The sequence below is a fragment of the Biomphalaria glabrata genome, chromosome 11, assembly GCF_947242115.1.
Source record: "Biomphalaria glabrata chromosome 11, xgBioGlab47.1, whole genome shotgun sequence".
NCBI classification, from domain to species: domain Eukaryota; kingdom Metazoa; phylum Mollusca; class Gastropoda; family Planorbidae; genus Biomphalaria; species Biomphalaria glabrata.
Genome location: NC_074721.1, coordinates 18,767,498 through 18,883,489, shown reverse-complemented (window position 1 = coordinate 18,883,489; position 115,992 = coordinate 18,767,498). Strand labels below are relative to the sequence as shown.

At 38.7% G+C, this 115,992-nt stretch overlaps 7 protein-coding genes across 11 annotated transcripts in view; all 7 read left to right on the top strand.

Moving 5' to 3' along the window:
• Positions 1-19,339: 19,339 nt before the first annotated feature.
• LOC106054798 (endoglucanase A-like) lies at positions 19,340-26,072 on the top strand. The gene is made up of 8 exons (XM_013210827.2): positions 19,340-19,476; positions 20,728-20,861; positions 21,640-21,795; positions 22,379-22,589; positions 23,400-23,536; positions 23,658-23,830; positions 24,625-24,772; positions 25,524-26,072. Exons 2-8 carry the CDS (start codon positions 20,740-20,742, stop codon positions 25,972-25,974), a joined length of 1,398 nt encoding a protein of 465 aa, XP_013066281.2. The 5' UTR covers positions 19,340-19,476; positions 20,728-20,739; the 3' UTR covers positions 25,975-26,072.
• A 4,458-nt stretch (positions 26,073-30,530) lies between these two features.
• Positions 30,531-48,792, top strand: LOC106054797 (uncharacterized). The gene is made up of 16 exons (XM_056045534.1): positions 30,531-30,691; positions 31,353-31,508; positions 31,917-32,127; positions 33,808-33,944; positions 34,639-34,811; positions 35,249-35,396; positions 36,197-36,643; positions 37,670-37,675; positions 41,618-41,804; positions 42,561-42,700; positions 42,964-43,119; positions 43,868-44,075; positions 44,538-44,674; positions 45,005-45,177; positions 46,966-47,113; positions 48,210-48,792. The coding sequence occupies exons 1-16, from the start codon at positions 30,573-30,575 to the stop codon at positions 48,655-48,657; spliced, it is 2,994 nt and encodes a 997-aa protein (XP_055901509.1). The 5' UTR covers positions 30,531-30,572; the 3' UTR covers positions 48,658-48,792.
• A 1,056-nt stretch (positions 48,793-49,848) lies between these two features.
• Positions 49,849-59,234, top strand: LOC106054794 (endoglucanase E-4-like). Of its 2 annotated transcripts, XM_056003644.1 has the most exons (8): positions 49,849-49,863; positions 50,310-50,453; positions 51,516-51,671; positions 52,090-52,297; positions 55,790-55,926; positions 56,584-56,756; positions 58,151-58,298; positions 58,714-59,234. In XM_056003644.1, the coding sequence occupies exons 2-8, from the start codon at positions 50,335-50,337 to the stop codon at positions 59,159-59,161; spliced, it is 1,389 nt and encodes a 462-aa protein (XP_055859619.1). In that variant the 5' UTR covers positions 49,849-49,863; positions 50,310-50,334; the 3' UTR covers positions 59,162-59,234. The 2 variants fall into 2 exon arrangements, with proteins under 2 accessions (XP_055859619.1, XP_013066278.2); XM_013210824.2 differs by lacking the exon at positions 49,849-49,863 and having other exon boundaries at positions 50,281-50,453.
• A 5,337-nt stretch (positions 59,235-64,571) lies between these two features.
• On the top strand, positions 64,572-75,329 carry LOC106054793 (endoglucanase A-like). The gene is made up of 8 exons (XM_013210823.2): positions 64,572-64,727; positions 66,926-67,041; positions 68,525-68,680; positions 69,630-69,840; positions 69,936-70,072; positions 72,620-72,786; positions 73,611-73,758; positions 74,850-75,329. The coding sequence occupies exons 2-8, from the start codon at positions 66,932-66,934 to the stop codon at positions 75,298-75,300; spliced, it is 1,380 nt and encodes a 459-aa protein (XP_013066277.2). The 5' UTR covers positions 64,572-64,727; positions 66,926-66,931; the 3' UTR covers positions 75,301-75,329.
• A 2,323-nt stretch (positions 75,330-77,652) lies between these two features.
• On the top strand, positions 77,653-91,698 carry LOC106054781 (endoglucanase A-like). Of its 2 annotated transcripts, none has more exons than XM_056003897.1 (8): positions 77,653-77,768; positions 80,048-80,177; positions 83,080-83,235; positions 87,567-87,777; positions 89,374-89,510; positions 89,667-89,833; positions 90,040-90,187; positions 90,880-91,698. In XM_056003897.1, exons 2-8 carry the CDS (start codon positions 80,062-80,064, stop codon positions 91,325-91,327), a joined length of 1,383 nt encoding a protein of 460 aa, XP_055859872.1. In that variant the 5' UTR covers positions 77,653-77,768; positions 80,048-80,061; the 3' UTR covers positions 91,328-91,698. The 2 variants fall into 2 exon arrangements, with proteins under 2 accessions (XP_055859872.1, XP_055859871.1); XM_056003896.1 differs by lacking the exon at positions 77,653-77,768 and adding an exon at positions 78,572-78,710.
• Positions 91,699-93,626: 1,928 nt separating this feature from the next.
• On the top strand, positions 93,627-105,729 carry LOC106072736 (endoglucanase A-like). Of its 3 annotated transcripts, XM_056003894.1 has the most exons (9): positions 93,627-93,748; positions 93,820-93,830; positions 95,683-95,814; positions 97,905-98,060; positions 99,418-99,628; positions 101,102-101,238; positions 102,539-102,705; positions 104,395-104,542; positions 105,267-105,729. In XM_056003894.1, the coding sequence occupies exons 3-9, from the start codon at positions 95,696-95,698 to the stop codon at positions 105,712-105,714; spliced, it is 1,386 nt and encodes a 461-aa protein (XP_055859869.1). In that variant the 5' UTR covers positions 93,627-93,748; positions 93,820-93,830; positions 95,683-95,695; the 3' UTR covers positions 105,715-105,729. The 3 variants fall into 3 exon arrangements, with proteins under 3 accessions (XP_055859869.1, XP_055859868.1, XP_055859870.1); XM_056003893.1 differs by lacking the exon at positions 93,820-93,830 and having other exon boundaries at positions 93,629-93,766; XM_056003895.1 differs by lacking the exon at positions 93,820-93,830 and having other exon boundaries at positions 93,630-93,739.
• A 5,617-nt stretch (positions 105,730-111,346) lies between these two features.
• LOC106072735 (endoglucanase A-like) overlaps positions 111,347-115,992 on the top strand; it is a 14,498-nt gene continuing 9,852 nt past the window's right edge. The window contains exons 1-2 of the mRNA XM_056003898.1: positions 111,347-111,499; positions 113,699-113,822. Coding sequence (XP_055859873.1) covers positions 113,713-113,822 — 110 coding nt within the window. The 5' untranslated portion in view covers positions 111,347-111,499; positions 113,699-113,712. The remainder of the gene's footprint in view (positions 111,500-113,698; positions 113,823-115,992) is intronic.

The following is a 115,992-nucleotide window of genomic DNA, read 5'->3' as shown; positions in this document are numbered from 1 at the left end:
GATACGTTTATTGGTAATTTTTTTTAGCTGCAAAATATTGAGGTTTCAATTTTATTTTTGGTAAAATATCTGGTTCTTAACGTAAGAATAATATTAATTAATTACAATAATCTGCTCTTTAATATTTCATTTTTCAGAACCAGTTTTTATTCATCGGAACTTTCCTTATTGAATTATTTACAGTAAAAAAAAAATTAAAAAGATAACACAAACTCTGAGGCAGCACCGGTTGGATCACTGTCGGATCCGCAAATTCGCAAGGAATATTCAAGACGTGATTTTATTTTATTGTCATAAGTACTAATGTTTCAAAGATTCATTTGCATTGTTAAAAAATGTTTTTTTTTCTTGTTTTACATGTTTCGGATGTTCCTTCAAAGCTAAAGATAATTAACTTCATTGTCCATACCTCCGGCTGGACGACCTGGGATGGCAGGGAGCAGGGTATGAGCCCGGGACAGTCGAGATAATCAGTCCAGCACGCTAGCCGCACGACCAGGCATTGCTCTTAACTTAATAACAAGCTGAATACAAACTAATAGCCTATTATTGATAAATAGATATATTACACATTACGAAATGAGATCTACCAGATATGTACAATATGTCAGACGAGCGATTTTAGATAATCTTTCAGCATTGGTTTCTAATTGAAAAAAAATAAGAATAACATGTATCATGCTTGTACTTCAATGTCTCAGCACAGTTAACAACAGAGCTATTGGCATTTTCATTTAAATGGAACAAGAATGAGGATGTAGATCTACCTAAACTTAATTTCTGATTTAGCACTCTTAAGATCTAGATCTAAAATATAAATTTGAGATTATTTAGATGTAATTTAGATTAGATTTATGTAAAAAAAAAAAGCCTAGATAATCTATCAATAGACTGAGTGCATCACTAAATTTTAAAATATTAGAGTTTGCGTTAGTATATTAAAACATTGCAATATTGATCTAGACGTTTAGAAATCAAAATCTACACTTTAAGTCTAGAAATTGGAATTCTTTATCTTAATCTAGTCTATATCATTCTAAACTAGATCTAGATATTCTAGATCTAGAATCTACAATGATTTTAATTAGAATATAAATTTAATAACGAGATTTAATAAACATTACTATACCGAGTTGTTTTAGCATTTCATTTGAAGAATTTATTCCATATGACGTCAAAGGCAAAAAAATCCACTACGTCGCACGGCCTTGTTAGACTAAAAAAAAATGTCTTCATTAATAGAGCAAGTTGTCGAGGGCTTATAGGCATTGGTGCACCAAGTTTTTTTTAGCATTACATTAAATCAATTCATTCATATGACGTCAAAGGACAAAAATTCCATCACGTCACAATGGGCTAGTACCAAAAAATGTCTTTAAGAAGGGTTAAAAGACATAAGTGCACTAAGTTTAAAAATAGAATTCATATATATATATATATATATATATATATATATATATATATATATATATATATATATATATATATATATATATATATATATATATATATATATATAGTGTTACAAATGAACAGTGACAAGTAGAGGTCAACGTGTGACCCCAGCGAGATGCACAGTAGCCAGTGTTCTCTGGAATCTACGCGTATAAACAAAGACCGGATGTGACGTGTCCTCATGTGTTATTCCAGAGGACGAGCAGATCTAAGAAGGGGGCAGTGTTACGAATGAACAGTGATACATAAAGGTCACTAAGTCTGACCCCAGCGAGATTACACTGCAGCGGGTGTTCTCTGGAATCTACATGTATAAACAACGACAGGATGTGACGTTTCCTCACTTGTTGTTCCAGGAGATACTAGTACTGTTTGTGCAACTTTGGAGGAGCGATTTGGGACTCTATATAAGCCAGAGAGTTAATGTGAAAGTCAGTCGTGAGTGAGTCGTCGGTACTGTGGTCTACTGTGCGAGACAGTGGAAGAGAGATGAGTACGACTCGATGCAAGTTAACTAGAGTAGAGTTAACTGGAGTGGACTACTGTCGTTATAGTCTATACAGCGAACTACAGTGGACTTGAGCCATTACAGTCGATACAATCGATGTAAAACGTGTATGGCTCTGATTCGGTAGATTTGAGTTCGACTTGGTTCAGCTTTGGGAGACATGGAGCGACACTGGGAAGTGTGTCGGTGGTCTGTTCTGTGGAATCGGCTCGGTGCAAGTTGAGAAGAGATGAATTGCAACGAAGTATAGCTAACTGTAAACTGACAGATATTGTACAGTCTTTCTACGCTACATGTTACAGTGACGAATTGTTAGAGTTAATAGTCAATAAATTATATGAAGCTGAAAGTTGAGTCGTCAAGTTCTTTGCAGTGTTTTTATTAGTATGTCTACTAGCACATTTAGCCAGAAGATTTAGAAATACGTAACTATTTATATATATATTGAATGAATGGGGGGAGAGGAAGAGGAAGTGCAAGAAGATTGAGATGGTCCTTGTTTTAGTGATCTAGTTTGATTAAAATTTGTATTGACTTTGTTCCCATACCTAGTTGAGTTGCCTCCTATAAATGTTGTAGCATTGGTGTAGAAGTGGGATTATTGGCGACTCAACAAAAGTTAGTAATGGCTTCCCCTATTATGAAACAACTAGACCAACTCTTGATTAAAGAACTAAAACAAGAGCTTCGGTATCGATGTCTAAAGCTTGGTGGTAGCAAGTTCGTCTCCGACAAGCCCTGATTGAGGAAGAAGAAGACCCGGACAATTATCAATTCGAAGTAGGGCCTGATATGATTGAACTCCTAGGTAAGATGCAGGAAAAAATGGATACACTTGATATAGGGATTAGAACCATGCAGGACAAAATAGACACACTGGATTCAGTGATCAGGACTAAATTGGTATCGGTTAACCAGAAGATAACCACGATGGAGGTCACGATGAACCAGAGAGTCGATGTAGTAGAAAAAGACATAGAAGAACTGAAAGTTCAAGTTAGAGAAGGGCTCAGCAAGGCGCCGGTCAGTAATACAGGATCAATGTTACCCGAAGGGCTTGTAAAGATGAAACCCCTGTGTTTGGTGGGTCCTTCTCCTGGTCAGTCTACAGAAGCCAGTTTGAGGCAGCTGCAAAGGTCAACAAATGGGGCAGCGAGGAGGAAAAAGCGACCGCTCTAGTACTGGCCCTTAGAGGAAAGGCTTCCGAAGTACTAAAATCCATTCCAAACCAGCAGGATTATGCTGCTCTCGTCCAGGCTATGGAGCTTCGATACGGGGACGAGCACTTACAGGAAGTTTATAGGGTCCAGCTGAAGACCAGACAACAGCGGGTCAGTGAAACCCTACAAGAGCTAAAGACGGACATTGAACGACTTGCCCATCTGGCATACCCCACAGCAGCACAGGAGTTCCTCGAAGTAATCGTCACTGATGCTTTCATCGATGCCGTTCGAGATCCAGAGCTAAAAAAAAGTTATTAGAGTTAGTGGCAAGCGTAAGGCCAGCGAAGCCCTTGTGTACGCTCTGTCCTATGAAGCCGCTAAGAACGCATCCATCAAGTTCAGAAAGAAGATCTAACACAAGTGCTCAGACGGATGACGGAAGTTCTCGAAGAGTATACGCCAAGCCGGTCACAGGGAGCTCATTGTGCGACCAGGGTCCGTTGCTGGAACTGTGGTGAATCTGGGCATATACAAAGGATGTGTAGAAGAACACTTAATCAGCAAGAAGCGATTCAGCACAGATCAGAATCGGGTGCATGGCCTGGAGCCAATGGCTATCAGGAAAACTAACATTCGGCGGCTTCAAGGGGCAGAAACCTGCGATCCAGGAATAGGGAGCCTTTATCAATGTCACTCCAATATCTGTGCTGGGACAGAGTAGGAGTCTTATGGTAGAAGGAAAAATTGGTATTCGAAAGTATCGGTTTCTCATAGACACTGGTGCTTCACGTTCAGTCATTCGGCCAAATGTCGCAAACAGCAATAATACTACAAATGTGAGCCTTTTCTCCCTGAAAACAGCCAGTGGAGAACTGATGCCCATAAAAGGACTGGCGGACTTAGGATTTGAGCTCGGATGTCATCATAACTGATGATTGCATTTTAGGTCTAGATATTCTACAGAAATTTGGATTTTCCATTAACATTAGCGGAGGAACTTTGTTGTATGGAAATGTGGAGATTCCTTTGTTAGGTGATAGCGAAGAAGGGAACAATCGAATGATAAAAATACTATTGACGGAGGATACGAGTCTGCCTGCACAGTCCGAATCAATTATTTGTGGAAAGTTAGAGAACGGACATGAAAAGTCGGGAAGGCGCTAATAGAAGGAACGGAAGACAATTACGACGGAGTGGTTGTAGGGAAAACGCTGGTCATGATCGGTAAAGATCATCAGAGAGTACCTGTCAGAATCATGAACCTTTGGTTTGAGGTAGAAGCATCTACGAAGGGATAGTTACATTGCTAAATGCCATACAATCGACCTAATTAAGAAGTACAACATTAACAACATTTCTTTTACGCCAACTGAATCGGTCAACCCTCAAATTACCAGGCTTTTTGACAGAAACCAAGGCGAACCTATGTGAAGAGCAGTATAGCAAAGCCAAAGAGTTGATAATGAAATTTGCAGACATCTTCCCATCTGATGAGTCAGAATGCGGAAGAACAGACATGGTACAACATAGGATCGATACTGGAGTAACTAGTCCGATTCGGCAGCCACCACGCCGCCTTCCTCTCGCAAAACAACAGGAGGCTACAGACCTGATAGAACAAATGAGACAGCAAAGGGTCATAGAGCCCTCTAATAGTCCTTGGTGTTCACCAATCGTCCTTGTGAAAAAAAAAGGATGGATCCATGCGATTTTGTGTAGACTACAGAGCACTTAATGAAGTCACGCATAAAGATAGCTATCCACTCCCAAGAATAGACGATACCTTGGATACGCTTGCTGGATCACAGATTTTTTCTACTCTTGATCTTGGCAGGTGGGAATGCATCCTGAGTATAAAGAGAAAACGGCTTTCTCTGCTGGCAACGGTCTTTGGCAGTTCACTGTGATGCCTTTTGGTCTCTGTAATGCTCCCGCCACTTTTGAAAGATTGATGGAGCGCGTTTTACAGGGACTTCATTGGAACACGTGTCTTGTATACCTGGATGACATTATAGTCACTGGTAGGATGTTTCAAGAGCATCTGGCAAATCTACATGAATTTTTTGGACGTATCAGAAATACGGGTATGAAAATCAATCAGAAGTGCTCGTTTTTCAGGAATAGTGTCAAATATCTTGGCCACATAGAATCAGGGGACGGCATCAGCACTGATCCCGACAAGACTGAGGCAGTAAAACGTTGGCAACACAATCCAATATTCGAGAACTAAGAAGTTTTTTAGGACTCTGTACGTACTATAGACGGTTTGTGTCAAATTTCTCCAATATATGTGCACCCCTTCATCGATTGACAGAACAAAAGAGGTCATTGAACTGGACACAGGAGTGTCAAGAGTCCTTTGAAATGTTAAAAGACACACTTGTCCTCATCCTCCATACTTGCCTAGTCGATTCTAGGCATGACGTTCATTTTGGATACGGATGCAAGCAATATCGGAATAGGCGCCGTCCTTTGCCAAAAGATTGATGGAACGGAACGAGTCATCGCTTAATTCAGTCGAAATTGTCAAAGGCTGAAAGGAACTACTGTGTCACAAGACGTGAACCCCTGGCCGCCGTCGATGCAATAAAACATTTTCATAAGTACCTTTATGGGCAGAAATTTATTTTAAGGACAGATCACGCAGCAATACAATGGCTTCTTTCTTTTAAGTGCCCTGAAGGTCAGGTCGCTAGGTGGATCGAACGTCTGCAAACCTATGAATTTAAAATTCACCATCGAAAAGGACTAATTCACCAGAATGCTGATGACCTTGCAAAACAGAATGCAAACATTGTAAGAAAGCTGAGGAAAAGGAAGAGATAATCGATTGTCAACGTTTGGACCTGAATGTTTTAGGACTTTGGTCTGATGAGAATATCCGAGAGGATCAGCTGAAAGATGAGGATCTGGCAATCGTTCTTGTTTGGAAGGAGTAGGGACAACGGCCAGATTGGCAACACATTGCTGAAAAAGGGGCTGCCATGAAGGCGTACTGGGCACAATGGGACTCAATGGTAGTGGAAAACGGTGTTCTTAAGCGAATGTGGAAATCTACTGATGGAACATCAACACGATTACAAATAGTTTTCCCAAAAGTTAGAATCCAAGAAGTACTCCAAGAGTTGCACAATGGTTCCACTGGTGGTCACTTGGGTATTAACAAGACGTTGGAGAAAGTGAGACAAAGGTTTTATTGGTGTCGGTACAAGGAAGACGTAGAGGACTGGTGCAGAAGATGTGACCGATGTGCAGCAACCAAAGGCCCGCAACGTCGAACAAGGGGACTCCTACAACAGTACAACGTAAGTGTTCCATTAGAAAGAATCGCACAGGATATAGCTGGCCCGTTTCCTGAGACACTAAAGGCAACAGATATATTCTAGTAATATTGAGGCTTTCGCGATACCAAACCAAGAAACCACAACAATAGTCGATATTTGAGTGGAACACTGGATTAGCCGCTTTGGTGTACCTATGGAACTACATTCAGATCAAGGACGCAACTTTGAATCCAAGCTATTCCAGGAGATTTACAAAATCTTAAAAATTGAAAAGACTCAAACAACGCCACTTCGCCCTCAGTCAGACGGGATGGTGGAACGCTTTAATCGCACATTGATACAACAATTGGCTAAGATGACAGTAGAACAGCAAAGATTGGGATGACTACATTCCTCTATTCCTCATGTCTTATAGAGGAGCCGTTCATGCAACCACTGGTTATACGCCAGCCAAATTATTATTTGGTCGGGAACTTCGGCTGCCAGCCGACCTCTTATTTGGGTTGCCAGGAGAAAAACAAACGACAGCTAGCGAATACGTAACAGAACTTAGGGGGAGACTTGAGAGGGTTAATGCACTTGCACGGAGTAGGATAAAAGACAGTAGCGACCTCATGAAGACCAGATATGATAGAAGAGCCAATTCTACTGGCTTTGTAGAGCATGATCTCGTTTGGCTGTACAACCCAAAGAGAAGGAAGGGAAGATCGCCTAAATTACAAAAAGATTGGGAAGGTCTATATCGGATTCTGAACAGAATCAACGACGTGGTATACCGTATCCAGAGGGGTCCTCGAACTAAATGCAAGGTGGTACACGTCGATCGGTTGTACGGTATTGTGGAGAGGAGAGAGGAACAGAGTCAGTTCGGGATGACAGACATAAGAAGAGGGCAGTGTAATGACCATGTTCTGTAGTGACTCTATGGTTGCGCACCAGCGCATGAGGATGGACGAAATGAATGGGGGGAGAGGAAGAGGAATTGCGAGAAGATTGGGATGGCCTTGTTTTTGGTGATCTAGGTTGATTCAACTTTGTATTGACTTTGTTCCCATACCTAGTTGAGTTGTCTCTTATAAATGTTGTAACAATATATATATATATATATACCGAATCGGTGCGGTGAGGGGGGGGGGGGGCGATTGCATATACTGCTATCTTCAATGTAGCCCTCTGGGTGATGGCAGTCCTATTTTTATGGAGAAATTATAGTTTGTGAACAAAATTAGTTAAATTTCTATGTAATATAAGCTACGCATTGATATTTGAACCCTTTTGTATATTATGTCGCATCACACTCTAATCTCACATTTTATTATTAGTAAATAAAATTCCCAGATGAAAACATAACGTTTTAAAACAGAAGTCAAATATGGAGACACAGTTTATGTACATGAATTGATCATAGTTGTTTTAAAAAACATTTTGTTTTGGAAAATTTAGAATTCATAAGAAATTTTTCATTATAAGAGTAGGCCTGGGTAAGTTCTGAGCCCAAATATTCTTTTCTTAGTCGCCTTTACTCGATATGATATTTTTCTTGTTAAATAAATTTGGAACTATTACTTACAATTTATACAAAAAATCCCCCCAAAAATATTAGAGTAGAATCTAAATGGTCCACTTGATTCCTTCCACTTCCGATATTTTTTGTTTAGAGCTTTAAGTAATAGTTCTGTAACAAAACAAAGTTACAAACATGTCTATTGAACAAAATGTATAGCTTAGAAATTAGCGTTTCTTTCTAAATATTATTTTTGAAATAATTTTTTTTTCGGCGGCGATCAACAAGACCTTAATCTAAATCTGTGGGATGCCTTATCTTTTCAATGAACAAATCGATATATTTAAGAATGTTTTTCAAATAAAACCTCATTCAAAAGGTCATTTTTTAATAAGATGAATAATGAGCTTTAGATGTGTGACAAACCGTTTTAGTTCACTCAATGTATCACTCAGGACCAAGCATTTAATTATTTTATTTCACATTTTAATTACCAATTTTCCAAACTTATCCCATTCAGCGCTAAAATATCACCATCGCCCCTCCAATCCAATCCTCCCCGTTGGCACCGACATCACATTTTACCTTCCCTATCTTGTCAGATGCCACACTATACTCTTGACAAGAGTGCACTCCCTTTACCTATCTTAGCGGACATCCGTTGCCCCCTTCCCATTCTCTGTACCGACGTGGACAAAGGTGGACTGGACCTCCCCTACTCCACGCCAGGTAACGCTTTCCCCTGCTGATCCCCCCTCGGGAGCGGCTGTTTGATTAAAAGGGTCCACTCAAAGCATCAGGAAACAGTTTCCCTGATCGACTAGCGCTGACCAGTGTCGAGACGTAATCTCCCTTGCTCTGGCCAAGCCCAAATCATCTCCCCCTTACCTTTTCTGACCACCTGGGAGAGACAAAGATACGCAAGCAGTTTCCTGGTCTCCCAATTCGCGCCTTCACGCAATGTCTACCCCAGGGAAACTTTCGTCTCGATCAAAAGGGGATTTCTTTTTTGTTGACGCCAGATAATCTACATCACATTTGCGGCTTATCGCCCTATCGCTCTTGCTCAACCCCCTTTCCATCTTTATATGGACAAAACTTCGCGATCCGAGTCACTCTCACTCGAGACCTGATTGGGAGCGCATCGTTCTCTTGCTTGAGATCTACACTTTTTCATTCCCTTTTTCTTTCCCTTTGGATTGGTGGTAAGTAACTTAGTGAAGTGCTTGAGAACCATTTTACTTAGTGTGTGTATATATAATTGTGAATTTAATTACTGCATTATTTTGTGTTCATTTATTTGTGTATTCCTTATGGATAACGTAAGTAAATTACTTTTATGTTTATATTTTATATCATGACTTTTACGACTAAATGCTCAACTCATCCCCTGTATCTGGACTAGAATTTATACATAAATCTTACCACATGTGCTTTGCTCTTTAGCTATTATTAATTTATCGCTGATAAATTATCGCTCACCACTAGCCTTTAGTGTATTATTATTCATTAATTCCTTGGCAGTGAATTATCAAAATATTTTTGTAACATGTCATGTTGATATGTATGGATTTTCTCTCATTCATTTGTAAGGAGTCACTTAATTATTTATGTATTCATTTTATCGGCCATGATGCCCAAAATATATTACTCAGGTAAAACCATGTTTATTTACATATTCTCTAGTTTGGAGACTTTTTCCCAGCTATGTTTATTTATGTGATCTCCCCTTCCCTTTCATCTCCTTTATCTAAGCAATGTATGTAATTGCTACTCACTGTATTACTCACTGGTATTACCTTATCACTTATTATTACTTGTTACTTCCCTTTATGGGATCTCCCATTATTATTGTTATTATATTATGATGGGATACGATACGATGGGATACGATATTTATTTGTTTGCGCCCTTTTGCTATCTATGGAACTAGTTTATAGTTTCTCTACATCATTTTGAAGATGTCCTTCTCAGAAAGGCATCTACATCCCAGTGGTATCATTATGGCTAACCGACTTCTACATTTTATCATTGCAGCTTTTATCTATAGGCAACCTCCATTTGGTGACCTACCAACCTACCGCTGATACCAGATTTGTTAGCACCAGATCTGCAGATACCAGCTATATTCATACTTCAGTCGTGTTTAAACAACAACGCTAGCCAAAGACTTGTCCCTGGCCTCGCTTACAGTAGCCGCAGCTGATACCTGATCCAACGAAGAGTTGGACTTCCCGCGGCCTGGACACACTCATCCACCAGCAGACAGCGTCAGCATCAGCAACACTAGTCTCCTTTCGGCAGCTCTGGACTTAAAGATAAGGAAGAAAGCTTGACACTCAAACAACTTGGCTCTCAAATCTAATGATGATATACCTATTTATCTAAATACACTAGATCTCATCCCAGTTTATTCATTATCATTATACCTTATATTCTCCTTGTATAATAAATCTTGTATATATTGTTACGTCTCTCCTACTGTCCAGGCTCTCTTTTAACTGCACCACACGACACAACGAACTTAAAGAACCTCACAACTCAGGGCTCCAAAGTATCAGTCAGTTTAATTTCAAATACATCGCAATTGGCAACAACATTAACACTGTCTTTACAAAAACATAGTCTTGCTCCGTCTGACTTCACACACCGTGCTAGTTCTCGCCTCGTACTGGTCACATAGCGAAGTAACCTGAAGTGAAGTGATTCTGACAAAGTCGCTCTTATATAGTGTCTCAACTGGCCTCGAACCTTCTTGACCACTCCAGTTGATCACTTTCGCCGTGACTTGCGTGCGTAATATTTACAACACTGGTCCTTGCCGAACTGGCGTGTACTGTCACTGGTCACGGTTGACCGCTCGGCCTGCGCTGGACTGTGGCGATTTGGGTAGGCTAAAAACACACAGCACTACCCCCATCTGTGTCACCACCAGGTTTACAACACTGTCCCCTCCTTAGATCTGTCCGTCCCGGACAGCATCCATCTCATGACATGGGATGTGTAGTTTCATCACTGCAGGTGGGGGTCGATCGGTGGGGGTGACAGTGGGCTTGCCTCTAGAGCTAGACGAAGCCTTGCACGTTGAATTCAGCAAACTGTCGCTTTTGTTTTCACTGCCAGTTGACCTTCAGCTGGTTTCACTGACATCGTGGTCGTATCGCCATCCTCGAACGCAGCCAACGACGCTTTCTTCTCCTCCAGTCTATCTTCGTCTTGTTGCAATGGCGTCGTGGTTGTATCACCTTGCACCTTGGTCTCATCAAACGTCGCCTTCTGTCATTCGGTACTGAGGGCAGCCATTTTACACATGGGGAGGGATTGGATGCCAGGGCCGGTGTCACCAAAATCATTGACCTAACAGGAGGTTTCAAATGGCTTTCTCGAAGAGGACTTTTGGGATGGCTTTCAGGTTCACTGGAGGGGAAATTATGGGACAGGTCATCATCTTAAGACTTGTATGGAGGACATGCTTGTGGGGCAGGTTGGTAACTCTCCACACGCAATGGTCCCTCTTCTTCGGCATCAGGCTGCGCATCAGGCTTCGGTCGACTAGTTTCAGCAGCGGACCAATCGTCTGTTGCGTTGAGACCTTTTCGATTACTTTCTACTTGCAAGGGGGTCTCTGCTGCGTCATCAGATTTCGGTGGGTGTTCGTAATCATCACCAGGGCTTATTTCATTGGTCTTGACCTCTAGACAGACATCTGCAGGTTTCAAACCTCGCCGCTAGCTTTCATCATGCAAATGTTCTTTAACAACTTCATCAGGTTTGTGCTCGCTGAGGATATCGCAGCTATCCCCACATTTCTTCTCATGGGAGCTACTTTCGTACGGCTTGCTATTAGAGTCACAGGAAGCACCATCTTTACTAGCATGACCATCGTAGATGCGTATTTCGTAGAACGGGATTTCTACCACCTCGTTCAAAGTGTTCAGCTCGGGGCTCGTCACTTCTTTCACTGAAGTGTACATCTGTTCTACTCTGGTACAGGTATCTTTCTGTAAATCACCCTTCCACACATTCTGAAAGCCAGCCAACATCTGTTGTTGAAAGGTGATCAACAGCTGCAATACATCGGGTTCTAACTCGAACAGGTAGGTGTCCGGATCTTCACCTTCTTCAGTTAGTTCATCTCGGAGACGTGCTTGCAAGGTTTCTTTCTTTCCGATTGCCTTCAGCCCTCGATCACGAAGTTCTCGCCTCAGTTCTTTCACTTCCAGTTCGTACAGCAGTTTCAGACGAGCCATAGTAGATCCGATCCCACTTCGACACCAGTGTTACGATCTCCTACTATCCAGGCTCTCTTTTAACTGCACCACACGACACAACGAACTTAAAGAACCTCACAACTCAGGGCTCCAAAGTATCAGTCAGTTTAATTTCAAATACATCGCAATTGGCAACAACATTAACACTGTCTTTACAAAAACCTAGTCTTGCTCCGACTGACTTCACACACCGTGCTAGTTCTCGTCTCGTACTGGTCACATAGCGAGGTAACGTGAAGTGAAGTGATTCTGATACACTCGTTCTTATATAGTGTCTCAACTGGCCTCGAACCTTCTTGACCACTCCAGTTGATCACTTTCGCCGTGACTTGCGTGCGTAATATTTACAACACTGGTCCTTGCCGAACTGGCGTGTACTGTCACTGGTCACGGTTGACCGCTCGGCCTGCGCTGGACCAGGGGTCTCAAACACGTGGCCCCTTGCGGCCCGCGAAACTATTTTGTGTGGCCCGCGACCACGTCCGCAAATTTTAAAAAAATTAGATAAAATTTACAATGACCACATACAAGCCGTGAAATGATTTACAACTGCTCAAATCAGTAAATAAGGTGTTACTGTCGCCCACCGACCGCTTAGGCTTTCAGCTGGGTGAACGGTGGCCTGATTCTTACCGCTGGCCGATAGCGGCTAGAATCTGGCCACCATTATATCACTGCTCCGACCGTTTGGCCGCGTGGCTAATCAGGCCACTCGGCTAGCGAAACAGGAGAAAGAAAGGGAGATGGGGAGGGATGGGGTACATGTGTCAAGATTCTGTGAAAGCAAGATTGGTTGTTAGCGAGATGATAGCAAAGGCATCACGACCATTCACTGAAGGCCAGTTTGTAAAAGAGTGTATGCTATAGGCGTGTGAAATTATCTGCCCCGAGAAAAAGAAGCCCTTCGAAGGCATAAGTTTGTCTGCGAACACAGTTGCAAGCAGGATCACCGAGTCAGCGACAAATGTTCAACAGCAACTGATTGCCGCTGCAAAAAACGTTGTAGTATATTCCATTGCACTGGACGAGTCTACTGGTGTAACAGACACCGCATACTGTGCCGCATTCAATCGTGGGGTCGAAGAAAACTTGAACATTGTTGAAGAGCTATTGGACTTACTAGCAATGAAAGGATCGACGACTGTACGCGACGTGTTTCAAGAACTGGAAGCTTGTATTGACAGGTGTGTGGGCTACCGTGGGAAAAAACTTGTTTCAGTGGCTACGGACGGTGCACCAGCAATGTGTTCAGAGAAGGTTGATGTTGTTGGATTAATGGTAGAGAAACGGAATCAGCTCAGCTTGGCGGGACATTTTGCAGCCATACACTGCAGTCTGCACCAAGAAGCACACTGTGGCAAAAGTCTACACACGAAGAACGTGATGGATGTTGTCGTGAACACGGTGAACTTCATACGTGCACGGGGTCTCAACCACAGACAGTTTGTGTAATTTCTAGCTGATTTAGAAACGGAATACGAAGAGTTGCTTTATCATACGGAAGTCAGATGGTTGAGTCGTGGAAAAGTGCTGCAGAGATTCTTTTGAACTGAGACAGGAAATAGCATTTCAGCTCAGTGACCCAATGTTTTTGTCGGATCTTGCTTTTCTTACAGACATCACGCAACATCTCAATGCAATCAATTCACAACTACAGGGCACAAAGAAGCTGATTACCGTGATGTTTGATTCATTCAGATGCAAGCTGACTTTGTGGGCCACTCAGCTGGCAGATGGAAACCTGGCTCATTTCTCTTTTCTACAGAGCAAACGGTTGAACTACAGCGCCTGAAAGACTACGTAGACATCCTCTCCAGACTACTGGAAGATTTTGAACACCGCTTTCAGCAATTCACTGCTCTCGAACCACAGTTTTTCCTTGTTGCCACTCCGTTCGCAATTGACGTGAAAAACATTCCAGTGGAAGTCCAGATTGAACTACTGGACCTGCAGTGTGACACTGTTCTGAAGCAAAAATACGCTGATGTTCCAGATTTCTACCAGTTTCATTCCAGAGAGAAGTTTCCAAACTTAATTTGCGCAGCTGCTAGAATTCTTGCTATGTTTGGGGGTACGTACGTTTGCGAACAGTTTTTCTCCAGAATGAAGATAAACAAAACAGCATTACGATCAAAATTGACTGATGAGCATCTGAGAGCAACCTTGCGGCTTGCCACTACACGCGACTTCAGGCCTAACGTCGATGGTCTGGTCTCTGCTAAACGCTCTCAGCTGAGTGGACAGAAACATGAGTGACGAGCCATCTGCAGTAGGCCTAGTCATTATAGGTTGTTGTTGTTTTTTTGGAGGGGGGGGGGAACTACAGTTTCTGCTTTTTTTTTATTAGTGACAAAGGCAACGTTAACTTATTTTAGTAAACTAAACTGCCTGTGCATGTATAAACTACAATAAATGTAATTAATAATTATATAAAAATTTTATTTTAGCTTTTAACTGCAGTGACAGTAGTGTTTGTAAAATTTAATGAAAAAACATGATCATTTCGTGGTGTGGCCCGCTGACTGATTGCTACTTTCCACTGTGGCCCACATGCTGATATGAGTCCTGGTCTCCTCGCTGTCCTGTCATGAACTGCACTCTGTGTCTCTGGTCGACGCAGGTTTATGATGACCATAACACGGGTTATATTCACTTGCAACGTTCATACCAGTACTGTCCATTGCCCGACATAGCACACTAAACTGTCTTTCTGGCCTGTGTCACATAAGTCAGCTGAATACACAGAGTTAACCCTATCGCGTCGCCAATAGGGTTACAACAATACATATATATATGGTTCCTTTTGTCTCGAAAGGCAATGGATGCGCCCAAATGAGTCACTGGTTTTGGCTTAATCTTGAGACGGGGCAGAATCTGGTGTGGCTAATCAAGCCAATTCTAGAACGGCAGACTTTGCCACAATTCGTACATGTGTATGCCTCTGATTTAGGGCTAGCAGACAGTGCAGCTTTCTTTTTATCCATCTTGATTAAAGCCGCTTCAATTCTTTTGTTCTCAGCAAGGGTTGTCCCAGCACGCACAGTCTGTCTCCATGCACTCCGGTCTTTGGCTATGTTTTCCCACATACTTTCGCTGATGCCTGAGGCTATCATGTCTCGCTTGCAGACATCTCTATATGTTAGTCTTGGGCGGCCCTTGGGTCTGACTCCTTCCACAAGCTCAGCATATAAGATATCTTTCGGGATTCTGCCATCTGGCATTCGGGTGACATGTCCGAGCCAGCGTAATCTTCTTTGTGTCAGGAGAGCATACATGCTGTTCATATTGGCCAATCTTAAAACTTCCTGATTGGAGACATGGTCCCTCCAAGAGATGCCCATTATGCGTCTCAGGCAGCGCAAGTGGAAACTATTCAATCTGTGCTCTTGGTACATGTATGTTGACCAGCTCTCACTGCCATAAAGGAGAGTGCTCACAACACAGGCGTTGTAGACTAGGATTTTGGTCGCTGTGGTCAATTTACCATTTTCCCAGACGCGCTTGGAGAGTTTTGCCAATGCTGTGGTAGCTTTTCCTATCCTTTTTGTCAGCTCGATGTCTAAGTCTAGGTTACTGACAATTGTTGAACCCAAGTAGGTAAATTCCTGCACCACTGAAAGGGTGTGGTTCCCAATTTGTATTATAGGTATTTCTGCGACGTCTTGTGCCAGGATTTCGGTCTTGGAGAGACTTATAGTAAGGCTAAACTCTTGACAAGCAGCTGCTAAGGCGTTCACTAGCTTCTGTAGACCTCCTTGTGAGTGAGATACGAGTGCCGCGTCATCGGCAAACAGCAGCTCCCTTATCAAGATACGACGCCTTTTCGTTTTGGCTTTAAGACGTGCCAGGTTAAAGAGCCTTCCATCGGATCTGCTATGGATGTATATTCCGTCTTCCAGGGATTTAAAAGCACTGGATAGTACGACTGAGAAGAAGATGCCAAATAGTGTAGGGGCCAGTACACATCCTTGTTTGACACCGCTCTTAATGGAGAATGGCCTGGAGGAAGAACTTTCAAACTGAACGGTGCCCTGCATATTTTCGTGAAAAGCTGACACTAGTTTTCTTAACTTATTTGGGCAGCCGATTCTCTCTAGTACAGCAAACAGTGCGCTTCTGCTAACAAGGTCAAAGGCCTTGGTCAAATCAATAAATGCTATGAAGAGGGGCTGCTTTTGTTCTCTGCTCTTCTCCTGTAGCTGCCGAAGAGAGAAAATCATATCTGTTGTAGATCTACCTGCCCTAAAGCCACACTGCGACTCTGGATAAACACGATCTGCCAGGATCTGTAATCGCTTTAGTAATACTCTAGCAAAAGCCTTTCCGACTATGCTAAGCAGTGAGATGCCTCTGTAATTGTTACAATCAGAGCGGTCGCCTTTATTTTTATAAATTGTAACAATGTTGGAGTCTTTCAATTCCTGGGGGACCATTCCTTGTTCCCAGCACAAGCTTAGCAGTTCATGGAGTGGTTTGATTAGGGCATGTTTTCCAGCCTGAATTACTTCAGCAGGAATGCCATCTCCTCCGGGTGTTTTCCCATGTGCAAGCATGTCAATGGCAATGCTCAGCTCCTTTACTGAGGGCGTTTCGTCTAATTCCGTCAAAACTGGAAGTGATGGGAAGTTGGAAACAGCATTTGGTGAGATGGCGTTTTCAATCTGGTAGAGTTCTGCATAGTGTTCAACCCATCGTTCCATTTGCAGCGCACGATCGCTGATGATTGAGCCATCTTTTGACTTGAGCGGAGCACACTTGCTGGTGTGAGGTCCAAAGGCTTTTCTCATGCCCTCATATAGTCCTCTTATGTTACCACAGTCGGCACAAGATTGAATATCTTCGCATAGCTCCTGCCAGTATTTGTTACCACATTGTCTCGCTACTAACCCTAACGTGCAACGTTCATACCAGTACTGTCCATTGCCCTTCGACATAGCACACTGAACTGTCTTTCTGGCCTGTGTCACATAAGTCAGCTGAATACACACAGTTAACCCTATCGCGTCGCCAATAGGGTTACAACAATACATACAGTGCGTAAAGTGTAGAGTGTACTTTTTTGGTGATATTCTTGTTAAATTTCAAAAAAAAATAATTTAAAAAAAAAAAAAAGAAAATGTCACTGTGTCTTGCTGCTGATACTATTTTTTTAAGTTGTCTGCATTGAAAACAAAATTGTCTTGGTCGAAACCTGAGATGAACCCCTGTTGAAAAATCAGAGTAGGAAGGACTCAACCCTCCCGAAGTGCTCTGGGAAGAAACTGGGCTGTTTGGCGTAATGCCTCTTAGCTACCATACAAGTCAAGTGACTGCTCAGGCACTCCCCCCCCCTTTAGCTCTCGGAGCTGGGGACACTCGTATAAGATATGCCACGTTTCGACGCTCAATCCACAGTGGCGGCCTCGGGAGTCGTAGTTCGAGCGGAACCGGGCAAAGTATGCCCTAACAGGACAATGTTCCGTCCTACACTGTGCAATGATTGCTTGTTCTGATCTCCTAAACCGCCACCACGGATCGTCGACATCTAGATAAATTATATGCTGCCAGACACTACGTGCTCTGTCGGATTCCTCCCAGGATTTTAACATTTTGTAGTTAGCATGTTTAATTTATATATAAAAAAAGAGTTTGCTTTCGGAAATACAAAGCAGCCTTTGAACTTATCTTCAGCCAGAGACAGTCTATGATCAAATTGGGTTTTTAATAGAGCTTCTAGGTTTTAGAGATCTAAACGTTACAGGCCGAGATTTGATTTTTCCTTCCGGGCCTCTAAAAGATTCTGAAGCAGAAGTGAAATAAAACGAGGCAAACTGAGAATGTCATATCTATACCCAGTTTTGTGTCATAAGTTAAATCTTTGAACTCTCCTAAAAAAGTCTCTTTTTGAACAATAGTGCAGAGCAATACGCATTCTTTTACTAACAAAAGATGTAATTGCAAGGTTACGTCAGACGTACGCAGTACATCAGGGGGGGGGCTGTCTATATGGGCATTTAGGGCAAATGCCCGTGGGTCGATACTCATATGAGTCGGGGGGGCACCGAAATGGCTGCATCGGTGCCACTATGGCACATATCGAATTGTTAATGCTCTTCAAAATCGACATTACAGATAAGAAAAAGTGGCACTGGATAGATCCACATGGAGAGCGGACATTAAGGAAGGGTCCTGGATTGCAGATGCCGTAGACAACAGTAGTAGAAAGAAAGGTGAAAATGCAATGGCGTCTGGTGATTACATATGTACAACATGTGACCGCAGCTGTGTATCAAGGATTGGCCTCTATAGTCACACAAGAAGTTGCAAAGGGAAAAGAATATCTCCCGTGACGTAAAATGCCACAGAAAGATTTTATAATATTCTCTTATTAAAGGGCCATCTGAGCTTCGTGTTTAAAAGCAAATCTTTTATTGACACTACAGTGTAATACTTTTTTAATTGAACACATTTTCCGAAATAATGCAATAGCCTTCATACGTAGACAGTTTTACTAGTAGGCTTCATCCTTTCAGGGCCCACATATTTAGCGATTAAAAAGCATCAAAAGGCCTATATTTCTTATGAAGATATAGAGTTCACTGTATGCATGCATATCGCATATTGATACATTATCAAACTTAACATGATGACTTTGAGGACAGGTCGACCTAGAATTGGATGTCCATCATAGGATATAGATTATTTGTGGACCAGACTGTATAGAAAGGCCCAGGTCGATTTTAGCACCAGGTCCGCACCTGCAGTGTATACATACTGATAGATTTTGTGATGACCAAAGAAACAGATGACCTTAACGGCTGGATATTTTGAATTGTGAACTATTAAAGCGCTACATATTTTACTGAAAGTTATAGTAGTGTTCGCTAGCATTGCACCTCACCAAATCACCTTTTTATGTTCTAAACAGATCCACGAAAGCCTTATGCAGCTTACATTAAAACTGTTTCTTATCATTGCAACCAAAGCTATAATGTAGTTATTATGAATGCGATGCGTTAGACTCCTACTCATGAGTTCTGTCCTTGAGTTTTACTTTCTGTAACGTCCTTGTGTCTATTTGAAAGCCCCATACACTAGCCTTAAGATTACAGCCTCGTTCTTGACCTTGTCTCTAATGTATTCACTTTGATTGTTATCTCATCGGATTAAAATCTAAAATCACATTTTTTAAAAGTAGGAGTAGCTTGTTGTTTTCCTGAAAGAGAAAAAAAATGAAAGTACATTGTATCATGTATAAAGTAGAGATACCAATGCCACTGTTGACAGTTTGGAACAAGTTGCTACTCTCTGTGTAAGTATTTGACACAAACCAAAATCTAGTTTTAAATGTAACGTTTTTATGTTCAAAATAGTCGGGGATCTAGTGGCCTAGGAGTAGAGCTTTGAACTTTTAACCTTAAGAACTATTTAATACTTTTAATTGTTTCTGATCTGGATGGAAATTTATATCATGGGGAACTACTACTAGATCATTGGGAACTAAGACAAGACCATGGGGAACTAAGACAAGATCATGGGGAACTAAGACAAGATCATGGGGAACTAAGACAAGATCATGTGGAACTAAGAAAATATCATGGGGACCTAAGACAAGATCATGTGGAACTAAGAAAATATCGTGGGGAACTAAGAAAAGATAATGGGTATTTAAGACAAGTTCATGGGAAACTAAGACATGATCATGGGGAACTAAGACAAGATCATGTGGAACTAAGAAAATATCGTGGGGAACTAGGAAAAGATAATGGGTATTTAAGACAAGATCATGGTGAAATAAGACAAGATCATGGAGAACTAAGACAATATCATGGAGAACTAAGACTAGATAATGGGGAACTAGAACTAGATCATGGGGAACTAAGACAAGATCTATCATAGATGAACGGCTCAATAGAATCTTGTCTACGCATATGGACGTCTACAAAAATGGACAATTTGGTTTATAGATTCTGACAGCTATTGTTCTCACCACAGTCTATTTTCATAAAGAGTTGTTAGTTACATGCACATCCTGATTAACTTACCACTAACATTGATGTATAGAATATTTACAGTATCTTTTCCTGGTAAATGTATCTTGTTGTACCGTCTATATTCACTTAGTTCGATCATTATATTTCTTGACGCTCAGTTAAGATTTAAAAAAAAAAGAAGACGAAAAGATAACTTCATTAGAACCCCGGAGGACAACGTCTTTGTCTGCATTAGGTGTAGCAAAATATGCAGGTCAAAACTGGACCTGCATAGTCAAGTGAAATTCTGCATTTATTCATAATCTTAGGAATCAAAAAACAATGCCCTACGTTAGTCTGTATCTGAAAAAAATCTTTCATGTAAATCTTCTACCTCAAAAGTTTACCTCACACACTTCCACGGTTCGATAAGAGATTTAATGTACATTTAACAATACAATCTACTGGAAGAATAAAACTTTGAACACTAAAAAAAAAAAGCAAGTCATCCAGTCTGCACATCCACTAATGGACAAGAAAGTATCTAGCCTAAGATTTCCTTGTTTAGTAACATTGATGATCTCTTTCAGCTCAGATTGACAATGTTGTCATTGTCGTTCACTGGAGTGTTGATGGTGGGGTTCGCCTGTATGGCCTACACAGAGTGTGCCAAGGACTACACCTCTGCCATAAAGAAATCTATCTTGTTCTTCGACACACAAAGGTAGATCTAAATACTGAATAGCTACATTTCAGCTTGACTTTGCAGAGTTGGTCCTTGAGTAGAGTAATGTAGGATCACGTCAATCAAATTTTTGAAACCATCAACCAGGGGAGGATCTATGTCTAGTCTATGTGGCTGCATGGGGTCTTGCCTATAAATTGAGGCTTCATAAAACATAAAAAAAAATTCTATAAAAGAAAGTAAAGGAAATGAGATGAAATTAGGAAGTACTCTATTTAGTTCTTTGACATGCTTATAGATTTGGTATTATTATTATGTGCATTTCTATGAAGATTAAAGTGGGTAGAATTAGGCCTCTACAAAAATCTATCTCAGGGCCTTCACTTAAAAAATCCAACAGTAGCTCTTAAAATTGTCATGATGGTCACCTAATATTACTTTCGGAACTGTTAAGTAGCAAGTAGATGTTTGTATAAAAACCATAGGAACAATGAAAGGTAATGTGAATAGTGAGAAAACCATTCGCAATGTTAGCTTTAAAAAAACATCATAGATATTCACCTCAAAACGAGTTTAAAACATTTTATTACTATGGTAACAAAATCATTCATAATGTACAAAGTCTTTGTCAACTTTAGTCACTAAACATAAGCCCTGTGTCTTTGTGTGGACACATCTATAAACTTTGTTAATCAGCAGGTGAACTTAATTCTGTGTAATCACAGTTACATACTACATAAAAAAAAAGTTCATAAATTGTGTATTTTACAATTGTTTATGCACATATTGAAAAGTCAAACATTTTACATATAAAAAGGTCTGGCAAACTCCCAGCCGACAACCCCATCTCATGGAGGGGAGATTCGGCCCTGAACGACTGTGTCACGGGTGGATGGTATGACGCTGGCGACCACGTGAAGTTCACGCTACCTATGTCTGCATCTACCACAGTATTGTTGTGGTCACTGAACAGGTGAGTGGGGAAGCAAAAACTCGAGAGGGTCGAGTCCATTCTGTAATGCAATTAAAAGCACTACATTTAAAAAAAAAAGCCTTACGCATGTATTAATATGCTGGTGGAAAACAAATATTTGTGTCACTTGTCTCTCTCTACGTCCCTCTACAGAACCTCGACTCTATTTTCATGCTAGCTTAGAATTTTGAAAACAAAAATGTAAGCTACACTCAACACATTTATAATGTCCAGGTTTTTAGAAAGCTTATATCAACTTACACTGTCTGTTCATCTGTCTGGTACACTTGTTGAACACGTGATGTCTCCAAACTTATCATTCTTGAATCAAGCTGAAACGTGCATGTATCAATAAATGAATTAATTACTAAGAGGTAGTTTATTAAATTAGATTTGTTTCAATACAGTGAAATACATCTTACAGAATGGAGATATATTGTCGTAAATGTGGAGTTCTTCCTTTTGGATAAGCTTTCTTGTTGTTTTTTAAAGTATTTTTTTAAATACTTGTTTCACATTTATATTTCTCTTATTCTTTAGATATATGATTAGAAAGTTTATTCACTACATTTCTACTTGACAGATTTAAGGATGCCTACAGCTCAAGCGGAACTTTGGACCAGATGTATGACATGGTCAAATGGCCCTTGGATTACTTTCTCAAGGCTTGGGATCCCACAGCAAAGACCTTAGTGGCCCAGGTGGGCGATGGTAATGCTGACCACGGCTGGTGGGGTCGACCTGAGGACATGACCATGGCCAGACCTTGTACCTATATCAGTGCCACTGAAAAGGTAAGAGGGAGGTGTGTGTTGTTAATAGATTTTAAACTAGATTGGGTATCTATGTTGATACTTTGACCTCCACCAATTGTGGCTGAATTTAGTCTGAAGATTATTGAGAAATGTAGTATTTCCCGTGGCTGCACAACCCCAGCTGTGACCTACATATTTTGCCACAACCACGGCAAGCAAAACCATTGTCCGCAGGTGGTCAAGTTAAATTCTTTTCGCCGTCTCAGTCTGTCCTCGACAGCGGATTTTAATTTTGGTCTCAAATGTATTTCCTGCTGTCTCGTTCTGAGGCCGCATGCAACCAGGTGCTCTCTTCTATGTCTGGCACCTCTGTTATGTCGACCACCTATTAGCTCACAAAAAGACTGCCTTTGGCATACATTCGTCACCCATACGGGATACGTGCCCTGCCCAGCGTAACTGTCGGACCATAAGAAGTCCCTCTATATTGTCCCTATCGGGCGTTCGCAAGGACATCGCTATTTGTAGTGCGGTCTTGCCACCGTATGTCCAAGATGGAGCGCAACCATCTTTGGTGATAGCGCTCGAGAAGTCTTAGTTGCTTTCTGTATAGTATTCATATCTCTATAGAAGGGTTGAGAGAACCACCGCTTGGATCGTGCAATACGAATAGATAAAATGTAGGTCAATATATAAGAAAACTTTAATTTACAAATAGTGTGGGGACTTCTATTTTGTTGTTGTTTTTTTTTTTGTTTTTTTTTATATTCAAACATATACTGGGAAATTCCACCAACGTTTAGCGTTGACTGAAAATAGAAAGTTTGATTCCTTAATTTTTTTGTTTAGGGTAGCGATATTTCTGGTGGAGTAGCTGCCGCTCTAGCCGCTGGAGCCATCGCTTTCAAAGACAAGGGAGACACTGCTTATAGCAGCCAGTTACTCAGTGCAGCCGAAAGCTTGTACGCTTTTGCCAAAGCCAACAGGTGACTACAATGTCCACTGATTGTTATGATAGTGTATACTTTTTATTTCCTTCTTTTTAAAGAGGCATTTTTAATTTGTTATTCTGACGTAATGCTCATACATTTGTTTATGACTTCTTAGAGGCATCTTCAACGCCTCTCACGGCCTCTACGACTCCAACAGTGAGAAGGACGAGATGTGTGAGGCAAGTCTGTGGCTTCACAAAGCCACTCAAAAGAGCAATTACCTGGATGACGCTAAGACGTACTTAGACAACTATCCACCTTGGTCTTTTGACTGGGAAAACAAGCAAGGTAAGTTACAGGTTCTAATCGAAATATTTAAGACAATGAACTGGACTTGAAGGTAAAATTGTAATAACTAAACCCAGACACGTTGAATGCACGAAAAATAAATAACGATATGAATATGTAAAAAAAAAAACAGATGAATTGCAAGAAGATACAGATACGACAGGAAATGTAATAAAAGTTGACTTCACATTTTCAACAAAACTATCCAGTACAAATTATTAAACACATATAAGAAAAATATCTATAATACTGAGATTGTCTGTGTATCTGACTGGTACATCGATAAAACGACTAGACTTGTAGTTCAATGTATGTATAAAGTAGTGGGATCAAACGACCTACTTGATCAACTTATTTATAACTCTGCAATCGAAATGTCATAGGAAATTGTTACCAGAACGATATGAATAAATTAACAACACATTTTAGTTGTTGTTGTTGTTGTTTTTTTTTAAAGTCATGAAGAAATTGAACCATTCTACTTAGTAACTGCAAGCCGTCACGAAGTGTGCGACTTCTGTCCATTAAAGAACCGAATGGTACAAAAACTTGTTTGTCCCTCATTCTGTCAGACTGTATCAGCGCTACTCCTTGACTAGGGAACGTGAAAAGGATCAAGATGTCTCCCTTTATGTCTGTTCTATTTATACGAACGTAATCACAACAAATTTCCAAAAAGGGATTAACAATGCAGACTTAGTCTTAATCTTAAGGTGATGGAGTTTGAACCTCCCTTAGCCAAGGAAAGCTACTGATATAATTTTTAAAATAAAACTTTGTGTTTACTTTAACAGCGGCGTGTCGACAATTGCTGTATGAGGAGACACAAAGCAGTGTTTATAAAGACGCTGTGGTCGAATACCTGACTACCTGGTTACCTGGAGGAACCTTGACCTACACGCCTTGTGGTCTAGCCTGGAGAAGCAAATGGGGTTCCCTCAGGTAAGTTTCTGATCGTTAGATGTTTGCAATGAAATCAAATCAATGGAGGATGGGTGGGAGGAAGGTGGGTGGACTCTGATCTCAAAAACGGCTCTAACGATTTTCCTAGAAATTTAACAGTTGATGTATATGGTTGAGAAAAGAATTTTTTGAAATGACGTTCACGTTCAGGAATTTCCGAATGTAAGGCGTTGTTTATTCAAGAGTTTAATAAATTAATGTTCAGTAAACTTCTTGCATATGTCTTCTAAGTCTAGATCTAGAGGCCTATCATTGGAATATTATATAGTGTAATAGAGCTATACATTCGTTTAACTTGTGTTCTTTCTCGGGAATGTTTTTCTTGTTGTTGTTTTTTTCTTCCTACCAGTTTGGTGAGTTGATCAAAACTATTTTTATTTCTAATCATGCTCCCATGCGCTCTGGTTCACTCCTTTTGTTGAGAGGGTTATTTGTCAGAAACATTTTTGAATTAAATATTCTTACTTTATACTAGGATTTGAGCCCGAGATCTCTCTGTTAGGTAGTGCAATTATTTTAGTCACATGTGTGACAATGCTATCATTTTTCAGCATTAGAAATAAAATGAAAACAAAAAACAGCCCTCCTTGAATAAAAATTTAAGCAACAACATTAAAAAATTATTTTTGTTTGAAATTGTTAACATTATTTATAACATTTTTAACCTATAACATTTTAACATATAACATAAGCTACAACACTTGCTCATTACCGTTTTCCAATATTCCAGAGAAGCTGCAAACAACGCATTCATTGCTCTTGTGGCCGCAGAGTCTGGAATTGAGTCAGACAAATACAGGAAGTGGGCTGTAGAACAGATCAACTACATCCTCGGGGACAACCCTCACGATGGGGGATGTTTCAGCTACCAAGTTGGCTACGGTACTAAGTACCCTCTACACCCCCACCACAGAGGCTCGTCTTGCCCGGACAGACCCGCCCCTTGTGATTGGAACAACTTTAACAGCGCTGCGCCAAACCCGCAAGTTCTGGTGGGTGCCCTGGTGGGAGGCCCAGATGAGAACGACATCTACCAGGACAAAAGAGATGACTACGTCACCAACGAGGTGGCCACTGACTATAACGCAGGGTTCCAGGGAGCTCTAGCAGCCATTATCCACCTTCAGTCTAAAAACCTTCTGCCAGTAACCAATAATAAATGCCCATGCACTGCAGCCTAGACCACAATTGGAAACATCCTTATTCCTCGTGCCATAACATTGTTGACATATTTTACATGAACATTTTATTTCCAAATAAACGTAAATTTTCTCTGAAATTATTTATGATTAAAGTTATTACAATAGAATGTATGTCTTTCATGATGAATGTCTGGTTGAGTGGTATGCGCTCTGGGCTGACGTCACCAAGGTCCCTAGTTCGAAACTTGGCACTCCTCTTGTAGGTTTTGGATTAGGATTTAATCATCTTTATTTCTGAAAGTATGTCTGAAATCTAGAAGTAAAAATGATCAAAATTGTTGAAATTTACTTTCAAACAAAACAATGAAATATTTTCTTTACAGAGTAAACTTTAACTTTTGTAAGTGTTTTACAAACTTCTATAGCGGCACAATATTGAGGTTTCAATTTTAGTTTTGGTAAAATATCTGGTTCTTAACGTAAGAATTATCTTAATTAATGACATTAATCTGCTCTTTGTTTATTGTTTCATCTATAAGATCCAGTTTTCATTCATAGGAAATTTACTTATTCAATAATATATAGTACAAAAGAAACAAAACAAAAAAGAGAGATATGGCTGCCTGATCGTGCAATATACCTGCTGGACTGTCGTTCGGTCATCTCACTGATCCTGGGTTCATAACCTGCCCGTTGCCGCCCCCCCCCACCCCCCGTTAATGCTAGGGTGAAGGAACATCTGAAACATGTAAAACAAAACAAAAAGAAACAAAAATACAAAGTGGAAGATTAGGAAAAGATTTGGAAATGTATTGATTTCTTCTTCTTCTTCTTGAAACTGTCAGGTAGAGTTGAGCTCTTGGAACTCTAGGCCAGCAAAAGTGAACAAGAGCTCCCTCTCACTGGCCTGAATGAGAACAGTGTACACTGTTCTGTCTGGTGGGTGGGTCAGACTCACGGCAAGAGGCGGCGTACACTAAGATCCCAGCCATTTTCCTTTTCTATACCAGGCTGTGCGGGACACGCCATTTATGTAACGGCCCCTTGAGGAACAGCGCCTGGATTGTGACAAGGTTGTGGGAGCTTGCCCAGGGAATGTATTGATAAACAATGTTCAAATAGCAAGTTTAAAGGACGACTAAATCATTATAATTAGTATTCGCAAGAAGCTGAAGAATAATAGATTTGATTCTGTACTGCTAAAATGTGTAAGACATAGTAGAACCGATATTTTTGTTAAACTACATGGAACATCAACATTTCTCATCTCAACAAATACAACAAAATCCATTTATGTATAGATGTGTCTCAATTTATGAAAATTCATAATGACAATGACAGTCTTGAGTTATGTGCGATCAGTTGGTCACAGCTTATTACATCTAAGGTTGGAATGCAGGGCCGGATTTAAGAATGTGGTGGTCCCGGGGAAGGATTTTTGTGGAGGCCCTAATTTTTTTATCGAAAATTTGAATAAAAATTAACTTATGAATAAAACTACTTCGATCTAAAAGCATGCTAGATTTTACAGAAAGAAATAGAGTTATTGTCAATCTAGTCCAACCATCTTTTAGGAAAATATTTAATATGCATATTTTAGTTTTAAAAAGTATGTATTTTTAAGTTTGTGAAAGGCCCTTGCTAAATGCACTGTCGTAAATCCGGATTTGTATTAATTTATTCCGAGCATGCTGCAAGCGTACACTTCTTAATCACATTTTTGCAAGCCTTAAAAATGCGGGAAAAAAAGGTTTTTTGGATTCCCCGGGGGGGCTGTAGACCCAAGTGCCCTCTCTTAAATTGGAATGTATACATTATTTTGAGGGTCCTGATTTATGTTTACAAACGTAGTAAGAATGGCTGGCCTACTTCAGTCTTAGAAGATATATAGTTTTTCTCAAAGAGTGTAACAAGTTGAAAGACTGGGCAATAGCTATGGCCGGAACAATGTTGCCCACACAGCAGTTCCACCCTCTTCACGAAGCCGGTGTGTCCAAACTCCAAAGGAATGGTAAATAGCCGATACAGTTTGGAATCAGCAGCGTCGACCTAACCTTTTTGAGTGCTATCCGAGAGCACTATTCTTGTTTGTCGAGGTGCTAGTGTTCGTGATTACTGTCACAGGTCACCCTCCGCCGTTTTAGTACATCTTCCACATAACAGGTATTAAGCATGCTCAGGTCACTTCAGTCAAATCACTTTTGTGGACCAGTGTTTGTGTCTGGGAGAAGGTTTTTGTGGACCAGTGTTTGTGTCTGGGAGAAAGTTTTTGTGGACCAGTGTTTGTGTGTCTGGGAGAAGTTTTTTTGTGGACGTGTTTGTAAGTCTGGGAGAAGGTTTTTGTGGACCAGTGTTTGTGTGTCTGAGAGAAGGTTTTTGTGGACCAGTGTTTGTGTGTCTGGGAGAATGTTTTGTGGACCAGTGTTTGCGCGTCTGGGAGAAGGTTTTTGTGGACCAGTGTTTGCGTGTCTGGGAGAAGGTTTTTGTGGACCAGTGTTTGTGTGTCTGGGAGAAAGATTTTGTGGACCAGTGTTTGTGTGTCTGGGAGAGGTTTTTCGTGGACCAGTGTTTGTGTGTCGGGGAGAAAGATTTTGTGGGCCAGTGTTTGTGTGTCTGGGAGAAAGATTTTGTGGACCAGTGTTAGTGTGTCTGGGAGAAGTTTTTTGTGAACCAGTGTTAGTGTGTCTGGGAGAAGTTTTTTGTGAACCAGTGTTTGTGTGTCTGGGAGAAGTTTTTCGTGGACCAGTGTTTGCGTGTCTGGAAGAAAGATTTTGTGGACGAGTGTTTGTGTGTCTGGGAGAAAGATTTTGTGGGCCAGTGTTTGTGTGTCGGGAAGAAAGATTTTGTAGACCAGTGTTTGTGTGTCGGGGAGAAAGATTTTGTGGGCCAGTGTTTGTGTGTCTGGGAGAAAGATTTTGTGGACCAGTGTTAGTGTGTCTGGGAGAAGTTTTTTGTGAACCAGTGTTTGTGTGTCTGGGAGAATGTTTTTGTGGACCAGTGTTTGCCTGTCTGGGAGAATGTTTTTGTGGACCAGTGTTTGCCTGTCTGGGAGAATGTTTTTGTGGACCAGTGTTTGTGTGTCTGGGAAAAGGTTTCCCTACAAAATTGAACTTTTAAAGGAAATATATATGGAATGGGAGGCGATAAAACGCATTGCTGTCATGATCAGCGTCGTATATGGAGAGGTTTCAACCAGTATCAAGACGTTTATGAAATAGTCAGTGGCTGTTTGTGTCAGAGATTGACCTCATTGCCTAAATAAGTCACCAGTTATTGATTTTAATTAATAATTATATTACTATTATACAGTGCTTTTTTGTATAAAAAAATAGGTGCCGGTACTCTGTGATGCATTGCCTTTTAACTACTAATAAATTAATTATCTATCTATATATAATTCTCTTCTTCCCTTAACAGTTTGGACGAGAAGAAAGAAGTAAAGGAAAGATCACTCTCTTATTTCTGCGGATAGAGTTATCCCTCGAAAAAACAAGGGGGGGGGCTGGGGGAGAACAAGTAGTATTCACGGATGGCTGCCTGGTCGTGCTGTTTGCGCGCTGGACTGTCAAACCCTGGCCGCTCCCATCCCCCGTCGTCCTGCGGGAGGTTTGGACTAGGAAGTAAACTATCTTCAACTCTGAAGGAACATCCGAAACATATAAAACATTTTACAAACATTTTACAAACACTAAACAGCAGCGCCAGACTTAACCATTGTGACCAAGAAGTCATGGAAAGAGAACAACTAATGTACTATGTATATTCACCCGTCACTAAATAGCAGGGCCGGACTTCACCATTGTGGGGCCCTATGCGAAAAGGATTTCGCGGGGCCAAGTTTGGGTAGGGAAGCGGACAATAAGTAAAATTTAAGAGTTTGTATTAGAAAATAAATTCGTCTATGTATTTATTTCATTGTTTACTACGTACAGAATTACTTGACCAGCCTTACGTGTAGCAGTTTGAAATATCTCTTGCTGCAAAAGATTTTCTCAATAGCCTTGCTAAAGGTCCTACATAGATGACGAAAGGACGTCAACGAAATGTTTTAATGTAATTTATTAAACGTGGGTCAAAAACTTGATTAATACTCTAATAGTGATATTTAAAAACAATGCAAGTACCATAGACTGTCTTCAAAAACAAAAGATCACATTCGAACCCAGGGGAGAGGGGAGCGATCCACTTTGACTAAACACTGCAGTAAGATATTTCATTGCCTGCTCAGCTATCTCAAAACGTAGATCTACTGCTATTTGAAATAAACGTTAGTAGAGATTACCGTAATAGATCATCCATAATTGACCAAATTGTAATTTTTAACTGCTACAAACTAATTACAGTCTTTAAACGTATGTCACGTGCAGTCACAGTTTCTCACCTCAATAGTGAAGTATTTGTCAAACTTTGGAACTAGCTGCAGGGTGAAAAACCAAACACAACCTTGGTACTAGGTTTCAGTGTTTGAACCTGGCCCACACACTCACGTCTTGCCTTATCTTTTCCATTGCCTGATCGTTAGAACCACCCCCGGATCTCCAGGACTCGAAGGCCCAGTTTATCGCTAGATCTAGATGTATTCATTTTTAGTATAAAGTCCATGTCCTGTAAGATGTACAGAAACCAACCAGAAGAAAATGCCCACATTGTGGGTTGGTCTACTCGGGCTACTAGCCTTGGTGTATTGTCCAGCCGAGGCCGCTAAAAATTACGCTTCAGCTTTGAGCAAGTCTATTCTTTTCTATGATGCCCAAAGGTAAGGCTAAACTAGAACTAGCTGGCCATCTTACAATTCTATTCTGTTTAGTTCTGCGAGAGTCGGTACATTGTCAACATAAGTTGGCTCTGTGGTTAAGAAAAATTGTCTATACCAAAGTGTAATTTTCGTTTATTATAAAGAACTGTTCTTACTTATATAGTTCTATCATACACAAAGAAGAAATAAATGTTAAATTTGTATGACGCTAGTTTTATTAATTTTGTCTGCTTGGAGCCCTAATCTACAAATTGTTTGGGAGACCCTTCTACTAGGTTCAGACCTAAATAGTTAATGTTTCTCCTTGTTTTCTCGGGAAGAGAAAATTGTGTTTTCCCCGGGGTTAGGTACCATTGGAGTTGTGTGGAGAGGTGCCCGAAGATCCCGAAATAAAAAATCCCAGTCTTACCAAACCAGGTTTCGAACCCCGCTTCGGAAGCCAAGCGCTTTGCCGCTCAGCCACCGCGCCTCTTTGTGATCATATAATGCATTTTTTTAGTCATATTCCCTGTGCAGTTCTTTTCAAGCCGAGCTCTGTTAATGTAATTTTGATAACAAATTGTTATACATGGTTTAGAACAGTATGAATTAAATAGATGTTTCAAAAAAGACAAATTGAAATGAGTTATATTGTTTGTATTCGATTACTTTGTGTCCTCAGATCAGGACCACTTCCTGCTAATAATCCAGTCCCATGGAGAGGTGATTCAGCCCTGAACGATTGTGTGGTTGGAGGTTGGTACGATGCAGGTGACCACGTCAAATTTGGACTGCCCATGTCTTCTTCCACAACTTTGTTACTCTGGGGCCTCATTAGGTGAGTGAAACAGAAACATTCATCTTGTGGCTTGAGTCCAAAAGTTAATTTTATTGTGATGTCTTCAATGGCTGTCTGGTGCCTATACGTGATGTTATCGTGATGTCTTGATGGACTGTGTTGTGCTTGTACTTGAGGATATCATGATGTTTTGATGGACTGTGTTGTGCTTGTACTTGAGGATATCGCGATGTCTAGATGGACTGTGTTGTGCTTGTACTTGAGGATATAACGATGTCTAGATGGACTGTGTTGTGCTTCAACTGCCAATGGTTTAACCGTGCTTGCAGACATCCCTTGTGGTCATGCAGTGGGATGGGGGGTGGGGGTAAACAAGAACGTAATTGTGTTCTCCTGAGAGTGTATTTGTTAGTTTGTATCTACATGCTTCTCTCTTCCTAATTTTAGGTTTAAAGATGGTTACATCAAGGCTAACCAGCTCAATCAGATGCTGGACTCCATCAAGTGGCCGTTAGATTATTTCCTTCGTGCCTGGAATCCAAGCACACGTACTCTGACTGTGCAGGTGGGCGACGGCTATGCTGACCACGAGTGGTGGGGGAGGCCCGAGGATATGACCATGTCCAGACCTTGCCAGACAGTGACCACATCAAACAGAGTAAGTCACCAAGAAAATGTATCCACCAAAAGAGGCTTCTGTTGAGACATGAAATGACTGGGATTTTGTTTTTAATCAGTGAAAGTTGTCAGCAAGGGTAACGTGGTCAACCGAGACAAATAGATTCAGTCCCTTTTCTTGAGAGAGAGGGAGTTTAATTAGACAAAGTTTAGTTGTTGAGATCAACGACAAATATTTGTTATGGAAACGGAGTATAGACCTCTTAATAAGTTTGATTATAAAATCATTACCCTGAATCCTCAACACTATCAGTAAAGATATTGTTTTCATTTCTGGATGTTTGAATTAGTAGATCATCATCATCATCATCAAACTCCATTTGGGTAAGGGCTTGAGAGGCTCAAATCCTCTCTTGCAAAAGCCCTGGACAGAAACCTTGCTGTCTTGCGTAGTGCATAAATGTCGCCATACAGGTCGAGAATTTTGGGTTTCCCAGACCTGTCGAGATGGAGATCAGCAAGTCTGGGGCAGTCAAACAGAATATGAGGCACGGTTTCCTCTTCTTCCCCGCATCGGGGGCACCGTGAATCAAAATTTGGCCATAGCCGCGAGAAATATGAGCCAACAGGACAGTGGTCTGTCCTGCACTGTGCTATCATAGCTTGCTCAGGCCTGGACAGCCTCCTCCACGGGGAAGTGCGGTCAGGGCGCCTCATGCGCTCCCAGACTCCACGGGCTTTTTGGGACTTGTCCCAGCACTCAAACCACTTTTCCATTTCTGTTTTTTGTATTATAGCCAGGGCTTAATGAAAGCTTACAGCCTGATCACATCTGCAATATTTTCAGTTTCAATATCACTGCCTGGTATGGCAATCTGAGCATTAAAAATAAAAATAAGCTTAATAGAATCCTCAATGCTGCTGGCAAAATCATTGGAAAAAAACAAACCCCATTTGGGCAGTTGTTTGAGACAAACATCTATAAAAAAGCTAACAAGATCCTTGAAATAAAGAATCACCTTTTGTGTCAGGATTTCGTGATTTTACCATCACAAAAGAGATACAAGACACCGATAGCAAAGACAAACAAACACAAACACTCTTTTGTTCCCCTGGCAATCAAATCATTAAATAAGAACAATCTGGTATAAACTTTGTCACATGTAAATTATGAGTGAGTCTGGTGTGAATGTACACTTTGGTTTCTTATAGTTATAATGTTTTTTGTTTGGTGAAATGCACAAATTGTAAGACTAATTTCCTTACGGATAATAAAGATTATTATTATTATTATTATTATTATTATTATCAGTGGGTGGAATTTGCCCTCCCAGGTGGGTCAAAGAATCTGCAGTTGTGTTGCCAGTCACACCTATGTGACTCGGTACCCACTGCATTATTACAGGGGTGCCATAGCGTTGTTTAATGTTATGTGAAGCCATGATGACAGTGTTGATATTGGGGGGCCATGGTCCGGGGCTTTGCAAAGCCTGTAGTACAGATTTTGGGTCAGTGACCACAACAATCTGTGTTGCCCTCAAATTAGTAGATACATATTGTCTATCTGGATATTGCTGTGTGAAATGCTCACTTTGAAAACAGATTTTCTTCTTAGCTTCTCTTTGTGGTTTTGTTTCAAATTTCCCTAAATATAACATTACAAATGATAAGCTAATTTTTAGACAGCACTGATATCTCACATTTGTCTTTCTCTGAGCAGGGCAGTGATGTGGCTGCAGGAACAGCAGCCGCTCTGGCAGCAGGGGCAGTAGCTTTCATGAATAATGGGGACACAGTCTACAGTGACGAGTTGTTGGTGGCAGCGGAGAGTCTCTATGACTTTGCTAAGACCTACAGGTAGACTTATTTAATGCATGTTTTACTAACACATGTGATTTTAATGACTTATTTATATACACCTGTGTACGTAACATGTGAGTTTGTTTTATAACTATACATGTAATTATAACGATTTAATACAGTTATAGCACTGGATGGACCACAACCATCATATTAATTAGATTTTAAACCTTTCAAATTGTTTTTATATGAGTTTCTCTAGCAGCAATAGAATAGGCTGCTCAAAGCCATTAACAATATAAATAAGTTCAAAAGTATAGGGCAGATGATGTAAAGGTCAACTGTTTCTGTGGTCCACGGTTAACAAGGGTATCCTGTGGTCAGCGCAACGACCGACCGCTTTTACTTTTCCCCAATTAATGTCAGGTACCTACTTGAGCTGGATGGACTCAGATGAGCCCTAAAATCCCGAAAGTAAAAATACCAATCTTCATCGAGATTCGAACCCTGGACCACCAGTTCCGAAGCCAAGCGCTTTACCACTCAGCCACATCGCCCTCAACAATATAAGGCTGACTAAACAATTTTTTTTTAATTCACAATGAAATTCAAGTTTTATTTACTAAAAACAGGATCCTCGATTAAGATAGTCTTAATCAATACCACTCACTATAGAGGTTAAGGGCATTCCTGTAAGCCTCGACTCTAGCAAACAAACGTTAAACAAAATTGTGTCCCTCTTTACTTTCAGAGGAATATTCTACGGTGCCGCATCTTTCTATTCGTCCAGCGGTGACCGTGACGAACTGTGCGAGGCAAGTATCTGGCTGTATAAGGCCACTAGGCTGAGCAAGTATCTCAATGACGCTCGATCCTTCGTGGACACAGGGACTGCCTGGGCACTGAGCTGGGATGACAAGAGAGGTATGGTCATCACAATCACGGTCGTCACAATCATGGGCATCATTTTCATGGCCATCAAAATCATGGCCATCATAATGATGGCCATTACAATCATGACATCACAATCATGGCCATCACAATAATGTCCGTCACAATATAGAAGCGATTATGACATTTTTATCACAATAAATAAAGACATCTTTATAATTAGAAAAATTATTTTAGAAAGAATTTATTAAAGCTTAGATAGCAAATTAATAAAAAAAAATCCCCCCAAAAAACATTCTAAGGATGCAAAATTCAAAGCAGTCAAGGTTTTAATGATTGGTCAAGCTTTGTTAAGCTTTGCAATACTATGAAACTGTATAGTATCTGTCCAAAAATATTTAAATAAACAAATACATTGAAGTGTTTCTATAATGAAGGTTAAAACAAAGTGTGTTGTTTTTTTTTAACAGCTGCCTGCCAACTACTTCTATACGAAGAGACTCATGAAAACCAGTACAGAAGCGCTGTAGTCAATTTCCTACAAAGTTGGCAACCTGGCGGTGGCGTAAGTTACACACCTTGTGGCTTAGCATGGAGAGATAAATGGGGTGCCAATAGGTAGGAATAGATCAATCTTATTTATTGTCATTGGACTGAATATTAGTTTCTTTAGACGTGATGTCATTTTCAATGGATTTTTTTTCTTTAGTAAAGAACTAAAATTTGCAAAATATGCTAGATGCTTGTCAAAAATATAAGAGATTAACTGCTGCAAAATATCTAGGCTACAGATTGGTCTTCAGATATTCTTAAGTCTTCGACTTCTTAAAAACAAATGATTAATATGCATGTACTTTTAAATATTATACAGAACTCTGTTTAACAAACTTTATATTAACTCACTCTGTCTGTGTGGTAAGAAAGGTTTTACATGTTATTTCTCCAACACCCAGTCTCGGATCAACTTGAAACATAGTAAAATAATTCAATCACTTAGAGAATACATACAAATCAATAAAAATATTAACCAATAAGTCAATTAAATACCTGTAGCAAACAAGGACAATTAATCCTTCAATATTCGTATATATTGCTAAATATTTAGGGATAGTCCCACACCCATTCTCGGATCAAGTTGAAACTTCAGACAATTATGTTTTGTACCTAACAAAACATTTCTCAATTAAATTTTTGTTGTAATTATTTTTTTTTATTTGATATCAAATAAAGAAAAAACGTCTACATTATACAGAGATATAGTTGTAAGTGCGGAGCTCTTCCCCTCGGAAACGCTTTTTTTAAAATAATAACACTTATATTTTGCTTGTTATTGTTCTGGTGAGACTGCTGTTGTCCAACTACACTAGTAGTTTAGGTACGTTTTCAAAAGTTGAAGTATCGATTTGTTGCCATTTCAGGTATGCTGGCAATGTTGCCTTCTTGGCTCTTCTTGCTGGTGAGATGGGAATCGACGCTGCCAAATACAGGAAGTGGGCAGTAGAGCAGGTGAACTTTCTCCTTGGGGACAACAACCACGCTGGGGGCTGCTTCAGCTACGTGGTGGGCTACGGAAACACGTACCCCTTGCAGCCTCACCACAGGAGCTCCTCCTGCCCTTCACCGCCTCAGGCTTGCAACTGGGACACATACAACCTGCACTCCCCCAACCCACACGTTCTTAACGGCGCCCTGGTGGGAGGTCCAGACCAGAACGACAACTATGTTGACCTGAGGTCGGACTATGTGCACAACGAGGTGGCCACGGATTATAATTCAGGCTTTCAAGGAGCGCTGGCCGGAGCTGTCCACTTGGAGGCTTTGCACGCTCTCCCTTCCACCAACAACAGATGCCCTTGTAATCAATAGCTGCACTGCATCGCTTTAATAAATTGAATACACTACGTGTACCAGTTCATTATTTACATTCTAATTATGGCTTCTGTTTTTACACTATTACATTTGTGTACAGTATGTTTTATATTAAAATACAATTCAAAGTAATTCATTGTTTAATTAAAATCTCTATATTGATATTATTTTCAATACATTGTCTTTCACTTTGTCTAATGTGCAAAAAAAAATGAAATAGCATAACATTTTTTTTTCGAAAACTAAAAAAAAAAAAAAAACATACGCCAAATAGTGTAGTACCAAATAAAACCACAGTAGCCCCTTAATGACCAAAATACAAAATATGTTTCCAATTTGATCCAATGGTACTCTTGGGAAATATATAAATTAATTATAGTGTCCAGAATAAGTAAAAATGATTTGAAATAAATAGTTGGTATATTTCATTTTTAAAGGCTTTCGTTTAACACAGGAAAAGTTCAGATTAAAAACTTGCTGCCAATCAGGGGCATAGCATCCATGGCGCGAAGGGGTTCAATGAACCCGGGCCCACGACCAATAGGGGCCCACAGCTGTGGCTTAGAAACCAAGGCGCAAAGGGCATCAATGAACCCGGGCCCACGACCAATAGGGGCCCACAGCTGTGGCGTAGCAACCATGGCGCGAAGGGGTTCAATACGCTTGGGCCCATGACTCATGGCCAGTTGGGGCCCACATTAGAACTTAGGAAGAACATTTGTTTGTTCATTTGAAACACTTTTAAGTAGTTTAACTCTATTAAGAAGTTGTAAAAACATTGACTTTTAAGACACTATTACGTATATGCAGTCCTAACCGAATCAAACATTATCAAACATTATGACATAATTACTTATTTAAAAAAAAGGTACGATCTTTACATTGAAATGTCTTTACATTTAGATCACTCATTTTTTGTCACACACTAAATTTGTCTTATGGGCTGGAGGGGGCCCACCAAGATGTTCTTCAAGCCGGACTCACGGGTACCTTGTTCACTTTTAATACTGTCTCTAATTCAGTCACAAGTAGCACTGGCACTTCATTTCCAACATCAATTCGGTTCAACACCAAGCCGTGTTTATGCCATCTCCCATTTAGCTCGAGCCTGTCTTTATGGTTTCTTAAGCTATGTCTAAATCAGTCTCTACTGTTTGTGCTTTCACCCAGACTGCTATCACATTGGATAAATTGTTATGCTCCAATCAAGAGGTATAACACACATGCCAGTCAGCACATGTTTTCAGACGCTCTTGAAAGAACTGGATATCGCTTTAGTAAACCGTTAAAACGTTTACAGGGAAAATGGTCGTCGAGTCTTCTACTCAAAGCGTCTCTATTCTGCCCTCCCTTAAATCCGGCACTGGAGGAGCTCGTTAGCTTTAGGTGGCAACCAACCTTTTGTCCTACACGTTAAGCTTCTAAACGTTTTCACCGACATGAGGCCATAATCTCCAAAAGCACTAACTCAGATTTAACAACATCTATTTCAGAACAGAAAAGAACTAAAATAGATTCTGAAACCAACATTTTAGACACATGCAGATCTAGGTAGTGTAAAAGACTGAATCATTTTAAAACAAAATGATGCACATATTAGACTGACTGGTTGTTGAGCGTCTCGCTAATGACACGCAAGTCCTGGGTTCGATCCCCATAATAAACAATTTTTGTCAAGGACTAATGAAATATAAATGATGAATGTTTTCTTGGAGGTTCAGCGAGTGCCGATTTAAATTATTCTGACAGCGGATTCAAGCGGTGGTTGATTTTGAAACCAATACGGTGCAATGCCCACACATTCACATCATATGACCTCAAAACCATCCATTCGAAGTTTGTTTGTTTGTTGTTGTTTTTTTTCTTTTCTAGCGGTGGTTGATTTTGAAACCAATACTTTGCAATGCCCACACATTCATATTGTATGACCTTAAAACTATCCATTCTAATTACTTATTTTTTAAAAAAGGTGCGATCTTTGCATTGGAGTGTCTTTACATTTAGATTTATCATTTTTTGTTACACACTAAATTTGTCCTATTGGCTGGAGGGGGGGGGGGCCACCAAGATGCTCATGAACCCGGGCCCACGGGTACCTTGCTACACCACTGCTGCCAATATCAAATTCCGATGAAAGAAGAGACAATACAGGAAACAATTTTATCACGTATATAATATATACTTCGATTGTATTTATGCATTAAGGAAACACACAAATAATGTGAATTTATCTTTAAAAATAGTTTTTTAAACAACGCAGCGATATAGCACTAATGAATTACTTTATTATTTCCTCCAGTAGATTAGATAAATACTAAAACATAGTGTTACATCCAGATTAAAAGTTGTATATTTTAAAAAGTGAAAGAAAAAGTAAAATTCCCCTTTCAGACCGTGTGGTCTATAGGGCAGAGGATGTAAAGGTCATCTGATTTTGTGGCCTACCGTTAACGAGGGTGTCTTGTGGCCAGCACAACGATCAACCGCCTTTACTTTTCCCCAACTAATGTCAGGTATCCATCAGAAACGACCGAAGATACCGAAATTAAAAATCCCAGTCTTCACCAGGATTCGAACCCCGGACCCAAGTTCGAAAGTCAAGCGCTATACCGCTCAGCCACCTTGCCCCCCGTTGTACATTTGAGGCATAGAATTTTAGGAGACTTTAGATGTCCGGAATAAAAATTAAAAACCGTTTGACCGTAGAGTGTTTAATGTAAGTCCAACAACCGGAGGGCCCTAGAAATAGACAAAAAGTACATAATTGTATCCCTACTGAAGAATGAAACTGTGTAACAAAGCGGGTAAACCCGTTTTCACGGTATTTTATATTAGATATGATTATGTCGGCTAAACGAGTAAACCTATTTTCACACTCTACTTTTATTTTCGTGTAAAATATAAAAAAAATAGTAAAGGGAATATTCTCCATAGATCTAAATTCAATCCAGTAAATCAATAATACCCAAACTAAGGCCCACATGCCGCGGATCATATCCGGCTCGTGAACTTATAAAAGTCAAACGGAGAATTGAAACTCAATGCTTAAATATTTTTGTATGTTTTGTGCGTGTTTTATTAAATTGTGTATAATATTTATTTTCTATATTCCAGAGGCTTCATTTAAGGGTGAGGCCTTGACAGACAAAAAAGTCTGCAATACTAAAAGCTGGCAAGGTTCTTGCAGGCGCTTTTAGTGTTGTTGTTTTTTAGTAGGACAGGATATATGACTTTAATGTTGTGTTGTATTTAAACGTTTGCCTAGCTAAAATGATGATAGTCTACTATGATACTGCGGGTACAGTGGGGTATAGACCACATGCTATATTACAACAATTTATAAAGTTTAAATGAGGTCAAAGTGTTTATATTTATTCTAATCTCTTTACTGTTCTTGACTATGAAGGAGATCTCAGAGAGGAGAAAAGCTGATTTGTGGGTGGAGCTTCAAGGGATTTCGATTTCGTTGTCTCAGGTTTAAATAAAAATGTTGATTTGTTTATTAGTTTTATTGATCATCATTGGTGTATCTTGTTGATGAACTGTATCTATATTGTTACAAGTTTGAATTTAAAATAAATTAAACTCTAAGGACAAGTATCTTCTCTGTCTCACTTCATGGTCACCTCCGAATCAACAAATGTGTCACACATATAGGTCATCAGGTAGAATAAATAAAATTAGTGACAGGTACAATAAATCATTTTTTAACGCTTCAGCTCGATCCAAGATTAGGTGTGGGAGAAATAATGTGTCCAATTATCTAAGGTTACAAAACCCCACATATTTAGCCATATCTATTAATACTGAAGGAATCATTCCTTTTGTTGGTAAATATTAAATTATTGACTACCAGTAATTCATTGAATAATTGGCTAATATTTGTATTAATTCAAGTTTTGAAAGTACAATAAATGATTGTGAAAAATGTTTACTTGATCGGATAATGCCTGTGGGAGAAATAACGTGTTCACAATTTTTATCAGATAGACAGAGTGAGTTGATATAAGTTTTGTAATAAAATAGCAAAGAACAACAAACAGTCGTGTTATGGTTTCAAGAGACCTGGGAATCAAAAAGAGAGCGCGTTGAAAATACTAACTAGGAATAGGACTAACTAGGACAGCTTTAATGAGAGACAGATTTCCAGCTATCAGAGACCTAATATACACTGCCAACGCATATCTCCAGATATCAGAGACCAAATATACACTGTCAACTCATATCTCCAGATATCAGAGACCTAGTATACACTGTCAACTCATATCTCCAGATATCAGAGACCTAATATACACTGCCAACTCATATCTCCAGATATCAGAGACCAAATATACACTGTCAACTCATATCTCCAGATATCAGTGACCTAGTATACACTGCCAACTCATATCTCCAGATATCAGAGACCTAATATACTCTGTCAACTCATATCTCCAGATATCAGAGACCTAGTATACACTGTCAACTCATATCTCCACATATCAGAGACCAAATATACACTGTCAACTCATATCTCCAGATATCAGAGACCTAGTATACACTGTCAACTCATATCTCCAGATATCAGAGACCAAATATACACTGTCAACTCATATTTCCAGATATCAGAGACCTAATATACTCTGTCAACTCATATCTCCAGATATCAGAGACCTAATATACTCTGTCAACTCATATCTCCAGATATCAGAGACCTAATATACACTGTCAACTCATATCTCCAGATATCAGAGACCTAATATACTCTGTCAACTCATATCTCCAGATATCAGAGACCTAATATACTCTGTCAACTCATATCTCCAGATATCAGAGACCTAATATACTCTGTCAACTCATATCTCCAGATATCAGAGACCTAATATACTCTGTCAACTCATATCTCCAGATATCAGAGACCTAATATACACTGTCAACTCATATCTCCAGATATCAGAGACCTAATATACTCTGTCAACTCATATCTCCAGATATCAGAGACCTAATATACTCTGTCAACTCATATCTCCAGATATCAGAGACCTAATATACTCTGTCAACTCATATCTCCAGATATCAGAGACCAAATATACACTGTCAACTCATATCTCCAGATATCAGAGACCTAATATACACTGTCAACTCATATCTCCAGATATCAGAGACCTAATATACACTGTCAACTCAAATCGACCAGCTTTGCCTTGAAAAAAAGATGGAAATACAAGGAGAATAATTAACAGTTTATAAATGCTAAAAAGACAAATTATAATAACTTCAGCATTTTAAAGCAATCTTTATGGATTCAAGAAAATAACAATAAATAAATGATAAATAAATAAAATACTAATATGTGGAGGAAGAAATCAAATTTAGGGAACGGACACAATTTTAAATGTCTGTTTCGACACAGTACTTTCTGTATAGAGACGATGAGTGCAGCACTCAAATCTCTGGAAAACATGCCAGATTTTCAATTATAGAACTCGGGTCAAGAGAAAACTAGAACCCAAGATCATTGTCTCTATTTGATTAGCCTTGATCTCTGTCTTACTTTCTTAATGTCTTTGTCCAGTCTTATTAGCCTTCTCTTTGACTTAATATTTTTGTTCTTATTCTTGTCTTTGTTTTTGATCTTATTAGTCTTAGTCTAGACTTCATCTTACTTTGTCTAAGTCTTTGTCTTCGTCTTAATTGGTGTATGTCTTTGTCTTTATCTTATTTTGTCCAACTTTGTCTTTGTCAATGTTTTTTGTCCTATTAAAAATAACACACGTAGAACAGACATACAAAAAAAAAGATTCATTAAAAGATTAAAGTCTTGTAGACCAAAGTTTAAAACACATCCTGAAGTCCACAGCCTGATCTACATAAAGTAAAGAATGACTTGGTACTTTCACATGTACACTTATAGCTAGATTACTTTTTGGATGACTAGAGTGTAGGCTTGTAACCATGGCAACGTTCGGACTAGCGGTCATACTTATGACCACCATCTTGCTCCACTCTTCGGAATCAGCTAAAAACTATGGGGTAGCTCTAGCCAAGTCTATATTATTTTATGACGCTCAGAGGTCAGCAATCGTAGATAGATAGATAGATAGATAGATAGATAGATAGATAGATAGATAGATAGATAGATAGATAGATAGATAGATAGATAGATAGATAGATAGATATCATACTGGTATTTACACATCAGACAAAGACACAGTTGAGTTTTGTCATGCAACTGTCTGGCTGTACAGAGCGACCAAGTGCAACGAAGACCTTATGTTCTATGATTCTAGAATCTAGATGATTATTTTGCTCAATGTTTAAACCTATGACTTGGCAGGTCTGGCAAACTTCCAGCCAACAATCCCATTCATTGGAGAGGTGACTCTGCCCTGCATGACTGTGTGGTAGGTGGGTGGTACGACGCGGGTGACCACATCAAGTTTGGACTTCCAATGTCCTACACAGCCACTGCTCTAGTTTGGTCACTTGTCAGGTACGCTAGTGTAAACTAAGTAATCACATTATTTAGTACGCCTTTCCCAAAGCCTCTTAGACCATTGTTGTCTTAGAGTTGCATCTAGTGTAGACTATCAATTCTTTGATATATGTAGTTTTACCTAATAGCCACATTACTTTTTCTTTTTCCTGGTATTACACCTTGAAATGTAAAGTTGTCCTGGGGATTGTGCTGACTAAAGTTACCTGTATTGGTCAATGATCAGAATATTATCTCAAAAGATGTTTTAAATTTCAATTATACCCCCTGATAAAAATTGATGTATCCATAAATTTAAATCTATAATATTATCTGTGGCATTTTACATCTCGAGAGACCACCGTTTCCCTTTGTGTGACTAAAGAGGCCAATCCTTGACACACAGCTGCGGTCGCAGGTTGGGCATATGTAATCACTTGGCGCCGTTGCATTTTCACCCTTCTTTCTGCTTCTGTTGTGTATGATATCTGCAATCCGAGACCCTTTCTTTATGCTCTCTCTCCATGTGGATCTATCCAGTGCCACCTCTTCCCAGCTGCTAGTGTCGATTTTGAAGAGCTTAATGTCACGTTTGCATACATCCGTATACCGTAAAAGTGGGAAACCAGCGGCTCTCCTACCTTCTGATCGCCATACAGAATGTCTTGGGGAAGTCGACCTACTGGCAGTCTATGAACGTGGCCAAACCAGTCAAACAGGTATTGTTTTAATGCTTTTTCATAAAGGTACATATGAAATATTTCAGATTTAAAGATGGCTATCAGAGAGCTGGTCAGCTTAACCAAATGTACGACATGATTAAGTGGCCCCTGGACTATTTCCTAAAAGCCTGGCGTCCGGCGCAAAACGAGCTGGTCGTTCAAGTTGGGGATACGCATGATCACGACGTCTGGGGGCGGCCAGAAGACATGACGATGAACAGGCCATGCGCAGTGGTCAATACAGCTCATAAGGTCAATCTCTTTTTATTTTATCATTTCATGATCTAGAGACTTGATTGTAAATGTCATTCATCTACATCAGTGTTTCCCAAACTGTGTTCCTCGGTACTCTGGTGTTCCGTGAGGCCAGAATAGGTGTTCCGCGAGCTACTGGAATAGTTAACTAGTAAGCCACCATGTGAATTAATCTTACTCAAAAATAAGCAAATATAAGGTGTTCCACTAAATACTCAGAATGTGCAAGTGTTCGTTTAAGGAAAAAGTGTGGGAAACACTGATCTACACCAATTTTAGGTTTGGGAGATCCATTTCTATATCTAGACTGTTCATCTTAGGCTCAAAATCTCTGAGCGTTTTCCTGACTTTTGAAGACAGTTTTCAAATGGAGTCAAACTGAATCGCCTTTTGTTTTGAGCAATAAAATAATCGTAACTAATTGAAATGTAACACTATTCAAAAATGATTATATCTCAGGGCAGCGACATCGCAGCTGGGACTGCTGCTGCTCTTGCAGCAGGGTCTATAGCCTTCAAAGAGAAAGGTGATACAGCCTACAGCGACCAACTCCTTAGTGCGGCCAAAAGTCTTTATGCTTTTGCCAAAGCTCACAGGTACAAGAGTATCTACATATATTCATTTTTTATGACAGTTTGAATTGACAGTCACTTTTACAATATTCTTAATGCTTAGAAGATGTAGCGTAAACCTACCCTGAAATGCTTTTAGTACTATTTTGATATTCACAGTTCTATATTTATCTCTAGAATAAACAAAAACAAAATATAAAGTCTCTTTTACAAACTTTTTAAGTTGTCCAGTATTTCGTTGTAATTTATTCATTGTAGAGCCTTTAGCTGATACTACTGTCTTAGAAATCCAAACACTTCAATTTAAGTTGATGTTCAGCTGATTCTCTTTCCTTGTTTATGCTGTTTCACCAGGGGCCTGTACAAAGGGGCCGCCGAGTTTTACGATTCCAGCGGTGACAAAGACGAGCTGTGCGAGGCAAGTGCCTGGCTGCACAAGGCAACAAATGAAGCCCACTATCTGGCAGACGCGAGGACATTTGTGGAGCACGAAGCAGCCTGGGCCTACAGTTGGGACGACAAACAAGGTCAGTGTCATTGAGGAGATAGCATTTTGAAACAGACCAAACCAAAAGTTATTTCATACACTATCAGAAACGATAGAATGTCAGTGAACAAATAGAATGTTAGTGAACAGATAGAATGTCAGTGAACTGATAGAATGTCAGTGAACAGATAGAATGTCAGTGAACTGATAGAATGTCAGTGAACAGATAGAATGTCAGTGATAGAATGTCAGTGAACAGATAGAATGTCAGTGACCAGATAGAATGTCAGTGATAGAATGTCAGTGAACTGATAGAATTTCAGTGAACAGATAGAATGTCAGTGAACTTATGCATTTCATAATCACAATGTCATGTATAATTGGGATTGGCTGTTGATATGTCAACGTATTTAACTACATATCAATCTATCTATCTATCTAATCTATCTAATTATCAATCTATCTATCTATCTAATCTATCTAATTATCAATCTATCTATCTATCTAATCTATCTATTTATCAATCTATCTATCTATCTAATCTATCTAATTATCAATCTATCTATCTATCTAATCTATCTAATTATCAATCTATCTATCTATCTAATCTATCTAATTATCAATCTATCGATCTATCTAATTATCAATCTATCTATCTATCTAATCTATCTAATTATCAATCTATCTATCTAATCTATCTAATTATCAATCTATCTACCTATCTAATCTATCTAATTATCATTCTATCTATCTACCTAATCTATCTATCTATCTTTCTATCTATTTATCCTCTATCATCTATCTATCGTGTATCACAAGAGACATAGATCTACATAAACTGTTTGACTTCCCACTATCAAAGAGAATTTCCATCGTCAATGTGGTATGAAGTTAATTAGAATGCAGAACTCATCTCCCCGCTACTGCTGGGTAAGATCCCAGTTTAAAAGACGTTCTTTTGATGTACAACGATAGTCTGGAGAAAAAGGATCTAAAAAAAAATATTTAAAAAAAATAGAAATAAGACTTTGAAATGTTAATGTTAAGACTTTCTCAAAATAACGTTCTTGTGAAAAAAAATACAGCAGTGGTTCTCAAAGAAGACTTTAAAATATTAAAATAAGAACAAAGCTGTTCAATGTATTCATGTACGTAGGAAGCACGAATGAGTTTATTACTTACATACACTTCAGTTGACTGAGCGTCTGAGAAGATGCAGCACGTATATAAGAAAGATGACCTAGTTAACCGCTCTAGTTTTGATGAATGGGAGATCCAATACTTGTAACGTTTCCCCCTCTTATAGTTTGTCTTTAATTATTTTGTGACTTCCTGTTCTGTGTTTCACGTTAAACTTACGATGCTGGTAGTAAAACAAAATATAGCCAGTTAACTGTAAGCTGTTTTTGTTTAACCACATTTCATTCAAGTATTTTAATGCAGGTTGATCTGTGTGCAGATGTAGCTGAAGCTAAAGAGCAAATGTAGCGACGAATACATGTGTAGTATAAAGTAATGAAATATTAAAATCTCGCTTAAGAAAGATTCTTATATCTATCCGTTTGGTCCATTGTCTTCTGGAGTTCCCATTCATTAGTACAACAGATCTTAATGAAACTTGTCATTTTGTCAATCTTTGTCTGATGTGTTCAAGCCCCTGGCAATTACATTAGGCTTGTTGAGAGATGAGGGGCTTCATATTGTTTTTATTTCAGTTATATTAGCTTTAATGTACCTTTTATACCTTTTATAACAAACACGGGCAACGCAGGGGATTTCTGCTAGTAAATACATACAACTAATACAAATACTTTATATCAACTATTAGTGGCCTGCCATCTCTTGATGTATGAAGAAACTAAAGACAATCAATATAAGAATCTGGTGACGTCATTCTTTCATGACTGGATGCCTGGAGGCAGTGTCCTCTACACACCTTGCGGTCTGGCCTGGAGAGACAAGTGGGGATCTAACAGGTAAAGATTAGCTCATTAAAGAATCATGATATCAACAGAAGACGGTGTCCATTAAAATGTTGCGCAGATATTTCATATTAATAAGTGTATTATTGAATTAGAAAGCTCTTTCTTGGCCAACAAAGATCCACAATACGGGTTTGCTTGCAAAAGAATATGTGCCCGCGACAGAGTTACCAGACGTCCAGAACAAAAAAAGTCGCGTGCTCCGTCCAGCAAGCATAGAGCTAAAGTGTGAAAATGTCCGGGTATCATTCCCTTGTTTAAGCTCACAAACTCACTACTAAATATCGAAGCAAAGTTTTACTAACTTTATCAAGTCGTCATTTTATATATTATAGAAATCCCAAAAGTAGTATTATCTTAATGGTGAAATAAATAAAATCAGTATTTGCTTGTTTTTATGTTTGTAAACTTCTAAATTTTCTAAACAAAATCTTAATTTCTCTAATTATCAAACCCAAATGTTTGAAGTTTAAATGTTCTAACTAGTCAATACAAATGTTTGAAGTGTCAATGTTCTAACTAGTCAATACAAATGCTTGTTACAAGAGATTCAAAGATTGCTAATGCTAGAGCCAATGAACGTTTTATTCTATAGAAAACTATAATTGTTAAACTTTGGTTGACCATAAGTGCATGTAATTTACAAGTAAGAACTTCGTTCAGAGGTTCTAAAGCTCTATAGACCTGGGGACCAGATCACTGTCAGAAAAGAGTGTTATTGTCCGCGTTACGGCAAATAGTTATTCCAGTCCAATGGAACTAAGGTTTCGTTATGTTCTGTGTGCCGAACTTTTGATGGTCCTGGAACTATGAGGTCAGAACCCGTGTCTTAGTTTAGGTATCACTGATTTAATTAATCATTACAAGTTACTAAACACCTAAGCTACGCAGGTAACGCTACATTCATATACTCTAGCTGAGTGTTAATTTCATTTAATTCTCTACATTTCAGCTACGCAGGTAACGCTACATTCATATACTCTAGCTGAGTGTTAATTTCATTTAATTCTCTACATTTCAGCTACGCAGGTAACGCTACATTCATATACTCTAGCTGAATGTTAATTTCATTTAATTCTCTACATTTCAGCTACGCAGGTAACGCCGCATTCATCGCTTTGTTAGCTGCAGAAGACGGCATTAACTCTGCTGCTTACAGGAAATGGGCCACCGAACAGATCAACTACTTCCTTGGGGACAACCATCACAACGGCGGCTGCTTTAGCTTCGAGGTGGGCTACGGGAGCAAGTACCCCCTTCATCCTCACCACGCCGGAGCTTCTTGCCCCGACAGGCCCGCACCCTGTGGCTGGCCGCAATACGAGTCCATCGCCCCCAACCCACAGGTGATACAGGGGGCGCTGGTGGGCGGACCTGACCAGCACGACAACTACCACGACGTTCGATCCGACTATGTTCAGAACGAAGTAGCCGATGACTACAACTCTGGGTTCCAGGGGGCGCTGGCAGGCATCGTGCACCTTCAAGCAACCAACAGTCTTCCCGCTACTAACAACAAATGTCCTTGCAATGCTTAGGTAACAGGACATTAAATTGTGTCGTTGGTATAAAGTTTGTTTGTTTGATCTGCATTAACCTGAAATACTTTAAACAGCCAAGCTTGTTGCTGTCTCCGGTCTACAAAATAAAGGAAGTGTAAGAAGTGGTGATAAGATTTGTTCTGTTTTTAATGTACATGACATTTTTTTTTCACTTTTCAGAGTGAATACACATTTTCTATGCTCTTCGGTTTATAGCACTCAAATGAAATAATATGGAGGAAGCCTTACACTTCTACTCCTAGTTTTAAAGTTATTTTTTTTAATGGGCATCAAGCTAGCGGCAATAAAGACAATATGATACCAAGACCAGCTGCTAGATATTGTACAAATTGTAGCTCAATTATTTTTTTTATTTAGTTGACGTACCTAATGTTTAGCGTCCTTGACATTGTTGAGTTCATTGTGAATATCTCCAATGGACTGCTGCTATGTAATGTGGCCAAAGGATATAATACTTAGTTCTAATTAGCATACATCTTGAACACAGATATTATTTCAAGGATTGAATAAATAGTCTAACACGATAAAACATTACAACAAATTGATGAAATCATCTTGAATGTACGCTCTATCTTCCTTGTTGAGTACTATCTCTTTAGGTATGAATCATATCGACACATTTGAAATTCTAGAAGCTAACATAGAAGCTAACATAGAAGCTAACATAGAAGCTAACATAGAAGCTAACATAGAAGCTAACATAGAAGCTAACATAGAAGCTAACATAGAAGCTAACATAGAAGCTAACATAGAAGCTAACATAGAAGCTAACATAGAAGCTAACATAGAAGCTAACATAGAAGCCTAAAGAAGAAACTAAAGAAGATGATTACGCCTAGTACGTAATCATCTTCTTTATTTGAAGTAACGTCTGTATTTTATAAGATAAGATACATAAGGAGCTAGCTATAATTAGATCTAGATCTAATTGAAAAAACAAATCAGTTATGTATAGCAGTGTAAGAATAGCTTACAGCCTAGACAAGCTGCTGTACTTGTTCTACCAATGAATGAGTGACCATCTATTTGGTACTGTATACAGATGTAGCACTACATCACCTATGTCCTAACAATAATAAAACCTATATTTACACAAGATAAGGACACAAGATAAGGTCACATGATAAGGACTACTGACTGGTAATGCTTCCAACAGTTGATAAAATCTTTCACCAATAATAGGTACGTGACTTATTACAAGTTAATAGTATACATTGTTTTTTACCAAGCTTATATCAACTCACTCTGTCTGTCTTTCTTGTCTGTCTGGTAAAATGTTTATACATATTTATCTTTTTTAAAAAACAAAACGCTGTTTTTATACAATGAAAAAAAAAGTTTTCCATATAACTGAATGTCTATTATTTTGTTCCCACCTATTGTTCTGTTTAATTCATCTAGATGTGACATGTATAGACATTATTTATTCCTTTTTTGTATAAGTATTCGTCGTTATTTCGTGTAGACAAATGGAAAAGCAAAATGAAAACCAAACTGTAGCGGACACCCAGGTCCCACATTTCTTCGGCCTTTATCTTTTCTCTAATCCATTACAATCTAGTTTTCAGAAATTTATTTGTGTCCCAGATTTTGACTGAGAAGTTCTATCTTGATTAAAAATATTACAGCCATGTTTAAAATAGTACAAGAAAAATGGAAGGCGTTTGGCTAGTGTCTTGTATCCTCACACTGTCTTGTGTTGTAACTGTCGACTCTGTCAAACAGTATGGACTAGCTGTGGAGAAGTCGATTTTATTTTACAACGCTCAAAGGTTGGTCAATGTTTTAACAGTTGATAAGTTTTACAGTTGAAACCATTTTACTTTTTTGTTTGTAAAGTTGTTAAGAAGTTGTAAATACTCTCATCTCATGCTGCTGTCGGAGTAAACATTACAAAAGTAAATAGATAGAACTTTTTGTACTTTATACCCAATGATGGGTTCATTTCATGATTAAAATGATTCGTTGATCTTACAAAGTTGAATGGATAGTGAGCCCTCCATCTGAGAGAAATAGAAAATCTTTAAAGTGTACCTGTAGATACAAATTACTTGATCCTTATAAGAAATATCGATAATAGGCACAAAGTAACAATCTTGACAAAAATTAGATCTTCAAACCATAAAATGGCAGTGTTCCGAAATAATGACAAATGTCAATCTAACATAAATCTTATCCCTGTGTTTAGGATGTGTTGACATACAAATATAACAGACTCTCCAAGTGTATAATAGTTCTGCTCATTTCTTTTCCCCATCTATAAAACAAAGGTAGATTTGACTTTCTTCAGAAAGTAATAGCGATTGGACATTGGCTGGTTAGGTGGTTTCTTAACCCAATGATTGGCTTGTGGATTAAAACATAAAGTTTAAGATCAGAATTCCGTTTGTGTGGGAGAGATATATTTCTTAGAACTGTTATCACTACAAAAGAATGTTTTTATTAAAAGAAGTAACAAATACACCTACTTTGAAAGTATTCAGAAGTTATGGGCTGTATGGCCAAGAGGTTAAGTATTATACTCAGATACCTATCATGGAGACACGAAGGTAGACGCATGACTCTATAGCAGAGTTGTGTTTCCTGAGCGCCTAAATGCAGTACGCAAAACCTTCTCCTAGATACCACCCCAACCCGCACTGGTCCACATATGAGATTGGACCTTAGCGCTGTGAGCATTTGAAAAACAATTAAATTGTTTATTTTCATAATTCCTTATACGAATTTTTATTATCCTCTCCAGTTTAATTCAAAATCTCCCTAAGTTACTTTTAAACTGGTTTCATCTCTCTCACTCCTTATCTCTCTCTCTTTAATTGTTTCATTTCTCAAAGATCTGGCAAACTTCCAGCCAACAATCCCATCCCATGGAGAGGGGACTCAGCTCTGAACGACTGCGTGGTGGGTGGATGGTATGACGCCGGTGACCACATCAAGTTTGGACTTCCAGCATCATTTGCAACCACGGCTTTATTGTGGTCACTCGTCAGGCAAGACTTAAAATTGTGAATGTGTGTCCTGCATCAATAATATTTCACATAAATCCATTTAATTGCCTACTTTTCACTAGGGTTAGGATTTCAACTGTTCTAGAAGTATTACAACATAAAATTATTTTTTAAATACAAAGCTTATATAAGTGAAAGAACTACACATTTACAGATATATCTCAATACAGTAAAGTTATATTCCCTTTTTTATATCAAACAAAATTTATTAATGGCATTCAATTGATTAATTGTTTTATTGATTTATTTTTTTAGCGACCATGAATAATTATGCAAAGTTTAAGCTTAATCCGATATTGGCATGTGGGAAAAATAACTTGTAAAAAAAATAGCACCAGATAGACACACAAAGGGAGTGAGTTGATATAAGCTTTGTACCAAAGTGACCTTATTACTTTAGATTTAAGGATGGTTATCAAAGAGCTGGTCAGCTTGACCAAATGTACAACATGATCAAATGGCCGCTTGACTACTTCCTGTCTGCCTGGCATCCGTCCAGGAACGAGCTTACCGTCCAGGTTGCAGACGGCACTGACCACAACTTCTGGGGCCGAGCAGAAGATATGACCATGGCGAGACCATGCCAAGTGATCAACACATCCATCAGGGTGAGCAGTTCATCTGTCACAGGGGTAGGAGCAGTTCATCTCAAATAGTCACACGGGTAGGAGCAGTTCATCTCAAATAGTCACACGGGTAGGAGCAGTTCATCTCAAATAGTCACACGGGTAGGAGCAGTTCATCTCAAATAGTCACACGGGTGGGAGCAGTTCATCTCAGTCACACGGGTAGGAGCAGTTCATCTCCAATAGTCACACGGGTAGGAGCAGTTCATCTCAAATAGTCACACGGGTAGGAGCAGTTCATCTCAAATAGTCACACGGGTAGGAGCAGTTCATCTCAAATAGTCACACGGGTAGGAGCAGTTCATCTCAAATAGTCACACGGGTAGGAGCAGTTCATCTCAAATAGTCACACGGGTAGGAGCAGTTCATCTCAAATAGTCACACGGGTAGGAGCAGTTCATCTCAGTCACACGGGTAGGAGCAGTTCATCTCAAATAGTCACACGGGTAGGAGCAGTTCATCTCAAATAGTCACACGGGTAGGAGCAGTTCATCTCAGTCACACGGGTAGGAGCAGTTCATCTCAAATAGTCACACGGGTAGGAGCAGTTCATCTCAGTCACACGGGTAGGAGCAGTTCATCTCAAATAGTCACACGGGTAGGAGCAGTTCATCTCAGTCACACGGGTAGGAGCAGTTCATCTCAAATAGTCACACGGGTAGGAGCAGTTCATCTCAAATAGTCACACGGGTAGGAGCAGTTCATCTCAAATAGTCACACGGGTAGGAGCAGTTCATCTCAGTCACACGGGTAGGAGCAGTTCATCTCAAATAGTCACACGGGTAGGAGCAGTTCATCTCAAATAGTCACACGGGTAGGAGCAGTTCATCTCAGTCACACGGGTAGGAGCAGTTCATCTCAAATAGTCACACGGGTAGGAGCAGTTCATCTCAGTCACACGGGTAGGAGCAGTTCATCTCAAATAGTCACACGGGTAGGAGCAGTTCATCTCAGTCACACGGGTAGGAGCAGTTCATCTCAAATAGTCACACGGGTAGGAGCAGTTCATCTCAAATAGTCACACGGGTAGGAGCAGTTCATCTCAAATAGTCACACGGGTAGGAGCAGTTCATCTCAAATAGTCACACGGATAGGAGCAGTTCATCTCAAATAGTCACACGGGTAGGAGCAGTTAATCTCAGTCACACGGGTAGGAGCAGTTCATCTCAAATAGTCACAGGGGTAGGAGCAGTTCATCTCAAATAGTCACACGGGTAGGAGCAGTTCATCTCAAATAGTCACAGGGGTAGGAGCAGTTCATCTCAGTCACACGGGTAGGAGCAGTTCATCTCAGTCACACGGGTAGGAGCAGTTCATCTCAGTCACACGGGTAGGAGCAGTTCATCTCAAGTAGTCACACGGGTAGGAGCAGTTCATCTCAAGTAGTCACACGGGTAGGAGCAGTTCATCTCAGTCACACGGGTAGGAGCAGTTCATCTCAAATAGTCACACGGGTAGGAGCAGTTCATCTCAGTCACACGGGTAGGAGCAGTTCATCTCAAATAGTCACACGGGTAGGAGCAGTTCATCTCAAATAGTCACACGGGTAGGAGCAGTTCATCTCAAATAGTCACAGGGGTAGGAGCAGTTCATCTCAGTCACACGGGTAGGAGCAGTTCATCTCAAATAGTCACAGGGGTAGGAGCAGTTCATCTCAGTCACACGGGTAGGAGCAGTTCATCTCAAATAGTCACAGGGGTAGGAGCAGTTCATCTCAGTCACACGGGTAGGAGCAGTTCATCTCAGTCACACGGGTAGGAGCAGTTCATCTCAGTCACACGGGTAGGAGCAGTTCATCTCAAATAGTCACAGGGGTAGGAGCAGTTCATCTCAGTCACACGGGTAGGAGCAGTTCATCTTAGTCACAGGGGTAGGAGCAGTTCATCTCAGTCACACGGGTAGGAGCAGTTCATCTCAAATAGTCACAGGGGTAGGAGCAGTTTATCTCAGTCACACGGGTAGGAGCAGTTCATCTCAGTCACACGGGTAGGAGCAGTTCATCTCAGTCACACGGGTAGGAGCAGTTCATCTCAAATAGTCACAGGGGTAGGAGCAGTTCATCTCAGTCACACGGGTAGGAGCAGTTCATCTCAGTCACACGGGTAGGAGCAGTTCATCTCAGTCACACGGGTAGGAGCAGTTCATCTCAAGTAGTCACACGGGTAGGAGCAGTTCATCTCAAGTAGTCACACGGGTAGGAGCAGTTCATCTCAGTCACACGGGTAGGAGCAGTTCATCTCAAATAGTCACACGGGTAGGAGCAGTTCATCTCAGTCACACGGGTAGGAGCAGTTCATCTCAAATAGTCACACGGGTAGGAGCAGTTCATCTCAAATAGTCACACGGGTAGGAGCAGTTCATCTCAAATAGTCACAGGGGTAGGAGCAGTTCATCTCAGTCACACGGGTAGGAGCAGTTCATCTCAAATAGTCACAGGGGTAGGAGCAGTTCATCTCAGTCACACGGGTAGGAGCAGTTCATCTCAAATAGTCACAGGGGTAGGAGCAGTTCATCTCAGTCACACGGGTAGGAGCAGTTCATCTCAGTCACACGGGTAGGAGCAGTTCATCTCAGTCACACGGGTAGGAGCAGTTCATCTCAAATAGTCACAGGGGTAGGAGCAGTTCATCTCAGTCACACGGGTAGGAGCAGTTCATCTTAGTCACAGGGGTAGGAGCAGTTCATCTCAGTCACACGGGTAGGAGCAGTTCATCTCAAATAGTCACAGGGGTAGGAGCAGTTTATCTCAGTCACACGGGTAGGAGCAGTTCATCTCAGTCACACGGGTAGGAGCAGTTCATCTCAGTCACACGGGTAGGAGCAGTTCATCTCAAATAGTCACACGGGTAGGAGCAGTTCATCTCAGTCACACGGGTAGGAGCAGTTCATCTCAGTCACACGGGTAGGAGCAGTTCATCTCAGTCACACGGGTAGAAATATTCCAAATCTAATTTATTGAATGTAGATAATTGTTAAAAAAAATAATTATGAGATCAATTCCTTGATGACCAATCAATTATAGTTTTGTCAATTCAGCTTTAGAAATAACATTTCATATTGAATCTTTGGGACCCAGTTTTAGTATCACTATCAATAGTTTTTAGTGTGATTATAAAAAGCTCACTACATCTCTCTATACAATAAAAATATGAACACGTCATTTCTCCCACACCCATTCTCCAATCAAGCTAAAACTTTGCAGAATTATTCATTGTCGAAGACAATACACGAATAAAAAAACAACATTCGGTCAATTATTTACTGGTAATTAATTATTTTGCTTAATACCAAAATCGGACATTAATCCTTCAGTATTCACAGACATGGTTAAATAGGTAGAGTTTTGTCCCCTTAGATAATTGTGCAAATGTTTCCCCCACTTCTCGGATCAGGTTGAAACTTTAAACATTTATTTATTGCTCGACCAGGTCTTCCGGTCCGCCATAAAGTTAAAGATAATGTCTGTTGATACAGGGCAGTGACGTAGCAGCTGGTACAGCGGCGGCTCTTGCTGCAGGCTCCATCGTGTTTAAAGAGAAAGGTGACACAGTGTATTCTAACCAGCTTCTATCCGCTGCCCAAAGTTTATACATTTATGCCAAGACATATAGGTCAGTGACTTTGTATTAAATTCTTTTATTCTAATCAACAATCGGAAATGTCAGCCTCAAGTTTCTTGATGAGACTCTATCAGATACTTATAGAGACTCACAGGCCACAGGGCATGTTTTCGCTGCTGCAAATTTATTTTATGGTCCATTTGTTTTACTGCTTCGTTCATGTTATTTTGTATATTTTCTAATGGTGTTGAGACGGTGTTTTAGTTATGTGTTTGCGTTGCTTATAAATATAGATGTATGCTATTGAGCCTCATAAGTTTATTTGTTCTTTAGGAAATAAAATATTTCTTAATCATTCCTCTCTTTCCCCTATTCACTATCAAACGTCAAAAGGTAATGAGGTAAAAGTGTCAATATCACAAAGTGATGTAACACGAAGAACTAGATAAACAAAAAAGCTAGGGGTGGCTGGTGGCAAGGGAGTGAAATAGATTGGAAACTATTGTAACACTAACGATGCGTGCAATATTTTTTCCAAACGTGGAAAGATAAGTGGCCCAGACTTCCTAGTAAATAGACAACCACAAAGTTTTATCAAAGGCGAAAGAAAATTTCTTTCAATTTAGTTTGCATAGAATATTTTTTTAAATAATTGTTTAAAAAAATAAAGTAAAAAGTGTTACTGTGATTCCCTACGAAACAAAACAGAGGTATATTCACTGGGGCCGCAGAGTTCTACAACCCCTCCAGTGATAAGGACGAGCTGTGTGAAGCTGGAATGTGGCTCTACAAGGCAACCAACACTGCCCAGTATCTGACTGACGCAAGGACCTTCGCTGAACGATACGCTGCTTGGGCTTACAGCTGGGAGGATAAACAATGTAGGTTATTTAAAAGTCATTTGAAGGCCATGTGAAAGTCTTTTGAAGGTCGTTTAAAAGTCATTACACGATTCTCATTACATTTGTTGTTTATTTGTATTTCAAGTTTCATATGAAGCTGTATACTTGTTACGTGATTCAACAAAACTTGATTTGATTGGCCAGACAAAAAAAAAATATAGAATATGTTGCTTAGCTTGACAAATAATCGCCTGGAACACAGTCCCAAGCACAAACACAAACAATCACAGACACTGACATCATTCCCTCCATGATCATAATCCAAACACAAAGACTATCATGTTTGCCAGTTCAATAAAGCGACACACTCTCTAGTCAATGCACCACTCAAATGATGACCATTTTGTAAGAGGCTTTGACAACGACAAAACGTAATCTAATTTGTCCACAGTCATGCAAAGTTTATAGATAAGTGACAGTTAGCTTGTAAGTTATGTTGTTATTTTGTAGATTAACTTTTAATCACTTCTTCTCCAAGGTAAAAAAAAAAGTTTGTTTTTTTTGGTTTGTAAAATGTTTTACCTTTCGGATGTTTCTTCAAAGTTGAAGATAATTTACTTCCTAGTCCACACCTCCAGCAGGACAAAGGGGCAGCTGTCAGGGTATGGGGCCCTGGGCCGTCGAATCTGAATGATAACGTTGCTTTTAATACATTTTTAAAAAGATTTTGTTTGAATGATAAGGTAAATTTTGAGCTGTCATTCCTTCTGTTTCTGCAGTCAATAAATGTCGTGGGTTAAAGTTTGGGGGATATAGAAACATTGCTTTGTATTTGCCCGACGATATGTTTCCCTAAGTCACTCAAACATGAAATATCACTGTATTTAAATATGAAAGCACTGACTTCAAAGTGAATCACTAAATCCTACGTCCACCCCTACCATTTAGTAACTTTTTTTTATAACGCTAACATTTGTTATGGCTTTTTAAAATTCTTTAATGACGTGGCATGTAAAAAGAAATATAGACTAGATATCAAATAGCTAGACATCGCACAAAGCTATTGACTTTAAAAGAGCCGACTAACAGACGATCTGTTTGAAATGTTTAAAAGGGAAAATTGTTTCTAGATAGAGTTGTTCCCCTTGTTAAACAATGTATTCTTGTGTTGCACTCATATTTTAGAGTGTACATTGGTGAAGAAATATAGTGGCTAGCACAACACATGCTGTGTATTTCATTTTGTGTCTAGCTTCAGTTTATTAAACCAACACTAAATCCTTATTTCAAAAATGTAATAAATACATTTTAAAAAGTACTATACATAAAGTTGTTGTCAATAAATCAAATAATGTCCATGTTAACAGTATACTTATCCAACATCCTCTCCATTGTAAATAGCGCTATAATACTACCTTTCTACATCTTTCTAGTGGCATGCCATCAGCTCCTGTATGAAGCCACAAGAGAGAACCAGTACAGGAACTTAGTCGTGACCTACTTTAACAGTTGGTTGCCTGGAGGAAGTGTAAGATACACCCCTTGTGGTCTCGCCTGGAGACACCTCTGGGGTGCGAATGGGTAAATCTCTTGAAATAAAAAAAAAGCGCGACATAATAAATAAAACTATCTCCTAGAAATATCTCCTCTAGTACATAAAACTATTTCAATTGTGCTGCTATACTAGCTATAACGCTGCTGTACCAGTCATAACACTGCTATACAAGCTATAAAGCTGTTATAATATTACTAGCTTTAAAGCTGCTAAACTATTACTAGCTATAAAACTGATTTACTAGCTATAAAGCTGCTATACTATTACTAGCTATAAAGCTGCTATACTATTACTAGCTCTAAAGCTACTATACTAGCTATAAATTGAATAAGTCAAAAAATACAATGTATAAAAAAGAAATTCCTAATTTGTTCTTGTTTGAGGCTCTAGACAAATACTTGAGCGTCACCACATTTGATTGTGTTTTCCTTATGTTATTAGATATGCTGCAAGTTCAGCTTTGGTGGCCTTGGTGGCTGCAGAGTCTGGCATCGACAGCACAAGGTACAGGAAGTGGGCAGCGGAGCAAGTCAACTACATCCTAGGGGACAATCACCACAGCGGTGGATGCTACAGCTACATGGTCGGATACGGGAGCAAGTACCCACAGCAGCCTCACCACGCGGGCGCTTCGTGCCCCGACCGGCCTGCTTCCTGTGGCTGGGCGCAATACAGTTCCCCGTCACCAAATCCTCAAGTGCTACACGGGGCGCTGGTGGGTGGCCCCGACATTGATGATGACTACGTCGATCTTAGGTCCGACTACGTTCAAAACGAGGTGTCCATTTCCTACAACTCTGGCCTACACGGCGCCCTAGCGGGGCTACTCCACCTTCAAGCCAGCTCAATGTTGCCTGCAACTAGTAACTTATGCCCATGTAATCAATAAACTGTTCCTCCCCCCCCCCCCACTAATTATTTATGTAATTATGAAACATCATTAAATGGTCGAAATGTCAAAATATATTAGCCTACTATATATATATATATATATATGACTAATTGTTTTTGTTGCGTGTGGGTGTAAAGGGTACTAGAATTCCCAGGCCTAGTGTAAATGTGAGTAAAGTATTAAATAGCCGCTACAATCATTTTGAACTATGGTGAAATTAAATTTTACTATTGCTTTTTAGCGGCCCCCCGAAAGGGGAAAAGACGCTGTAAGTTTTGTGTGGAATATCTGTCCGTCCGTCCGTCCCGTTTAGAAAAGTTATTGAAAATCTGACTTCATGATATTTTAGACCTTTCAAAGTTCTGATGCAATGTCTACTTTTTTCTTTTCTGAAAGTGAAAAATTTTGTTTTTAAAATCAACTATGCAAGCAGTTGTTTTTTTTTCATAAAATTACACCATTGCTACAACTATTCACTATCAATAGTAACAAACACGGGAGGCTATTTAGTAAGGGAAAAGGCAAATTACCATACTCAACACATTTATGCAAATGGTTTTAGATTTTTTGTCAAAAATATTTTTACAAATGTATTGCTAAGTTATTTTAGTTCTATCATATTAACTACAAGATGTACAAAATAAAATAATTACTATTTTTTTTCAAAGAGAAGAAATCTATTAAATATGCATAAAAGTGGAATATAATTTAAATTAACAATTAATAACTAGGTATTCTTACTCTCGCATGAACTGCGACCATGGAACCTGGCAGCTGGACAGTTAATTAAGGATTTATTTTATTTTTTTAATATATTTTTTTACAAAATGTTTTTTTTATTTTTTATGAGGTTTTAAATAAGAGATTGGCCCTATACAAACAAATAGATCAATAAGATTATTATTATATGAAAAGTTAGGCCAGGTTCACATCCAACTTCACCTTGACTTTTATCTCTTGGTCTGCTGGACCGTTGGGGCACCACACATGATATGTCAACCTCCATTCTCCTCTGTCATTTGCCTTTGATAGAATTTTATTCTGATTTTCTTTCTGAAAATATTGAAACCTGCCTTTTTACCTGCCTGGGTGGACCACTTAGGGGGCCGATTTTGAGTTTGTGTTTCCACACAAACTGTCTTTGTAACCTTGTTTGTTTTTGAGATTCGTACTGACAGACTGATTAAAGGGGGCAGGTCAAATTAAGTGAAATAAAGTAAAACTAGTCGACTGGCGGCGTAGCATACGCCGCTATTTTGCAGGCCGACCTAAGGTGACCACAGTGGGCTCCGCACTTATGCGACCGCAGTGGGCCCCGCACTTCCATAGGACCCGCGCTAATTCTAAGTGTATAAATTATTAAATTAAACCATTTTATAACTTATAACAGATTTCCGGCTGCCTCATGTCAATTTACCAGGAGCTCCTGAAAATCTCCTGAAATTGCAAAATATACGAAAAAGTCATGGAAATATCAGGAAATTATTTTTAAAAACTCATACGAATCTCCTGAAATATATAGACAAATTAGTCATTTTTGGGGTGCAATTCAATAAGGAAAATGCCAATCCTACGCGCGATAAAAAAAAACGGCACTATCCCGTAATTTATGAGTCTGGTGAAAGAAGCTTTTCACACCTCAAACTAATGAAGAATTACTTTAGTTCAACAATTCTCGTAGATAGATTCAAACATTTGTTAATTCTTGCTATTGAGCGTGATCTATGTAGGAAAATTGAATTTTTATGATATACTGTATGACTTCGCTACACGCAAGGCTCGTGGGATAACTCTACCCGCAGAAATAAAAGAGTGATTTTTCCTTTGCTTCTTCTTCTCGTCCAGACTCTTGAGCCAAGAAGAGAATTATATATATACATGAAAATAAAGGCTGATACTGAAGTGTCAATGACAATGTGGGCACATGTAGCGTATGTCTTTATTTGGGATATTCATCATGAGATTTTCTTCATGTTAAGCAAAACCTTTTGTAACACGCCTGTTTTGGTCAGCAGAAGTTCCAGAATGATGGTTAAACGCTCAGGGGAAATTCCAACATTTTAACGCGCGCAAAACGAAAAGAATTGGTTTAGCGGATACATATTAAAATACATATTTAAACACGATTTTATAGCCCGTACACCTGCATTGAAAATACAACCGAATTATTGCTTAGAAAGAAAAAGTACATTAAACTCCCATGAGCAAAATGTGCTCCACAGGTTGCAAAAAGCTTTCAGAGAATTTAAGGAGTTTATGTGTTACCCCGGATATGTGAGGGTATGATAAATTCAAAAAAAACGTACATATTTTGGTAAATAATTTTGTATGAAACTTCCTTGTGTACAGAACTAGATATATCTTATCTTATCTTATATAATACAGACGTTACTTCAAAAAAGAAGATGATTACGTCCTACGCGTCATGCATTTAGTCATGCATATTAACCAATGACTTAAATTCTGCCAAGTCACTGGTTTTCCTGGCTAGCTCAGGCAACCCATTCCATGCTCTAATTGCACTAGGGAAGAAGGAGCACTTGTACAAATTTGTCCTAGCATATGGGACGAGGAATGTACCTTTATCTTTGTGTCTTTCAGAGTATTTTATTAAATTTTGTTTTTGTATTTGAAGATTATGGTTCAGTGTTTTATGTATTATTGCTACTTTACTTTTGAGCCTTCTGTCCTGAAGGCTTTCTAAATTTAGTGATTTTACTAAAGGTGTTACTCTAGTCAAATGTGAATATTCGTTTGTTATGAATCGCACTGCTCTATTTTGTGTCTGTTCTAGTTTCTTAATGTTTTCTTGAGTTGAGGGGTCCCAAACAGAGGATGCATATTCTATTATTGGCCTAACCAAGGTTAAATAACATTTTAGTTTTATGTTCTTATTTGATTTATAGAAATTTCTTTTAATAAATCCTAATGCTTTGTTTGATTTTTTTGTAGTTTCATCAATATGTGGATTCCATGACAGTTTTTCATTTATTATAACACCTAGGTATTTTGCGTTTTTAGTCTGTGTTACTGGTTTGCCATGAATAAGATAAGTGGAATTAATTTGTTTTAGTTTTTTTGTTACTCTTAACAACTGACATTTTTCTGGGTGGAAAGACATGCTCCAATTTGATTCCCATTTCTGTAATTCATCTAATTCTCTTTGTAAAATATCTGTGTCTTGTGTTGTTTTTATTGTTCTATATATTATGCAATCGTCTGCAAATAATCTGACTTTTGTTCCTGAAGTAATGCAATTTGGTAAATCATTTATGTAAATTAAAAATAGTAGTGGACCCAAGACTGTTCCTTGAGGTACACCTGAGTTTACTGTTATCGGTGTTGATTTAGAGCCATTTATTATTACAGTTTGTTCTCTCCCTATCAGAAAGTCTTTAATCCACTGATGCAGTGGACCATTAATGCCGAAATATTTTAATTTTTTAAGCAAACTATGGTGGTGAACTTTGTCAAAAGCCTTAGAAAAATCTAGTAAGATAGCATCTATTTGTTCACTATTATCTATATAATCAAGCAAAACTCTAACAAAAAAGTTGGGCAGAAGAAAGGAAAGTATGTCAATGTGTTTCATTCTACGTATTTTAAGCAGTTTACCGATAGTTTATGTATTCAAGAGAGGAACATGCCCCAAGTTGTGTATGCAATATAATTATATAAGATTCAGGAAAGGCGAAAAGGAGAAAAGATATTTGGGCTCAAAGCTCGTCTATTTTGTTCCAAATTCACAAGCTTCATATGAATTTTAAATTTTCTAAAACAAAAGTTTTTCTTTAAATAATTGCAACAAATTCATGCCAGTATGAAAGGACCTATCTGGGAGGGGGGGGGATGACTGTATCTACCAGCTTCCATACGGTGAAACCCTGTAACGACAACCCGACATGACCCGACATAATATACAAACGAGTTGAAATATAAATAAGTAGCATATATAATTGACTCATTTTCTTCACACATTGATTTCTGCACAAAAATCAAACCGCAACCCCCTGACCTGAAAGGTTGACGTGGTAGTAGATATAATCCCCCCCCCCGCCAAAAAAAAAACATTTTAAAAATACTTTAAAAAAAAACAAAGTTTATATGAAGTATAGCTATCAATTGGTTTGGATTACTCCTATAATTAAATTTGTAATAGATCTAGACTATTCTAGACTAACAATAATAAGACTGTACGATTAGAAATATTTTTTTCCAATTTTAGCAAACAACCAAAAACACTTCACAATAAAGTTTTATATTGAAACCTCGTAGACTTCGAGGTATATAATCTTAATTTCATCTTTTTATTTGGACAGCTGCTAATAAGGTAGCACTTGCAGCTGAGTGGATCCCTAAACGCGCTCAAATCCTAAAATTAAACATCTTTATTTATTTCAAGTCAAGTTGACTTTCCCTTGCTCCGACTAAAGATGTTTGTATCGCTTGTTACATACAACATTTGATGGAATAGTAGAGTAGGTGTAATGTTTATAGACTTGACAGGGACACTTACTCCTTTGTTTCAATGGGAATACATTTGAAAATAACTTTCTCTACAAATCAAGGTGTCTCCATCATTATAGAATTTTTAAATTGATTTTGAAAGTTCTATTTCTTTTTTAAAATTTGGGTTTTAAATGTCAATATACCAGGGTTTCTGCGTGTGTGTATGTATATGTGTGTGAGAATACGAGAGAGAGGGAGAGAGAGAGAGAGCGAGAGAGATTGTTAGATGTTCCTTTAGAGATTCCTATTAAATCCCTAACCCTCTATCCTACTTGAAATGGGGTGAAAACGAGCATCAGGTTCTGGCCTTCGACCATCACGACAGTCTTACGAGACTATCACGAGACAGTCTTCCGAGACTATCACACAGCCAACTCTTAAGTCAATTAAGCGTGGTCAAGAAGCTAAGAGCGCTTGAGCTTGGCTTGGCTTGGCTACCTATGAAGGGGGCTCGAGGTTCGACACCCAACTTGGGCAGAGTTGTGTTTACACTCCTAAAGGCAGCACGGAAAAACCTTCTCCTAGATACCCCCACTGGTCCACAACTGAGATTGGACCAAAGAGCTATAAGCATGAAAGTCGCGCTATATAAAAGCTATAATATATTTTATTGGCTTTATAACTTATCTAAGTATTTATTTATGTATAGGAGAATTTTTTTTTAAAAAGTGTTGTTTTTTTCTTTCTATTAGCTTCGTTCATTGAGTTGAACTTAAACATTAGTTCATTTGACTGTGGAGCCCTATTCTCCAGAGACATTACCGTCCACATGTAGTCCTGTAAAATACTACTTTCGTCTTATCAAGAAACACATGCTTTAAAAAAAAACGACATAACTGCGACCTTGAGAGAAGCCTACACAACGAATTAACTCTTTAATCAAGTTTTGTTAAAGCCATGACTTTATGAACTCACTTGTTTAAAAAAAATTGTGCAGGCTAATGATATGACATCAGTGGTATTTCTGTAAGCGTACCAAAGTATTTTAGTACATGTTGGTTGATGAAATAGTGTAAACTTTAGATTTCCTGATTCCTTGAAAACTTCATTATAGGTAAGTGTGAATAGCATTTAGTGTTTGTTTGTTTTTTCTTAGGTAATGAAATTATTATATCGGATAAATAGAAATAAATGATATGAAATGCTTGTCAATTTAATGTACATACATTGACTTTGTAAGTTGGAAATCTTTGAATAGAAATCTATCTGCTACTCTGGGATGAAGTACACAGCACACAGACAGCGTGTTAAAAGGTTGCTATTATTTTAGATAGTATTGGCATGCCTGACTCTATGCCTTAATTCAGCAGGGAACTAACGTAAAAGTTGGAATCTTATATGAAACTAGACATTTGTTACTTTCTGTTTCATTTACATGTCTTTACTTACATATTCCCGTCTTGAACCTTTTCGCTCATTCTATTTAGGAAACTTCTACTAGTTGCCAATGTTTGCATACAGCGATCACTTGTTAAAAAAAAACCTTTTCATCAAGATTATCATCCAACTTTGTTTTGATTTATTCACGACGAAACGCCCCTAACGCTTCCCCCCTTACACACCCAATTCTGAATCGTCTCCGCCTTTTAGTCTAGTATAGACTTATGACTGTGTGACATGTACACACATTTCTATCACTTCTTTTATTTCTCTCTCCCTTAGATCTAGTTTAATCTCTACCGAGTTCCAAAAGGATCTGTAAGAAAGATTTGATAGCTACCTACCCATAAATTGATTTTTAAACCTACCTTTAGACCTGCTGAGCTAGCAGAAATATTTATTTCTATTAGGGTGAACATAAATACATTTGGAAGTCATTAAGTTGGAGAGTACATTACGATTCAGGTCACGTGTAGAGTTCGAACTAAGTCAATTTGATCTGTTTCTGCTCGTAGCTTCTTGGCTTTCATTTTCACCCAAGCCGTTTCTTTAATGAAGACATTCGTTTGTTGCCAAACCCACTCACGCATAGTTTCATTCCGTAATCATAAGAAAACCTTCGATTTATCTACCTTTACGGAGGAGAGAGAGAGAGGAGAGAGAGGGGGGAGGGGGTTGAGAAAAGAGAATGAGAGAAAAAAAACGGTGAGATAGAAGACTAAAGTAATTAGAGAAATGGGAAAAAGATGTGTTTAGTGTGTTCAATGTGTTTAATGTGTGGCGTGCATAGACTGACGTGTGGCGTGCATAGATTTTTTCAGCATGATTCTTTTGGAGGAAAACACGTCACTGGTCCAACATTAGACAGTCTGATAGTTACATTCTCACACAACTTTTAGAGGAAAACACGTCACTGGTCCAACACTAGACAGTCTGATAGTTTCATTCTCACACAACTTTTAGAGGAAAACACGTCACTGGTCCAACACTAGACAGTCTGATAGTTTCATTCTCACACAACTTTTAGAGGAAAACACGTCACTGGTCCAACACTAGACAGTCTGATAGTTTCATTCTTACACAACTTTTAGAGGAAAACACGTCACTGGTCCAACACTAGACAGTCTGATAGTTTCATTCTTATACAACATTTGGAGGAAAACACGTCACTGGTCCAACACTAGACAGTCTGATAGTTTCATTCTTACACAACTTTTGGAGGAAAACACGTCACTGGTCCAACACTAGACAGTCTGATAGTTTCATTCTTATACAACATTTAGAGGAAAACACGTCACTGGTCCAACACTAGACAGTCTGATAGTTTCATTCTTATACAACATTTGGAGGAAAACACGTCACTGGTCCAACACTAGACAGTCTGATAGTTTCATTCTTACACAACTTTTGGAGGAAAACACGTCACTGGTCCAACACTAGACAGTCTGATAGTTTCATTCTTACACAACTTTTGGAGGAAAACACGTCACTGGTCCAACACTAGACAGTCTGATAGTTTCATTCTTACACAACTTTTGGAGGAAAACACGTCACTGGTCCAACACTAGACAGTCTGATAGTTTCATTCTCACACAACTTTTGGAGGAAAACACGTCACTGGTCCAACACTAGACAGTCTGATAGTTTCATTCTTACACAACTTTTGGAGGAAAACACGTCACTGGTCCAACACTAGACAGTCTGATAGTTTCATTCTCACACAACTTATTCCAACATTCAAATCTTGCATTATATAAATGCTGAGTTGTCAAATACAAATTTCACATTTGTATTATTTCAATACTGAAGCAGTTGAAAAAGAAATACCTTGTTGCTTTAGAGAGTTGTCAATGTCTTTACTCCATCCCACAGGCAGTCATGTGGTGGGCCGGCTGCTTGGTTTGTCTCACGTTGTTCTGGCCAGTGGAGTGTGTCAAGAACTACAGCTCAGCTTTGGGCAAGTCAATCTTATTTTATAACGCCCAGAGGTAAGACTTGTCTCATGCGTACATTCTTTTCAATATCAAGAATGGGGTTCAGTGGATACAGCCGGATAAGCTGCGTTAGAATTAATGGCTTTTTAAATTTTTATTGAACTTATAATCCAAAGCGAACCAAACTTCGAAAGCCGAATCATATTCTGAAAATAAGTTGTAATTTTTTCAAGACTTAACAATTTATTAATATTTTTAAAATAAAAACCTTCTCTGATTATAAGTGTTGTTTTATAAGCGAAGCTTTAGGTCACAAGGAAGACAAAATAAATCGTCTTATAAACTTTACAAGAAAATAAAAATAAATAAATAAAAAATCACTTGGTGTGTGCAAATTATGCAGATTTACACCAGGCTAAATTTCTGCTCTTGATAAAGAGCGAAATCTAGAGACACTTCAGGACAAAAGAATAAAAAGTAAAGTAGCTGTAATACATAAAACACTGAAACATCATTTACAAATAGAAAAACAAAACCTAATAAAATACTCAGAACGACACAAAGATAGAGACACATTTCTTATTCCATACGCTAGAACAAATTCTCACAAGTGCTTCATCCTCCCTAGTGCCTTTAGAGAATGAAATGGGTTGACTGAATCAGCCAGGAAAACCAACGACTTAACAGACTTTAAGTTATTGATCAACATGCATAATTAGATTGACACATGAAATGCGTTTAGAAGTAATGTCTGTAATCTTTAAGATAAGATAAGACACCATCCTTATATTGACATTAATTTCAGTAACAAAACGAGGATAACGATGCGTACGTACACCTCTGTCATTGAATGTTTGTAAATGAATGTGACACACATAAAGTCAGCACTAGGGACCAAATAATTTTAGCAAGAGAAAAATTGTGAATGAGATACAGTGAAATACTAAACAGTCCAGACAGATTTCTTCGCTGCATTTAATACATTATAATACATTATACATTTAATACATTATATTTTTCCTATGTGATCCCTAATGCTGACTTTGTATATTTAAACTTGTATGTGACGTTCGCTGTTTCAGCCTCTTGCTTACATTGTGCCCACAATTTGGTCTCCACAAATCTGGGACGTAGCTTCAAGAAGGCACCCTTAACAGTGCTTATAACCTGAAAGACAGACGCATCACAGATTTCCTGGTCAGCTCTTAATCAACGTTACAACATTCGTCTCATATAATTGTATGTGTTTAATAAACTGAATTCGTTTAAGGTGGACGTGGGTGGAGTTTTCATGTTGCCTCCTCCTTCGAAAGGCAAGAGATCAAGTCTGACTACTCTGGCACCTTACCAAGCATTAGAGGGACAGTTGAAAAAGTAAAATCGTCAGCAACGAAACAAAGTTCATTAAACAGTCGTCAAAATACGGTCGAGAATTACTTTCAACAAATCGTTTGAACTAAACATTAATTCAATACAACATGATTCAGTTTTATTTTTAAATCTGTCGTCAGTAGTGTGACACTTGTGTTCTTGCCAGGTCAGGACAACTTCCAGGTAACAACCCGATCTCATGGCGAAGTCATTCAGCGCTGGACGACTGTGTGCTCGGAGGGTGGTATGACGGGTCTGACCACCTCAAGTTCGGACTGCCCATGGCAGCGGCCACGCATCTTCTGTTGTGGTCAGTGTACAAGTAAGTGACCACTGATGTAAAAAAAAAAAATAAACTCAATTTGTTTTTTAACTTATTAAATAGTAAATTTATTGTGTATGAGATTTTGTTTCTTTGAAATGTATTTTATATGTCAACAAAACGTATTTAATATGCAGAAGTTTTTACCTGGTGAAAAAAAAAATAAAAACAACTTTCAAAGTGACAAGAGTCAACAACTTTGTACTTTGTACCCAATAGCTTGTATTTGTTTCTGAAATATACTATTCTGAACATTGGGGGTTGGCAAGATTAATTTAGAAGCCAGTAATCTCCTCCTAGTTTGCATTTTAATTATTAGGACCCTTGATTAACTGTCTTTAAGCGTTTACCAAAAGCTGTTCCGCAGGACCTGAACAGGTGTTCCACGAGCGACTTGAATAATTAACTAGTTGTGCCATCACGTGAATTAGTCTCTCTGAAAAAAAAAGCAATGCTCTGCTCAATACTCAGAATGTACGAAGTGTTATCTTAGAGAAAAAGTTCGGGAAACTATGAATTACAGTAAAACTGAAAAAGAAGAAAACAATATAGAGCAATGTAGAGGTGATATTAAGAAACTCAAATAAAATGTAAGATGACAGAAAAAAAAAAGAGAAAAATTTGAAAGAGATGATGAAATAAATTGAACAAACTAAAAAAAAAACAAATGACCAAATAAACCGCCATGATATATCCTTGAGGAGAAAGTACTTCCAATAAAGATTTTAAAGTGCCAAAAAGTGCGAAAAAATTATCATAAACCTTTTAAAATATATGGATGAGCGACTTTTCCTGTTTTACACCGAAAACAACTATAATCAAGCTATTTATAGTAATATGCCATTGTTACTATTTTACTTATTTAAATCTGAATAAATCCCGATGTCTTGATGGTAGTACCAAAAAACTTCTAGAAGGGTGAAGTCTATTTGTTCCAACTGTTGAACAGATACAAGGATGCTTACATAAGTGCTGGTCAGCTAACTCAGATGTATGATATGGTCAAATGGCCGCTGGACTACTTCACCAGAGCCTGGAACTCTAGCAAGCAGGAGTTCATCTATCAGGTCGCCGATGAAGACATTGACAGAGCTTACTGGGGCCGCCCTGAAGACATGACCATGTACAGACCTTGCAAGGCAGCCAATGCCTCCCATCCAGTAAGACATTTCGTTCTTGTTTATCTAATACAGTAACGTCTAGATATTGACAACAGTCATTCCAAATGTATCACAAATATGTTGTGTCCCTCTAGGGCAGCGATGTGGCAGGTGCTACTGTTGCTGCTCTGGCTGCGGGCTACTTAGTGTTCCACGACAAAGGAGATGTCGCCTACAGCAACCAATTATTGAGCAAAGCCAAGACATTGTACAAATTTGCTACTGATTACAGGTGAGGTCAGTTTGGTATCCTTAGAACTAATACAAAGTTTAGTATTAGAATGTTGAAGCAGACGCCGGAGTGGAGAGAGGAGGCACTCGGTAGAAAAAAAAAGCAGAATTTAAAACAAAACATTAACCCAGACCAAACCTTATAGATTGCCTGAACACTGAAGTACGAGGTTGCAACCTATCACAGGTCGTGACATGGCAGGTCAATGATGGCCTGAACAGTGAAGTACGAGATTGCAACCTATCACAGGTGGTGACATGGCAGGTCAATGATGGCCTGAACACTGAAGTACGAGGTTGCAACCTATCACAGGTCGTGACATGGCAGGTCAATGATGAGGTCTTCTATAGCGATTGTTCTCAAATTAACAAACTTCTGAAAAGTAAAGTTGAAATGTATGGAATATAAAATCTATTCATCAAAGTCTTACAGGTGTGTTTTTACAACTTAAGCTCGTAATAAAATAAAGTTAACATTTGTTTACATTATAATGGAAAACATTTGAAGTGTAAATAAATCTAACATACAAAGTATTAGATCTATTCGAGAACTTCGGCAAGTAGTAATCTTGTTGTTGCGATGTTTTCATGTTCACTTTTTTTCCTTGTATTTTGTTTTCGACGTTTAAAAAACGTTAGTCGCACAAAGAAGCGAAAAATGGCTGGACTGTACTACACTGTCCAGTGGTATGAGCCATGGCTGGACTGTACTACACTGTCCAGTGGTATGAGCCATGGCTGGACAGTAAGTACTACACTGTCCAGTGGTATGAGCCATGGCTGGACAGTAAGTACTACACTGTCCAGTGGTATGAGCCATGGCTGGACTGTACCACACTGTCGAGTGGTATGAGCCATGGCTGGACTGTACCACACTGTCGAGTGGTATGAGCCTTGGCTGGACTGTACCACACTGTCCAGTGGTATGAGCCATGGCTGGACTGTACTACACTGTCCAGTGGTATGAGCCTTGGCTGGACTGTACCACACTGTCGAGTGGTATGAGCCATGGCTGGACTGTACTACACTGTCGAGTGGTATGAGCCATGGCTGGACTGTACCACACTGTCGAGTGGTATGAGCCATGGCTGGACTGTACCACACTGTCGAGTGGTATGAGCCATGGCTGGACTGTACTACACTGTCCAGTGGTATGAGCCTTGGCTGGACTGTACCACACTGTCGAGTGGTATGAGCCATGGCTGGACTGTACTACACTGTCCAGTGGTATGAGCCATGGCTGGACTGTACCACACTGTCGAGTGGTATGAGCCATGGCTGGACTGTACTACACTGTCCAGTGGTATGAGCCTTGGCTGGACTGTACCACACTGTCGAGTGGTATGAGCCATGGCTGGACTGTACTACACTGTCCAGTGGTATGAGCCTTGGCTGGACTGTACTACACTGTCCAGTGGTATGAGCCTTGGCTGGACAGTACTACACTGTCCAGTGGTATGAGCCTTGGCTGGACAGTACTACACTGTCCAGTGGTATGAGCCATGGCTGGACTGTACCACACTGTTGAGTGGTATGAGCCATGGCTGGACTGTACTACACTGTCCAGTGGTATGAGCCTTGGCTGGACTGTACCACACTGTCCAGTGGTATGAGCCATGGCTGGACTGTACCACACTGTCCAGTGGTATGAGCCATGGCTGGACTGTACCACACTGTCCAGTGGTATGAGCCATGGCTGGACTGTACCACACTGTCCAGTGGTATGAGCCTTGGTTGGACTGTACCACACTGTCCAGCGGTATGAGCCTTGGCTGGACTGTACTACACTGACGAGTGGCATGAGCCCTGGCTGGACTGTACCACACTGTCCAGTGGTATGAGCCATGGCTGGACTGTACCACACTGTCCAGTGGTATGAGCCATGGCTGGACTGTACCACACTGTCCAGTGGTATGAGCCTTGGTTGGACTGTACCACACTGTCCAGCGGTATGAGCCTTGGCTGGACTGTACTACACTGTCCAGTGGTATGAGCCATGGCTGGACTGTACCACACTGTCCAGTGGTATGAGCCATGGCTGGACTGTACCACACTGTCCAGTGGTATGAGCCATGGCTGGACTGTACCACACTGTCCAGTGGTATGAGCCTTGGTTGGACTGTACCACACTGTCCAGCGGTATGAGCCTTGGCTGGACTGTACTACACTGACGAGTGGCATGAGCCCTGGCTGGACTGTACTACGCTGTCCAGTGGTATGAGCCATGGCTGCACTGTACTACGCTGTCCAGTGGTATGAGTCTAGGCTGGACTGTACTACACTGTCCAGTGGTATGAGCCTTGGCTGGACTGCACCACACTGTCGAGTGGTATGAACCTTGGCTGGACAGTACCACACTGTCGAGTGGTATGAGTCTTGGCTGGACAGTACCACATTGTCAAGTGATATGCGTCTCGCACCGATTATTCTGAGTTCGGATCCAGCCCTGGGTGTTTTAATCTTCATTACTGAAGGAAAGATCAAAATTGTTCAAACAAAACAAAGTTCACATTACATTCATATTACGTGTGGACCTTTTCTTCACCAGAGGCGCGTACCAGACCAACTCTTACCCATCAGTTAGTTATCTGGACGAACTCTGTGTTGCTGCGGTCTGGCTTTACAGAGCCACTGGAACTGCCCAGTACTTGACGGACGCAAACTCTTTTGCGAGCAACGATTTTGACTGGGCGCTGACCTCTGACAACCAAGAACGTAAGTATCTTTTGACAAAACCTACATCAACTCTGTCTGTCTGGTTCAAATCTTGTACACTTTATTTCTCCCACATCCTTTTATCAGATTAAGTTGAAACTTTGCAAACAATCATTCACTGTCGACGTCAACACATAAATCAATGAAAAACATGACCAATTAGTTAATCCATTAGTTGTAATTAATTGATTTTTGTTTTACATAGAGACATCTCAGGGTAAAGAAGCAATAAGTAGAAAATTAGGTGGTTATGTGACTAAAATATTTAAACTAACAATAAACTATAAACTTTCTAATTTTATAAGAACTTGGACTTCTCAGTGCAGACTAGAGAGCGAAATAGGTGGCCGCTTTAAAGTTTGAAACTAACATTAAATAACTATAAAACCTTCTATTTTCACAAGCACTACCCTGGCACGGTGGTTAGTGTGTTGGCTTGAGGAGACTTAAGTAGGCTTGAACCCTCGAGTTCGAATTCAGGTCGTTCCAATTTTTTTTTTATGAATGCATTTAAAACGTTATCACGGCAAACCTAACCCTAACCCCTTTTCCAACTTGTCCAGACAAGTGATAGGATCATAGTGTATTGAATGAAGTTGCGCTAAACAAAAACAATCACACAGATTTATTATTGTTGGTCTAGATCTATTACAACTTTAATTGCATGACAAATCCAAATTGATACAACTATGCTTAATATAATTTGTTTTTGTTTTGTTTTTTTTAACCATTTTTTTATATGTATGTTACAAAGCTTATATCAACTCACTATTGTCTTTTTGTTGTGGCGGTGTTTTCATGTGACTTTGTTAACAATGTCGCAGTATCCTGTCAGCAGTTACTGTATGAAGAGACTAAAAGCTTCTCTCACAGACAAGCCATCACGAACTACTTCAAGGCCTGGTTTCCTGGAGGCTCGATGCAGTACACGCCGTGTGGTCTGGTCTGGGCCATGAAGTGGGGACCCTTGGGGTAAGGAAAACAAAGCGCATGTTTGATCTGCTCTTCATGTTATCTGGTGATAAGTCATACTCAGGAATCAACTGTATTTCACGAACGCGAGTCCTTTTTCAGCAGCATAATAGTAAGACTTGTTTCGAGTGACTGCATTCTCAGCTGCAGCCTACATAACATTTTGCCATATTTGCGGAAAAAAGTATAGTATAGTGGTGGGACATTCTGCGGCTACACTACATTGTATTCTTATGGGCAGGTAATTTGATCACTTTTGAAAATAAATCAAATCTGTTGACATTTGGAATGGATAAAAAATGGAGGTGTAATTCTGGTTCTATTAAAATTCTTTAAAAAACTGCTTCGATGGTTTAGTGTTACACTGTAACAAGGACAATTACTCCAAACGAAAACTAGTCAATTTGCATAAAATTCCATAAGCCTGTGTGTAACTTTGAAGTCCTTTGAGACTTATCATCTAGTGGAACACTCCAGAAAGGCTCGGATTTTATCCTTGAAGTTTTAGTTTTTATGCTAAACTTTTATCTCGGAGGCTCTCTTGGACCATCTTGTGTCTATGCCCATTCCCTTAGCTTGTTGATCAAGTGCTCTGAGCACGGATCTTTCTTGGTAATTATTCTCAATTTCGCTAGACACATATCTATATATAATTCTCTTCGTGCTCCAACCATGCGGTACACCACGATGAAAAAGTGATGGAAAGATAACTATTTTATTTTGCAAGTTAGAGTTACCCCACGTAACTTTCGCAGTAACAGAGAGAGAGGCTCAGAAAAAAAAAGTGAGTGGGGCGTATGCTACGCCGCGGGTCGACTCGTATCACTATAAAAACAAGTAAAGTTATTTTATTATATGTGCCCTTGTTTCAAAAGTAGTGATGCCCAATAGATACTATATCAGTATTTGACCTCCTTTATTTTTGGAACTTTCACAATGTTTAAGCTGTGTATTTTAGTGTATGAAATAAAGTTTTTTCTGTAATAAAATTCAGTTGTTTTCGTTGATTACGATTTGTTAGCACAAGTGATACCTAAGCACACATTTTAAGATAGTTTACTTAGAAACTGCAATTTAATTTTTTTTTCCAGGCTTGCTGCCAACTCTGCTTTTCTGGCTCTACTTGCAGCCGACGCTGGTATAGAAGTTGACAGCTACAGGAAGTGGGCGGTGGAACAGATCAACTACATCCTAGGAGACAACCACCACAACGGCGGCTGCTACAGTTTTGAGGTGGGCTACGGCGACAGGTACCCTCTACAGCCGCACCACAGGGGCGCTTCCTGTCCGAACAAACCCGCCCCTTGTGGTCAAAACGAGGCCGGCAGCGCTGAACCTAACCCGCAGGTTTTAACGGGGGCCATTGTTGGGGGCCCAGACGAATATGACCAGTACGTGGATAGCAGACCAGACTGGATCTACAACAGGGTGGAGATAGACTACAACTCTGGCTTTCAAGGCGCCCTGGCTGCCATCATACATCTCCAATCACTTCATCTATTCCCAACTACGAATAATAAATGCCCTTGTCTAAGTGAATAGCTTAATAAAAGTTTTAGCTTAAAAACAGATTTGTGTATCAAAATCGCTGAAGCTTTCAAAGATTTACAAATGGAAGAATGCCAAAATGTGAACAACTTTTTCTAAGCTAAGAAACTGGACAGACTGACGAATGTGACAGCATCCATGAAAACACAAACACAATGCATACACACACACACACACAAACACATAAAAGGAAAATGTTAATATAAAAATGTCATTTGAAAGAAAATATTCGATCTATTAATGCTATATGAGGAGGGAAAGCGAACACTGTGTTTGGAGTTTAACTGTTAGTAGCAGTAGTAAGACCGGCTTGCTGTAAACTGACATCGAAGAGAGCAGCAGGAGGCTTCCCAAAATAAAACGGTTGGAAATTTATTACAAAGGCCACTATGCACGTTTAGACTGAAAGGACATCTACGGGGAAAATAAACTAAGCCCACCACCAGCAGCAGACGTTTATGTCTGCGCTGAAAGTGAAAGAATTTTATACTAGGGATCTCTGAACCCAACCCCAACATTAACCAGAGCACGATCCCTGAACGAACCCTGCAAACTAAAAGATGTCAGTATACTGCATTATACTACTTCCTACAATAGTGCACTAAATCAGTCAATCAAATCGTTCAATCAAATTATTCAATCAAATTATTCAATCAAAGCATGTATCAAATCATTAAAAGTTAATTAATAAAATTATTAAATCATAGCTTTAAAAGTGCTCGAACATCTTAAACAAAATTCTGTAAATGCTTAGAAGAAAATATAACGGAGATTTGGCTTTGGTTTAACTTTATAAACGACCTTTATAAATGCCTCATGACAAATATTGTAATTTCGACTCAAGGTCTCATTATTTAATGGAAAGCTTCCTAACATTTAGATTAAAATGTATTTTGTGATTTCATATAGTGGGGTGGACGTTTTACAGTTACCGTCATATTGTATTTTCAGTAGGAAAAATTTAGATCGAAAACTTTATGAATATAAACATAAATATATAATAAATAAATAAAAGAAACATGAAATAGAATTGCAATTCTTCTTGAAGTGGAGTGCATATGTTAAGAGGCAAAGTGCGAAATGAATTCTTGATTTCCTACTTTGCCTAGGCATTTTATAGAATGTCTAGAACTGATTTTGGCACTGTGTGAAATGTTGATTTAACTGTGTATGTGTAGGGTAGTGTTCCACTAGGTAAAAGTGGATTAAAAAAAAAGATGTTTCCTATTGTGTTGTATGAAAGGTGAAAGAAAATGTGCCTACTATAAACCAATACGACTACTAAGAAGGAAGCACTTAACTAAACATTGATTTAGGAACCGATAAAATGTTTTGTTGTGATGGTCTTCTAAAACACAAGTTCATTTATCAAATTAATCAAAGCTTCCGTGCAATTTAAAAAAAAATGAAATGAAAAAATTGCTTACGTCAATTATTATAAACTCGTTGCATGTTTACAGTTTTACCCGCTCAATGTTCGACGTCTCATAGCTTCCTGTTGAAGTCTAAATAGAGAAGGAAACAAAACAATACATATTGAATAATACTTTTTTAAAGTACAATTCGTTCATTTATAAAATTATATTATTATTTAAAAATTGATATTACACTTAGCATAGGTTATAAAAACATAAACCTACAAAGGCAGTTTTAGTCTTAAGAAATCCTGTTGTTTATTTGTGTTGTTTTTACTCACTGATATTTAATTTATAAATATCTTTCTATATAAGACATTTTATTTTTTGCTTTGCCTAACGCAGATCTAGTTAATTTATAGAATGCGTAGACAAAGTAAGAAATGGAGAATCTTTTCGTACTTTGCCAAAAAACGTCAGGCAATCTATACAATGCCTAAGCATTCCTGCACATCGCACTTTGCCTGTAACATATATAATGGATGGAGAAATGCTTGATCACGTTCTGCTTTCATTGTTTGGTCAGGGCCTCGTGTAGTCATGAATCAATCACATACTTGAAACTGAACGAACTCTGAGGCCCAGCCATTCCTTGGTTTGGATTGAAATCTGGACCTTTAGTTATTTGCCCATATCTAATCTCTACCTCTGTTCTAGAATTGTTGAATTTGGTCCTTGATTTGTTGTATTATTCTAGTGCATTGATTATTAGCTTTTTAAAGATTAAATCTACATTCTATTTATCTATTTGGTTTTATTTTATTGGCAAGTTGTTTTTTTTACTGCAACCTTGTATCTAGTCTACTTTAAGTCTGCGTCTAACTTACAGACTTTCACAGCACACAATCTTATCTACAGACACGAAACCTATTTTCTGAACTCTCCAAGATATTCTGAAAAGAAAAAATTCGGTGAAATGTACAGCTAGCACAAGAGTGGGCGTAAAGGCTGAGAGATAGAGCCTGTGCTTTCAGCTGGATGCTCAATTCCTAGGACTATTTTGTATGATTTAAGGGAAGATATAGACATCTAAAGCCAAAGTCTTGGGTATGTCTTCAATGAAATATGTCTTATAACATCAAGGCGGAGATCACGTGATGTTATAGGAGACACGTCATGAACTTTACATAGAGCATGTGATGACTGCCCAGTGTTATAGTCTTGCACTGACTGCCCAGTCTTATAGTCTTGCACTGACTGCCCAGTCTTATAGTCTTGCACTGACTGCCCAGTCTTATAGTCTTGCACTGACTGCCCAGTCTTATAGTCTTGCACTGACTGCCCAGTCTTATAGTCTTGCACTGACTGCCCAGTCTTATAGTCTTGCACTGACTGCCCAGTCTTATAGTCTTGCACTGACTGCCCAGTCTTATAGTCTTGCACTGACTGCCCAGTCTTATAGTCTTGCACTGACTGCCCAGTCTTATAGTCTTGCACTGACTGTCCAGTGTTATAGTCTTGCACTGACTGCCCAGTCTTATAGTCTTGCACTGACTGCCCAGTCTTATAGTCTTGCACTGACTGCCCAGTCTTATAGTCTTGCACTGACTGCCCAGTCTTATAGTCTTGCACTGACTGCCCAGTCTTATAGTCTTGCACTGACTGCCCAGTCTTATAGTCTTGCACTGTTGCAGCTTTTATGATTAAATAATTACAAGGCTATGGACAAACAAAACATGTTTTGTTTTTTTCTGGGTTTTTTTTTTCATCTTTTCTTTCCGTTGTGTACTTCAATAGATCCTCTTGGTGCCCGTCTCCTTAAAGCCTGTCAACTTAGAACCTTCTTGAATCGCTCATATTTACTATTAGCTTGAAAAGTCAGAAAATGTTTGAAAAACTAAATGTGCTAGATTGGCAGCACATGCAAAGTGCATAGAGTGCGGGTTAAAGGTCATAATACAATGTTACAAAATAATATTATACACAAAAGAAAGGTTTGGCAAGCACCTGTTTTCATATTTCCTCTACAGAGCACTAGATCTAAATAAAGTAGGTTGTTATTGGTTTTTCATTTAAAATTTCCTTAAGAAGTTCATAGATCTGAATACTGGGCCGGCCCTAACAATTGCGGGCCCTGCCAGTACTGCTAGGGATAAGGATAATAAATGAAAATTAAGATTTTGTTATAAAAAATTAGTGTTTGCATTTTAATCATTTAATCAAGTAAACTATTAAAGTAAAGTATTGAAACTTTAGGTTTTGGTTAAAATTCGCCTTATTATTACATTCTTATTAAATGAAAGCTGACAATGCCCTTTTTTTTTATCACGCGTAGCATTGGCGTTTTCCATATTGAATGATACCCCAAAATGACTATTGTGTCTATTTTTCAAAAGATTTTAATAATTGCAGGAGATTTCCAGGATTTTTTTTGTGTGTGGTTATTTTGCTATTTCAGGAGATTTCCAGGAGCTCCTGGAAAATCAGAAGGGCGCGGAAAGATAAACTAAAATGTTTAATAATTTACACCTGGAATTAGCGCGGGACCTATGAAAGTGCGGAGTCCACTGCGGCCGCATAGGTTGCAGTGGCCTAAGACCGGCCCTGTCTAAATGTCTGAAGGATGTATACATTTTAAGGATGAGGAAATCGGGCCACATCAATAAAACACAAAGTGTGGAGTCCAAGAGAACCTCTGCAGCTTCGATATCGGTTCAAGTTTCGAGGGTCCCGGGAGCACTGGCCGGATAGGACCCACGGGCCGTAGTTTGGTCATCAGTTCTATAAAGTATCGCGTCATGTAGTTTGGTCATCACTTCTGTAAAGTATCGCGTCATGTAGTTTGGTCATCACTTCTATAAAGTATCGCGTCATGTAGTTTGGTCATCACATCTATAAAGTATCGCGTCATGTAGTTTGGTCATCACTTCTATAAAGTTTCGCGTCTAGATCCAGTTACATGTAGTTTGGTCATCAATTCTATAAAGTATCGCGTCATGTAGTTTGGTCATCACTTCTATAAAGTATCGCGTCTAGATCCAGTTACATGTAGTTTGGTCATCACTTCTATAAAGTATCGCGTCATGTAGTTTGGTCATCACTTCTATAAAGTATCGCGTCATGTAGTTTGGTCATCACTTCTATAAAGTATCGCGTCATGTAGTTTGGTCATCACTTCTATAAAGTATCGCGTCATGTAGTTTGGTCATCACTTCTATAAAGTATCGCGTCTAGATCCAGTTACATGTAGTTTGGTCATCACTTCTATTATGTATCGCGTCTAGATCAAAGTATGTTTAGCTTTGTCATTACTGCTGTAGAGTATCGCGTCTAGATCCAGTTACATTGACTTTGCATTAAGAATTTACATTGACATCTTGTTACAGGTGGATTGTGAGCAATGTGCTTAAGGAAGATAACTCTTGTGATTCTGGCCCTCGTTGTCTCCCCTTGTGTTTCTTTGAAAAACTACAGCTCAGCCCTTGGAGGTTCCATATTATTTTATGATGCACAAAGGTATAACTAGCTAGTGTCTAGGTCTCATTATGCTCTCTAGGTTGGACTGGAAGTGAGTGAAATATCTAGTCATTCAATTAGTTCAAATGAAGAGGGGAGGAAGCACTCCACCAGTATATGTACCCCACACACACACACACTTTCCAGACCAGACTTGCTGTAGAAGTGATAGGATGGAGTGACTTAGTTTAACCCTATCAAGCTAACCGATTCTCGTCAGGATTCAAACCCTACGTGGTCTAACTTTCAGTGTCTCACTCAATATATACACATCACTTAGGTGACGAGAAAATGTTTGGTTTGCAGTTTTTCAATGTAAAGAAAAGGTAAAATTGAAGCGGGAAGGAGGGGGGGATAGGGTTTAGAATGGGCAATGTTAACTTATAGAAACTGTCTATCCATAGAAAGTAAGGTTCCCCTTTCAGACCTGGCGATCTACACGGCAGATGATGTCAAGGTCATCTGTTTATGTGGCATACTGTCAACGAGGGTGTCGTGTGGCCTCTTCAACGACCAACGGCTTTACTTTTCTCCAACTAATGTCAAGTATTCCTTTGAGCTGGGTGGGCTAAGAGGCGCCCGAAATTTAAAATTCCAGTATTCACCAGGATTCAAACCCGGGACCCCCGGTTTGGAAGCCAAGCGTTTTACCACTCCCGCCGTCTCCTACACAAATAGATGCACATATACGAAGAAAATCGTACTAAGTGAATAAATGAGAAGAGTTATAGAACTTAGAAAGGTTGAGGAAGTGATGTATGAGTTTCATGGGCGTAGCCAAGGAGGGGTTGGGGTTCAACTGATTTTTTGTTTTGATTTTGTTTATTTTAGTTGATATTTTAATACTAAACCATCACTTGCTCCAGCGCAGCCAAAGGGGGGTTGAGTTTAAAACCTCCTACCCTCTCTTCTGTAAAACAAAACAAAAAAACTGCAAACGACAATCCCCATATTCCAAGAGCTAAGATGGATTTTAAAACTCCCTCCGAAATTAACGATTAAACCCCCTCTTCAATATAAGTCAGTCACCAGATTCGATGAGCGTAGCCAAGAGGGGTTTTGTGTTTTAAACACTCTACTGCAGGGTTTGAAGCTAAAAAAAATACCTTTTCAATATAAAAAAAAGCAAATTACACACTCAAAAATGAGCGTAGCCAATCGAAGGGGAGTTTTGAGTTTAATCTTCGTCATCCTTTTTTTTCAAGTTTAAAACCCCTCCAGATGGTTTTGAGTTAAAAATCTCCCTACAGAGCGTTCTGCGGTTGAATACCTCTCTCTTCATTATTATTCTAAATTTAAATTCTAATTAAAAAAAACAAAAAAAACCACCATAGTTGTTTTTTTTTAGTTTAAAACCCCCAACAGATGATGTTGACGATAAAACATCCCTTTTCGATATAAAATCTAAAGCAAACTACAGTCACTTATTCATTCCAATAGCGTAGCCAGGAGAGGTTACAAATTTCTACCAGTGGCTGGGCCTCATTACTAAAGTGCAGTGAATAGTCATCTGCCGAAATTGAAAAAGACTAAATGGTTAAGACAGATTTTAGGAGACAGTTATAGAGATCGGGTCTTAATCAAGGAAATCCTATGCCAAACTGGGAGTTGAACTCTTAGTAAAGGTGTGACAAAGCGTCGCATGAGGTCGCATGTGGTTTGCGGGACATGTTCTCCGACAAAATGAATTAAGGATAATGAGAGTTTCGATGACATGGAGGCCATTATGAGGAAAAATGCAAACAGGGACAACTTGGCGCCACACTTTCATGGAGGACCTTAAAGAAGGTGGGAAGAGGCTTCGGACATTGCCAGTGACAGATCTTTGTGGAAGCAGCATGCCGCCCAAGACGCCGAACGGCACAGAAGGATCTAAATAAGTAAAAATACAGAATTAGGTTTTTGAAATAAAACATTTTATTAGAAGGATAATGCACTTTAGAATATGCACTTTGATGGCTTTCAATACCGGAAATAATGCTTGACGGAGGGGCTCCGCCCCGAACCCAGATGGTGGAACTCACAGCGTTCCCCCAGACCCCTCGTGCTGGCAAGGGCGGGGAGTCTACAGTTTTTCCAAAAACTTCAGGAAAAACTTACAATAAACGTCTTCCTAAAGAATGAAGGAACAGAATGTAATAGTGATTAATTAAGTACACACACACACACACATATATATATATATAAATATTGGCCTGGGGGGAGGGAGAAACATCCACCTATCCGCCCCCGAAAAAAAATCCTAGCTACGCACATGATGAGTTTTCCTCTTCCAAAGCCTACTATTAGCTTACACTTTCTCTGGGGTTCGAAGGGTGGAAAGAAAAGTTGGTTTAAAGGTGGTTAGAAACTGAAGTGATGCGAAAATGTGTGTATTGAATGGAAGTAAAAAAAATCCAATATTAAATTATTTGTTTCGCACATAGAAGTCTGGTTGCTTTGCTAATTTTATAAAAGCGTCGTGTTAATTACGCGAATGTCGTGTCTTGGATCTCCATAAGTCAATTTTTGTTACAAATAAGATATCAATATTTATTTTATTTTATTATTTAAACATAAAGAAGAAATTGATTTTAAAAATATTGTGTGTGTGTGTGTGTGTGTAGAACATTGGATTTTTTATGATTCTTGAAAATATAAAGAAGGTTTATTGAGATTATCTTTAAATCGCTAATTGGAAAAATGAAAATATTTTTTTTTCTGAACAACTAGATTTTGACCCTAGTACCTCATTACAATTCAAATAGGAATTTCTAGACATGCTATAAATAATTCATTCCCATGTTCATACATTCGTAATAGATTCAAAATTTGCTGTCAAAAAAAGGCCCGGGCAGGTTGTGTGTGTGTTACATAAAACTAAAATAACGCTAAGTGATTAATGAATCTATTCTCTAATTAGATCAGGTCCACTACCAGCCAACAACCCCATCAAGTGGAGAGGAGATTCGGCCCTGTCAGACTGCGTGGTAGGAGGATGGTACAATGGGGCGGACTTTCTGAAGTTTGGTCTGCCCATGGCATCGTCTGCAGAGTTCCTCCTCTGGTCACTATACAAGTGAGTTGTCTTCCCTTAATTCAGCAACTGCCTGAACGTGTACATGGACGCTTTGATATCTGGCAACAGGCAACAGGCTAGGAAGTGTAGAGGTAACAACATTGTTAGAGACAACAGGCTAGGAAGTGTAGAGGTAACAACATTGTTAGAGACAACAGGCTAGGAAGTGTAGAGGTAACAACATTGTTAGAGACAACAGGCTAGGAAGTGTAGAGGTAACAACATTGTTAGAGACAACAGGCTAGGAAGTGTAGAGGTAACAACATTGTTAGAGACAACAGGCTATGTAGTGTAAAGGTAACAACATTGTTAGAGACAACAGGCTATGTACTGTAAAGGTAACAACATTGTTAGAGACAACAGGCTATGTACTGTAAAGGTAACAACATTGTTAGAGACAACAGGCTAGGACGTGTAGAGGTAACAACATTGTTAGAGACAACAGGCTATGTACTGTAAAGGTAACAACATTGTTAGAGACAACAGGCTATGTACTGTAAAGGTAACAACATTGTTAGAGACAACAGGCTATGTACTGTAAAGGTAACAACATTGTTAGAGACAACAGGCTATATAGTGTAAAGGTAACAACATTGTTAGAGACAACAGGCTATATAGTGTAAAGGTAACAACATTGTTAGAGACAACAGGCTATATAGTGTAAAGGCAACAACATTGTTAGAGACAACAGGCTATGTAGTGTAGAGGCAACAACATTGTTAGAGACAACAGGCTATGTAGTGTAGAGGTAACAACATTGTTAGAGACAACATGCTATGTAGTGTAAAGGTAACAACATTGTTAGAGACAACAGGCTATGTAGTGTAGAGGCAACAACATTATTAGAGACAACAGGCTATGTAGTGTAAAGGTAACAACATTGTTAGAGACAACAGGCTATGTAGTGTAGAGGTAACAACTTTGTTAAAGACAACAGGCTAGGTAGTGTAGAGGTAACAACATTGTTAGAGACAACAGGCTATGTACTGAAAAGGTAACAACATTGTTAGAGACAACAGGCTATGTAGTGTAAAGGCAACAACATTGTTAGAGACAACAGGCTATGTAGTGTAAAGGTAACAACATTGTTAGAGACAACAGGCTATGTAGTGTAAAGGTAACAACATTGTTAGAGACAACAGGCTATGTAGTGTAGAGGCAACAACATTGTTAGAGACAACAGGCTATGTAGTGTAAAGGCAACAACATTGTTAGAGACAACAGGCTATGTAGTGTAGAGGTAACAACATTGTTAGAGACAACAGGCTATGTAGTGTAGAGGTAACAACATTGTTAGAGACAACAGGCTATGTAGTGTAAGTAACAACATTGTTAGAGACAACAGGCTATGTAGTGTAAAGGCAACAACATTTGTTAGAGTCAACAGGCTATGTAGTGTAAAGGTAACAACATTGTTAGAGACAACAGGCTAGGTAGTGTAAAGGTAACAACATTGTTAGAGACAACAGGCTATGTAGTGTAAAGGTAACAACATTGTTAGAGACAACAGGCTATGTAGTGTAGAGGTAACAACATTGTTAGAGACAACAGGCTAGGTAGTGTAGAGGTAACAACATTGTTAGAGACAACAGGCTATGTACTGTAAAGGTAACAACATTGTTAGAGACAACAGGCTATGTAGTGTAAAGGCAACAACATTTGTTAGAGACAACAGGCTATGTAGTGTAAAGGTAACAACATTGTTAGAGACAACAGGCTAGGTAGTGTAAAGGCAACAACATTGTTAGAGACAACAGGCTATGTAGTGTAGAGGCAACAACATTGTTAGAGACAACAGGCTATGTAATGTAAAGGCAACAACATTGTTAGAGACAACAGACTATGTAGTGTAGAGGCAACAACATTGTTAGAGACAACAGGCTATGTAGTGTAGAGGTAACAACATTGTTAGAGACAACGGGCTATGTAGTGTAAAGACAACAACATTGTTAGAGACAACAGGCTATGTAGTGTAGAGGCAACAACATTGTTAGAGACAACAGGCTATGTAGTGTAGAGGTAACAACATTGTTAGAGACAACAGGCTATGTAGTGTAAAGGTAACAACATTGTTAGAGACAACAGGCTATGTAGTGTAGAGGCAACAACATTGTTAGAGACAACAGGCTATGTAGTGTAAAGGCAACAACATTGTTAGAGACAACAGGCTATGTAGTGTAGAGGTAACAACATTGTTAGAGACAACAGGCTATGTAGTGTAAAGGTAACAACATTGTTAGAGACAACAGGCTATGTAGTGTAAAGGTAACAACATTGTTAGAGACAACAGGCTATGTAGTGTAGAGGTAACAACATTGTTAGAGACAACAGGATGGGTAGTGTAGAGGTAACAACATTGTTAGAGACAACAGGCTATGTACTGTAAAGGTAACAACATTGTTAGAGACAACAGGCTAGGAAGTGTAGAGGTAACAACATTGTTAGAGACAACAGGCTATGTAGTGTAGAGGCAACAACATTGTTAGAGACAACAGGCTATGTAGTGTAAAGGCAACAACTTTGTTAGAGACAACAGGCTATGTAGTGTAAAGGCAACAACATTGTTAGAGACAACAGGCTATGTAGTGTAGAGGTAACAACATTGTTAGAGACAACAGGCTATGTAGTGTAAAGGTAACAACATTGTTAGAGACAACAGGCTATGTAGTGTAAAGGCAACAACATTGTTAGAGACAACAGGCTATGTAGTGTAGAGGTAACAACATTGTTAGAGACAACAGGCTATGTAGTGTAAAGGTAACAACATTGTTAGAGACAACAGCATTTATTTAATTATTTATTGTTCTAAAACTAGCTGCTAGCCCTATTGATTTATCTCGAGGACCAAAGTATATCTCTCAATAATGAAGAAGTTATTTTCCATTTCGATATCAAACAAAAAAAAATTAATTACCAATAATTAATTGACCAACTTATTATGTTATAATTGATTAATGACTTATTAGGTACAGTGTGTATACATTTAAAATTCCAACTTGATCCCTTAATGGGTTGTGGGAGAAATAACGCGTACAATTATGTGAGAGGACTTTTTCTTAGTTGTCATTATTAATGTTGGAGGCTTCACATCATTTACTGCTAGATCTGAGATGTACCGCGCAGTGGATTTCAGATCAGGCAGGTCTCCATATAGTTTTCTTTTATAGGAGGGTTTTGGTACCAGAGTTGTTTTTTTTTTCGGGTCTCTTGATAAAGTATGAAGCTTTGAAGGACATGGTCAGCTTTCTTAAGTGATGCTCCACAAGGGCAAGTTTGGCTTGGACCAAACCCGACATATTTAATTTTATCTGTGAATACTGAAGGATTAATTTCCCTCGTTGGTGTCTAAGAAAATAATTAATAGCCAGTAATTAATTGACTATTGGGTTAATTTTTTTTTCTTATTTGATTCTTGTACTGTCTACGCCAATGAATAATTGTGCTTCAGCTTGATCCGAGAATATGTATGAGAGAAATGATGTGTTTAAACTTGTACCGGATAGACTGAGTGAGTGGATATAAGGTTTTGTAAAAACAACTGACATTAGAATCGTTCCTCGGCTTTAGACTAAGGCAATCGTCAGTGGCGTAGCAAGGTAACCGTGGGCCCGGGTTGAAGAAAATGTTGGTACCCCCCCCCCCCCAAGGAAGACAAATTTAATGTGTGGCAAAAAAATCGGTAGTCTGAATATTTACCAAAAGACATTCAAATGCCAAATGCAAGTAGTTTTAATTCATGTGGGCTCAATCGCTCGAGAGCCATGGGCTCAAACTTGCCATGGTTGGTAAGTCACAGACTTTGTGCCCCTAATGGTCGTGGGCCTGGGTTCATTGAGCTCCTTCGCGCCATGGATGCTACGCCACTGACAATAGTATATCACAATGTAGTATTGTGTTTGTCTGAAGAACTTGTAAATCATGTACTCTAAAACAGATAAATGGAAACTCTTTCCGCCAATGAGGAGGAAGCATGATTTAGCCAGATCATTTTGTAAATATTTGAAGTCGTGAATCTATCACGATTTGCGATAGGTACACTCATTCTCAGTTTATATACATACTAGCTATAAACGACAGGATGATAAATGAGGGGATGATAAATGACAGACTGATATATGACAATATGATAAAGTTTCTTAAGCTGATTTTTTTCTAACTGTATTTATAATCATCAGCTACAACTCTGTTTTCTTAGAGTATATATTTTTTTTAAAAGAAAAGTATCATTTTGTTAAATCATGGCACTAAAAGATATAAATAGAGAGTTTGTATTGTACTGACTGTCGTTCAAATCTCTAAACTCTGTACATATTGTTTTGACTGATGTCTAGATGGAAGGACGCTTACGTTGGTGCTGGACAGTTGACCCAAATGTACGACATGGTCAAATGGCCGCTGGACTACTTCCTGAAGGCTTGGAATCCAACAAAACAAGAACTTGTCTACCAGGTGGGCGAAGAGAATATAGAATACGCTTACTGGGGACGTCCTGAAGACATGACTCATCCGAGACCTTGTAAAGTAGCCAGTGCTGCCCATCCGGTAAGTTGGCACTTTCATAATTAAGTACGGAATGTAAATTCTGCCTTATTTATCTCTTATTGAGTTGCTTATAGATGTTTGTAAAATTGTTAATTTCTTGGTAACACACTGTCAGAATAAAAGAGTAATTATTATGGACTCTTTATCTTCGTAATTATTTTTCACGTTTTTACCCCGTTAGGATTAAACTTCAATAACATTTTGGTTTGTCATCAGAATACGTTACTTTTGGTAAAGAATTATAGAATGTATGCTCTTTTTATAGAAGACAAATTCAAGTTTAAAAGCCAAAAATTAATTTAATTTAATTAAAAAAACGATGGTATCGTTAATAAGGAGAGAAAGAGTTAATGTTTTTATTTGGATGGTTTCTGACAACAGTTTCAAATAACGTCTCCCTCAGCCAACAGTTGACTTGAGCAGCAACACTGTGTTATAGACTGGTCATGCTTTGAACAGCCTAGAAATCTTTTAAAATATCATTTCTGTTTGAGCTATGAGTCGATCACTTGAGAACTGAAACAAACCATCGATCACTTGAGAACTGAAACAAACCATCGATCACTTGAGAACTGAAACAAACCATCCATCACTTGAGAACTGAAACAAACCATCGATCACTTGAGAACTGAAACAAACCATCGATCACTTGAGAACTGAAACAAACCATCGATCATACTTGAAGTCCTCATTTCTAAACATGTTTTCAAAGTTGTACGTTTTGTGATAGGCCTAAGCACATCACCATTGACATTTTCTAAACACCTCACCCTTGGCATCACCAGCATCACCAGTGATATCCCCTAAACATATCACCAGTATCACCTCAACACATCCCCTAAACATATCACTAGTATCACCTCAACACATCCCCTAAACATATCACTAGTATCACCTCAACACATCCCCTAAACATATCACCAGTATCACCTCAACACATCCTCTAAACATATCACTAGTATCACCTCAACACATCCCCTAAACATATCACCAGTATCACCTCAACACATCCTCTAAACATATCACTAGTATTACCTCAACACATCCCCTAAACATATCACTAGTATCACCTCAACACGTCCCCTAAACATATCACTAGTATCACCTCAACACATCCCCTAAACATATCACCAGTATCACCTCAACACATCCTCTAAACATATCACTAGTATTACCTCAACACATCCCCTAAACATATCACTAGTATCACCTCAACACGTCCCCTAAACATATCACTAGTATCACCTCAACACATCCCATAAACATATCAAGGAAGTGACCTCGAAATTACACAAACATGTCTACAGTCTGTAACTTATGTCAATCAATAAATACATTTACTGTCCACTTTTTTTTCTCTATACAATAAAAAAATGAATTTATTTATGTATTGTTTATACGTTGAATTATTTTCTATTAGTTTTCTATCATTGATTTCTATCTGTTCTATGACACAATAGATTTGTATAGAATATATGCCTGCATTATAACCTGACAGTCAAGTGAACACTTTGTTTCATTAAGTTACGCTTGCAGATTGTCCTTCAGATCGTATATTTTCTATATTAAGTTAGAAGTAACTTGTTCACATCACAGGGTAGCGATGTAGCTGGAGCCACGGCAGCAGCACTTGCTCTGGGGGCATTAGTGTTTGAAGATCAGGGTGACTCGGCTTACAGCAAACAGCTTCTGGCATCAGCCACAAGCTTGTACAAGTTCGCTGTCGCTCATAGGTGAGATAAGCTAGACAGACAGACAGACAGACAGACAGACAGATAGATAGATAGATAGATAGATAGATAGATAGATAGATAGATAGATAGATAGATAGATATTTTGTTATTACAGCTGTCCTGACATTGATTGTGTCTATATATCTGGCTACCTAGAGGACCCTATCAGACTGGTATTTACACATCAGACAAAGACACGGATGAGTTGTGTCTAGCAGCTGTCTGGCTGTACAGAGCGACACACCTAGTGGAGTATCTGAATGCAGCAAAGAACTTCGTGTCCCATGATTCGAGTTGGGGTTTAACTTTGGAATCGAAAGATCGTAAGCTCAACATTTGAACTTTTAGTATCATCTCGAACTCTCAATTGAGTTTGTCTGAAAGCATCGCATTGTCAGCAATGAATACACGAGCTTAGGGAACATTAACCCATATCTTAATATAGTGAAAAAGTTGAATATGTTGAAAACGTTGAATATGTTGAATATAATGGCTGTTTGACCTTGTGTTGTGATTGTTTATTGTCCAGTGTCGTGTCAGCAGCTTTTGTTTGAGGAGACTCAAGACTCAACTTACAGGAGATCCATCACCGATTACTTCAACAATTGGCTTCCCGGAGGGACGGTACAATACACTCCCTGCGGTCTTGCCTGGCGCATGAAGTGGGGACCTTTGGGGTGAGTTCATTCATGTGGAAATATATTTTGGTACGTAGCTGTGACAACTAGAGATAAGTTACAATGTACGGTCGTGACTAGATCCTCTGATTAGGTCTTCACGGAACCTTTACAATTGTTTATTGGAAGTCCATGGAACTATGCCTTCATTGACCTGTCTGAACCATTGTTTTAACTGGAAGGGAGTCAAGTTGATGTACATGTGTTTCATCCCTATTACCAATGGCTCGTGTCCCAGACCATCGTGCTTGAGACGAGGTCGAAGGTGGAGCAAACCGGGGAACTCCTATCCCTTCTTTAAATCACTTGACTGTGTTCGTCATAAAAACAGCCGCTTGAGTCAATGGACTCGGCATACCCAATAAGGGTTTTGTTTTGCTTCCATAATGATTTAATCGTCTCGTTTAATGAACTTTTCCACTCGGCTCCACGTTGACCCTGAAAAGAACCTCCCTGTTTTCATGAAACCATCCAAAGTATTTAACCAAACCTATTATGTGGTTTAAGTCACTTAGACCCTGGTAGTCAGTAGCTTCAATGCGCTGCTCTAAGTCTTAACAGCGTAATCCGCTTACATAATCCTAGGATAACAATCTTCTCCAAATAATTGACTTGATAGAAATAAACTAAAAACTGGGTTATAAAATGTACAGCAAGTGGATTGTATAACTCAATATAATTTATTTTTTCAGAACTGCAGCTAAGTCTGCCTTCTTGGCTCTGTTAGCCGCTGACTCAGGGATAGAGCAAGACAGATACCGAAAGTGGGCGGTGGAACAAATTAACTATATACTTGGAGACAATCCACACAACGGCGGGTGCTTCAGCTATGAGGTCGGATACAGTTCCAAATACCCCTTACAGCCTGACCACAGGGCAGCATCTTGCCCTGATAGGCCAGCACCTTGTGGACATGAACAGTCCTCCTCCACTGAACCGAATCCCCAGATTCTTACAGGCGCCATCGTTGGGGGTCCAGATGAATACGACCAATACGTGGACTCCAGGCCAGACTGGGTCCACAACGAGGTTCAGGTGGATTACAACGCAGGATTCCAGGCGGCACTGGCCGGCATAGTGCATCTACAGAACGTGAATCTGTTTCCAGCAACTAACAACAAATGTCCCTGCAACCAATAAACATTGGACTTTTTAACAACAAAATGAAACACAAATTGTGGCTACAGTCTTGCTTTCAAAATTATAGTTGAAGTGATTAATAATGTTTGAATTTTCGGTAAACTCAGAGGCTATACATTTTATAACTAAATTTTACCAAGCAAATGTTATAAAACATGCTAAAATAAAAAAAAATGTTGGTTTAATTTCTACTTTATATTCACATAACATAGAAAAACAATGTTGTGTCTATGTATTGGGGCGGACATGTGAAAAAGAGATATAACTAATATAATATTTCTGAAACATGAATGACATGTGTTGTCACTCATCATGAGTTTATGTGTGAAATTTAGGCTCGATATCCAAAAATAAAAAGTCAAAATAAATTATTTAAATTTGTTTTTTTTTTACTCATAGAAATGCTACCACTAAGTGTACTAATAGTAGTTATTATTTAGTTTATTTTCGTTTCAAAATCCTAAAATTTGTAATTCCTTAAAATTTTGTTGTTATTGTTGTGTTGATATTTTAAACTATTAATTTCCTAATCAAGTTTACGGCCACTTTTTTCTGAAAGGTTTCTCTGAAAATGGTCCTATAGTAAAATGACAATGGAGTTTTTGTCAAAAAGAACTTACTTACTTCTCCCAGGCTGTGCGAAGTTGAACATTATTTTAGTGTGGTGAAATGTGTTTTTACTTTATCAATGATGGGTCTAGTTTTAACAACCACAAAATTTAATATTTACATTTGTTCCTGGTATAAAAAGTTGACATTCCTTTGTTTTCATTAAATAAACTAAAAAAAATGTTTAATGCACAAAAAAATGCTTATATAAAGTGTATAGAGTCTAGATATCAATTAGTTTGGATCAATCAGGTAATTAAATTTGTAATATGCCCTAATAAATCTATGCGATTAAAATATGTTTACCAATTGTTTTTGTTTAGCACAATTTCATGCTTTTAGCTTTCTGAATACGCAATGATCCTATCACTTGTCTCTGGACCAGTTGGGAAAAAGGAAAGAGGGGGAAATAATGGGGGGGGGGGGGTATCTGTATAAATGTTTCCGTGATCGCTTTTTACATTTTTATTTTTAAAAGTTGTACGACTTGAATTCCAACTCGGGGACTCAAAAGTCTCCTCAAGGGACGGACTCAAAAGTCTCCTCAAGGGACGGACTCAAAAGTCTCCTCAAGGGACGGACTCAAAAGTCTCCTCAAGGGACGGACTCAAAAGTCTCCTCAAGGGACGGACTCAAAAGTCTCCTCAAGGGACGGACTCAAAAGTCTCCTCAAGGGACGGACTCAAAAGTCTCCTCAAGGGACGGACTCAAAAGTCTCCTCAAGGGACGGACTCAAAAGTCTCCTCAAGGGACGGACTCAAAAGTCTCCTCAAGGGACGGACTCAAAAGTCTCCTCAAGGGACGGACTCAAAAGTCTCCTCAAGGGACGGACTCAAAAGTCTCCTCAAGGGACGGACTCAAAAGTCTCCTCAAGGGACGGACTCAAAAGTCTCCTCAAGGGACGGACTCAAAAGTCTCCTCAAGGGACGGATACAACTTATACCACCAGAAACAAAAATTAACAAACAATTTAATGACCAAAAGTTAATATTTTTACTTGTGATTTTTGTTTTGTCAATTAAAGAAATAATTGAGCGAAATTTCAATTTGATCCGAGATTGGGTGTGGCAGAAATATGCTTGTAAGTTTATTATTTTACTGTTTTACGTGATCTAAACACATATTCCCATTGAATAAACTAGATATAAGCCTCTGGGGAAGTTGGAGCGGCTCAGCGTCAAGGCATACAATTAAATCTAAATCTGTAAGAAACACAGTCTTTGCTAATTCCTAGAACTGGACTGACTATACAAGAGTCTCCTCCTTCCCAGACAATACGTCATTAGGGTCTTATTCCAATTTGCAAACCTGTGGAACCAAAACGAGGATGAGGAAAGACTAATGTCATTGGCATAGAAAGGTCATCTATGCTAGAAATAGCATTTTTCTCCCATTGAACGTCGTCCCCCCCCCCTTCCCCCGACATACAAATGTGTGTGTGTTTTATTTATTTCAAGTTATTTTATAGGTTAATGTTTTTTTACGACTATTCATTGCAATGTTCAGCAATCTCTCAGTTTCAACCAAACTCAATGCCCACTCCAAAGAAATGGATGATAAGAATACTTGTTGGGAAACTTGTGTAAAAATAAAAGGGTCAATATCTTGTAGAAAAAAAAAAGGACGCACAGTCGCCACGTAGTGTGTTGGGTCATAAACTCTAGATATGGTAAATATGTTTAGTCAACATGATTTTTTAAATTTACTTATAGTTTCGTATCTTCAAGGTAATCAAGTTTTGTGATCCGAATTTTCGGTACCTGAAAAAAATTTGTATTTGGTAAACATTAATGGAGCACTAGAGTAACTTGTAACTTGTCTGACGAGAAAGTAAGTATTCATGTATTTGATGTGATGGAGCACTAGAGTAACTTGTAACTTGTCTGACGAGAAAGTAAGTATTCATGTATTTGATGTGATGAAATCTGGGAAGTTTTCTTTCGTGTTTTTATTCTAAATAGTGTTCTTCAGTGTCTGTCTCTTCCTGGTGTGGAATTACAGTCTCATGGGAAATACTTAAAATATAAAGGGGAGAGAATGTAATATAAGATTTCAAATAGAATGTTCACACATCTAGTTATAAAAGTGGTGAAACAAAACTTGAAAGCAATATTCTGGGGCAAGAAGCCATTAAACACCGATACAGCAAGAAATAAATAAAAAAAAACACTATATGGGTTAGATTGGATTGCAAGCCATGCCCTAGACTGGAGCCCACAGGCCAGAAGACCAAAGCAAACATGAAGAAGTTCGTTAGACCAAGAGGCAAAGATGACAGGATGGACATGGAGCCAGCTGAGGACAACAGAATCCACTGTTGCGGCTCTCAGCTCCACTGGGAGTAACAAACAAATGATGATTAGTGCTAAGAGATGGTCGCTGTGCTGGTCTTTTAACATTCTTGCTAATTGTAAGTCAAACTAACTTTTATTCAGACATATCTTAGGTGAGATTCCGTAAGGCTCTTATTGCTGGTGTTGTAATGGATCCGCCACAGCCAAATGCTTTCTATGTCATGCGTCTCCTATAGCCTCTGACCCTGGGCATGCTACCCTGCATCATAGTGGCGCCCGGGTGGAAATGATCGTAGGAGGAAACCTAATGGGTAGCAAAACAAGACTCCCGTGGGGGGGGGGTGCCTGGGCATCTTCATTGCACTGTGCAGAGTTATAAAAAAAGATCCCACAACCTTGTCACAATCCAGGCGCCGTTCCTCAAGGGGTCGTTACTTAAATGGTGTGTCCTGCACGGTTAGTCTGGTATAGAAAAGGGAAATGGCGGGTGTCTCGGTGTACACGGCCTCTGGCCGTTAGTCTGAACCCCCGCCAAACAGAACAGTGTACTCTGGGAGCTCTTGTTCACTTTTGCTGACCTAGAGTTCCAAGAGTCGAAGACTGAACCTGACAGCTTCAAGAAGAATAGACTCTGACAACCAGTCCAACTTAAAGCCTTCAGGTGTGGCTCAGATATTTGGTCCGGCGGAGCTGTTAACACTGACAGAAGAATGGGCAAAGGCAAACAACTGGCTCTTGAGCCAGTAAGCTTGGTGCAAAAGGGGCTTCTTATTCTTGGATGGCTACCCACTTAGGAGAAGGAAAATCACTGCAACCTTGCGGCTAAACCCAAACATAGGTAAGGCTTCAACCTTGAAGAAAATCCGAAGCCAGTAACCTTAAGGCAGCTTGCATAACAATGTTTCACCCAGACAGAACCTTTACTCAAACCTGTCATCCCTTTGGACACATCACATGTTTGGAAGTGGGGGGGGGGGGGACTGATACGATAACGTTGCGACCATAGGTAATGCTAAGAGATGAACCATAGGAGATACCTTCTTAGATACCTAATGCCCAAAATTAAACCCGCGGGACATATCCACCTCGTGACCCTGTGCTATACGGTGCCTCTGAATGTCTTTGAACATTGCGCAGTAAATCCATTTTATTTTAAGGTGATCTCATCTCTGACACCAATGTTGAAAAGGATCATGAAAATGGAATGTACTCCACAGCTGTTGGACATGTAGACATGATAGAGAAAAACATTGCTTCCAATGGTCTAGAGAGGAAACAAATAAACATGTATAAAATGTTTATGAATATGTTTTCCAACATTCCGATTACATCTAGAATGTAAATCTAAATTAGCTCAGTAAATATTCATTTAATTAATAACTTCATTTAGAGCTAGTATTCACGTTTCGCTATATTTGCTGCTTGTAAAGTGAACCGATGTTTCTCGTACAGATCACTCATTGGAATGTTGCCTCTACAAACTCTGTTGCTCATCTTCTGCCTGATGTTCTGCCCGTCTTGTGAATGTGCTAAAGATTACGTCACAGCTCTAGCAGACTCCATTTTGTTTTTCGATGCCCAGAGGTAGTAAAAACAATTTCCTTGACTCACTTCTGCGTGTTAAAGACATATTGTAGTGCAAGAAATTAGTTTATCAAAGGCTTAAGATCGTTGAGGAGAAATCCATAAATATAGCCAGAGGGCAACACAAAATATATCCTATATTTAAGCAAATCTGTGCCGCGCCGATTTAAAGCGATCTGACTCTGTGACCAGGGCACTGGCGGATCCAGAGGGGTGGGGAGGGGTGGGGGCGGTAGGGGCGATCGCCCCCCCCCCACTCGGTCGACCCCCCCCCCCCCGAAGGGGGAGGGTGCGGACCATTTTAGTAAAGAATTCACACAATTTGTATACGAATTTATTACTTATGTTAATAATATATACTAATTATTTATATTTAAACCTATTTTTAGATTATTTCGCCCCCCCCTCTAGTATGTTGGTCGATATGGTGGGGTCGGGAGGGGGCGTTGGCATCAATACCAATACTTTTTCTTTTTGTATTATAGTTATGAAATTACTAAATAAAAAAATCTGTCACTAATATAATTTATACATGCTATAAAATTATATTCTTATATCGAGTGGCCCCACCCTTATTCTTTAATGTCAAATGCAACCATTAGCAGAAATTATAAAAAGGAGTGAGGATTAATCATTTTTACTCTATCGCCCCCCTCCCCTTTCCAGACAGAGTTTATGTAATTTCACATGAATTTATCTTAATTATTTAAAGACTTTGCTTTTGAAAAGTTTTAATTCAAACGAAATTTTTCAGTATAAGAGTCACGATTGAGATGAGCTCTAAACCCAGATAGTCTTTTCCTTGTCGCTTTTTTACAACCTTTACTCAATCTGATATTTTTCTAGTTAAATAAGTTTTGGACTATAACTCACAATTTATGCTTGAATTTTATTGAATATTATTTATCAAATTTTTTTTTTTCGGCGGCGATCCTCAAAGCCTTAATCTAAAGATGTTGGGTATCTTATCTTTTCAAGGAACAAATGTTTTATTTGCAATGTATTAAGGGCCTACAAATTTATATTAGAACATTTTTCAACATTATTTAAAAGGTCCTTTCTAATAGAATGAATAATGAGCTGTAGATGTCAGGAGAATGCGTTACTGCAGTGAAGAATGCAAGAAAACGCTTTTTGCGTCGGGGCTTCGTCCCGAATCCCACTGATAAATAATGACCTGTAGATGTAGGGAGAATGTGTTTATGCAGTGAAGAATGCAAGAAAGTGCGAACCCCCCTGATTCTTCTTCTCTTCTTCTAGCAAGCTTTATTGCTGCTGAGCTGTCAGCTCTTTTGCAGACTGTGCCAAGGAAAAATAGTGTGCTGTTTTTTTTTTAGTTGTTCAGCACTGCCGTACAGGGTGTTGGTTATGTTGGGCTGTTGTGGAAGTAGGGTCTGCCTAAGGTGGATTAGGGAGGGGCATTCAAAGAGGATATGGTTTATGGTTTAAAAAAATCCCACTGATAAATAATGAGCTATAAATGTCAGGAGAATGCGTTTCTTCGGTGAAAAATGCAAGAAAATGCCCCGAACCCCACTGTGGAATCTTACAGCGCTCCCCCAGACCCCCAAGCTTGCAAGAGAAAGGCCTCAACATGACTTTTTAGGGTTAGGGTTTACTCGGCGTTACGGTTAGGGTGTCGAAAAAAATCGCCCCCCCCCCCCACTTCCGAAGTGTAGCTTACCCACTATATACAAATCTTGCTTGGGTCTTTTGGATTTTACTTTTGTCAATATAAAAATAGCATGATACAAAATACATTCATATCTCAAATATCTAGTGAATTGTTTTGGGGGGTATACCGTTTAAAACGTATACATGAAACAATAATGATTCAAGATACCTGCCTATCTCATACGTTTGGGTAATTTACTGTTTTACTTTGTAAAATGTATTCGTATAACAATAATGATTCAAGATACCTGCCTATCTCATACGTTTGGGTAATTTACTGTTTTACTTTGTAAAATGTATTCGTATAGCAATAATGATTCAAGATACCTGCCTATCTCATACGTTTGGGTAATTTACTGTTTTACTTTGTAAAATGTATTCGTATAGCAATAATGCTACTTCACAATATCTCACAGGTCAGGTCCACTTCCGGCTAACAATCCAATCAAATGGAGAGGTAACTCAGCTCTTGGTGACTGTGTGGTAGGAGGATGGTACACTGGACCAGACCATCTCAAGTTTGGACTGCCCATGGCTTCAGCAACGGACTTTCTCTTGTGGTCAGTGTACAAGTAAGAGTTCTGCTTCTGTTCATTCCTCCATGTCCAGTCTAGGTGTGCACATATCACGAGATGTACACCATGTCCAGTCTAGGTGTGCTCATATCACGAGATGTACACCATGTCCAGTCTAGGTGTGCACATATCACGAGATGTACACCATGTCCAGTCTAGGTGTGCTCATATCACGAGAAGTACACCTTGTCCAGTCTAGGTGTGCACATATCACGAGATGTATACCATGTCAAGTTTAGGTGTGCACATATCACGAGGTGTACTACATGTCCAGTCTAGGTGTGCACATATCACGAGATGTACACCATGTCCAGTTTAGGTGTGCACATATCACGAGGTGTACTACATGTCCAGTCTAGGTGTGCACATATCACGAGATGTACACCATGTCCAGTCTAGGTGTGCACATATCACGAGATGTACACCATGTCCAGTTTAGGTGTGCACATATCACGAGGTGTACTACATGTCCAGTCTAGGTGTGCACATATCACGAGATGAATACCATGTCCAGTCTAGGTGTGCACATGTCACGAGATGTACTGTACTTCATGTCACTGAATGCTTTGCTATCTATTACGACGGAATGGTTTGGTTAAATATCTCTTTGTACCTTCAGAACTATGTCCGATGACCAGAGGTCCACCGTTTTGTCCGAAATGTTGAAGTGAAGTAACAGAACGGAATAAAACATTTGTAATCGTTAAGTTGAAATAACAGAAATATAGAACACACGCTATAAACACACAATAGAACTTAATCTTAATAGTGGATTCCTAAAAGTAGACATAATAGGTAGTGTGAAACTATTATCATCCCTTTGTATAAAACTAAACTTAATACTAAATTAAACTCTATTACTAAAATCAACTTCTCAAACTTGCAGAAATTTTAATTATTTAGAATAGTGTAGCAGTATGCGGCTATTTCTGCAGTAAGAGTTATGTATCGTATCTTCTGGAAACTAATTTGTAGTAACATTCTATTTACCCAAAACATGCCACCTTGACGCATATATTACCTAACACCATCATTGAATGAGTTGAGTGCCTACTTTTATCTGTACTATGTTTTTCTAAATTTGTTGAACTAACTTTTTCTTTCACTTGGTCAATTAGGAGAATAAAAATCTTGGATGTTGCCAGATAATCAATTCTTCTAATATATTTTTTTTTATCTTTCGTCATATGTTATTATGAACAAAATAGGATTGGGCAGATAGACACTCATTTTGTTTTCTTCCAATAACTTTTAGAAATCAAAAGTGCTTTAGAAACTGTTAGATGTTATCATTCCAAACTGGCCTAGTCTCTTTTCATTGACCTGATTCTAAGTCAACTATTTGTACTTAAAGATGGAAAGATTCCTACGTTCGAGCTGGACAGTTGACCCAAATGTACGACATGGTCAAATGGCCGCTGGACTACTTCCTGAAAGCATGGAACTCCACTAAACAAGAACTTGTCTACCAGGTGGGCGAAGAGAATATAGAATACTCTTACTGGGGACGTCCTGAGGACATGACTCATCCGAGACCTTGTAAAGTAGCCAGTGCAGCCCATCCGGTGAGTAGCCATTGCTTTACATTTTAGAGTTAACCGGCTTTTTGTATTTGATAAGGAGAAAATGCTTACGTTTAACTGACCATGCTTTTATCTTTGCCGTCTGCGGTATAATGTATTTTTACAGTACCTTTAGTCAGATCATATCTTCGTGGAAAATAAAACCTAAAACTCTCAGGGTGACCTTACTATACATTTGAGTTAGGCTAGAGAGCTAGCAAATATTTATATCAAGTCTTTGGGTGTTCCGTATGTAGGCGTTATATTACTCAAGAGTTAAATAACTTAAAGTTCGTGTACATTTTGCGCATCGTCTTCTAGATCTTGATCTAAAGGTCAATTGGAATATTATAGTCTAATAGACGGCTTCTTCTGTCTCGGAAGACAATGGATGCGCCCAGAAGATTCACTGATTTTGGTTTCTTCTTGAGGCGAGGCAGAGTTTGCTACAGTTTGTGCATTTATATGTATCTGTTTTAGGGCTAACTGATAGGTCAGCTTTCTTTTTCTTTCTCATTTGACTAAAGCAGTTTCGTTTCTTTTGCTCTCGGCGAAGCTCGTACCAGCACGCACAGTCTGTCAGAACTAGTAAGTTGTGTAAATGAGTAATTGTCTTTTTTTTTACAATTCCTCTCTTCAAGTCACAATTTCATGGAGGGCGGAACTGGGACGCAGATCTCAAAAAACGGTTCTAACATTTTTTCTAGTAATTCTTCACTTGATGTATATAAATATTGCTAAGAAAAGATTTGGCCTCACCGGGAAAACTCTGGTTTGACCGTTATAATTTTTCAAGTAAAAAATAAAAAAATGTTAATTTGTCTATAAATTGGAGTAAAAAAAAACATGGCGTAGTCAGCCGGAGTGTATCGATAACAAAGTGATTTATTCAATTTCAAGTTTTTTTATCGATTACCTAAGCTTTGCTTATAATTTTACGTAAATATAATATAGATAACATCTAGATTCTAGATCTAAAAGTAGATATAGATCTAAACTAGATCTTTAAAAGTAGATGTATATCTAGTGTAATAAAGGTACCAGTATATAATAGATACCTTATACAATGCCTGCTGACCTAATCGTTAGATTAGTTCGATTAAGAGTTCGATACCGTAAGACTCTAACTCCAAATTTAAGTATAGTTTTAAAATTAATTTGGTTTCTAAATAATATTTCATTATAAGTTACATAATGGAGGTTATGTCTTTTAAAAAAATGTTTTTTTTTGTTATTATTATTCCTTGTTTTGAGCATTTGTTTACATTTTCCCCTGTTCTTATTACTCAAGTATTCGGTTATCTCCCAGCAGCATTGTTTTTTGTTGATAGCTTTACATTAACGTCAATTGTTCTTCAGTATCTTTTAATATGTACTTGATTGTTCAGGAGTTATTTTCATTACATTAATTGATAGAGAAATGTTTCCTTCTCCTAAATTTAATTCTAAGTTCATTACAAAACTAAATCCTCTCAGGGCAGTGATGTTGCTGGGGCCACAGCCGCAGCTCTAGCCTTGGGTCATCTTGTGTTTAAGGACAAAGGCGACACAGTTTACAGTAATCAGCTGTTGAATGCTGCAAAAAGTCTGTACAAGTTTGCTACTGATCACAAGTAAGAAGATTTTAAGATTTAGTGTTTATATAATTTTTTTTAGATATGTTTTTATTCGGCATACAAGAAGTTTTGTGTGCATGTGTGTGTATCAATCAGGTCTTTTGATTTCATGTTTGTCATTGTAATTATAGTAAAATATTTGTTCAATGCCACATTAATAAACAACAGCTGAAAACTATAACCCTAACCGCTGATGACTCTAACTCTAACCGCTGATAACGCTAACTCTATGGGCTAATGGTGGCCACTGCCATTTCTGTAACATTTAAGTTTCAATTGACTACGTCAACGAGAGTTTCATGTGATTAGTACAAGGACCAAGCGCCTTTGCTTTCCCAACGAATGTCATTACCTATGAGATCTGGGTGGTCTCATTTACCTCGAACCATTTGGACATCTTGACCATAGGGCTGCTTTCTTTCTCATTTTCTTGTCTTGACCATAGGGCAGCTTGCTTTCTCATTTTCTTGTCTTGACCATTGGGCAGCTTTCTTTCTCATTCGCTTGTCTCGAACATAGGGCAGCTTTCTTTCTCATTTGCTTATCTAATGCCGCTTCGTTTCTTTTGCACAGTCTGTCTCCATGCTTTTCGATCTTCCGCAATTTCCTCCCATATTTTTGCATTCTTGCCTACTAGCCGTGATTTGAGGTCTAGGAACTAGTTAGCACTGGGCGTGACTTGGTGTTAAGAATATTATGTTTGCTTGGGTTCCTGTACTGTTCTTTGAGTGGAGAGTGTACCTTGTAGTTGTAGATTCTTTTTACGCTACAGTTTTCAATGTTTCCCCGTTGTAACGTTTCTACGGAAGTAGTTACTGAAAGTTCTATGATTTAGCGGCATCGCTAGATTTAGCTTTATTCTTTATTTCAGAGTGTTAGGCTTGGGGCTGTGATTTAGCGTCTGGTTTTGGGCTTGTCTTTGGAGCCGTGACTGAAACAGGTTTGGGACAGGCCGAGCCCTTGTATTAATGTTGACAACTTATTTATAGTTTGTTTATTATGCAACTTGGTTGGCTTTTGTTTTTGAATTATTACATTGACCTGACGAGGTGGGAACTTGGTTAAATATATTATCCCCTAGCTAAGCCCACAAAGCCAACCTTGACACCTTGACCATATACTTTTAGAGTACACGGGTAGTATGTCTTTGCTTTGGAGTTTCTGTATGAGCTATATAAGTGAAAATAAATGAAATACATTATTGTTTCTTTTATTTTTGTTACTAACGTATGTTATCAATCATGTGAACTTATCTCCCTTACTAAAGTCTCCAGCATTCAAGTCTTTCTCTCCCCAGAGGTTCTTACCAAACAGACACATTCCCTTCTGAGAAGTACACAGACGAGTTGTGCCTGGCCTCAGTCTGGCTGTACAGAGCGACACATACTGTCCAATACCTGAACGAGGCCAAGACTTACATAGACAACGATGACATTTACGCGCTGACTCAGGACTCCAAAGATCGTGAGTTTACGTTAAACACAAACTCCTCTCAAACTAAGTGGGATACAACGCTTGATTTCTAACCGCGGATCTCGACTTCAAATACCAGCGGATAAAAGAATTTGTAATTTTTTTTTTTATTTTCAGGAATATTATAAATCCAAATGCAGCTACCTGTAATGAGTAACTAACTTTGATTGGTTGATATTGAACGCAATTGTTTATTGTGCTAACTCTACCAAATCATACTATCCATTTGCCAAACGAAACATTTATACGTAAGACCTCATAAAATCTTTAACTTCCTGTTTGTAAAAAGGCTTCACGTGTTTCGGGGGTTCCGGTTAATTGTATCCTTGCCTCAACGTACTGCAGGACGACGCGGGACAGCAGCAGACTTCGAACCCGGGACATCGAGATCACTGAATGTCCAGAGTGCATACCACACGACCAGGCAGTGGTTTAGAGGCAGACACGTGACATTGTTCAGTTCTTCTCTTCCCTTCCTTGTGTGTCCACTTTATTCAAGAAATAAAATATTTCATCAAATCTTTTGCTTTAAAACAAATGCATCGTATGAGATGTCTATACCAAACCTGTCTCTGGTGTCATGGCTTTGTATTCTATTTAGAATGGAGGCGTCCACATGAATGTTTTGGCATATTTCTAGAGAACATCGGTCTCTTCAGTTTTCAATAATGTTTGAACTAGAAAATAAAATTCATAACTTTGATAGCTACTGTGTATTAATATTCTGTTTATACAGAAAGTTTCAAGAAACAAAACATTTCGTGTTCGTTCATCTAAAATTAGGCCTAGAAAGAAACATACGTATACCTTTGGTAAGTGCCTTTTTTTACAAAGTTATTTCAAGTTCTGTTAGTGAAACTGTTATACGTCTACATCGGTTCAGTTGTTTACTAGCAACCTGATGCTAACTCTAAGTCAACGAGCGTCATCAACAGTCACGACATGTCAAATTCTGCCTTCTTTTTAAAAAACAAAATTCAAATAACCTGTTCAACTTATTCTTCTGTTTTTACAAAGCTTATATCAGCTCACTCTGTCTGTCTGTCTGTCTGTCTGTCTGGTACAAAGCTTATATCATCTCACTCTGTCTGTCTGTCTGTCTGTCTGGTACAAAGCTTATATCAGCTCACTCTGTCAGTCTGTCTGTCTGGTACAAAGCTTATATCAGCTCACTCTGTCTGTCTAGTACAAAGTTTGTACACGTTCTCGGATCAAGTAGAAAATTTGCACAATTATTGATTGGCGTAAACAAAACACGAATCAAAAAAAAAAATAAACCAATTGGTTAATTAATTACTGGGTTGTTACTGGGTTTTTTTTACACCAACAAGGGAACTTTATCCTTCAGTATTGACAGATATGGTTAAATATGAAGTGTTTCGTCCCCTTAGAGAATTGAACACGTTATTTCTCCCACACCCATTCTCGGATCAACTTGAAACTTTACAAACTATTCATTATACCTAACAAAACATGAATCAATCTTTGAAAATTAACCAATTAGTCAATTAATTTTTTAAAATATTTTTTTTTGTTTGATATCTAAAAAGAAGAATAAATTCTACATTCCTGGGGATATAGTTGTAAGTGTCGAGTTCTTCCAATTAGATAAGTTTTTTTTTTATTTGAAGAATTTTTTCTTTGGCTTCTTTTTAATTCTTTTTATTGTTGTCCCCCCAGTTGCCTGTAGACAGCTGCTGTATGAAGAAACGCATGAGGACTCTCACAAAACTGCCGTGGTGGATTACTTTAACAACTGGCTACCTGGGGGAACTGTACAGTATACCCCATGTGGCTTGGCCTGGCGTATGAAATGGGGACCTTTAGGGTCAGTATTTTTTTTTTAAGTCCTTGTTTTCAGCCGCCCCGTTCTCTGTAAGGAAATGTCGCTGTTTCGTGTGTGTGTGTGTGTGTGTCATGTGTGTGTCAGGTATGTGTGATTTCGTCTATCTGCGTCGTTTAGATTTCAAAATCCCAATAGCAAAGATTTCATATTGTTGTGGCTGAGAAAAATAAGTATGCATATTGTATGCATATACATATAAATCATTTTAAAACAGGTTTCAAAGATATTTTTTTAAATAATTCTAAGATAACTGAGCACCACGGGCACTACTGCCATGATGGCCCTCTATGACCACATTATTGATAATATTTGAATCGCAATCTATGTATGTATGTAGTCATTGACTTCCGCATTTTTTTCATTTCTTTATTTTTATGTGACATACAAGGGCTAATTCTTGAGTTTTACCCTAAATAAACCCCACAGTAAATGGAATATTTATTATATAATTATTTTAAATCACTGTAAAATTATGTTTCAACATTGTGTAATCGCTGTGTAATCAATGTGAAATTATTGTGTAATCACCACGTACTCGTTGTGTAATTATTTTATTTGTAAAATGATATAAAAGTGAATCGGTTATCTTCCCTTTTCTCTGCATGTATGGTGCATAACAATATTAAGTTATGTAATATCACTTTCTTTGACAAATATTTCACAATAAAATTGTTTAAAATTATGTTTTTACTTTTATGAATTCCAGAACTGCTGCAAAATCCGCCTTCTTGGCTCTGGTGGCCGCTGACTCTGGTATAGAGATAGATAGATACCGGAAGTGGGCGGTGGAACAAATCAACTATATTCTAGGAGATAATCCACACAACGGCGGCTGCTTCAGCTTTGAGGTGGGATACAGCTCCAGGTATCCCCTGCAGCCCCATCACCGCGGGGCGTCCTGCCCCGACAGACCAGCTCACTGCGACCTTGCACAGTACAGCGCTGACACGCCCAACCCACAAGTACTGACTGGGGCCATAGTCGGTGGTCCAGACGAGTACGACCAGTACCTAGACGTCAGGCCAGACTGGGTGTACAACGAGGTTCAGGTGGACTATAACTCAGGCTTTCAAGCAGCATTGGCTGGCATAGTGCATCTCTTAAGCATCAACTTGCTGCCAACTACCAACAACAAATGTCCATGTAATCAATAAATAGCAAGAAATGTTGATGTTTTATCTGATCTTTTAGAGTTCAATTAGCATTTGGAGGACCAGGAATGTTATGTCTATGCTAATTACTTTTTTTTTGTTATTTTTATTCAATTCTTTATTTAGTCAGCTTTCCTTGAGTGCAAGATAATTTTATCGAAATTACTGTGTAATTTGTGTTACAAATTCATTCCTCGCTCGATTCACTCACACAAAAAAAACGGTTCAAATGTTGTGTTTAATACAAGAAGTAGAAGAGGGAACATTATACACAAAACAAGAACAAAAAACTTTCAAAAAAAAAAGACACTTCCTCCTTTTATAAAATTTATAAAGCGATTATTTTGCTCTTAATAACTAAAGAATGTTAGATTTAAACAAATGAAAGGAGACATCTTGTACCCCACCTTATCTCCCCTCCCCCGGGGAAAAAGTCCTGGTTAAGCTAGGGTTACCTGACACCTACATGCTCAGAAGAGGACGAAAAGGAGGACTAAGCCTTAGAAAGGACAAAAAAAAAGACAACTGGACATATTTATTTGATTATGCCAACTGTCACAGCACGCCTATGACGAAATTCAAAGGACAGAAGGTGATTTTTTTATCAAAATGTGTCTGAAAGTTAAATAGATTTTGTTTTTCATATAATCCTTGAGTTTACTTAACGTAACAAAAGAGAAAAAAAATTGAACATAGATTACCAGTACCGAGTACCTTGACTGTCATCGGTCGAGTTGTCTAGACTACCAGTACCGAGTGATGGGTCGAGTTGTCTAGACTACCAGTACCGAGTGATGGGTCGAGTTGTCTAGACTACCATTACCGAGTACCTTGACTGTCATGGGTCGAGTTGTCTAGACTACCAGTACCGAGTGATGGGTCGAGTTGTCTAGACTACCAGTACCGAGTGATGGGTCGAGTTGTCTAGACTACCATTACCGAGTACCTTGACTGTCATGGGTCGAGTTGTCTAGACTACCAGTACCGAGTGATGGGTCGAGTTGTCTAGACTACCAGTACCGAGTGATGGGTCGAGTTGTCTAGACTACCAGTACCGAGTGATGGGTCGAGTTGTCTAGACTACCAGTACCGAGTGATGGGTCGAGTTGTCTAGACTACCAGTACCGAGTGATGGGTCGAGTTGTCTAGACTACCAGTACCGAGTGATGGGTCACTTCACTTTCACTTCACCAGATGTTCACTTATCCCTTAGACTGTTGAACCGTCTAGGCACCACACAAGATCTGTCGACCTTCTTTCTCCATCCCTCTATTTTTCTTGGATAGTTCCTCTTTCAATGGCAGGTCCGTTGTTGTCATCCCATTGCTTTCTATGTCTTTTTGTCCTGATACTATTCCCTGACAGAAGTTTTGTCCTGATACTATTCCCTGACAGAAGTTTTGTCCTGATACTATTCCCTGACAGAAGTTTTGTCCTGATACTATTCCCTGACAGAAGTTTTGTCCTGATACTATTCCCTGACAGAAGTTTTGTCCTGATACTATTCCCTGACAGAAGTTTTGTCCTGATACTATTCCCTGACAGAAGTTTTGTCCTGATACTATTCCCTGACAGAAGTTTTGTCCTGATACTATTCCCTGACAGAAGTTTTGTCCTGATACTATTCCCTGACAGAAGTTTTGTCCTGATACTATTCCCTGACAGAAGTTTTGTCCTGATACTATTCCCTGACAGAAGTTTTGTCCTGATACTATTCCCTGACAGAAGTTTTGTCCTGATACTATTCCCTGACAGAAGATCTTTGCGAGTTCTGAGGACGTGACCATAGAATTTAAGCTAGCGTTTTTGACATAGTAAAATCACTAAATTTAGAAAGCCTTCAGGATTGAAGACTTAAAAGTAAAGTAGCAATTATACATAAAACACTGAACTATAATCTTCAAATACAAAAACAAAATTTAATAAAATACTTAGAAAGACACAAAGATAAAGGCACATTCCTCGTTTCATATGTTAGGACAAATTTGTACAAATACTCTTTCTTCCCTAGTGCTATTGGAGCATGGAATTGTGTTGCCTGAGCTGGCCAGGAAAACCAGTGACTTGGCAGAATTTAGGTCATTGGTTAATATGCATGACTTAATGCATGACGCGTAGGACGTAATCATCTTCTTTTTTGAAGTAACGTCTGTATCATATAAGATAAGATAAGATAATAATCTTAAGGACAGTGTTTTTACTTTTACCTTACCTATCCCTTAGTCTGTTGACCTTCTTTCTCCATTCCTCTCTGTCTTTTGCCTTAGTTAGAGCCTCTTTCAATGCACTAGCGGATCCAGAACTTTGGAGTTGGGGGTGGGGCGATTTTTTTTCTAAACCCTAACCCTAACGCCCAATAAACCCTAACTCTTTGCATAAACGTGCGTACAGCATAAATATATATATATATATGAGAAAGAAAAAAAAAGCAGTGTTTCTCAACATTCTGCGAAGAAAAAAACCCAGACGTGTTTAGCCCTTTCTCTTGATAGCTTGGGGATCTGGGGGAGCGCTGTAAGGCTCCTTACTGGGGTTCGCCAAAATCGTTTTTTTTTTTTCATTCTTCACTGCAGAAACGCATTCTCTTGACATCTACAGTTCATTATTCATCCTATTAAAAAATGACCTTTTCAATGATGTTTTACTTGAAAAAATATTCTAATATGAATTAGAAAGGCCCTTACTACATTACGATTTGAAGATACCCCACATATTTAAATTGAGGCTTTGAAGATCAATATTTAAAAAAAAAAAACAGGTACATTTGTAAGTGATACATTTTGTTCAATAAGCATGTTTGTAACTTTGTTTTGTTACAGAACTATAGTTCAAAGCTCTAACAAAAAATTTCGGAATTGGGAGGAGAAATTAAGTGGACCAATTAGACTCAACTCTAAATTTGTTTGCATTTTTAGGATTGAAGCATAAATTATGAGCTATAGTCCCAAATTTATTTAACTACAAACTGTAATGATAAATGGCTCTAGATCAAATAAGAACATAAAACTAAAATGTTATTTAACCTTGGTTAGGCCAATAATAGAATCCTCCATCCATCCTCCGTTTGGGACCCCTCAACTCAAGAAAACATTAAAAAACTGGAACAGACACAAAATAGAGCAGTGAGATTCATAACAAACGAATATTCACATTTGACTAGAGTAGCACCTTTAGTAAAATCACTAAATTTAGAAAGCCTTCAGGACAGAAGACTCAAAAGTAAAGTAGCAATTATACATAAAACACTGAACCATGATCTTCAAATACAAAAACAAAATTTAACAAAATACCCTGAAAGACACAAAGATAAAAGCACATTCCTCGTCCCATATGCTAGGACAAATTTGTACAAATACTCCTTCTTCCCTAGTGCTATTAGAGCATGGAATGGGTTGCCCGAGCTAGCCAGGAAAACCAGTGACTTGGCAGAGTTTAAGTCATTGGTTAATATGCATGACTAAATGCATGACGCGTAGGACGTAATCATCTTCTTTTTTGAAGTAACGTCTGTATTATATAAGATAAGAAGATAAGATGTATTCGCCCCCCCACCCAATCGGCAAACAGGGGAACGACATAATATAAAGATCGGTTTAAACACCAATAACATGTTTCAATCATATAGATGTTTAATTGATTCTGTTAGCAAGCTGTGATTTCTGTAAATCTACTGGACCGCCCCCCCCCCCCCCACTCGAAAGTTTATGGGTGCGGGATTGATGCCATAGCCCCCTACCGACCCCACCAAATCGGCCAAAATGCCTGAGGGGGGGGCGAAATAATCTAAAAATAGGTTGAAATATAAATAAGTAGCATATATTATTAACATATGTAATAAATTCGTATACAAATTGTGTGAATTCTATACCAAAATTCGGCCGAGTGGGGGGGGGGGGGGGCGATCACCCCAACCGCCCCCCCCCCCCGGATCCGCCAGTGTTTCAAGGGCAGGCCCGTCAATTCTTTTATGTTGTCTTCTCATCGCTTTCTCTGTCTGCCTCTTCTTTTTTCTGATACTGTTCCCTGAAGGAACCTGAAGACCTTGTAATATAGCCACAGATTTTTAGCTTGCGTCATCATGGTGTCCAATCACTGCAGTAACCCAGTCTCTAATCTCTTGATTTGTGATGCGGTCTTTAAATGTGATACCTAGGATCCTTTTGTAGCAGTGTAGGACAGTTTATTTAGAATTAAAATCAAAATGTAATCTTTGTTTGAAAGGAGGAAATGTTTCAAATATAAGTTACTAAACTGCAAACCCACACAATTCAAGATGGAGATTTGATCAAGTGCAAACACAAGTACAGGTGTAGGAGTAGAATGTAAATGACGTTTGTTATATTTTTTCTTGTCACTATGTAGAACTTTGATCTTATCAGTCAACGTATAATTCAGAAGTCAAGGACAACAAGTTGTCTCCCTCTAAGGTAAAACAGATTCAAATAGAACTCAATGGTGGGAAGCAATTCTGACATCTAGAATGTGTTTGAAAGTCTCTGGGTCGGTGCAGGATCTAGAACTGGCTAATAGACTGCTTACATCTTCCATGTTCTAAACAAAACAAAGATGGGCTGATCTATTCTTTAATGTCAGCGCTACAAAAGCAGTCCAATTGTGAATCTTATCTGAACGTGTTCACCTCTAGACAATTGAAATGTATTTGAAGAACCAAGTTGAGACTGCATTAAATGTAACCAAAAGTCTAGATGCACTCACGATTTGAGTTTTGACACGCATGTTGAGTACAAAATTAAGTCTGGTAACTCCGAGGTTGGTTTTAAACAAATGCATCCCCGCTATTTCTGATAAACCAAATGTTGAACAGTAAGAGTAATCTCAAAACTGATCTATATAATTTAGTACATCAAGAAGCGGGCTGCCAACTTCAAAATGTACACTTAACTTTCTGGCACCTGAATTATTCCTAACTCTTTCTGATTATTATTTTAAAATAAATTATTATTTTTATTAAACATTTCTGTAGTTGAAGTAGATATGTTATCGCTTAAGTGTAGAAATCCATTAATAAGCAGACTAACTAGGTGTTGACTTGGTATTTTGCACATCAATTAAAGAGGTTCTTTAATGTGCAGAAAATTATTTCATTTATTGTATTACTTAGATAATGTACAAATTACTTGGATAGAGTGGGATTATCTGGGTAGAATGGACATTCCTTGGATAGAATGGACATGAACTTGAAAGAGTGGACATTATCCACTAGGAACTCGTTAAAGTAAAAAAAAAAAAGTTGGATTTATCTTCATTTTCGAAGTAACATATGAAATGAAAAGATAAATTACCTTATCTTATCTAGCTAACCCTAACCCGCTAACCCTAACCGCATCCCTAACACCTAACTCTACCACTAATTTTGATTCTTATCCCTACCCTTTACCCTAAACTTAATCCTAACCCTAAATCCTAAGCCTGACCCTAAACTAACCTTAACGGTACAGAAGCCGTTAATGTACACATTAACTAGATAAAATGCGAATTAGGAAAATGAACGGAACAAATCAGTGAATGTGCATTGCACTTCAGCAATAAAACAGTTATTCTGTTGTTTCTTTCAACTAGTTAACTTTGTTGGGTTGTTTTTTAAATCGTGATTCTTTGTTTCGTGAAGTTTTTTTCTTTATGTTCGATTTGATTTTTTTTGTGTGTGCATTAAGCAAAGCAATAAACTTTTGAACTTTAACCTAATCATAGATATATTCTGTTTAAAACCACTGAGTTAATGTACATGAAGACTTTGTAGAGATAAGGCATTAACATTGGCCCGACTGTAAGTAAACATTCATTTGAATTTATCTAGTTAAATAATTTAAACTATTTTTATTAAAAGACGTGAAAGTTTTTTTAGATAAATATATATTAAGTACTGTTTTGTTTATTCTGTCCATTTCTTATTTCTCTTCTCTACTAGATCTATAACAAATATTAGTAATTTTGCTTTTTAAAACAAAACAAGATTACATATAAGATTACATTCTCGATCTAGAATCTAGACTAGGTCTTGAAGCAAGATCTAGACAAGGTTTAAGTGTAGACTAAATAGACTCTAGATAAAGGTCCAGAACTAAATCTATAGCCTAATCTAGACTAGATCTAGAAATCTAGAAATATAATCTAGATCTACTAGAGCTAGATCTAGGTCAATATGATCAGGATTAGTAGGCCTACTACTGGGTTATAGTGCCCTTATGCTGTTCGCATCAGATTAACTTCTTGATGTGATACTACTGCTTACATAATAAATAAATCTGCCTCCCCCCCCCCCCCCAAGCTATTAGAAGATAAACTATTTTCTTAATGGAAAATCATATTTATTGTAATTTAGATTGTTGTCAAGTGAATAGCCTAATGAGGATGTGTGAACACTGCGCGCTATAAAAGTAGTTCGGTTGTTGTTTTTTTTAACTTGCAATTGAAACGAAGTTCGTATTAAAATTATTTTTAAAAACATTTGAATCAGTATTGTATTCCATGAGTAAGTTAATAAATGGAAAATATATTTTAGAATGATCCATTGATACTTTTTCCATTGTGACCTTAGATGCAATTTTTTTTTTACCAATGCGTGATTCTATAAATGAAGCTTGAATTATTAATGAAGAAGTCTGTGACCTTTTTAAAAGACTTATCTCCCCAGAAATTTTTCATTGAAAAGTGGTGTAATTTTTTGAAAAATCTGCTGGCATAGATAATTTAAAAAACTAGATGGTTCACTTTCGGAAAAGAAAAAAGTAGCCGTTGCATCAGAACTTTGAATGATCTAAAATATCATGATGTCCGATTTTCATTTTCTCTTCTAGTTTCTGAGATCTAAACGTAACGGACAGACGGACAGACATGCCACACAAAACTAATAGCGTCTTTTCCATTTTGGGGACCGCTAAAAATAGCATTCACTTTGGTTTACTACAGAAAGTCTAAGAGTGATAAGAATGAGTACACGCGTTTGAACGCACCGGCCTATATATGCCATCCTAATAATAATATCGGGAAACAGCAATAAGCATTGACCGCCTAAAATCATATTAGATGAAAGACTCTTTAGTGGGATTGTACCACTAAGATTCATTTTCTTCCAGTGCACAAGTCCAAGAAGATTGCAGATAAGCGGACCCATGAGTAATCTATATAATCTTTAGATTGAAATGTATACACTTTGGGCTTACTGTATCGAAACACTGAAACTGAATTTTTTATTTCTGTGCAGTTAGTGTAAGTGTTGAATGTGTGGTTGAGGGGTCAAAACCACTTGGCCACCTAACATGGAGGCTCGAGTTCAAACCCCGACTTGAGTACATGCAACACAGAAGCCTCTCCCTCACTGGTCCACAAAAGTGATTAGACCACTAGGCACTAAGCATGGTAGAAACATGAAAGATACTCTTTATAAAAGCAATTTTAAAAAAACACATTAAAAAGAATTTATTACAAACGGAACCATGGTAACTTGCCTAAGGCGTGGCTCTAGCTAAAGAAAAGCTACAACAGGACTTACACATGCCTTGTCAGCTACATATATTTCAGCTGCCAGATTCAACACAGCATTCTGACGATTTTGTTTCTTATTCAGGGGAGGCAAGAGATTAATTTTAGAAGTTACTCAACTCCAGACAAAGTGCCCCCCCTCCCTTGACCACTTTTAGCCAGTGATTACTCCCTTCAAATTATAGGCCTTTTTGGATCTATATCTAAATACTAGGCCACCAAATCTAGCTCATAGACTTCACGAATGGTAGACGTAAAAGCTGCATGAAGCCCAGGTGACAAAGGAGATGGTGCAGGAGATTAACAAACGCGTTACACCAAGCTAATGATGGATATTAAGTGAAAAACTTCTGCTCTTCTGGAATACAGAACTTACTTCAGATAGAGGGTTAGAAAACGGTAAACATTTTCTTAGAATTGCTTTACATTTTTTAGTTCCAAAAGTCTCCATGGCCATGACTTATTTTCGTATTTTCTATTTCAGATCAAGTTAATAAAATGATTTTGCAATTCCTGGCCATTCTTATTTTTGGCTGTGTCTCTGTCGACTCCGTCAAAGACTACGGTTCTGCTCTGGGAAAGTCCATTCTTTTTTACGATGCCCAGAGGTCAGTTATTCTATCTAAGTTCTGTGATTACAAATTCGAATACTTTTGAAACTCAAGGAAAAATGTCATTAATAAGTTTGATCTGCGTATCTAGATTCTGCTCTAAATTTACATATTTCAACCTAATACTTGAATGATATGATAGAATGATATGATATGATAGAATGATATGTTAGAATGATATGGAATGATCGGATGATATGATCGAATGATACGATAGAATGATATGATAGAATGATATAATCGAATGATATGGTCAAATGATATGACAGAATGATATGATAGAATTGGGTAGAATTCAGGTAAAGAGTTCGATCCCCGTTGAACACTAAAAATGTGATTCCTCTACATTTGAGTTCTTCAGACTTCTTATAGCGTTCTCTAAGCTCCAATGAGCCACCTGTTAAAATCAAAACAGTTCAGCTCATTAAAGTAGTTAACTCCCCTTTGACTTCCTTCACAAAATCAAAGTTGAGTTGGTCATTTCAATACACTGATAGAAATGGAAACAAAAAAAAAAATCAAAACAGTTCAGCTCATAAAAGTAGTTAACTCCCCTTTGACTTCCTTCACAAAAGATTTTGTTCCTAAATTTTGTATAGACTATGACAATATATAAAGGAACTAAATGGAGTTTCAGATAGAAAACAAGCAAAAGAAACAATTTTATTTATTTTTTTTTAATACCTAAGGGAAAGAAACTGTGCCACATATCTCAAGATTAGCTCCCTCTATCTTCGACGTAAAACAAAATTAATTAATTACCCATAATCATAGACATAAATAAATATAGACTGGAAAAAAGGAAATAACTTTATGTAACTTGAAAACATGTATATCTATTGTATTCGGATTTCCGAATTCTGAAAAATTGAAAAATTGCATGATCTTCAGTCTTAGAGATTAAACAAAACTCCTAGACATAAATAAAGTACACAGAAATGCAAGTCACAAATTTTCATTTCATAAAACTGTATTATCGGCCAGACTATATTTACATATGTCTATGCCCATAATTGATTAAATAATTGGTTATATTTTTTATGAAACACAAGTATTGACATGGACTATGAATAATTGTATGAAATGTTCAAACATGATCCAAGAATGGGAGAACACGATTGACATCATTAAAAGTAAGGAGAAAGACTCCACATATACAGCCACATCCCTGAATAACATTCACTTTCCAAACCAAAGGAAATGAATGACTATAGACCTGTTTCACTTACTTCCATTGTGTCTAAATGTTTAGAAAAATTGGTTAAAATGTTTCTTCTGAATGATCTTTGTAATAAGTTAGACCCTTTACAATTTGCTTACCAAAAGGGTAAAGGTGTAGACGATGCCATCCTAAATATTTTAAACTGTGTCTACAAACATCTGGACTTACCGAACACTTATGTAAGATTGCTCTTTATGGATTTCTCATCAGCTTTTAACACTATACAACTTCATTTACTCATTGAAAAGATGAAAGCGTTGCAGATTAGTCCATACATAATACTATGGGCTAATGAATTTTTGACCCAGAGAGCTCAGAGGGTTAGGGTAAACAATGTTATATCTAATGAACGCATAGTTAACACAGGGGCGCCCCAGGGGGCTGTAACATCGCCATTGTGGTTCATTTTGTACACCAATGATTTTCAATCCGATAGTTATTGTTGCTCCTTCACAAAATTCGCTGATGATGCGGCTCTTCTTGCCCTTCTCTCAGAGAGCTCAGACGTAAATGAGTATTTCAAAGAACTAGAACACATTGAGAAATACTGTAAAGATAATTTTTTATTATTAAATGTAAAAAAAAACAAAGAAATGATAATCGATTTTCGTAGGGACAAGAAGGGAAATGATATTGTTTCTGTAGCTGGAGAGACTATTGAAATTGTGCAAACCTTTAAATACCTTGGTACTATCCTAGACAATAAACTAAATTTTACTGCAAATACTGATTATATCAGCAAAAAAGGGCAGCAAAGATTACGACTACTAAGAAAACTGTCCTCGTTTAATGTTAGCGAAAAGGCCTTGGCTATGTTTTATCACGCTCACATCTGCAATATTTTAAGTTTCAATATCACTGCCTGGTATGGCAATCTGAGCATTAAAAATAAAAATAAACTTAATAGAATCCTAAATGCTGCTGGCAAAATCATTGGCAAAAAAC

Bases quoted from the DNA above. Each gene is read 5' to 3' on its own strand.
- LOC106054797 (XM_056045534.1), top strand. From the start codon at position 30,573: ATGCCCACATTGTGGGTTGGTCTACTCGGGCTACTAGCCTTGGTGTAT. The intron at 32,128-33,807 runs GTAAGTCACCAA...TTCTCTGAGCAG, and splicing joins CAGTGACCACATCAAACAGA to GGCAGTGATGTGGCTGCAGG. The intron at 43,120-43,867 runs GTACGCTAGTGT...GAAATATTTCAG, and splicing joins CTAGTTTGGTCACTTGTCAG to ATTTAAAGATGGCTATCAGA.
- LOC106054793 (XM_013210823.2), top strand. From the start codon at position 66,932: ATGTGGTGGGCCGGCTGCTTGGTTTGTCTCACGTTGTTCTGGCCAGTG. The intron at 68,681-69,629 runs GTAAGTGACCAC...ACTGTTGAACAG, and splicing joins CTGTTGTGGTCAGTGTACAA to ATACAAGGATGCTTACATAA. The intron at 69,841-69,935 runs GTAAGACATTTC...GTGTCCCTCTAG, and splicing joins CAGCCAATGCCTCCCATCCA to GGCAGCGATGTGGCAGGTGC.
- LOC106054781 (XM_056003897.1), top strand. From the start codon at position 80,062: ATGTGCTTAAGGAAGATAACTCTTGTGATTCTGGCCCTCGTTGTCTCC. The intron at 83,236-87,566 runs GTGAGTTGTCTT...ACTGATGTCTAG, and splicing joins CTCCTCTGGTCACTATACAA to ATGGAAGGACGCTTACGTTG. The intron at 89,834-90,039 runs GTAAGCTCAACA...TTTATTGTCCAG, and splicing joins AACTTTGGAATCGAAAGATC to TGTCGTGTCAGCAGCTTTTG.
- LOC106054794 (XM_056003644.1), top strand. From the start codon at position 50,335: ATGGAAGGCGTTTGGCTAGTGTCTTGTATCCTCACACTGTCTTGTGTT. The intron at 50,454-51,515 runs GTTGGTCAATGT...CATTTCTCAAAG, and splicing joins TTATTTTACAACGCTCAAAG to ATCTGGCAAACTTCCAGCCA. The intron at 52,298-55,789 runs GTGAGCAGTTCA...CTGTTGATACAG, and splicing joins TGATCAACACATCCATCAGG to GGCAGTGACGTAGCAGCTGG.
- LOC106054798 (XM_013210827.2), top strand. From the start codon at position 20,740: ATGTTGTCATTGTCGTTCACTGGAGTGTTGATGGTGGGGTTCGCCTGT. The intron at 20,862-21,639 runs GTAGATCTAAAT...ACATATAAAAAG, and splicing joins TTGTTCTTCGACACACAAAG to GTCTGGCAAACTCCCAGCCG. The intron at 24,773-25,523 runs GTAAGTTTCTGA...CCAATATTCCAG, and splicing joins AGCAAATGGGGTTCCCTCAG to AGAAGCTGCAAACAACGCAT.
- LOC106072736 (XM_056003894.1), top strand. From the start codon at position 95,696: ATGTTGCCTCTACAAACTCTGTTGCTCATCTTCTGCCTGATGTTCTGC. The intron at 98,061-99,417 runs GTAAGAGTTCTG...TTGTACTTAAAG, and splicing joins CTCTTGTGGTCAGTGTACAA to ATGGAAAGATTCCTACGTTC. The intron at 104,543-105,266 runs GTCAGTATTTTT...TATGAATTCCAG, and splicing joins ATGAAATGGGGACCTTTAGG to AACTGCTGCAAAATCCGCCT.